The 144179-nt window shown below is 40.6% G+C and overlaps 4 protein-coding genes and 1 long non-coding RNA gene across 8 annotated transcripts in view; 3 read left to right on the forward strand and 2 right to left on the reverse strand.

The window, feature by feature from the left end:
• Positions 1-16383: 16383 nt before the first annotated feature.
• Positions 16384-30521, reverse strand: tmem229b (transmembrane protein 229B). Its single transcript, XM_032500900.1, has 4 exons — positions 30394-30521; positions 29986-30078; positions 29763-29907; positions 16384-20532 (listed from the first exon to the last, which is right to left on the reverse strand). The coding sequence occupies exon 4, from the start codon at positions 20478-20480 to the stop codon at positions 19896-19898; it is 585 nt and encodes a 194-aa protein (XP_032356791.1). The 5' UTR covers positions 20481-20532; positions 29763-29907; positions 29986-30078; positions 30394-30521; the 3' UTR covers positions 16384-19895.
• A 4239-nt stretch (positions 30522-34760) lies between these two features.
• On the reverse strand, positions 34761-80450 carry mta1 (metastasis associated 1). Of its 4 annotated transcripts, XM_032500836.1 has the most exons (20): positions 80289-80448; positions 66718-66785; positions 64307-64400; positions 53129-53255; positions 49026-49089; positions 48541-48658; positions 47037-47139; positions 46354-46453; positions 45256-45444; positions 43808-43882; positions 43304-43362; positions 42885-42973; positions 42694-42831; positions 40971-41122; positions 40099-40288; positions 39925-40014; positions 38870-39025; positions 36712-36855; positions 35420-35538; positions 34761-35389 (listed from the first exon to the last, which is right to left on the reverse strand). In XM_032500836.1, exons 1-19 carry the CDS (start codon positions 80314-80316, stop codon positions 35423-35425), a joined length of 2100 nt encoding a protein of 699 aa, XP_032356727.1. In that variant the 5' UTR covers positions 80317-80448; the 3' UTR covers positions 34761-35389; positions 35420-35422. The 4 variants fall into 4 exon arrangements, with proteins under 4 accessions (XP_032356727.1, XP_032356728.1, XP_032356726.1 ...); XM_032500837.1 differs by having other exon boundaries at positions 34761-35538; positions 42694-42813; XM_032500835.1 differs by having other exon boundaries at positions 34761-35538.
• On the forward strand, positions 71672-87680 carry LOC116670403 (uncharacterized). Its single transcript, XR_004327013.1, has 3 exons — positions 71672-71683; positions 86891-86895; positions 87542-87680. It is a non-coding gene; the product is annotated as an uncharacterized LOC116670403 (long non-coding RNA).
• An 8214-nt stretch (positions 87681-95894) lies between these two features.
• LOC116670135 (cysteine-rich protein 2) lies at positions 95895-117559 on the forward strand. The gene is made up of 4 exons (XM_032500504.1): positions 95895-96080; positions 108143-108237; positions 112683-112740; positions 116891-117559. The coding sequence occupies exons 1-4, from the start codon at positions 96038-96040 to the stop codon at positions 116956-116958; spliced, it is 264 nt and encodes an 87-aa protein (XP_032356395.1). The 5' UTR covers positions 95895-96037; the 3' UTR covers positions 116959-117559.
• Positions 117560-140795: 23236 nt separating this feature from the next.
• LOC116670136 (cysteine-rich protein 1) overlaps positions 140796-144179 on the forward strand; it is a 5632-nt gene continuing 2248 nt past the window's right edge. The window contains exon 1 of the mRNA XM_032500506.1: positions 140796-141066. Within this exon, the coding sequence (XP_032356397.1) occupies positions 141027-141066 (40 nt within the window). The 5' untranslated portion in view covers positions 140796-141026. The remainder of the gene's footprint in view (positions 141067-144179) is intronic.

Below are 144179 nucleotides of genomic sequence, written 5' to 3' on the forward strand. Positions count from 1 at the left end.
GAAGGTGGGATGTGCACACAATTTCTTTTATAATTGTAACATTATAAAGCACCACAGTGTTTCGGTGTCTGAGAAGTCTTTAAGCTCATGGATCAGTTCACCAAAATCAAGGGTCGTATTTTATCATTTCACCAATACCTGAAACATCACGTCCACACTGGTCCCCAACAACGGAGCACTCAGTCTGAAGTACAAGTGATGCCACCACAAATTCTTTACCAGATGACACACACACACACACACACACACACACACACACACACACACACACACACACACACACACACACACACACACACACACACACACACACACACACACACACACACACACACACACACACACGCACAGCCACACAACAAAACAGTGGTGACTGACAGAGTTAGAGTCTTGCAGACATAACCTCTGACTCACATCCTCACAAACTCATAAAATGTCTAGGACAGTTAGTAGTAGTTCATGTGAGTGAGATAATACACTTACTTACTGTATTGTTCTTTCTAGAACTAACGTGGTTGTGTTTGGCAGCAGCATTTGCCAATTATAGGCTCAAAGAAATAGAGAGACATGCACAGAATGTAAAGGAAGTGTATAAGAAAGTAGCTTTAAGATGCTACAAATAATTAAATAAAGAAACAATGAAAACGTGCATTCATTTTTTATATCATGGAAAAGAAATATATATAAAAAAAGAAAAACATCGCCTGGCAGTGTCAATTAAAACTGCATAGCCTATTGACACACATCAAACACTACCACTTTCAAATGAGTCACCCATATGATGGTTTGCATGATGCAACTTGTTGCTTTATTATTGCTAAACAATCATTTACTGATGCTTTGTAGATCAGTTATAAAACATTACTGATAACAACTTTGAGTTGCCAGGTTGTGAAATATCTCTCTGGCAGGACACTTTTTAGTTTTCCATTGGACCGTTCTGTGATAATGGTATTAGACTGGTGCAAGTATTTGGTCGCTACGCTGCTACAGTTCATCGTGAGGTGGACATGAATATCATGGTAAGAGTAATTTTACCTGGCAGAACAAAGTCACACAATAACACAAACACACTAACAACTCGAGGCAGCAGTAGACCAGCAACTCCCATGTTCTGAGGTAAAATTCCTGTTTTAGTTAAAGTAGTCTGGTGGCTTTGAAGAAAGCAGAGATGGACATAACGGCTTCAGTTCACCATTGGAAAGGGATAAAATATTCTAAATACAGTGTACACTCTTAAACTAATGTTTTGTTCTTAGGTGGCTAAAATATGGTTTGCTGCAGCCCCGTCCACAGCAGTACATTGCTGAAGCTTCTGTGCCTGTACTCCCGCCTGCTTCTCCAAGCTGGGGGCACACCAACCACCATTTAGTGTACTGTACACTCACTAACCCCCCTTCAGAAAATCCAAACTGTTCCTTTGATGCCAAACATTAGCTTGTTGCAGCTTCTCAATCCTGATTTGCTGCCTTTCGGACTGTTGGTTGGACAAAAGAAGCTGCTGTATTTGAAAACGTCAACTTGGGCTCTTGAAACTTGTAATGATGTTTTCCCCAGTTTTATGCTGTTAAAGATTAAAACAAATAATCGATTATGAAATTGTAAAAAATAATCAACAAATTAGTCGCGGTACTAGAACGGTTAAACCACAAATAACTAAAATAAATGTAATCAAGGTGGCCTCCCTTTATTTCATATAGTGTCTTATTGTATTAGCAAATAATGTGCTATGTGATGTAATATTGAAAACAATGAACTCTGCTAAACTGCCAGTGAGTCAGAGTCACACAAAGAGAGAGAGAGAGAGGAGAGGAGAGAGAGAGAGAGAGAGAGAGAGAGAGAGGAGAGAGAGAGAGGAGAGAGAGAGAGACAGACACACACACACACACACACACACACACACACACACACACCACCACACCCAAACAGGCAGGTTGGTTGTTTCAAACAATTCTTACCACCCTCTTCTCTGTGCCTTATCTACTCAAAGGTATTTACCTTTTATCTACATCTTTAACAGCTTTCAACATTTCACATCTGCTCCGACAAACTCCCATAAACGCTATCAAACGCTCCATATCAAAGCCAATTAGCTGCCGTTGGTCTGAATAAACAACAGCTCAAGAAGACTTTGGCCTGAATGAGTAAAAATGCCTTGGGGTTAAAGTACTCTAAATTAAGGGCCAGGAAAATCCGGGGAAAGTACCTTTAACCTGCTAAAAACTAAAATCAATCTCTATTCACTTAATCTTTGTTGTATATAAGTGAGTGCCAAATATGCAACGAGAAAAGGAAATCCTTGATCTTATTGTAGCGAACATGCATCTTGAGCTGCATTAATTCCTTGTCATACTACACAAGTGTAAATCAATCTCTGAGGAATTTATTGACCTCATACAAGTGAGATACATGTGAATTTCTTTAGATGATATTGAGACTTTGGAATTAGCTTATAGAGGCTCTCAACTGTCCCCAATGGGAGGCCACACACCAAAAATGCATACAGACTGCAATCACTGCAGGGTTTCCCAGGTTAAGAGGGGTCCAGATGGGCTGGAGGATGCTCAGATGGGCCGCATTCTTGAGAAAACTTAAACCTGGTAGGACATTTTTTCAGATATGGGTGGTCTGCCTGCACAATGTGGAACAGGCGTGGATATAGAAGAGCCACCAACTGTCGTCGGGCAGCGATGAGAAGACATCAAAGGTGTCAGGCGCGCGGTGGAAAGTGACCCGCGTTCCAGTCTGGCTCACTCGGTCACCCTCAGTACCCCCGGCCTGCTGAGATCACAGCCCCGCTGTCACAGAGCTGCCCCACATTGTCCCAGAGGACCAGCGCTTTTACACTCACATTCCCAGCATTGCGTATTCCCCAGTCAAGGCCACATTGTGGCACCTGCTGGACAAGACTGGGAGGGAGGGTAAGGGGGAGTTGGGAATGTTAGTGAACCCCTAACCCTGTGACCCCCATGGCCGATGCAGCACCAGTCTGGCCCTGTCCTGTCCCAGTAGTTACAGCCATGTCTTACCCCAAGGCCTCAAAACGTATTATTCAAAGTTAAATAATTAAAACTACTCAAAGGATAGGATCATATTTTTTGCTGTTTTGTTTCTCCTTAATATCACATTACAAATGTAAGAGATGGGAAACAAAATCTAGTCCTCAGGTTGTGTAAAAATCACTATTAAACTGAGGTTTCAGCAGACTGAGTTAGTGCTGTGTGATGCAGTGGTGGGGTAGTAACATGAAGAGGTTCTAAAATAACATAATTAACAATAATTTGTCAACTTACATTAGAGTTATGTTAGGAATGAGATCTGTCATAATTATAGTGCAAAATTGTTTGGTTTATCTTTAAAGATATATCAGCTGTAAACTTTAAAACGGTAGCGGAAGAGTCTTTTCAGCCAACTCACAGAGCTATTGTTAGCGTAATTACAGTAGCAAGCTAGGTACAGCTGCTACAGTTAGCCAGTGACTAAATCAATGGTTGCTGGAGAGAATTGAGAAGCCTGCATTCATTGACTTTCTGTTTAAAATCAAGGAGCTTTTATTTTGAAAGTACTAAGGATTAAACATTGTTAATATGTTATAATCATTATATTCGTAAACTGCATGCTAGATGTACCACCAAACTGCATATGAGTACTGACAGACTTAAAACTCCTAAAGCGCCAAGCACAAGTTAGTCACCGAAGACACAGTATGTGTTATGATGGCCTGGTTCTCGTTAATTAATTTAGGAGAAGGATCTGAAGAACTAAATATCAAAAAACTACTAAGGATAATTGTTGATGGTTATCACTGCTGTGGACTTGCTGGGAGTTTGCATTCCACTGACGCTCCACTGAACCTTTACTCATTTCTTTAAATCAAAATGAGTGGCTGTCACGACAACAGATTTCACTGGAATCAGCATTCCCACTTGGTCCTGCTGGTTTCACAGTCATTGTCTAGACCTGGTAATCGTGGCTCCATGTGAGCCTGACCAAGTTGTTTTCCAGGGAAATTAAAGAATGAGGTCAGTGATGAACTCACAGACAAAGAGACAAACCAACTTACTCATCCAACCCTCGGACAGCCATTCACACAACGCAATGCTGTTTCTGTTGAAAGCCTCAAAACCGGCAATTCCAGTTTGCACAACCTCTTTTCCACCTCTGTCACTTGTCAACGTCTATGTGTAAGTGTGTGTGTGTTATGTTTGTCTGTGTTTATGTGCCCGCCTGCTTGTGTGATTGACATGTCAGAACACCCAGAGCAAACATTAAAGGAGGCTTGAGTGCTAATGAAAGGTTGAAGGGTGTGTGTTTGTGTGTGTAGACTATATAACTCACTAAACGCAAAGCCTGCTGACTAACGGGGTCAAAAGCAGCTCAGGAGAGACAAAAGGTAGAGTTCCCACTGTTACGTCACAATGCCTGTGAACTCTGTGTACTGTCTGTCCACTGGCTCTCAGCCAATCAGGGAGCTGGATGGAGAGAAGGGCCTGCCAAGATGATAGATGAGGATTAAAGACAATTAGGAAATGGCATAGATTTAGACACACATGCTCACCTAACAGGTCAGATCATGCCTCTGCTATTTTTGTCTCCTTTGAGCTTGGAGATTTTTCGTGGCATTTTCCAGTCGTACTGCACGGCATGAGAGGACGTGACAGAATCACTAACATAGGCTTTTTAATGATTTACTGGCAGCTGCAGTAGTAAAGAGTGTCCTTGTCTTTTAGTATGTTTTATGTTTATGTTACCCTAACACTAAAAGTTGTAATTTTAAGCGTTATGTTTCCTTAGTATGCCCGAGTCTGGACCAAAAAATATATCAAACTATTTTCATATTATGTTTTTCAGCTGTTTGAGTATTAAATTTCGCGCACCTTTTGGCCTACAAGAGTACAGAGAGTTCTTACGGCATGCGTGTTTATTGAGTGAAAACTATATAAGCTATAGGCTACAAAAAGCTGTTTAAAGTAATACTACTGTTATTACTAAGTGTTAAGTCTCACTTATTGTGAGATCTGTGTTGATGCTTTGATAAACAAAAATCTATCAACCATGTGTATGCTGTATCATGACAGTAGCAGAAAAAAGAAATCCCCTGGAGACGATCAAAATATTTAAATCATTACAAAGCAATTATTAGTATTAACACGTACTAAAGGTTGTCTAACCATCACCCAAACTGCAGCAGAAAGTCTCGAACTCTTCAAGCAGCCAAGACGATTATCCACAGGCTAACAAGCGCTTGGTATACTACTATATATTTGGTTCATTGTTGCAGTTTTATTGTTCATGGGTTTTGCTTCAGTGCTGTTAGTTAAAGGGAGATTCAGACAGAATAAAAACTGCCAAGCTGAGCTGTCGTTTTGATAAGGATTTCCATAATTCCATTTCAGTGCCGTTTGTCAATGATTTGCTACTTATAGTACGCAGTACAGGCCGTGAGAGAGAAGTATACAGTATGCAATCTGTGCTTGCATTTGTATTGATTTGTAAACCCCTTTTTCAGGGTTTTTACACACACACCTGAGCTCTGACCCCGGCCTTTTGTCATAACTACACCCGACGTTGGAAACTTGGGTCTTGTCACACTCAAAATGACTCCTATCCAGCAACTTGTGCTGCAGTCACCTGCGAGCAATCACTCATCTCCCTTCTCCCGTTCCATGAAACACACACCTTGACACACACTTTCACACACACCGTACCATACTCCACGTCCACAGAGGGGCCATTCTCTCGCCAGACGCTGTCGTGCCAAAGCTGCAGCAGAGCACTGTTTTCATAATGACAAGAGAGATTTGTAGAAAGGGGAGGGCTGTTGTGGGGAGTAGACATGATGTAAAATAACTTAACTGCTGCATAAAGTGCAATAGGGGAGAAGGGAGGTTGGGGAGGAAGGGGGGTAAGAGGAAGGGGAAGCTCCCATGGGGGTAACAGTCGAGCTGAGGACCACAGTCGGACTACACAAACCACGCTGAGCTCTGCGCCAACATCAACATGACTGAACTGAGCAGATGTTGTTTCTGTTGCAGCCAAATTACACTTTTTTCGCTACTTGACCCTTTTTATGGACGGACAAACATGCATTTTTACCCTGACGTTGTCGCTATTGTTAACATTATAAATGGTTTATAACACATTCAAATGCAGTTGTAGGCAGACATAAGATCATTTAAAGACTTATTTTAAGTACGATTGTATTCATTAATAAACAACGAAGCTAGGAAGTAGTGATTAAGTAATTCACCTCCGAACAGTTAACACATGACTGTAATGAAAGTATAACATGGCTCTAATCATGTGATATATGATTGTGAACATGCGAGCAAATCATTTGCAGACATTTTACTCTCTGTAACCGTTTATAAGTCCTAGTTAAAAAACTAAAAAGCGGGACAACATAAGGTCAACTTTCTAGATTTCTTCCAAGGCTTTCAGCTGCGTTTCATGGCCTTCATCAGCAGGTGAAGTTTGCTCAGTTATCATGAGAGTGAAGAAATGCAAATTCATTTACTACTAATAAAACGTTCACTTTTGATAATTATATTTAATGTGAAGACATATTTGATATGATTACAACTCGGGCTACAAGTAAGGATTGTTTTCACAATCAACTATTCTTGATGATTCAACCTGCAGTCAAATGTTCATATTATAAGAAGCTGAACCATCTCGTACTAAGAAATACTTAGTTTTACACTGGCTTTTAATTTTTTTAAACACATTATTCTCTAGTAACCTAACTGTTGTATAGTATTATTTGTTTTGTGCACCCATTATTGTCCTTTTTCTGTTTGAATCTCCTCTTACGCTTACTGTATCTCGGTAAGCACTTCGTTTTTTGAAAAGTGCTATATCATTAAAGTAAAATCTTTCATTTTGCAATTCAAGAACAAAGTAAAACGGAGTCTCCAGTTATGATTGGTTAGTTGTTACCCTTCGTTAGATGTTCCTACAAAGATGTACATGAGGAGTGACAGCTCCTGACTGGCCTGTTGCCAGCTACAGTACAAGCTCCCTCCATCGCTGCGAGAGGGGCGATAGCCAGGCAGAGCTCACAGGTGTCTCTCTGCAGAGTTCAGAGGCTGCCCACAGCTTAAAGTTGGAAATATCAGCTGTCAGTCCACACATGAAAGTAGCCTCTCTATAAATAAACGCTGACTGTGCCCCCTCTGCTCTCCGCTTCACGCGCTTGAGAGGTTGAAGGAGGTGGAGCGGTCGGGGGGGCTAAACCACAGAACAGACCTCCGCCGGAAATCACACTGTTTTCCTTGACTCTCAAATGGGGTTTTTTCACCACACCAAATGGTTGAAAAAACAAAGGCTATGAGGGTCCAGCATATTTCATAATAAGACGTCATTTTGCAGCACACCTGCACAAACAGCAGCCGCACTGTAGCCTCCTGTACAGTGCCTCTCCATGCCATACGGCAACAAGCCCCTTGGCGGTTTACACAGCAGGCCGCACCATGTTTGGGCTAACGCACGTTTTGCATATAAAACTGAAGTTTAAACACTGAAAACTAAAAGAAGCAGTTGGCCTGGCTGTAAGCTGCGGTGCTCACCCACCGAGATAAAGGTAGGAGCTGAAATGGCTGGAGAGGTGCGGTTAAGATGTTGATGTAAAGTCGTAGAAGTGCACAGAGGTGTTAGACATATTCAGACACTTTGCTTTAGTAAAAGTACCAATACCACTCCATTTAAGTCACAATTGCAATTAAAATCTAATTCTCATGTAAACGTACAGAAGTGTTAGGCTAATAGCTATACTCTAAGTCAAAAGTCTAAGTACTACTGACTAGGGATCGTTTTTTCTTGGCTAATAGTTAATGAAAACGATAACCGATATGTAAAGGCCATATGCATTTACAGTGGAAATGAAAATCTAAGTTAAAATTAAGATTGTGGAACTTTAAAAACTCACAAATTTGTTTAAATGCTTTAAGAAATTATTTAATAAATTTGAAACTTTTCTACATAATACCCAGTGACAGACTGTCAGATAGAGTTGTGAGCGGGACATTAAGACAGACTCAGTGGTGAGTGAAACCGAAGCAGAGGGACAGACACAGAGCTATAGCCGAGCCAAAGGAGCGCACCTTTAACTTTATTGGTTATAAGGCAAATAAAACACTGATACAGATAATCTGCAAACTGCCAAAAAACAGGCCGATAATCGGCCAGGGGCGATAATCTTTGTCTCTATGCTATTGACTATGCAGAAACAGATTAATACATTATCATAAACAAATCCTATTATACAGTTTAAATATGAGACTATTAAAGGGGCTACTCAGCATGATGAATTTTGCTTTGACACTTTGAAGCGGCTATAAATCAATGTTATTTATAATAATGTTATATTAAATGACAATGTAAAAAAACAATTCCCAGATGCTTGATGAACTTAGTGTGAACTATCACCTCAGTCTGCAGCTCCCCAACGGCTTTGCAGAGCTTTGTAATGAGCTACAGCTCATTGTTTAGCTGTCCGGCTGCAACTTTACTGTTTTGGTTCACTCTCGGTCTCACTGCTATCCTACCGCCAATTTTGGCCACAGCAGGCAGCTGTTTTTAGAGAGGGTTACAGCAGACAGCCACACTAGAAACTAGCTGGTGAACACAGTGGAGCATTTAGCAGCTAAAGAGACAGATGGTTCCCTCAGGAGATGACAGAGCTTAAAGAGAGTGAAGTTTGGACTTGAATTCATCATGTGACTGAGACCTAAGTCCAAATGAATGATAATGTTGCTCTGTGTCTGCTTAGTGTTTACAGTAAATAGGGAACTGTTGCTAAAAAAGTTTGCCATGAAGATGATAATATGTCGCTGTTGTCTTTACAACTTGTTTCCTCTGCCCCCAACTAGCCAAGGAAATCAATTATTGTAGGTTTAATTACAATACTTAATTAGCCTCCACCACTGTGCCCACAACTAAAGTAATACAGCTGTGGGTCTATTTCTATATCAAAGGCCCCATCAGGAGTTCCTACACCTGGCTAAAAAAAAAGGCCATGGCTTTAGAGTGGTAGGTAAAGAGGCAACGAGCCAATAAGAGCAAACAGAGACTCACTCACACACACACACGACACACGCACACACACACACACACAACACAACACAAACACAAACACAACACACACAGCCACAGCCAGTCACTCAAACTAATGGCATCCTGGAGTTCATCAAGAGGCCTGTGTCAGACTCAGCCACCGCTGCTACTGCCAGCGGCTTGGAAGCTTCACATGGAAAACACAAACATTTCCCTCTACAGGCAAGTCATTCTCCTACTGTTGGAAAACATGATGGGCAGATGATGAACGTGGAGGCTTATGCAACAAGAAGCCCGGGAAGCAGTTTAGCAGATTCTTATCTGGGATTGTTTGAATTACAAAATATTGTTTGAGCAGACACACACGAGTGAGTGTGCACTAGCAGCTGTCATCAGTGTAAACAAACAGGCGATGTGACAGTAATATCGTTAAATACAGTTAGGCAATAACAGGGAGGTGACCGTTTGCTTGTACCTGGAGCTAATTTGTGCCCAATGCTCCTGGCATTAAAGCATACATTATTATTAGGCCTTAGTTACACACAGAGAGGCAGGAATTAGCTTCCTGCTACTATTGGTTTTGACTGGAGTTCTAATGTTAAATGTTTACTTCCTACCTCAGCCAGCACATAATCAAATGGGACTAATTGCTTTTAATTCAAACAGACATAAAGACACATCAGGAGCATGATGAGCCAGTTCCTGCAGCTTAGGTGGTCAAATGAGTGTCTAAGGTCATGTTTACTAAGGAGAAACAGCCCAAGTAAAATGTGTAGCTCAGAAGGAGCCAGTATAACAGAGCCAGCCTCGACATTTGGATCCCATCAAAACCAAACAATGATGACGTTAGAATGTGCTTAGTGCAAGGATTCCCACTTCAAAGTATGGAACGAGGATCCAGCCCCCAGTACAGTGTGGCGTCTGTTTGAAGCTTAGCGGACCATGTTAAGACACAACGCAGACTGGGGCCCTTGGGCCTGATGGACTGAGGGGAAGCTGGCATCAGCTACGTTGGACAAATACGCCACTCTGATCGGTGCCCAAAAACGTGCATCTGCAAAGGCCAAATGGAAAGGAGGCTGGCCTTGAGATTAAGCAGAGATGACAGATGTGCACACAGACACATGCACACCAAAGCCTTCTGAATAGATGTTAAGTGGGACCATAGCGCATTGAGAAACCCAGATCAAGCTCCTCCTGCAGCCATGCCCCTGGACCGCAGGAGGAGCGGCAGCACATTCATTTTAATAACTGCTCTTATTTTCTCTTCTGCCAGAAGCTATTACCATAATTCACACTCTGCCGCATACCTGGAGAGCAGAGCTGCTGTTAATTGTCCTGGACGCCTAGGGCAGAGAAACATCACAAGGGAGGGGACAGGAAGGATAACCGGCGGTGGAAAAAAGTGCTCAGATCCTTTTCTAAAGTTAAAGTACTAACATTACTTTTGCAGCTTGTTGAGGTGCTGCTAGTTTTAACTATTTTATGACGTACACAGTTTGGTAGTATAGTCCAGTGGTACCCAACTAAGGTGTTGAGCCCCTCAAAAGGGTCACAAGATAAATTTGAGGGATCCGGAAATGCTCAATGGTAAGAAAACAAAGAAAAAACAATTTCAAACAAATGTTCTTTGGGTCTCAAATAGCTATGGTGCGTAGTTTCTGTCTCCCCCATCAGGAATTCTAAGTAATGACAACAATTCTGTCGGCCCGTCCACATGACACAAGCGTTCCGTGATCGTGCACCACCCCCACGCACCCCACTACACTGCCAAAGAGGACACGCAGGATTAAAAAAACATGACAAACTCTTCAGAAGAAGTAATTATCTTTACTTGAGATTCTGCACATGAATGTCGGCGGACGACACAATCTTCTAAACCCAGCCATGCAGAGAAGTACAGAGAGTTATGTGAAGCGGAATAGTCTTCATTAGCTTTGTAGCAACTCATTTGTTGAGGGCTTGAATGTACCAGACGTTCATTAATATACAATAAGTTCCGCACTAAAGCTTTAAATGTGACCACCTGATTAGAGGGGAACTTTTTTTAGTGGAACAGCCAACAACTCACAAGCCATGTTTCAATACAAACTCAGTATCGTTTTTAACCAATTACTAGAAAATCTTCAAAAGAAAATTGAAATGAATGCACGTTTCCATCCACTTCTGTTACGTGAATATTAGGAGTTCGGTACGTGCATTGAAACAGACTGCCGGCGGCACTAATTAACACGGAATCAAAGCATCAGAAACATTTCCCTATTATCTGATATACTGTAATCCAGGATGTTATACATGTATTATTTACAGTTCAAACGAAGGGTGAATATATGGGAAACAGTGAGCACAGGAATAGGCAGGGCAGTGCAACATGTTGGTCTTGGCTGGTTCTCCTTATTGACCTCAGGCCTTGTGTGTGTGTTTGAATGCAGCATGATTATGAAAGCACTTTATTTTTTTTGGGCATTTTTAGCCTTTCTTTTTGACAGGACGGATGAAGACATGAAAGGGGAGAGCGAAGGGGAACGACATGCAGCAAAGGGCCGCAGGTCAGAGTCAAACCTGGGCCCGTGCGTTGAGGTGTAAACCTCTATATGAGGGTGCCCGCTCTAACAACTGAGCTATCTGGGCGCCCATGAAAGCACTTTTAACCAGAGCTGAAAATGATAGTTGGTAATAACATACTCTTCAGTAGTTAAACTACTTAACTGATTTATACTACATTAGAGGAAGCTGTGAAAGCTCCTCCTCTACACACTTCTATTTCGACAGCTACTGTTGAAATAAAAGACATGTAAAGCAGCGTGGGAAAGTGCTCTTCCATCTCGTTATGCAAATCCTCGCAGGAGATAAGCCGTGGCCGTTGACAAAACAGCAGGTTTTCTGGAGCACTACAGCTGGCCACATGTTCAAACTGTCAACATCAAATTGTTGTGGCTTTACCTAGGAGCCCTGCCAGATGTTATGATGTGTAATTTTACTAACTGGCAGGTTGAGAGGTATCCCAAATATCGACCGTTTCCATTCAGGATCTGTCATCTCATAGCACATCATCATTTCATTTCACATGCCTTGAGACAGCAAATGGATAGCTAAAAGTTACCTCAGGGAACCCACCTGGGCGAAAGAGGAAAAAACAACTTCTGTTCTGTATGTGTTGTCCCTGTCAAAGGAGTATCAGGTACTTGCATGTATTCCTGTACTGTCTAAGTTATGGCAAAATACAATTACTGTAGTGTGCGTCACATGAAGGACTTACCAGCATAAGTGAAGCTCATTGTGTGGCACCCTGCAGGGCAGGGGATGTTTTTCCTCATCTCTCTTTCCCCCTATGTTCTGTCATTTCTCTACTGTTGCTGTCAAAATAAAGGCATGAAATTCAATTTAAAAAATCAACATCATCATAAGGAAACTACTTTAAAAAAAAAAAGCATTATAGACCCCCTCTCCAGACATTTTGTAAGACACATGCCAGTCTACTTTGCCCGGAATAATCTCTTATGTACAATGTGATCTTTCCCCCAGGAAAAGTTCAATTACCTGGTTAGAATTTGCTTAGATTAATTTATAGCATATCTTTCTATATTTTCATTGTATATTTCAACTACTGGATACAAGATGTCTACTACTTTATTGAAGAAGATGTTTTATGTTTCCTCATAACACTTGCATAAGTTGCTTATTGGACCAGTTGGACTAGTTGTGAAGACACAAAAACATCTTGAACATACAGGTCTTAAACTTATAGTATATTGTTCTAAAGTTGCTTAGTTTGATGTGTAGGCCAGGTACACATTTTTGATGATAAAATATGTGAGCAAACTTTATTCTGGAAAATACTCTGCCAAAAGTGGGTGGGTTTGTCTTCTTTGACATCTCCGGCGCAAAGTAGAGTCACTGACCGGTTTAAAGCTTGGCGGCCATTTCAAAAGATTTCTTTGGAGGGTAAAGACATCCAGTACAGTAAGGTCAAGAGGAAGAAGAGTGTGTGAGCAACGAGCCATTCTCCCTCCGCCGCTAGTCCAACCCTGACTGCAGGAGGGCCTGACTGCCAAGCAGCCTACATGGGGGGAAAAAGTGACTAAAGAAGGCCTGAGTTTTCCAGGCTCTAAGCGAAAAAGACTCTGTCCAAATCTGTGGAGGCATGAATGTGTTTCGGCAAAGGCCTGACGCATTCACTCATTCACACGTCAAACAAGTTTCCCCTCAATGGAGGCCTCTTTCTTCGCAGGCTCTGATTCAGTGGAAATGCAAATGTTAAGGTCTTGCCCTGATTTGATGGAACTATTCATTTTGTCAGCTCGCCCTCCATCTCCAAACCTCTGCCCCCCACCCACCACACCCTCACTGACGCTCAACAAATGCACCATGACGCTGTCACACGCACCACCACTGTCCAATGCCAACCGGACATTCAACTGTCAAACAGACCTTAAAAACAGCCCATCGTGCCCTCACACCTGCAAACTCAAACTTAAATATCACAATACAAATATACTAAATTTTAGTCCGAATTTCTGATTCCGAAGACACATTACTACAACAGAATTTTGAAAAAAGTGTTTTGGTTTCTCCTCCCTATGTAGTTTCAATGACGTCAAAGCACAAACTGTTAAGGGCATTAAAAATAATCCCTGGACATTTGCAGTATTAATCTGTACTTCACATTAAGGAAACTGGAAACCTGACACTGAGAACAATGAAGTCACACAAGAAAAGCCTGGTGAAACTTAAGCTTAACACACATGACAGCATGCACACAAAGCAGGTCCTAAGATCTGCCTCAGGGGAGGACACTTGTCATCTCCACATCACAGATTACAGGTTGTGAATCTCCATATTTGGAGTGCGAGTGAGTGATTGGAGGAGGCGCGATGAAGCCACAGGTTGACAGTAGAGCCCGACCGATAAAGGATTTTTAAGGCCAATACCGATACAAATATTGGGTTATTTTAGAATCTAATACTCCGATATATCGGCCAATATATTCAAAAAAATAAATAACAAAACAGATTTACCTAACATTAGTTATTTGTAGTTATTTATGAGTTCTCCCTAAAATAATGTGATAATCGTTTCTTTTATTGTCACAACAGAACAGAGGAACATTAAAACATATTAAAGTTCTGATAAATAAAAAGTATCAAAATACAAACTTAAGATATGAAACTTAATAAATGCCTTAAAATGGAAATGCCTAATATCAGCTGATAATATCGGCCCGCAGATATATCGGTCGGGCTCTAGTTGACAGTGCTATGAGGCAGGGCCACAGCAGGTTCATGCCATTAGGGCATCCGAGTGTGTGAAGTGGACACACCCTCACACAGGTAGGTAGGCATTGCTTAAGTGGAGGGCCCCAGAGCCGCAAGGGACTCACAGCCTATTAGAGGATTTGCCAAGACACGTAAATAACCCAGATTCCCACTATCTGACACAAGGTGTGGCAGTAAGACAGGACGCAGACGTTTTTTGCTTGAGGCCTCAACTGAAAACAAAAGGAAATCTGTCATTGCAGCATTATTTAAAATAAATGAATTGATTTTTTGATTATGCTTATAAAATGCTGAACTGGCAGCCATAAATGCATGACATGTTCAAATCAAGGAGGAGTTAAATTTACATATTGACTGAAATGAGAGGGCATGTTGGTTCACATAAAACCATACAACTGTCCTGCATACCAAGTTATATTTTAAGCCATTCTTTGCCCCACTACTTATAAAGCCCAGTCAGTAAACAGCTTACTTAAACAAATCTGTAAAATGCAGACTGATGACTCAGGATCAACCTGTGTCCTTGTGCTGTATGAAAATAGCCGGTATGTCTTTTTTGGTGAAAAGGGGCCATCATGTGGCCATATTAAGTTCCTGCAGCTTTAGATATTCCTGCCTATTTGTTTCTCTGCAGGCGCTTTATTTGGTTATTTCCTGTTATTAGCCAATAGATGAACATGAGGAAGGTTTCATGCACGTATTACATATGATGTAAATACGTATTTTATTTCGTGTCTTGATATTTATAATTGACGTTAATATTGAGGTGTTAATCTTTGTATGCTAATATGCTATAAACAGAGAGAAAAGAAGCAGCTGGGAGCTCGTTTTGTATTGATGCTTTTATCTTACAAGATTTTTGAGAAAGCATGATAATACAAAAATGTTATATGACACAAACATTTTGGTTCCCAGAAACATTTTAACAGCCTGTGACAAATAAAGGGAATGCTGACAAGACATGTAGCCTAAATAATGTTTAAGATGCCAAAATTACCTGCCACCACTTTGATCCAAACGGAAATATACTAGGAAACAACTAGCTAGCTAACTAGTTGTTAGATAAATGTCATTAAGTTAAAGATTAAAGAAAAGACAATTATTTTTTTTAGCATAACGTTAAAATGCTAGATAAATCAATTTTGCTCGGAACAATTTGAATGACACACCAGCAGTATTTATTTTAAAATTATTAAAAGACAATAAAATACTCCATCTTTCAAAGTTATATGCTAACTAGCTTACTTAGCTAGCTACCAAGTTTACGAAGCTACTATGGCAACAGCTCATCCCCAACGGCAGATGTTGGCTGGATGTTAGCTAAAAAGCCTCAAAGCTAACTTTCGGTTTCTCCCTATGTGTTTCTCTAAAAGATAATATAGAAAGTGGTTAAAAACACTTACCGCTTATCTGGTGGCCTTTTTAGAATTCTTGAAGGCTTTTTGTAATCATTTGCTTGAAAAAATATTCTGTCCACGTCCAGAAGAAATGCTTAACCTGTTTCTGAAGTTGCAACTCTTTTACCTAGCCATCTACCGCCATCTTTGTTTTTAATTTTGAAACACAGGTGCAACCTGGGAAATGGATCAAAACTTTGTAGTAAAACTTTGTAGTATAAGAAACTCTGTAACTCAAATGTATGATAATACCTAATATAAAGTCTATGATAATACCTGAGAGGTGCAAACTGGAGCTTTATAATGTATTTTAAAAAGCAGATACTCTTTTGCATAACAACAATAAGGAATATGTTATGCAAACCCGTTATTATTACAAAAAATTTAGATCCCATCTTTGTATCAAATACTAAATTGTCTTAATGTTAAAGAATAAGGTCGGTGAGAATGGTAATGGAAGAAAATACCTCTATAAATACATATGGATCATGCTTCACCCAAGAAATTGGGGAAAATTGGGATAATAATAATAGTAAACACAAAAACTTGATTTACTAAAAAAAGTTAACAATTTAATTAACAACAGCCATGCTAGCAGCTCTGTGGGGCTGTCTTTAAGCTAAATGCTAACTGGGTCACAAACGTCTGTACAAACCTTCTTGACAATCTGTCCTGTGGTTTTATTAGATATGGTATATTAGATATTTCAGTCTGGACCAAAGTGGAGAAATATTTTTGTCACAAAAGTATTGCAACAACAACAATAGATCAGCTGGGTCGTTTTCTTTTACACCATCTAAGGGCTGTTGTAAATGTGTTGTCTGCACACAGAAAATAAATGTTCTCCAAAACACATAATTTATGATCAAATAAATACATTACTCATACATTAATCCCAAACATTTGATAAATCATACATGGAACATAATCAAAGTGAGTGATATTACAGTACAGTCATTTCACTAAAAACCTGCACATTAATTCAAAATAATATACAGTACATGGGGGCTAATAATCACTTGGATAAAATCTGTTTGGAGGAGAAATTGAGAACCTTTGGAAACATGCAGCCTGGTAAAAATAGCAGAGAATCAGTTCAGTTTCCATGCACATGTACATACAGAGAACATGTCTCTATAAAACACGCAATACATACCTGATACTCCCTCATTCATATATTGCAGAGAACAAATACACTTTATTTTGCATGTTCTTTGTGATTTGTCTCATTAAAGCAGTAGAACTGGATAAAGACATTAGCTGCATACCAGTTCTCATAATGTAGTTTAATAGATTTTAAAGAGAAAAAGTTAGCTGGATAATCATTGCTGGGTCAGAAGCCTCTATTGCTTTTAAGCCTGTTGATTCATGTATGAAATTGAATAACAATAATAATAATAATAAACAAACATCTTTCTGTTTTTGATCCTAATAATGATTATGGCCCTTCAAGTGTCTTATTTTTTGTCCCATGTTTAATTAAAACATTTGTTCTAGCTGCAGTTTTCAATATATCCACTGGGTGGCAGCCATTTATCTGTCCTGTGGAAGTGAACAGCATCCTCCCATCCACCCTCTGGACTCACAGGGGAGACAGTGAGGGGGGGAAACACGTCATGCCATTGCAGCTACAATGATGAAGGTCACATCTTTACATAGTCCAGTTGTGTCATGGAAACCCAGATTTGGATGGGTTCTTTTGTATGTTTTCAGTTGAAATGAAAAGCTGAATTCAACTATTCAGCACAAAATGTTGTGATTGAGTCAACAACATAAATGGTCCTCCTGAGAAATCAGCGACCATGTTTCCATTTCATGTATAATGTCAATCCCCCGGTACCGTGGAATTACTGTTAAAAGGGAAGTGTCAGCAGCACCAGATCCACTCATGCTGAAAACATTACGGTCAACTTCTGTGTGCATAAAGGTGAGTGTACAGTCCTTGATCCTAATACTCATAGAGCACAGGACGTCGCAGGATCAACATTAAGAGTGACAACACCAATGGAAATAAGCAATGTTTGCATTATGCATGTTTCACCTGATTGGAGTACAAGAGTCTGGATGCTGCAATGTATCTGACATCAGACTAGTTTGTATCATATTATGTTTAAACAGTTGTGGATTGTGTCAGATGTCAGTCAAAGTCCAGAAAAATTTCACAAAGGCCATTATTCACCAAGAAACCAAATCAATTGTGACTTACAGATCATTAATATTGGAAGAAAATGAGCAGCGAATTCTGATATTTGTAAAGTGGGGAGAAGTGTGAGGGTTTCCTTTAATTAATGAAATAACGCCACAATCTGCTACATATTTCCTCACACACATTACCTTCCTTCACACACTTTTTAAAGCTTTAATGCGTAACCTTTTGATATTAATATATGTATTACAAATCAACTCAAGTAAAGATAAATAGCTCTTCTGAAGAGTCCATCATGTTTTTCAATCCTCCCTGACCTCCTTGGCTACAAGTGACTGAGGGGTGGAGGGGTGGAGGGGTGGGGGCGCGTGCGCAATCACGTAAGGCTTGTATCATGTGGACGTGCCGACAGTTTTGTTGTCATTCTTCAGACTTCCTCATTGGGGCAACAGAAACTACACACTATAGCTTTAAACTAATGTAATGCAAATAGAGAGGGGTCATGAAAAACGGGGTTCAAATGTGAGGACCAACAACACTGAACAAACGCTCTGATGGGCACACGTTGTGAATGTGGCATTTGTTCCTAAAATGCATTTTGAAGTTAAAAAGCTCAAATATGGAAACCTGACGTGACACATGAACTACTTGTCATTCTGTTTCACTCAAAATTGACTACTGCTACTTTATTAGTGAACACTTTTTTGATCGTGTGGCTACTAGCATAAGAAAAAAACATTTTATGATTTGACTGATTGATTTCCAAGGATTGAGAATTAGAATGAGGCTTATGGGCCCCCGGCAGATCTGAGATGACAGTAAAGCACACAAAATGGACATCCAGACATTGAAGTTTTAGGAAAATGGAAAGATTATCAAGAGTTTGGTGTTTTATGCTGCTGCTCTGACTCAATCATTGCCATTAACAGAACAGCGCCCTTGCTGGTATGTCAAATGGACTGCATCTATTTAGCGCCTTTACAACATCTCACATTAGCCTTCACACACCACACACCCGCCGGCCCGTCCACACACACACACACACACACACACACACACACACCACACACACACACAACACACACACACACACACACCAACACACCACACCACACACACCACAACTGCAGAAGCTGCCATGCAATGCGTGAACCTGCTCAGTACCAGCACTCTGGGGTTTTGTCTTGCTCAAGGACACCATGCAGTCAGGAGGAGACAACCAGGAGTCGACCATGATAACTGGTCAACCACACACAAGCAGCAGACTGACCTACAGTACTGCTGAACGACCTTTGTAGAAATGTACAGTATATTATATTGGAAGACCATTATTTTCATGCATCTTTTTGCCAGACATTGTGGGTATTCACCAAAAACATTCTTCATAATGTACGCCGACACACGGAGCCTCAGGGTGGACGGTATGTTTTCAAAGAGATTTGTGTAGCTACACTACTACAGTACTTTGATTAATACTAAAGGACAATATGTACATTTTAAAAAGAATGTGTTACAGCTGTAGCTACTTTTTATGACTACTATGCAGCAAGCTTTCTGCTTTCAGATAGACTGATGTGCCCTTGAAAAACAGAAATATTTATTCTTCTAGTTCTTGAATTTGTTCCTTTGGAGGATGATAACACTAATCTTTGCAACAGTTACCCCCACCCCCTCCCGAAAGTGTAATCCTGGACATTCAAGACCTTGATCTACTCAAGGCCAACCCCACATAGAAATCAGTGGGTGTGTTATGAGATGCAGCAAACACAGCGACATGGAGTTATTGTGCCTCTGTTGACAGTAGAGAGCGCAAGTGAGTGATTTGGGCATTTAAAACCTCAGTTAGGTTTTGTTTTCTATTCTGGTACTCTGTACACCTCTGCACACCAACCCAGTGCACCTTGCTGTCCGTTTGTCCTCCCCCCAGACAGTTAATGGGAGAGGACTGCTTATTAAAAGTGGCTGAGAAGGGTAGAGGAGGTGTAGCAAGGCAATTGGGCTGGTTTCAGATTTTCCTTTCATTCATTCTCCTTTAAGGTAGCCGTTAGCATCATTTGCCATCCCTCTGCCACCCTCTCTCCTTCTCCCACCACCCACGGTTCCTCCTGCCCCGGCATCTAACTCATTGTTTGACCAACCGTCCTCGGGCCCCTTGTGGAATCGCAGCCGAAGCGTTTTCCGGATAACAAAGCGCTCCACGGTGAAGCTGGCGCAGAACCAGGGCACGGCGTACTCGGCTGTGATCAGTCCCATGAAGTTGTAGCGGAACTCGGAGTAGTCCCAGGGGCAGGCGTTGAACTGACGCAGCAGCAGCCCCGTGCCAAACTCCCACAGGTACGTCCACAAAGTGTAGATGACACAGCGCAGCAGCACGGGGCAGTGGTCGCGCAGCTTCAGGTACATCCGCTCCACGATGAGGATGCAGGTGCCGTAGATGAAGAACGCCCACACGCTGGTCACGCCGGGGAACTTCCAGTTGCAGTTCACCACAAACTCCCAGGCTGCTGTGAACATCACCTCGCAGAAGTAGCCATGGATGGCGTAGAGGTACCAGCGTGACAGCGCTGTCAGAGGTACAGGAGCCTCTGGGGTTTCCGCGGTCACCATCTTTCCTCTTGCTTTCACGCAAATTTTCTATCTGTGATAATGCGATGCAGGTCTGAGGAGAAAGTGGCGAAAGCAAGGTGTAAGACAGAGACACACAGGCAGCACGGTACAATATCATCAACTCCATCAAACTTTATTTAAAGTTCATGAAATCAAACTCCGTTTTTGATACCTGCTAGGATTGCTCGGCATTTCTTTCTGAAATAGACATTTAATGTGTTTACGTTGCAGACGACACATACGCCCATTCGACACAATCACTTACATTTACATATTCACAAAAGCAACTAAAATGAGATTTGAAAATGGTATTACTAAGCTCTTCCAGATATTTAAATTAAAAACAAACTACTCTTTCTAATAAAAATAATAAATATAAAGTGGGAATTTCAAAATAAAGGTGCACTTTAAAGATGACGCTATTAACTGAGATTTCCGCTTTGTGTCGATAATATTGGATCCTTGAGGATTAAATCAATTACAATCTAGATCGATGTATTGTTAAATCCTATTATTTTGTAGCGGAGTTCGCCTTTTCTGCATGAAAACAATGCAGCATGTAATACAGCGTTATTTTAACACATTGATGTTTGCCTAAACTAATTGGTATCCTATAAAAAACTTGACTGAGTTACTGATAAGTAAAACTGAACGTTCTACTGCTACTGTTTCACATTAAAAGCGCTCAATTGGCAAAACATGGGGTGATTTTTATTGTAAAGAAGTCAAAGGACAGGAAATGTATGTCACCTCTGTAAATGCTAACCATGGTTTTCTATATTTTTGACAGCGGCTCAGTTCTACATATTGCAGGGCACAAAAATTAAAAAACAGCCCCAGTGAGCTGTTAGATAAAGAGCTGCTAGCTGCACACCTCCAACTCCTCAGCAAGTAACCAAGTCCTTTTACTGTGTCCTCCTGTTGTGTGGAAAACTACTTATGCTGTGCGTAGCATGAAATCATCACGGTTGCTCATGACATAATGGAAAAAACGCAGATCATTGACGGATTTTTTTTTGGCTGCACTGTAACCGGATATACCAGTTGATCTTCAGTTAAAAGGTAGCTGTTTGGGTGTTTGCTGACATAGACAGTAACCACGAGTGTCCCCAAATCAACCAGGGCTGAAAAATGAAGGCTTACAACTTAAATTGCAAATGATGCCTAGCCAAAAGTTTAATTAAGGACAAGGCAATAAACACTTCAGGAAGATGAAATGAGAGACAGCAGGACTTCAGAGGACTTTAACGCTATGGCCTTCCCTCACTTGATGCTATTTACTGACTGACTGAGGGGGTCTCTTATGTAAGGTATAGCTTCATCATCTGACTGCCTACATCATGTGTTCTTTTTCTAAATCTCATAGCTTGACACACACAAGCTCTGGTATCAGGTGTCAGGAGGCCCACGCAGGGTTGGATCCTTCCTCTTCTTTCTTTATCACACCGCATGTCTAATAAAAAACACTAAAGGCATACAGCATCATACAGAGGAGTTCAAAGACCATACGATTGAGAAGGCCACTGAGCATTTATCTTCTGCTAAACAATGCCCCCAGAGGAAACTGTGTCACATCAAAAAAACATTATACAATGGATCATAACCGCTCTGCAAAATACAAGCTCAGAGAAAAGTCAGGAGTACAAAAGGGCTCTTTTTGACTTCAAAAGGCTGGCTGTGGCCCAGGGTGGGCTCGTGGGGATTAACACATTTCTCCCAAAACAAGAAACAAGGGTTTCATGTGGAGAACTGGGCCAAAGCAATGGATAACTGACCTCTGTTAACCCCTTATACCATTTTTACACTGCCTGCCTGAGAAACTCTCCCACTCCTTTCATCTATCCAAGCCCACCTGGGTCAAACCCTGTTTTGCTCAATATTTTAAGCATTATGCTTTATCCGGCGGAGAGAACTGGATGGAGTAAAATGGGTTTACTACATAAGAAACATCTACAATTAGCTGACTGTTATAGTAAAAAAAATGCTAAACAGGGATAAAATACAACAAAAGTCCGGGACTGAAACCCACGTTGCTGTGATGACATGATAAGCGTCTTAAAACCGTAATATGCCAGGGTGTCCCCACATACCCTTTCTGTGTGTATTAAGGCCTATCTATTGACTTGCTGCCTCGGCATGAAACAGCTCACACACTGGGTGCTGGGCTGTTGTTGTTGTTGTTGTTGCTGCTGCTGCTGCTACTGGAGTATATCGCCCACCAACCCACATTGGTCCTATGTATTGATCAACAAGGTTCCCGCCAGCTCTTGCTGCGCCAGCCCGCTTCGCCCTCGCACCGTATCGAACCCTGCTGCATGGACATCGCAGTGGGATGGGGTTCAGAATTGCGAATGTGACAGAGCTGCCTGCTTTGTAGACCTCCCGATCACCACGGGAGGACACAATGCAGGCAGGGTGCTGTCTGAACTGAAAGGGAGGGAAGTCTAGCCACCAGGGGTTTTGTTTGAGGACACAGAGGGAAGACACCCACTGAGTGTGTGTTTTTAAATGAAACAGAAAGATTAAGAGCGAGATAGAGAGAGAGTGAAAGGGAGTGTACGGGAACAAGCTTTAAGGGTCTGTCAGTTAGACACTCCTCCGGCTGCAGGTAAACAGACACAAGCAAAAAGAAACACACCATTATGAATACAAAAACCAAAATCAAAACAATGGAGGTGCGTTTACTGTGCCGACAGCAGGCTGACAGCTGCTGACCTCTGACTTTGTAATTAAACCAGAAGCCTAACCCCTTGCTGACCTCTCATCTTGCTATAATCCCTGTCAATGTACTGCAGCTCTCTGGCTCTGGCACAGATCCAAGGTCTATGCAGAAGGTCACTTTGGGGGGCCGCAGCGTGGCGTATAGAAAGCGGTAGTATCCAATGACCTAACCCCGGATTCATCACCGCTGATGGAGACAGCCTTGTATTTGCAGATTTAAGACTTATATTACTGTTCTTTACTTCATTGTTTTAGTCTTTTATCAAGCAAAAGTTCTAAACATAGGTCACATATTAGGATTTGGTGCTTTTCTCTGTTTTATATTTAAAATAAATTGATAAATTACTTTTAAAAATATCTACAAATGAATCGGTATTTCAAATAATAATGTATACCCATGCAAGACTACTGCCCTGCTGCACATAAGGTAAGACAGGGTTATGGCTTCCTGAGTCACCACTTATTGATCCTGAACACGTTTTCCTCTTTGTTTGTGATTGAATAATTGACGAGAAGTGTGTGTCAAGTGAGGAGGAGAAAAGAAGGGGGGGGGAGCAGGTGAACTTCCCGAGGCAGCACAAAATAAACTGATCCGATCGATTGCGAAGACAGATCAATTACCCCTGAAACAGCAAGCTGGCTCTAATCCTAAACAGCATCACGTCTCCTTCTCCATCTGGAGCAGGTCTTAGGCAAATAGAGTTGTAATCCCCTTTACCTAAATATCATTGAGAAAAATTAATTTATTCAAAGTGTTGTCCAACCACGTCTAAGGACAAAAAAACTGTTCGCAATGGTCACACTCCCAGGCAGGACGAAAAGCGTGACGTCCCAGCGAGAGTCCTGCCACACTAATCGCTTTAATATCTGCACTTTCTGACATGAATGCATAACGTTACACTTGTTTTCTACACACAGAAAGGGATGGAAAGTAGTTGTGGGGTTAATAGTTGTGGTATAGCAGGGTTTCAAACCACCACTCCTAAATCTAGATATTCCCCCAGAGACGCATATAGTATACAAGTATCACCAACAAGTACGGCTTCTGATAGAGCACGAGAGACGCCATGAGGGCTAAGACTAAAAGCCTGGATGCAGCACAGACAAAAGAGCCTCGTATAACTTTATATACACATATACACTTTCTATATCTGCAAGGTGAAAGCATGAACAAAACAAGCAGCGTGGTGGGGGAGGAGGACGCTATGTAAAAAGAGTGACAGGACAGAGCTGCACTCTGAAGGGTTTATATCCAAAAGGCTCTATTGATTCATAACTCTTTGTCCTTAACATTGTATAGAAGATGTAAACGTGTTTTATACTACCCTTGAAAAAAAGAACTGTCATGTACATGTTGGCATTGAGATGCTAACTTTGTTTCACACATCAGGTACCAGTCAGACACTGGACTCAGTCACTGTCGTTAAAAAAAAATGACAAAATGCAACAGAGCCGGGTAAAAAAAATCAAGGTACTGTAATATGAATACTATTACTGTACCTTAAAATCTCCTGGGATTTAGTTATTGTAATGTTGAAATACATGGTAAAGGTATTTAAAGGTCCCATGGCATGACCTTTTCCCTTTATGGGGCATTTTAACATTAATATGAATTCCCCCAGCCTGCCTATGGCCCCCCAGTGGCTAGAAATGGTGATAGGTGTAAACCGAGCCCTGGGTAGCCTTTGATAAAATGAAAGCTCAGATGGGCCAATCCGGAATCTTGCTCCTAATGAGGTTATAAGGGGAAAGGTTACCTCCCCTTTCTCTGCGTTGCCCGCTCAGAGAATTTGGCCCGCCCATGAGAGAGAGACATCGTGGCTTTCAAACGAGCAAAGTGGCAGCTGGTCAAGGCCTCCCCCCCAGCCTCCACCTTGCCCCTTGTGCTTATAACCATCTGGATATCTATGTGTAAATATTTTCTAAATTACATTTTCTATATGCCAAGATATGTACTGTACCTCTAATGTGACATTTAATTAAGTATACTATAATACGATATTTTAATACTGCTGTATCTAAATATCATTTCATATTGTTTCTCTCAAGACCAAGGTATAAAAAAACAATAAAAACATAATCGTAAATAAAAGGTGTATGGGTTTATTATTGGTATATGAATGAAAGATAAGGAATAACTAAGGTATACAAATAAAAAGTGGGGTTGGTTTCACATGGGAACTCAGTATCAGCCAATATCCTGACCATCTATATAAATATCCATATTTTACTGTACGAGTTTGGATGGAGAGGGAAAAAGTGTGATATGCGCAACACTAATCCTTGTAATAAGCACATGGGCCCAGAAGGAAAAGAAGAGGTTGGTATGAAGTGTTGGGGGAGGGGGTTTCCTAAACTATTCAACCATTCAACATACAGTTCTAATGAAGCGTAGTGGCAGCTTAAGGTGTCACTTTCTGCTGATGTTGGAACAAAACCTCTCGGCTGTTTGGACTTGATAGTATAGCGCAAAGACTGTTCACTCTTCCATTTGGTGCCTCGTCTTTGGGGCCGGGTGCGCACTGAGCTGCAATCAACTCTAACTTTTAATCTATTCTGGTCTTCTGTTGTACGTCTTCTTCTCTATCTCTGTCTCTGCCTGCCCGTCTGTCTGTCTCCTAATCACCCAATAAATAGCCACAAAATTACCTTTAAACAAGCTGACCTTTAAAGTTCAAACCTTCTCTAAAAGCATCTTCCCTTTCCGTCTGTCTCTGTCTTACTCCCTATATTAGTCCCCCACACACTCACTACAGCTCTTGAGCTCTTTGCAGTTTAATAAAAGAACCTAATGGTGCTGAAACACCGAGGAGATTGTCAGCCGGCGGCCCAAGTTGGGCAATCCATCGCCCTAGTTTTTGTGGTGTGTCACGTATCGTTGCTACTTGACGGCTGATAAAACATTTTGAATCCCCGTCTGAGACGTCACTGAGTGGATTCCATCTGATTGGCTTTTCATTCAATTAGTGCATGACAAGAACAACAGTACTGAGTAAACCAAGAAAATGACTGTCGGGCACACACAGAAGGCTCATTTTTCAATCTTATCTCATCTGATAAATCCAGTCCAACTGGCTAAAAATTGACATTTGAATGTTCCTCCAAAAAAAAACACTGGTTCAAACTAATAGAGTATCGTGTTTACATATTATGTATAATAAGAGGGCAAAATTACAACAAGATACATAACATCTACTGTAACTAAAATAACAATTTATTTCAACATAAACGTCTTTTAAAAATATCTACATACCAACACATTACAACTACATGGGTCACGCCCCATAGATTAAAAATCTTGGAGCAGCTACAGAGAAAGCAGGAGATTTACTGACATGCTCATCACGCTGCAGTGGAGAGTAATGCCCCTAAAGGAGGGATGCATGCGCCTGTTAATCTCTTATCAGACAAAGAAGCTTTATAATCAATCATTGACAATGCAGAATTGATGCTGGCTGCTCTGCCAAGGTTTAAGTAACAAAGATCTTTGAAAAACAAAGGAGCTTTTGAGCTAAACTGTCACCGCCTTGAACAAAATGAGATATTTAGCATGCTGTTTAGTGTTTTTATGTGTACCCAAAGTCTAAAAGGTGCAGAAATCTCTTCTAAAGCAAATTAAAGGAAAACTTTTATAACATTGCATTTTTTGAGAGGATACTGATACTGGCTTTGTGAGGCCAATACAGATATTTTAGTTTTAAAAAAACTAGTGCTGTCAGTTAACCGCGTTATCAACTGTGTTGACGCAAACCCATTTTAACGGCGACAATGTTTTTTATCGCAAGGTTAACGTTCTTTTTGGCCTAGTAAACTTTGTCGTTTTTTCACATGGTGTTGCAACAACTAGCAATGTTAGAAAAACTACAACACCACACCGGATCTAGCAAGACCAGAAACAAAACACCAGGCCCGCCGCACACACGCCGTTTGGTCTTGCGTGTCGGCCAAAGAGTAGTAACGTGACATTTTGAGTGGATGGCGAGCGTGAGACGCTGAAATGGACGCCATTAAGATTCTGAATGGAAAGTTTACTTTTTAAAAGTTGCCAAATGTTCCATTGACAAGACCAAAGTGATCTGTGTGTTTTGGCGTTGTGAACTGAGCTATCATCGCAGCACGTCCGGTCTTGAATTGACAGCTGATGCCAATTCCCCCCCCTCCCCCGTCAAAGTATTGTTTCCACCCTTTTATTGGTGGACAGTGTTACACTGGGTGAGAGATTAATTTCTCCAAGTGAGAATGTTATTGTGAAATTGAACACTACAGTAGGCTATATGCCAATGTTGTTTTCATTGACAAAAAATCATCTGCACAAAGCAAGCCGATACACTTTTCCATGTTGATAAGAGCATTAAAATGAGAAAAAATAATGGGACAAAAAGAATTAAAGGGACATTTAGAATAGATAAAAATGTGTGGTTTATTGCGAGTTAACTATGACGTCAATGTGATTAACTGCGATTAAATATTTTAATCGTTTGACAGCACTAAAAAAACTATTGATACTTTTTTTTCCATATAAACAAAAACGTTTTTTAATAAGGAACGCCTAAACTTGGTTATTAAATAATAGTGACCAATATACTGTATGTACTGTAAAAAAATATTTTTCTACTAAAAAAAACTCTCTCCAAAGTCCTCTTTGTCAAAAATATGCTTGCTTTTATTCTTTATATTATGAAGAATTTTGTACCTGTATTGGAACAGTGCAGCCGTGCAGACAAAGTAAATTCTCTCACACACCTACAGGAGAAATTTGGTTTGGGGAAGTAACCTCTTCCCCTCAACGACTATGTGTGTGTGCCTTTATTGTCTCATTGGGAAGTCCCTACTAGAGGTCGTCAGCATATGTACAAACTGAACTAATGGGAAGCTTAAACAGCGCTTTTATAGGTTAGTTTTGTACTGAACTGAACTTAACAGCTTGGACCAGAAACAGCGTGACGATATATGGTACTTGTGTGTGCACCGTGATGCGACCACTGAGCTTAGGGGGGAAAAAAGTGAACAAACTACACAGTCGGTGGCTATAAATCTTTGAACTGTACTGATTATTTGAATCAGCAAAGTGATTTGTGGTTTCCACATCTATTCTCACTCACACACCGGAACATTTTGGTTTGGAAAACTCTCCTCTGCCTCAACAGTGACCTTTTATGTGTCTTTAACCTGCTGTACAAATGGGCATTCCCAACATACCCTATATGGTCAGTTATAATAGAAAGCAGGAACTGAAATACCTGCATGGTTGCATTATGACAGGCCTATACTTAACGCTACAATAACCTAGACCGAGTGTCCACACAGCTGAGGTTGGCTGAATGTTCATTTTGTGCTTGTTATGGGGTCATTTTGAAGGCTGGTGCTCGGGTTATAAATAGGTCCACAATGTCAATACAGTCTGTGTAAAGCTAAGGGGGAATAGAGGCTACCATGGCAGCAGCAGCAGGGATTATTTCACCCCAAATGATAGTGAACTACATGCTTTATATAGAACAAATCAATGAGGACAGCCACATAGGCTATAGCACAATGTTTTTGCATCACTTAATGTGACTAGGGCTGGCCGATATGGACAAAATCAAATATCACAATATTTTTGACCAAATACCTTGATATCGATATTGCAACGATATTGTAGACTATTGCCGCTTTCACAAAATATTTACACAATGAGATTTTTGATAAATAATCATCAGTAATGTGGATATAATGACTAAGTGGGTAAAAGCAAATGAGAGAACAGTCTGGTTAGTTCAGAAAATGACAACCCTTTACTATAATTTAGCCTTTAAAACTAGAAAAAGACACCACTTATGCCATATTTGATATCCAAAATCTAAGACGATATTGTGTCTCATATCTCAATATCGACATAATACCAATATTGCCCAGCTCTCAATGTGACCATTAAATGAAATAATGATAATAATGAACAGCCTCTGTAGATAAAACTCCAAGGGTTGAAATTGCATTCGATGGCCAAAGTCATCATGTTTTGGCCCAGGGGCCAGTGCGCAGGCCCAGCTGCCGGGACTCCGCTGCAGCATCACGCCTCCTTCCCACTGAGCAGTGCGGTACGTTATCCTCTACAAATAATAATTAAAAAAAAGCCCTCTGAAATCTGACGAAGGCGACTTGGAAACACTTCTATCCCTTGCGAAAGCATCATTGAAATGTACAAGACACAACTGCACAAACAGTCATCTTTCCGAGCTTATAATGAAGAGGGATGCATCCCGTGTTTTAACCTTATGTGCAGCTTTTCATTCTGTATTGATTACAGTGCATTTAATTTGCGACACAGTAGAAAAAAAAACACACACTTGTAAAGCTGCCAACTTGCAAGCAAGCACTCATTATGGATAACCGAACGCTATTTCCAATCGAGGTTAATAAAGAAAACTAACACCTCATCATTTAAAAGCTTTAGAAACACATATGCTGGTATCATGAAAAGTCATGCTAACATGTTGGCTACATCGGCTCCGGCAGACAGACATGAATCATCCTCAGTGCAGGTTTTTATTTATTTATTTATTTATTTATTTATTTATTTACCTTCAGATTAAGCTCGGCGGTGTCTCCCTCAGCACACAGGCCGGCGGATCAAACACATCACCCGGGGATGCGGTCCAGGATGTGGCGCTGCTTGGTCTACAGCTCGTCTGTTCCCCCGGTTTCTCCTTCCTTTACGGTGTCTCTGCTGTCCAGTGGAAATTGACACATTTTACTTCACTGCAACTGCAGCAGCAGCCGCACATGCTCAGAGAGACTCACGCACTTTTTGCATCCTTGATTAACCATTTCTGTACCGCAGCTCAGCGTGCAGACATCCAGACTGGGAGCTTCTTGGCTTAAAGTCCCCTCAGTCAGTCTGTGTAGTGCCACAGGACGTTCAACGACCTTAGTTAATAAGCACAGTGGTTATCTCAAAAGTTAAACAAATTAACGTTTTAACATTAACGTTAAGCATAGTGGAGAATAAATGACTCACAGTAACACTGCTTAACTCATAATGTGGCTAACTGGCTAGCTGTGAGCAGATGTATGGACACAACAGTTTGACATTTTGAGAATAACTCTAATTAAAAACTAAAATACCTGTTCTTACCTAATGTTAGCTTACAGCCACAAGACAGTAAACATTAGCTAGTTTAGCTTAGTCCAAAAAGAGAAAAAAAACACCTACCAGCAACTTTGAAAGCTCATTAATTAACAAGTATATTTCTTCCGAAAAATATGTACAAAAGCAAAGTGTAAAAATAAGAATTTTTGCTTTTATGGGCAGTTATGTGCTGGACTGGACAGGTTGCCAGGCAAGACCAAAATCTTCTTGTTTAAGCTAGCTAGCATCTAGAAATAGCCATGGCTAGCCTTGGTCAAAGCTAGCTAAATGTACTTACTTTTTAGCGGTTTCCTGTAATTGACATATGATAATGATTGCCATTGTAGCTAGATTTCATGTTTAGTGTGGTTAAACTAGCTACCATAGACTGTTAATAATATACAGTATAGGCTAGCTACACCTAACAGTTTATGCAAACTAGTTTAACATGTTGTTTTAATGGTAGTTATTACAAAATGGTAAAGAAAAATAAGGTAAACTGATTTGATATTGATAGTTCCTACTGTTTTCGCTGTATTCCTTGGAAGTGTGTTATCAACCATTTACCAATTATTTCTGCTTATGAAAGCTAAATAGGGGGTTGGTTAAAAGAAAGTTTTACCAAATTTTTCAAAGTAAATTACTGGATTACTAACATTTATAATTTATTTATGTCATTTCCGTTGAAGAAGTAGTAAAAGCGGCTATATAAACATTGAACAACCATCCCAACAGGGGACGTTTAATTTCACCTGGTTATAAGAAATTTGCCTTTAAAGCTCAAAGCAGATAAAGTTAGGTAATTACTGCCCTCATTCACATAATTGTCTGCAGGTGTGTGGAGCTAATCAATCTTCATACTTACAGTGTGTCTCACTCTCAAGGTAGCTAATTTTGACTTGAATTTCTAGCTAAATTATATGAAATTCTCATAAAACTTACACAATCATGACACACATTTTTCATTGTTCCTGTTCCGACATTGTTTTCAAACTTTCGAAGACTTCCTGTTGTTTGACTACACTTTCAGATAGTTGTAGCAATCCTGTTTATTCTCACTGGGCTTCCATTGGGATGAATACGTCAGAAGAGTTGTGAACACATATCCATTGACATATCCATATCTTTGTTTAAGAAAGAGCCAGGAGTGGTGTTTGTTAGGTGTGTAGCAGCCTTACCCCATATATCAATACCAGTGTCATTAATGTCATCACTATGATTTACTACTTCCTTCGGGCAAGGTGAGTTATTCTGCTATAATCAGTTACAAACAAGTGCTTAACGACTTGCAATCTGTGATTACAGGAAGTCAGTGGTTGAAAACTATGTCTTCCTGTTAATTATTTGTCAGTATTGAACTGTGAGACACCTCTTTTTTTCTATTTTATATTAAACCTTTTTACTATTTGATTTTTAAAGAGGGCCAATTTGGTCCACTTCCAAAAGTTTTTAAAGGCCCAGACTACAATATATGAAGTTAATTTCCCAGACTGTAGAAACTCTACTCTGACATGTAGGATTGGTGATCTGAGCATTGATGGTTTACATTTGTATTTAAGATTTTTTTTGGGGCATTTCCACCTTGCATGAAAGGGCAGTGAAAGGGGGAAGACGTGTAGGAAACCTGCCGCAGGTCGGATTCAAACCCTGGGCCTTCTCATGGGCGCGCGCTCTACCAACTGAGCCACCCAGGCGCCTTTGATGTCCTTTTAGATGATTACTTGTAATCACCAGGTCCTTACAAGAAACCAATACTTAGGAAATATACCACAGTGTAGAAATGCTCTGTTACAAGAAAACGTCCTGCATTCAAAATTATGTAAAAGTATATATATATAATTTTTTTTTTTTTAAGTATCCATCTGCAGCTTTCCACATCAACAAGGCCCGGGACCCCTATGAACTGACTCATCAATATTTGTGCAAGTGATATTGTACACATTTCTTCTAAAGGTACCAAAAGTAAAAGTACTTATTATGCAGAATGGCCAATTCCCTAATATTGTAGGTTCTATATTATGTTATTGTATGATAATTATTGATGCATTAATGTGTTCATCACTTTAAAGTTGCAGCTGGTAAATGTGGGGCTAATTTCAATGACATAATAAACCTGATAGTTTGGGAATTTCCCTCCAGGGATCCATAAAGTTTTTTCTTAACCTATAATAATACATCATAATGTATGGTTGTTTATATTTTGTGTTACCTAAATCTGTTAAATAATAAATTGCCTGATAAATGTAGTTAAGTAAAAAGTACAATATTTACCTCTGAGAAGTAGTGGAGTACAAAGTAGGAAGAAATGGAAATGCTCAAGTACCTACTGGTGCAGGATTAGCTCATAGTCACTCCTTGGTGGATTTACCGTAACAATGGCACTACCCATTCTGATTAAATGATTAAACCTGATGATATATGATAATGTAGTACAGAATGTAGATGAAATATCGACCCTGATAATTATCCATTCCTTCTAGTTTTAAGTGGTCTTCAAAGGTCCCTCTCTAAAAGAAGTGAGTGCCTGCTCAGTGATTTGAAGAGCATTGTAATAACGTTATCTGTATGCTCTCTAACCAGATATTTCAATTGGACATTAATGGGGGATACTAAAAAATACCTTACAGAAGCCATTTTCCACAGAGTCTCGTAAAGACAGCAGGGGTGCTCAGTCAGAATCGTTACGTTAGCAATCAGCATCGACCTACAGATTAGTGGACTGAATAAGACAATAGCAGGCAAGAACATTCATCTGTGATAAGTACGAGCAGATACTATAAATATTGAGTTTCTCCAGAGCACATACAAGCTCAGACAGAGGCAAACTAAGCTCTAATTGAAGCCAAAGGCTAGACTATGAAATATCTAGAGACATGCAAAATTGCAGTTGCAGATTTGTTGCATACAATCTGACAGTTTGAAAGGATTTAATGGGAAAACTGAGACCACCCAATTACACATGTGCAGGACTGATTTGATAAATTGCTTTAGAGGATCAATATGCCCTGGCTTCCTGTCAGGGGTGTGAGATTCCTTCTTTTAATTCAAACAAACCGGAGGCGCCCGGATAGCTCAGCTGGTAGAGCAGGTGCCCATATAGAGAGGTTGGAAGTACTCAGACCTTTTACTTAAAGGACCAGTGTGTAGGATTTAATGTCAGACTGAGTGGGCTGCCAGCTGGACCAGCACCCTGAGCAGTTTGCGGGTTTGGTGCCTTGCTAAAGAGCACCTGGCAGTGCCGAAGAGGTGAAGTGGCATCTGTCCAGCTACCAATCCACACTCCATACTTTGGTCCATACACAAACTTGAACCAGCGACCCTCCAGTTCCAAACCAAACTCTCGACAGACTGCGCTACTACCACCCCCATTTAGGGCTACCTTTGACAAGAAATATTCAGAACTACTGTATGTTTTCATTAGTGTATAATCACCTTAACTCAACCACGTTTATGTTGGCCTAAAATGGGCCCTTCGTATCTACTTAGGGAGCTGGTCTTCTTCCAGGGACCCCACCATGTTGCACCATTTCTACAGTAGCCCAGAATGGACACACAAAAAACTGGCTCTATAGAGGGCCTTCCGCGTTTTTACATTACTTGAAGGTTTGGAACATTTGGAAAGGGAGGGGTGAGGGAAGGGGTATTCAGTTGGTTGCGATCTGCAACTTCACCGCTAGATAACACCTAGTCCTACACACTGCACCTTTAAGTAAAAGTAGCAACACCCTAGTGTAGAAATACTCCGATACAAATAAATGTACTTTGCTGATAACAGAGTAAAATAATTATTAGTAGTATTGGTATCAAAATATACTTAAGGTACTAGTACTCACTGTGCAGAATGGATTTTAGGACAGTGGTCTACAGTGGAGCTGGCTCATTTGGGACTGTCAGGCTCTCTGATAGGCACGCACCGTCTACAGCTCAAACGAGCACACAAGACCGTCTCAGGAAAAATGCTGTCCTCTAGATTTTCATACAAACAAATACAAATCTAGGAAAGTAAATGCATTTTGAATCACTTCCTAAAACCTGTCTTTTTAAGAAAGTTCTATCTGTTATCTATCTTATTTTATGTTTGGGTATTCTATTCTATTTCATTCATTGTGCCAAATTGTTTTATCTTGTTTCTCCACTTTGCAACTCCATTTAAAAAAAAGTGCATTATAAAAAAAATCTTATTTTGTCCGTTTCCAAAGTCAAGAATGAACGGTCAAGCTCGATATCTGGATGGATAGAGATGGATACCACAGAAATGACTGTCAGCAGATGTTTTGTATCTTTGCTTATATCGACCTATGACTGACGTTTGTATCAAGACAAGCTACTAATGAACATAAAATAAACACATTGACAAAATAACTGGACATGAAAGCAGAACACATTTTTGATTGTTTTTTTACGTTCGCTTACAAAGCATGGCTGCGTTTGTGCTTTAATCTTTTCTTTTTTTTTTTAATACTGATAATTTTTTAGGTTCAAAACATATGAAGCCATTAGGAATAAATTTTGCATATACCCTGTTTGCATACCTTTGTGAATAAGAAAACACCTTTCACCTCTGTGCACAGACACCAAAAGAAGAGGGAAAATCAATTATCTTTTTTAATTACATTATCTAAGCATAGATGCATTACTTGTGAAAAAGGTAGAAAAAACAGCAAGTCTTTCTCAATAAGTTAAACCTCTCTGGCCTGAAGAGTAGGGCCGGCTCACAAAACAGAAGATTTCCCGTAAAGCATTCAAATTCATTGAAACAAAAGACAAGGAGTTAACTCGTGTCACTGAAATAAAAGTGCGTCCCCTTGTTGAATTTAACTTGTTAAAAAACAAAACAAAACAAAAACATAGACGATGCAAGTGGCTTATGTTACAGTCCTTCGACCCTTTTTTCCACAGGGATCTGCAAGCGTTTTTCATGAAACTTCACAAGTTCCATCGTTTGATCGACAAACAATAAGCGGAGTTATAGTTGGTACAAAAAATTATAATAACAATAACAATAATTACAATGACAGTAATAACGAGAGATGTAAGTAATAAACACAGTCCTGTACAGTCAGGCTCATCTTCTGATTGGCCGCAGCCAAACTGATCAATTATGGATTGGTCTTCAGCAGCGTGACAGACCCGTACTGACTCCGGGAAGGTGGCCCAGGCTGTCGTCTCCTCCGCTGCCCTCCACTACGGTTTGTTGGAAAACGCCTTTCCGTCTCATGTCACCCTCCGCTGCGGAAAAAGACACAAAGCAAAGGGAAGTTTGAGCGGTTCTCTTGTTGTCACAGTTTAACGTTCGAGTTTCCTTGGCTGGCAATGTAATCAGTATGACCACAGTTACACTATTAAACAATAGCTTGTAATATACTGTATACAACTCATTTATCTACCATAATTCATTAAAAAAAACCACTTCACATGATGTGTGTCAAAATGTGAAATGGACTGACATAAACAATTGCAATGAAGTCTTTAAAAAAGATATTTTTGGGGCATTTAATCAATTAGATTACTCGCTACTGAAAAAAGTAACGCCGTTATTTTATAACGCCGTCATTCCCATCACTGATAATGACTAGAATCAATTATTTCCTCATGAACACACACCAGAGAGGATAGTTATACCCACAAGGAACAATAAGTAAAAAGATAAAGTCTATTATAAATAGTGCTGTCAAACTATTAAAATATTTAATCGCGATTAATTGCTTTAATATCATTGTTAACTCGCAACTAATCGCACATTTTATCTATTCTAAATGTCCCTTGATTTCTTTTTGTACCCTTATTTTTTTTCCTGTGTGCTTGGCTGTCAAGTGGTATTTCAGACTGGACGTGCTGTGATGATATCTTAGTTAACAACAACAACAACAACAACAACAACCACACACAGATCACTTTGGTCTTGTCAATGGAACATTTGGCAACTTTTAAAATGTAAACTTTCCATTCAGAATCTTATCAGCGTCCATTTTGGCGTCTCGCGCTCGCCATCCACTCAAAACATAACGTTACTACTCTTAGGCCGACACGTAAGCCCAAACGGCGTGTGTGTGGCGTGCCTGTTTTGTTTCCGGTCTGGCTAAATCTGGTGTGGTGTTGTAGTTTTTCTAAACGTGACTAGTTGTTGCAACAGCATGTGAAAAAACTACTAAGTTTGCTAGGCCAAAAAGAACCATTAACTTCCCGATAAAAAAAATTGAAATTAAAATGGGTTTGCGTTAACGCCGTTAATAACGCGTTTAACTGACAGCACTAGTTATAAAGTGAAAAACTAAAGTGTGTGTCATACCTGACAAGCAGTCTTATATGGATCTTTTAAAAAAAAAAAAAGATAGGATTAAAACTACAAAACCTTAGAGAAGCCAGAGATTTACAGAGCTAGGGGGAAAAAGAAAAACTCACGTAACTGCGGTTCGTACAGGGGTTTGTTCCCACAAGTGATCAGTCTAGCTCGTGACCTCGTCCGCAGGGAGACCGAGGGCCCGGCTTCGCCCCAGCGTTTTGGCCATGATGTCCCACTGGGGACCCAGGACTTTGGATTTAAGCCTGTAGGGGAGGAAGAAGAATTTGGGTCAGACCCCAGAGAAGAGAGAGAGAGAGAGAGAAAGAGAGAGATAGAGAAGAGAGAGAGAAGGCGAGAGAAAGAGAGAGAAGAAGACACCCCCACCAAAACACACACACACACACACACACACACACACCACACACACACCACACACACACACACACACACACCACACACACTATTCTGCCCCTGGGGGCTCCATAAGTACTAATTTCTCATGAATAGACATTTTTTTGTTTTTTTTTTGTGGTTTTCTTTTTTTAATTTTTGACCACTCTGACCAGAAAAATTTGCAGCGGATCTTTATTAGTATTAATTACCAGGTTGACAATCTGACAAAGCTATATTTCTAATAAATTTGGCATTCAGCCTGCAAAGCATGTTTAAGAACAACCACAGAAGATGAAGCAACACTATTTTACACCATGTGCTTTGCTACACCTGTGGGGTCTGGCGAATAATTAAAACAGCTCCATAACATGATGACATAGACCGAAAAACAAAGTAAGACATTAAGTTTGAAATTATTTCAAACATGACGCCTATTAGTAAACATCTGCGTTACTAGCTTCTTCTTCTTCTTCTTGGCTAGCCGTTTCCCCGTTTTCAGTCTTTATGCTAAGCTAAACACCTTCTGGTTTTAATCTCCATGCTTTAAAAACAAACTAGGTTTCTATCCTCTCTCAACAAGAAAGAGAATAACATTTTTCCAAAAAACTATTATTTAAGGTGTAATAAAGACCAATTTGAATTATATGGAAACAACAACGTCTAAAATAAAACAAGTATTGCAAAGATCCTTATAATTACCAATAAAAAAAATAAGCATAAGGTTGCTTGTGGAAACTATGCCTGTCTTCTGACAAATGACACATGTTATGAATGAGTAAGTTGATAAATTGGTGGTACAAAATGGAAAAAATGAAACCTAATCCCCAGTACTTGATCCTGGCTGCTTTCCAACCCCAATCTCCCCCTGGGGTGTTATCCCAGCCTGGGCCTGAGGTGGGCTCACAGACCAGTGGAGAAGCTCTCCCTCAGGATACACTTACCAAGCCCCCCCCCCTCCTCCTCCTCCTCCTCATTGCTGTTACCATGACAACATAGACTGTAGCCTCCGGCTAAAGCAGCAAGGCCGATTTGATCCTCTCGCAATCTCTCTCTCCCTCCGTCTTTCTCTGGCATACTCTCACTCTCTTGATCTCTCAGTCTGTCTCTTCCCCTCTCTCATTGCACAGGGGAGAGAGGAAAGTGGGACATAACCCAAAAAAATAAGAGCCCCTCACAAACTCTTAACCCTTGGGGTGTGTTGTAGCCGCTGAGCTGTGGAGCTCAGATATGCCTTTACCTTCTCCATAAAATATTATAAATAACCAATGTTTGGCAAAGGTATCCAAAGCTTTAACATGTATGTGTAATGTAATACTCTTTTAAATTGTGTTAGTACAGTTATAATAATTAGAATTAGGCTGGAATGACACAAATATGCCATGAAAAAAACATTAAGATTTGTTTCAAAGCTGATGATGACAGCATTGTTCCACTCCAATATTTTCATATATATATTATAATATATATATATAATATATATATATATATATATATATATATATTAACAGCTACCTTTAGAGTTAAATGTGCACATAAAAACACAAAAGAAACCTAAAGTTTCAAGTCATTTCCTTCATAATATCATATCTCAATAAAAATATCCCATTAACCCAACCAAATAATTAGTAATTTAGATGAGATGTGAGAATGACTACAGCAGGGATTTAGATCATATCAGATATTTTAAAGTGTGCAAATTTTCTTTAATAACTCCTTGTGGAAGCTAAAAATTGGAACATGTACCAAGGATAAGAGATATTAACAGCCAAAGAATTGCTCTATTACGGTATCGTGATGCAAAAATAATGATGAAATTGAAATACTTTGAGGCTGAGAAAACAACAAACACACATACGGTATACTGTCCTCTCTCCGCTCACTCACCATCCAGTCCGTTGTGCTGCTCATAGCTGCGCTTGCCCAGGATGGTGGGGGAGCCATTGTTGAGGATGGGAGAGGATTTTATGGGCGTCAGGCTGCCTGTAGAGATGGACGCTCCACGAGCCGGGGGGTCGGGTTTGGCTGGACGGGGATGTGCTTCTGTAGATGACAAAGGGAGAGAAGACGAAACATGAAGGGAGGTGGAGGAAAGGGTCAGTAAGTAGTTGTTTTAGATAAGAAGGGAGGACAACAAGGAGCAACGGAGGATTACAAGACTACAATGAATTATGTAACCGTAAGTGACCAAATATTTTCAAATTGCTAACTTTCTTGGTTGGTATTAATTTTGACGTACTCTCAGGGATTCAAAGTAACAAAAATGTGGTTGCACTTTCATACATATTTACAAAAACACGGTAAGGCGACCGTGGCTTTAATCCTTTGAGAAGAACAAAATGATATTCTTTTCTCTGAATCAATCTGAGTTCATTCAAGGAAGACCATGTTAACAATATCAAACCAACCAAAGTAAAACAAGACTAGGAGTCCACAGCTATGCTAGCAGCTCTGTGAGGCTGTTCCTACGCACAGTTGTGCTCTGAGCTGAAGGCTAACGTTGCTAACACGCTAAATAACAATCGTATCATGCTGATGTTTTAAGACCTGATGCCTGCGCTAGATAAAACATTAAGGGATCAGCAAAGATATTACAATTCATCCTAGGGGGGGATTAATATCTGTACCAAAGTTCAATGCAATCCATCCAGTAGTGGTTAAGATATTTCACTCAAAACCACAAATGTCGGCCTCATTAAGGCGCTAGAAGAAAAGACAGAAGATCACCAAATTCAGTAGGCCTCATCCTCTGAGGGCAGTGAATGTCTGTACCAAGGCAATCCAGCCAACCATTGAGACATTTCAGTCTGGAACAAAGTGGTGGTGACATTGAGCCCGTAAAGCCACGTGTAAAGCGTGTCTAAAAAGCAACCAACTTAAAACTGACTGAAAATAAAAACTCAAAACGTAAGAGATGCAGTGGGCGACCAGCATCTTCTTACCTAAATACCGAACCACAGACTCCAGAGGTTTACGTTCCACAGGTTTCAGTGGCGAAGGCTTTTTTGGCCCATCTGGCAACCGCAGCGCACCTGCAGAAATTCATTGTAGAAATACAGTAAATAAAAACTTAATGCAACCCAGTCCACCTGTGAGGACAAAGAAGAGGCGCTTACACTCTGCCTTGATGGCTGCTGTGTTGACAGGGAGGTAGGGGTGCCTGGCCAGATATCGTGGCCTGATGATGTCCTTGCAGATGCGACGTGCCACCTGCGTCAGAATGGTGGTCTGCAAGAAGAAAGCCTGTCGCGTCTTCACTGCGAATTTGGGGCTGCCGCTGTGTCGTGGGGGCAGGCCGTGGGGGCTCTGGAGGTACAAACAAACCATACAAACGGTTAGATACCATTTTAAGGTATTTTATTGTGTTGCCTATAGTGCTTTTACTGTGACGGGGGAAAACGGAAGTGGATAAAGAGTTGTAATGACTGGCCATTGACTGTGTTGTGGGTTAATGGAGTGAGCCGTGCAGTCGTTATTGTTCTGGCATTGGAAGCCCGCGTTTCTTTATTTTATAGTCAAACCTGAGTCTGGGCAACATAATGAACCATCTGTGGCACCGTAAATGTTCAGCAGTGTGTTTGTGCCCTTGATCTGACGAACACTGACGGACCGGGGACAGGTCATTTCATCAGCCGACTGATGGCAACGACAACCTTTGGAGTAAATCGATGGATTTAATCACGTATTGATACTAGTTGGCAAAATGGAGCTGACTGGAATGCTTCCCAAAATGCACCATCCATTTAAACACACTGGCCTAGTTAATGCAGGCTACCAAAGTCACTTCGTAGCTAATATTTTACTTGAAAATAAGCAAGCAGCCCTAAATAAAAGCTTGGTTTAACTCGCGTGAGGACAAGAAGAAGATTTTCTCTGGAAGATAAATTATTCCTTTAAGGGGAGGGTAAGGCTTTAGGCAAACAGAAAGACTGTTGTTTGGGGTTTGCAGAATAAACTAGTGAAGATGTGTGTTTGTGTTAGTTTGTACCATGCTGATGCGGTTAGGTCCAGGCCTCTCTCCATCCAGTCTTGTGGGCATCTTCAGTCCTCCGTACTTCTTCCAGTAGGTCCAGCATGAAGCGCACAGGCGACACTGCATGTTGGGAGGTCCCCACGAGTACCACTGGTAGGAGCTGCTGGCTACACACATGGGCACACACACACACACACACACACACGCAAACAAAAGAAAGGATTATATAGTAGTGCAGTGTGACAGCAACACACACCTACAGATATGGACCGTGCCCACAACAGCTCATGAGCCATACATAATCATGAACACGTGCAGGCAAGCGAATGCACAACATTTAATCACTCATCACTGAATTAACTACAACCATTTAAATAACTCAAATAATGCTCTGCTGCAGGGCACGTCATACAATTCTCTCTCTCATCTCCACTTTGTAAATCTAGTATCAAATGTGTGCCTCATACAGAGAGTGTGACGTCGATAAATCGTCGTAAATGTAAATGAATGCTTTGGTTTAAATGAATGGTCATTTCTAACGCTATTGAAAACAGTAGAAAGGAAGTAAGCTCATCCTCCATCAATCACAGACTGGTACAAGGCCCTGACTACAGTTGCTGCATACAAATAAGTATCCTTCATCCTGCTGGACAGGTTAGATTGGCACTACTCTAAACAGCAAATCATGAAGTACAGGCTCAGCCCCATCTTCCTACACAGTACAAAAGCGCTCTGTTTCACATGTGTAGCGCCGCCTCCTCCATAGGTTTTATTTTAAATTTATTTATTTTTTCTTATCTTTATTTTATCTGTATTTTTTTCATGTTGTTGTTACAGTGGTCTCGTCTGGTGTCTATGTGGGCATATATTGTGTATGCATGCACAGGGCATGAGTTGCCCTTTGATTGTCTAGTTGTGTGAGGAATATTTTCATGATCCTTAGTTGTCAGTGGTAACTTGAACTACTGTTTAAACCAATCAAAATTTCCAATCAAAAAAAAAATAGAAAACAGGAGGTTTTCATTAGGATTTACTGAAGAGTGCTTGAAATATTTTTGTTTGATGTTAAGTTATACGAAATCACAAACTCTAAAATCAAGCCTTTAACAGCACCATATCATCAAATTAAAAACGGATACTTTAAAGTACGTCCACATTAAGCCGGTTAACTTGGCCTTGCTTGCCCAGTAAAGCAGCAATTTTCTCATCAAACTGACCATGACGGTTTCCTGAGCGGATACATTTTAAAAGGCCGGCTTGGTGTTTTAGTGTATTAGAAAATTAAAGAGGACAACCTCTTGTAGCCTCTAACTTGCGCTGACATTTTAAATGTCAATAAAGCCGATTATACAGCACAAACAAAGTCATTAACCTGTATTAATGTTATGTCGGGAGCCGAGTGCATTTTAAGCACTTAGATTGCGCCTTTGAGTGAATAAGACAAAGCTTGTGAATTATAAAATGCATCTGTAAACTGATTCTCATGAAGGCTTTTTAAAACTACACAACTTTTTAGGGTTGTTTTCCACTCAAGGTATGCAACAGCCTCTCTAAATACAATTGCACCTGTGAATGCGAAATAAATTATCCTAAATTCATTATGTTCAATTTAGCAAGACTTATTAGAAGCCTTTGAAATTTGGTCAATACTTGTGCTTTTGTTTTGCTTTCAAGAAGCGAAAGAAACAGCAGCTGTTGCAGTCCAATGACAGCAGTGTGAGACATGTAAATGACTTACTGTAGCAGCTTTCACAGGCTCTACCGAGGCCGGGGGTCTGCGCTGAGCCTGGAGGGCCGGGGGCTCCTGGGACCCCTTGGACACCTGGGACCCCTTGGACACCTGGGACCCCTTGGACACCTGGGACCCCTTGGACACCTGGATCCCTTGGACACCTGGAATCCCTTGGACACCTGGAATCCCTTGGACACCTGGGACCCCCGGGACCCCTGCAACCGCCGCTCCATTCACCAGAGCTGGTTTTACATTGTTACTCAGCTGGTTGGGGTTTGGCTTGTTACTGGAGGGGGCACAGTAACAAGGAGAGGGTCAGACCAGCATAGATAATACAGGCCAAAGAGAGTAGATAACATTCATCAGACTGCTGCCAGAGACAGCAGTTCTACTGATACTGTACTAAGAGCTGTCATGAAAACAAATACAAGGGGAAGAAGGGTCCCTGCTCTGACAACAGCAGCCGATCCAGGACAGATGTAAAATACTACACGTTGCTGCAGAGGGCCAGAACAACTCTAAACGTTTCTTGATAACTCCACGTATTCAGATGAAGGAGTTGCACACATGAGCTCTGATGAATTAACCACACAGAAACTTGCACCGAGGGACTCACTAGTTGGGGATGTAGACCTGCTTCAACTTGCTTTCTGCCTCGGCTGCTTTTAACCGTTTCTGGAGAAGAGATAGAGGTCGAGGAGGAGGGAGAGAGTAGAGAAAGAATGGTGGGATAAGAGAGGTTGGCTCCAACAACACCCCATACCAAATTGAATTGATTTTAAGACAGAGTATGGATTTCTGAATGAAACTGACTTATTTATGATTATTTTTGTTATACGTTTTAATTTGGAGCCACTCTGATGCCAGAATCCAGAGGTATGCCAAAACAATAAAATCAAACTGACAAGAGGCCAAACTGAGAATAAGTGAACATAGTTAGGATCCTTTTGGGCCTGAAATAGGGCCAAAAAAAGGACAAGAAACTGTAAAAGAAATAAAGATGAACAATGTTCCTTTTTCACTTGGTATGCAAATCAGATGCAAACAAAAAAGATAAAGAATAATAAAAATACAGTTAGTTATATATTTCTTAATCCCTAAGATATAATAAATGTTTTACCTGCTGTACATATCTGTCTGTGGTCTTCCACATGTAGTAATACTCAATAATACTTGTCAGGGACTTCCAGGGCAGCTGGAGAAAAAGAGCAGGCACAGTGTAATCATTATTTCAGTGTCGTCATTAATAAAATGGGGAGAGCAGACCGACAAAGACGTGAATTATTTTCTACACACCCTTGATTGTCAAAGGACACCTTTTAGCAGTGGAGTTAGCACTCCCACACAAATATCCACATGTCTTTAGCCCACGGAATATACTCATCTGTCACAAAAACACCATTTACTATGAAGAGAATTAAAACTAAATAAATTAAAACTGGCCACAGAATCCATCTGAACCCACTGAAGTTGCACTGTATGAGAAATTGGAAAGGAAAATGAGCTGTCAAGTAGAGGGCCCATCCACAGTGATGGTGTAGCCCTGTTGTGTGAGAGAAGGCTTGGCTGGAAACCTAAGGGAGCAGCACTGGCAGCGGCCAGCCACCAGGTGGTGGAGTGATGCACACAGTGAGAGCTCGGCACAATGTGGATTAATAAAGCCCCCAAACGGCAGCCCTTCTCAAAAGATATTGCTGTGGAAAGTTTCTGTGGAGAAATGGTCATTGTGCTTAGCTTTAACGTTTTCACTCAACACTATGGGCTGGCTGCAATCTCAGCGCACAAGACTACTCTTGTGCTTGAAAGTTGTTCTGTTGAACGACGGCTAAATAACTAAATGTCCAGAAGAAGTTCAATTCTAATTCTAATGTGGTTTCTACACTCTAATCAGTACTATTGGGCATCCCCACATGCAGGCTGGTGAGCAGCACACCAAGTGCTTCCATTACACTATTTAAAAAAAGATCCTAACCACACAGAGATATGATGTATAAATACATCCATGATGACGCCGCGCCACAACTAAAAGGAGTGGTTGGACATTTTGGAAATTATGTTTGTTCATGTTCTTGCAGAGATCAATCACTCATGTCCGTTTCCATTAATACACTTCATCTGTTTCAATTGAAATGTCAAAAATAGGGATAATTTAAGGTGTAAGAAAATGCATTTTAATACTTTTCCACCCCAGATTTGCCTCAAAAACATTTAGCGTCACAATCATGTGATGTATCAGCCCCAGCTGTAGGATGTGGTTGAGGAAATACCACTACCAGCATCTCTAAAGCTCACCAATTTAAGGACCCCCTCAAAAACGAGATGTCACATCTCAAGGGATTATTCCTAAGAAAGAATTTCAATTAAGATGTTATACATTGTTTGTTTCATCCCTACAAAACCAAACTGTACAGTCGACTTATTATACAGTTTGGTTATACAGACACAGTTTGACTTCTTTTTGTCCCCTCTTAATGCTAAACTAAGCTAACATCTACTGGTCGCAGTTTCAGATTTTTTCCCCCCAAATACTACTCCATGACATTTGTTTTTTGTTGGTTTGCTACTCACAAAATCCTGTTGGATGTCGGTGAAGTCTTTGCCGTATTTCTCTAGCGCCTCCTCGAACAGGTTGGCCTCTGAGGCGCTCCACTCCTCCATTTCATCCCTGCAGAGGACGGGCCCGCCCTGAGGCACCAGCGCTGTGATGGCTCGAGTCATATCATAGCCCGTGGCATGGAGGGTGTCCATGGCGTGAAACTAAACAGGAAACAACGACGTTAGTCTCAGGACTTGTTATTGTTGTTTGAACCACTTCTGCAATGATGTTATTATTTATGTAACAAGAACCAACCGATTATGTTGGTTCTTGTTGGGAGGAATGTGACTTGTATGATTTGTTTATTCCAGGGAGTTAATATGCAGGCCCTTGTTCAAGGCACTGTGTGTGGCTAGTAGGCCTCTCATCTATGTTTTAAATATGAGGACAAGATCTAGGGCAGAGTAGACCCAAACCAGGCGTCTTGGGCCCAGTGTTCGTCAAGGCCTGTGTGTGGTTATCCTTAACAATCACTAACAGACTAGTCTCGCATTGCCTGGCTCTACCATACACACATTCCAGGATAGGAGGGGAAAAAAACACTCTGGGGTTGTTTGCATTTCTTTAAACCAATCACAATGATCCTGGGTGGCGCTTAGCTCCGAACACAGCGATGGTGGCTCTGCAAAATAGTCTCGGGAAGGAGCTTGTTTTGGTGGAACATTTGAACCCCTCAAAAGAAAACACCACATATAATATTAAATCAAGTTAACTGATCACACAATACAGTAACGTGAGCTATTTAAATGAGCTGGATACATGGTTAAAATGTAATTTGCTCTTGTCAGTGCCTCGCCTGCGTGATGTTACTTAATCCACAGCCTTTCCCACCAATCGGTTGCAAAATGCCCAGAGTTAGATAGTAAATGCCGTAAACATATTCTTTGTAAATCTTTACAATGAGTCCCTGAATTAACTTAAAAGCTCCAGACTACTAATAGACACACAATCATGCATGTACACATGCACACAACATTCATTGATCAATTCAACTGCCACACTTTCCACCCCGGGTGTGATGCTGATTTAACCCAGGGCTGTTTTCATGTGTGTATGTATGAGAATCTCACCAAGGTGATGTCTCTGGAAGCTGCAGCAGCACTCATGTGCAGGCTGGGCTGCCGGACAGAACTACTGCAGTCCAAGGCTCTGGCAAAGGTGCCTACTGACCTTAGGGACACAAAATATAAAGAACACTGTATATATAGAGAGACGAGTAATACACTTTCAGGTTTACTTTCACCATCTAGATTTGGTGGTTCATTTACAGTTCTTTTTCTAGAGCATTTATGCACAAAACAAACCCAGTGCTTCCTGATAAAATATTCAGTGTTGCAGTGTTGCAGAGCCAATGATACAACTCTAGCCAATTTGATTTGAAAAACCTAAAACTTGGGCGCCTGGGTAGCTCACTTAGTACAGAGTGTGCCCATATAGAGGCACAGTCCTTGACGCACCGGCAGTGGGTTCCATTATGACCTGCGGCCCTTTGCTGCACGTCATTCCCCTCTCTCTCCCTTTCATGTCTAAAGCTATCCTATCTAATAAAAAACATACCCCCCCCCAAAAAAAATTAAGTTTATCAAATTAATCTTAATGCAGCGACACCACTCCTATAACTTCAAAATAAAGCAAGAACCAAGAGACAGCTTAGCACAAAGACTGGAAGCAGGGAAACAGCTAGGAAGCAATATGCGTGACATTTTCTTCTTTTTCATTACTTGGATGCTTTTGCACTTCTGTGTTGACTTACCGAGCTACTACTAAGAACTGGTCAATCTGTTTCTCCGTCAGTGAGCTGTTGGGGTCCCAGATCTTCTCCTCTAGTTTCTCCAAGTCTCTGTCATCATCCTCGCCTACACAGACCCAGAAGACGCACACATACAGACACAGTTGGTCCTACGCTGTTCAAGGCCACTACGGCCTCTTATTAACCACATTTGTAAATCCCACAATCAAATCAGATTTTCTTCCTGGTTTAACCTTCATTTAAATGACTACCTCATGCAAAGTTCTAATGAAACCCACAGTTTTAAATAGGTGGGTTCTGTCAAGCAGCCAGCATGCAAGCCAACAAGCCAGCCTGCCTGAGCTTCTAACACATGTAACAGAATTTCATTAACATGGGTTCAATTAGAAAGCTTAGTGTTCCCATGATGCCTAATTGCAAACTCAGAGGTTTTCCCATCTGCTAATAATAGAAAAACACACTTTTAGGCAAAACACTGAAACCTAAATCGGGCAGAAAAATAGTCACATTTAAAAAATTAAAAAAATAAAATTGAATATCTGTACACAACAATGGCACAAAGTGTCTGGAAAATGTCTTTCAGACTTGGTTAAATTAAGGTAATAATAGATCTTTATATCAGAATCAGAATCAGCTTTATTCGCCAGGTATGAGGACACATACGAGGAATTTGTCTTTTGGATATGATAGACAACTTGCAAAGATAAACAAAAACTTGTCTGTGTAAGGTATAATGTCTAACCTGACATTAACAGAGTTTAAAACGGCCACATTGGCGTAAGTTGCTTCAAGCAGCGAGCGGTTGCTGCCACCGCCTCCGTTGTTTTCAATGGAACGGTTTGCAGCGGCTTATGAATGTGCACGATTATCTGCCGCTGCCTATAATGCAGTTTCTGATGGTTCAACTTGCTGCCTTGTGACCATGGCAACCATTGAAACTATGACGAGGGAAACGATATATGAGCTGATTTTACTGAGTCCAAGTTCCCTGAATGATGCACATCATCAGCAGAGAACGGACGGACTAATAAAGAGAAAGGGTATCAGCGTTAAAAGGCTGAGTATCCAGTCGGGGACATTAAACAACATTTATGACACTAATTAGCAAATCTTGCTATATTAATTGCATAATATTAAGCATGTCCTATATTTTAAGCCACAACCCGCTCTATTTACCTGCGGGATGAGATTACGGGTGCAGGATAGCAGCAGCATGTGGTGTACAGGCTGGTAGGATCGGAGGTAGCCAGTGGCGGCCACTTAAAGTTCATGAAATGTTCCTGACAATTGAGCAGTTACAAAAACATGAAAAGTTAAGCGGTTCATTATGGCTCAGACTGCCAAATTAATGCAGAAAAATTGCTAAAAAAAGAAAAAATGAAATCAGTATACAGGAGGGTAAAATAGACCCCTGCAGTAAAACGTTAATGTGCTACTCTGTGAATAAGCTTCTCTGGAAAACTGTCAATTCAAAAACGCCCAAGATTTAAGTTCAAGTGTGACGTACCTTCTTTCAGGAGGTCGGTGATGTCGGCCTGGTACTTGTTCCCAACGCGGATCTCTCCCTTATCAGCCAGCAGAGTCTTCTGTTGAGGGTCATACACCAGCGAGTAGAAGAAGGCATCCTGGGAAATACAGTTGGCAGGAAGGCGTGAGGATGGTATGAAAGGAACAGGAAGCGAGACGGGCAAACGAAGAGGCGCGAGAGAGGAGTGTATCTGTCAATGTGTGTGTGTGTGTGTGTGTGTGTGTGTGTGTGTGGTGTGTGTAAGTCTTCCCCTCTGCTAGTCTCTCGTCTCCTCATTACGGTATGTGAAAAGAACATTCTGGGTCAACATGATGAATAATTCATCTGGAACCAAGAATCTTTTACACACACTCTCTCTCTCTCTCTCTCTCTCTCTCTCAGATCATCCTGAAATCTAACACACCTAATCACAGTTTAAAAGACCCCGTCGTGTAATTTTAGCATAAGGAGCTGGGGCTACGTACCTCTCGGTCTATATAAGACTTCAGCGCTTCGGTCTCGTTCAGCAAAGTGACACAGCACTTCCCCCTGGAGTCCAGAAAGGGATGTAAGGAGAGGAAGAGAAGAAGGGAAAAGCAGGACAGAGAAAGACAGGAGGGAGAAGAAAGAGTGAATAGTTAACATTAGGGGTGCAGCAAAAGGTTTTTTTCCCCTCCATTGTCGATTAATCTGTTGATATTTTCTAGATTAAATCGATAGGATGTCACAAAATGGTAAAAAAAGAAAGTCGATCAGCATTTCCTAAAGCCCAAGATGACGTCCTCAAATGTATTGTCCTGTCCACAACTCAAACAATATTTAGTTTACTGTCACAGAGCAGTGACAAAAACTAGAACATATTCCCATTTAAGAAGCTGGAATTCAGATATCGTTTCTTCCTTCTTCCCCCCCCCCCCGATTAACTGATTAATTGCTTATGAAAATTGTTGGCGATTGAATTAATGGTTAATCTTTGCAGCTCTAGTTATCATGTGAAGCACATAATAACAGACAAGACTTAAAGTCCATGGGATTACACGTTGCATAACTGCTGGTCTGACCGTCGACGGGTATACTTTAATGACGTGGGATGCATCTGAGAAACTGCAACAATGATATTGATTTGGTTCCAGCTGGCACAGCCTGTTATTTTAAGTGTGTTGATGCTGGCAGCCCTCCTCTCTGTCCCTCAACTGCTGCTGTCTGAATCCAAATTATTTACCAGCTAGGCAGCCATACCTCTGTAGCCCAAAGCAAACCCCATTCAGCGGCGGGGATAACCTCGCTGCAGCAGCACACAGGTGTTAAGTATAAAAAATAAAAATTAAAAATAAAAACCTAATCAAGTTTGAATCCTCACTAAATAAAAACGGCTCAGAGTATTTTTATTTGAGCAGATGTCAGTTTGCTCTCTTCAGACATGTCAAGTAATAAGGTGTAATGGTTAGGTGGGTTTAACCAGAGCTTACCGATGAGCAAAGGCAGTTCTATACGTAGGAACAGCTTTCTGTTGACATTTAGGGCTCAACGTGCACACTGTATGTGAGTGGATTATTTATTTTACATCTGAGTTGGTTGAAGACTGAAAGCTCACACGGCTCCGCACCATCTTTCAGTGCTAACACAACCTTGTGTGTAGCAGATAATGCGAATGAAGGAAATCAATAAATAATCACAGCGCCATCATCCTCCAAGTGAGTCAGGAAACTGCAGTTTTCACAGTCACACATGCAGAATCAAAAAGAAAAAAAGAAATTTGATTTACATATTATGAAAATAGAATGGAAGGTAATAACAAAACACCCAGAGATAATGGGTTAAGTAGTCCAATGGTTTAATTAAATCTCCAAGTTCATTAAAAACCAGTGTGATCAGAGAGGAAAGAAGCATTTGCTGCCACTGAATAATTTATGCTACCTCGAATACCCATTTTCATAGACCTGCTCCGATTAGTCGACTGAAAGAATAAATTAATCAGAAACTATTTTGATAATCGATTCATTGTTTCAGCATTGTATTCAAATGTGAGTATATGCTGCTTTACAATGTAGTCAAGTGAATCATGCTGGGTTTTGGGTTGTCGGTTAGACAAAACAAGACACTTGATGTTGTCACCCGCTTGTGCTTTAAGATATCTGTGATAAATATATCTCACTTTTTTTCTGGCTTTTTTCTAGACCAAACGTTTATTTATGAAAACAATGCGTGACCGGCTGCTTTGTAAGCACCTGTATCTGGAGATACACCAGTTATTCTTGTGTTGCATTTCTGACCAAGTAGCTGCTCAAGGAGGGTTTACTGTAACAATAAACTATGCTTGCTGTTCCGTACCACAGGTGTCCAGGATGCTACAGTATGAATCCCACTCCGCCTCTGATTGACTAGCACTGGTTTCCTTCAATGACTGGGGCTGGTTAGGTTTAGGCATGAGGAGTGAGACTGGTTAGGGTAAGAATATTAGGGTAAGCCATTTAGAGAAGGGCGGGACATGCCATCCGAGGAAAAGAAATCTCAGATCCAGGACAACAGTAAAAAAGGTATTATCCATTATTTACAAGTGAAAAGACTCTCCCAATGAAGCAAGATAATTGCACAAGTTTTTGAACAAATTGTGATTTTCAGTGCTCTGATTTGATTCATTTTGACTTGTTTTTGACCAATTCCATTTCTTATTTAAATAAAAGAAAAATTATATAAAATGGGGGGGGGGGGGGGGGGGGGGGGGGGAAGAGATATACACTACCGTTCAAAAGTTTGGGGTCACCCAAACAATTTTGTGTTTTCCTGAAAAGTCCACAACTTATTCACCACACATACGTTGTGAAATGAATAGAAAATAGAGTCAAGACATTGACAAGGTTAGAAATAATGATTTGTATTTGAAATAAGATTTTTTTTACATCAAACTTTGCTTTTGTCAAAGAATCCTCCATTTGCAGCAATTCCAGCATTGCAGACCTTTGGCATTCTAGCTGTTAATTTGTTGAGGTAATCTGGAGAAATTGCACCCACGCTTCCAGAAGCAGCTCCCACAAGTTGGATTGGTTGGATGGGCACTTCTTGCGTACCATACGGTCAAGCTGCTCCCACAACAGCTCAATGGGGTTCAGATCTGGTGACTGCGCTGGCCACTCCATTACCGATAGAATACCAGCTGCCTGCTTCTGCTCTAAATAGTTCTGCACAATTTGGAGGTGTGTTTAGGGTCATTGTCCTGTTGTAGGATGAAATTGGCTCAATCAAGCGCTGTCCACTGGGTATGGCATGGCGTTGCAAAATGGAGTGATAGCCTTCCTTATTCAGAATCCCTTTTACCCTGTACAAATCTCCCACCTACCAGCACCAAAGCAACCCCAGACCATCATATTACCTCCACCATGCTTAACAGATGGCGTCAGGCATTCTTCCAGCATCTTACATTGTTCTGCGTCTCACAAACGTTCTTCTTTGTGATCCAAACACCTCAAACTTGGATTCATCCGTCCACAACACTTTTTTCCAGTCTTCCTCTGTCCAATGTCTGTGTTCTTTGTCCACCTTAATCTTTTTCTTTTATTGGCCAGTCTCAGATATGGCTTTTCTTTGCCACTCTGCCCTGAAGCCCAGAATCCCGCAGCCCCTCTTCACTGTAGATGTTGACACTGGTGTTTTGCGGGTACTATTTAATGAAGATGCCAGTTGGGGACCTGTGAGGCGTCTGTTCTCAAACTAGAGACTCTAATGTACTTATCTTCTTGCTCAGTTGTGCAACGCGGCCTCCCACTTCTTTTCTACTCTGGTTAGAGCCTGTTTGTGCTGTCCTCTGAAGGGAGTAGTACACACCGTTGTAGGAAATCTTCAATTTCTTAGCAATGTCTCGCATGGAATAGCCTTCATTTCTAAGGACAAGAATAGACTGTCGAGTTTCAGATGAAAGTTCTCTTTTTCTGGCCATTTTGAGCGTTTAATTGACCCCACAAATGTGATGCTCCAGAAACTCAATCTGCTCAAAGGAAGGTCAGTTTGTAGCTTCTGTAACAACCTAAACTGTTTTCAGATGTGTGAACATGATTGCACAAGGGTTTTCTAATCATCAATTAGCCTTCTGAGCCAATGAGCAAACACATTGTACCATTAGAACACTGGAGTGATAGTTGCTGGAAATGGGCCTCTATACACCTATGTAGATTTGCACCAAAAACCAGACATTTGCAGCTAGAATAGTCATTTACCACATTAGCAATGTATAGAGTGTATTTCTTCAAAGTTAAGACTAGTTTAAAGTTACTTCATTGAAAAGTACAGTGCTTTTCCTTCAAAAATATGGACATTTCAATGTGACCCACAACTTTTGAACGTTAGTGTATATCTATCTATCTTCCCCCCATTTATAGAATATATATTAAAATATATATATATATATATATATATATATATATTTTTTTTTTTTAATTGTAGCCCAAAGGATTTGTATAGAGGCTTTGTTCACGGCCTGGGATAGGATTTTGCCATCAAAAAATCTCTTGGGTGAAAGAGGGAACGAGAGAATAAACAGACTGAAACAGATCATTCAGAGGAGTACTAGCAGGCTGCTGTTTCAGCAGCGTACCTGATGTGTGTGGCAGGTAAAGACTCCAGTTGGCGGGACAGGAAGAGCTCTCTGTGTCTGAGCTGGTGTTTGTGTTTCTCGGGGAGGTCCGTCATCTCTGGATTCTCCATCTCCTCCTCCAGCTCCCCTGGGTGGTAAAATGAGGGGCAAAGGTCAACATACACCCATTGGACAAAATGGAACAATGACGTCCACAGGGAGAACGGGGGGGATGCAAATGTATCGGTTGCAGCCACAAAACTGTGTCAGATGCACAACAAGGGAATATAAAGCACAAGGATGCACATTTGATGAGCTGGAACAATAAAGTCCTCAGGGTGAAGGACACTTGGGTATACATACATATATTTTACATACTTCGCACTGATTATGTCTACATGAGACCTGCGATATGAATCAAAAAACATCTGGCTACGGTTTTCTCCTCCAATTCTACATTTCCACCCCATATTACAAAAGCTATGAAATGTTTTACGGCGCTCAGGATTCTCCATCACTTTAATGCCCTCCAACTGTGTTTTCATTATACTAGTATTTGGGTAATCTCTTGTATTTCAAGCATGAAAACTACTACAAGAAGCTGAATGGGATGTTAGAAAACACCAGTGTAAAGTCTATTCTTCGAGCTATCCGCTTAAACAGCAGAAAGACACAGCACCCCAAAAATTTCCCCTGGGGGGGGGAAAAAGGTTTCCAAATTTGAAAAAATAAAGCCAGTATCTTTTCCCCCTTGGAAAAACCTTTAGGGCCTTAAAATTGCAGTTAACTAAATACAGGTTTTTCCAAAGGGGGGTGGGGTGGGTTTGAAATAAATACGCACAGTTTCGCAATTTTTCGGGGTTAACTGTATCATCCCACAGCGTCAAGTATCGATCTTTTTTATATGTGTTGGGTCAGTTTGTCTGATTGACAATCCCATCCCATAAAATTGAAGTTATGTGAACAAAGAGACATGTATCTTTTCAGATTCTTTCCAGTTTCCTTTTGGGGACATCATTTAAAATTGGAAAAAATTAGAAGTTAGAAAAAAGGTTATTTAGGAAATGCAATATATCGCAGGATATTGCAATAAGTTCTTGTTATCGTATTGTGGCATAAACATTGTGATGATATCGTATCGGGAGGCGTCTGGTGATTCCCACCCATACTTTCTACTTGATGTGTGAATTATCCAGAGTAACAGGGACACTGTTTCTGGAGAAAGATGCCCATGCTAAATATCTTTGTATGTTTTGCTGCTAGTAGAAACAAAAACAAATCCATTTTCCTCCATAGGATTAGGGCAGTTGCCAAAATCCCAAACACATCTCAAAACTTGGCCGATTAAAGCAAAGAATGGGTGAGTGGGCAAGTGTGTGTGTGTCTGTGTACTTTGGGTGAACTGACCCTTACCATTAGGCTACTACTATTAGTGATACTGTTTTGCACTTCCATAAAGTATCATCCTGACCTGTCAAACATGCACGTCTTTCAAACCGCTTACAACGCAGAAATTTTCAAGGTGTTTCCTACGACTTGAAATTCCTCCAGAGCCACAGAAAACATGAACAGTTTTCACAGGCTGAGTAGCACACCGCTTGACTAGTAAAGCAGCATTTCTCTTCAGGCTTTTGCTGCTGATTGAGCTAATTTCGCTCAAGCCAGTCTCAGCATGTACGACACCATGGCTGGAAGCGCTACAACATGAATTCTCCAAGACTTTTCTTCAATTCCAGATGTAACTTTGTGTACCCTGGTAGCTTGGATTAAAAGATCTGATGGTAAAAAAAAAACAGTCCTCGGTAATCGTCCAAGAATGGATGGATGGATGGATGGACTGTTGAAGGGCTATCAGCCCATTTGAGCAGTGTATGTGTCTGAGTCATCCTATAAGAATAGATTTAGCTGCTGCTGGTAGGCAACATCTTCGATGCACATTCGCTTCCTCACATGTGGATGAGGAGAATGGAGGAAATGAAGGTGGAGAAGAGGAAAGAGAAGGTGAGATGGACGGGGAAATAGATAAACAGAGAGACAAATAGATGAGCACAGAGGAAGCAAAGTGTGACAAAAGAGATGAAGACAGAGCGAAATAAAGACAGAGAGGAAGAGGAGCAATAAGAGAAATCAGCAGGGAGAGCGGGGGAAAGAGAGGCAAAGACACAGAGAGAAAGCCAAAGAGAGGGTTAGAGAGAGTAAGTGCAACAGAGAAAGAAGAGCAGTCGGTACGTGCTCCAATTCATTCGGAGTTTCATTAGAGGAAGCGAGACAGAAAGAGGGAGACAGAGAGCAGAACAAAAGCAATCAAGGGATTTTCAGGAGAAGATGTGTGGCAATCAATAACTACTCTTCATCAGCGAGCACTATCAGTTCCCAGGCAGAACGCAAACACACAGCACACACACACAGACACACAGCACACACAACACACACATCACACAATCACACAACACCACACACACACCCACACACACACACACACACCCACACACACAACACACACACACACCACACACACACACACACACACCACACAACACCAACACACCAACACACCAACACACACCCACCACACACACCACACACACACACACACACACACACACACACACACCACACACACCACACACACACACCCGGAATAGAAAAGAAGGTGGGAAGTTGTCATAAGGTGAGCAGAACATGAATTGTGTGACTTGACTTAAACATTTAAACATGCGTTTTGTGGAGACCTAATTCTTACATTGTGTGCACGTGCTTTACATTTACATTATGAGGTCAAGTTCCATCCAGCAGCTCATAATGAGCTTGAAACTGGTAGTGCCGGTGGCGTTTCCCCTACAAGGCACTGCATTAACATGAAAATCCACAACATAGCAAATCTGAATCAAAAGGACTGTATTAATTATTAGCCCGTGCGAAGGGGAAATAGGGATGATCACGAGCCACACACAAGACACACTGCAAAATAAAACCAACATGTGTATATTTCTTTGCACTTTTTCGACAGCAGATCAGTTGGAACAATAAATGAAAGAAAATGAACTTCAAGAAAATAAGTGACAGCAACTCTTGAGTTATCCGGGAACTGTGTTTGAAGAGAATGACAGCATAATGGCACAGACAGCTTGTTTTTTTTTTTTTTTAAATAGAGCTACACTAACCAAACTGACGGACTGATGGCAACCAGGCACATTTACAATTGTAGAGCAGACAGTTGTAATTCATAGATAACCAACAGTCATGGGTTTCTGCCAGGAAATTGGTAAGCACTGCCCACCTGACTGCAACAAATTGCGATGGCTGTTTGTTTTCACTTTTCTCAACAAGTTCTTTTTATTCTGTCCAGTCCTTGTGACTTGCTGGGCTGGAGGATACAACAACAAATGGCAGACACACACTGTTCATGCGTCATGCTCGTCACCCCTGTAAATATGTGGCGTTTGCTGTGTGATGTAGCACCTTTGCTTGTTCCACCTGAAGCTTAATATGCCTAATATTAGATTTTATAAAATAGGTAACAAGGTGTACGTTTATTCAGGCAACGCAGGGTCATCTTTAAAATAACCAAAGCAAGCCCAGAAAATATGCATGAACCTCTGAACAACAAGAGGAAGCACCCTTGCATGAAATATGACAAATGCAGACATGATAGCGTTTAAGGAAATGCATTAATGGAGCAAGGACGGGGTGTACCAGATGCTTTAAGTTTTTTGTGTGTGGTGAAATTAGCTTTTAACTGCAACTGTATGCTCATATTCATAAATGTAGACGCAGTGACGCAGCGGGACATCAGCTGACTGGCCCCCTGGCTGAGCGTCCTTGAGTAGCAACTCAACTCCCCAACCTCGGTCCTTCCTCGCCTGATCCGAGCCAATCTCCTGGCAGTGCACCCGCACCATGCTCTCTACAAATTGCCTCTCCATCTCACCTGTCCCAGCCAATTATCAATTATTGATGAATGGGTCGCCTTACGGGGCTCAGAGGCGTCTGCGAGGGAAGGGTAAGAGCAGGCCCGAAGCTCCGAAGAGGAGGTGAGGAGAGCACCGCAGGCAGTTATCACCTTAACACACTGGCTGCGCCGCTATGATACACCAAGTGTTAGCGTGGTGGTGGAGACACAGACACAACACAGCTACATGCTTCTGCTCCAAAATCATCGGTCAAAAAGAAAATAACCGTTTACTCACAATTCAGCAGGGATATCCATCAATAAAAAATAAAATCAATAAAGAAGATATCATCTGGGTGGTTTGATTGCGGTAATATTGTGACAGAAGTTAGATATTGTCTTCACTTGGTCTTAAAAGCTGCAATACAGTAAAGTAATAAAAACAATTCAGACCTTACCTAACTGTCCTGTCGATTATCAACACATTTTTCCCTTCTCAATGACCAAATTAGCAACCCCTAGAAAAAATATAATTCATGAAAATTCCTATAGTCTTACCCAAAACACTATCACATAATCAATATTGATTTTGGCAATGCTGCCCTTGCCTGGCTCCGCCCTCCTACGTACTTCCGCTCAATTTTCATTTTCCTCCAGTACTCCGTCGGGGTTTGCGGTGTATTCTTGGTTTGGGGAGTGGCTGACACAGATGACGTTGAGGTTCTGCAACCGTTGGTGAGTTCTGTACTAATGGCGGCAGAGAAAGATGAGAGCAAAGTCATTCGGTCCGTTGTGGCAAAGCTGTTGAGTATCCAGTTAAAGTTAAAGTTAAAGCCCAAGCAAGAACAATCTTTTCTGAGTTCTGTTGGTGGCCATGATGTTATGGCCCTCCTCCCCACAGGGTTTGGGAAAAGTTTGATTTTCCAGCTTGCTCCGTCAGTGGTGAAGGCGTAAGCTAAGGCTAACGCTAGCGATGCTAAGCCAACATCTCGACCAAACGTTAGCGACTGGTTATGGCAGATCCAGAGTGGCTCTGGGCCGATCCAATAGTTTTAAACTTCAACAGAGTACCGGCCTTCAAGGAAGTTAACACTTGTCAATGGAAAGTGGCCAATGAAATGATGTGATTCAGAGGGTGTCTTCAGATCTGGGGGGCTATGACATGTTTGCCCAGTCAAGGACATGGCTTTCAAAAAAGTATTTCCACCTTACACAAGTGCATTGTGAACATGTATTCCTCCATTCACACCACATTCCAAACGTAAGAACAAGAACAGCATAGTCGGTAGAAAACAAAACGCTACAACAAGACAATGTAATACTGCTGATCATTTTCCGTGCCGTGCTGTATTAGATTTGCTCTGGGACATCAACTCTATGGGACATCAACTCTATGGGACATCAACTCTAGCTGACAACATTTTATCCCTAGAGTTGTAAGGAAAGGGTAAGAACAAGAGAGTCACCGTAAGTAATAGGGCTGGGCGATAGGGAGAAAATCCGATATCAAGATGTTCTCGACAAAATACCTCAACACTGTGGCGATATTCTAGGGTTGACAATTAGTGCTTTCACAAATTATCTTCACACTTAGATTTTAGATAAATAATCATCAGTAATGTGGACATAATGTCTAAGTCCAGTAGGTTCAGAAAAGTACATCACTTTACTTTAATGCAGCCTTTAAAACCAGGAAAAGACAACACTTGTGTCATTTCACGATATTACGACATCCAAAATCTAAGACGATATCTAGTCTCATATCACGATATCGATATAATGCCCAGCCCTAGTACGTAAAGTGGCTTTTATTGAGTGAACAGATCTAGAAGTGTAAAATCTTGTACAAACAGCTAAGTCAAGTGTTTCAACATTGTCACATTGTTTGGGATTGCGTCACATTCTAAAATGGGACCTTACATTAGACCCTGCCAGGGGATAAAAATACATTTGTAATGCACTTTACATTCAAGACAAACCTCAAAGTGCTACAGGTAAGATCATAAAAGCAAGATAAAAACATTAGTTTAAAATACATATGTATAATGCAACAACATTGTTGTGCAAGGTTAAAACTCATAGGTTCTGCTAAAAAGAAATGTTTTGAGTTCTTTTTTAAACTCTATGGGTGTGGGTAAACACCCGCCATGCAGGGTCTAATGAAAAAGTCTTTTAAACTCCACGTCTTACTTTGTCGCGCAGGCTTTCCAAAATTCTACATTTATGCTCGCCAATCACAAAGTCAGACATCTTTTTTGACATCACACAGGACATTTTCCCCAGACATAAAGCTCCCTCCATATTAAACGGCTGTTTTCACATGCTGAATAGTTTTTCTCCTTTATCTGATTTGGTTGTTTAAAAATCGCTAGGATTCCTCTTTAAGTAACCAGTTACATTTCTTAAATGTCATGTACACAAGAAACAAAAGTCTGTAATTGGAGTGAGGTGGTAGGTAGTGTATGTCATGAAAACATGAGTTTAACAGTAATCAGATTGTTGCAGTGCATGTTAACATGTTATCCGATTTCTTGACTGAACCTCATTTGTCCCAGTTACCCGGTTGCTGGAGTGCACTTAAAACTTTTCAAAAAGAAAAAGTTATGAAAGTTGGCAAGTCATTAAAACAAGAGCAGAAAGGTAAACACATCCCCCAAACTGTATGGTTATATCTATATCGTCAAACATTCTGTAGTGGGGCATTTTTTAGCTAAATTTCTCTCTGATGTTAACAAAAAGGTATTTTTTTGCATAATTTACTCCTTTCCTCCCTGAAAAACAGGAAAAGTAATTACATTTTTATAATATTTAAACAAAAGCACAGAATAAGCTGAAACAACAACATGAAATCTCTGCGTATACCATAAGAAGGCACAACTGTCAACATGAGGCGAGGATGTTGCCTTCACCCTGTAATCGTTACAGCTGATAAGGACACGGTTCCTAAAGCTCTGCAGCTAAATGACAAATGGTGAAAATATTCTCTTGCTGTAGGACGTAGTTCCATCATAACATATCATCATCTCATGTCAAATATAGAGTGGCTGTGAAGCTCAAGTAGAACTACTAATGGCAGGAGTATGGCCATCCTGTGAATGAATTCACTTATAAAAAAGGTAATGAAAGCCTTGCAGAAAATGGGATGGGAAATAGGTTTATGACACACTTTAGAGCCCAAGAAAAAAGAAACCATGGCAAATATACACTGCACTTATCCCACGACCAGCTTGACTTCACTGGTTGTACCTTTGAGCATCAGTTCACTGGCAACATTGTCTATCGTTTATGGGAGCTGGGAGCCACATCTCCAAAATAGAAAATAGGTTTGAGTCATGGCAAATTCAAACGTCTGAAGGGATGGGCCAGAGAGGTTAAAAAAATGTTTGCCAAGAAAGCTGACCACTCAGGAGGCTGCTTTGCTTACAGGGGAGGGGCTAGTGCCAGAGTCGGAGGCCCCATTGAGGGAGCGCTCAGAATCTCTGCAAGCAAAATGTTTGATCAATGACTCACAGCCGACACGCATAAAGACACAGTGCTCACTCACAAATGCCATTCTCCATTGATCCATAACAGGACTGAATTTAATGTACCCCTTCAGCGATTCCTGTAACAGGGCCTGTAACGCAAGACCATCTCACACACACACGCACACACGCCCCTTGCTGAACTGCAGGCCTTTATAGGAGCAGCCTATACAAACATTACTGCTACGTGTGCCAATCCCATCATTCGATGCCACCTGGGTCTCCTACCATAGAACCCACTTTCATTGATTTGGCAACGGATGGTGCTGGTTAACTTTTCTCCCGAGTCCACTTCCAGGGAGGTTTGCTTGGCTGCAGTACCATGGGCACTAAAACTACTTGATAACATTACGCATGGTGTACGCAGGAACATCAAGGTCTCTGGAGATAGACTTTTAGCTTTGAGATCATTTATGCTTGGCTACTAACTTCTGTCTGACCGCCTCCGACAAGTCTCTGCTTTTCTTTCTTTCTCCATGCAGTGACACATTAAGCGGGTTGAATGCATGATTATTATATTGTACAACCTTGGGACTCACGTGCTTGAAGTCCAATTATTTTCTCATTATTTTCTAATTTCTAAAAAGGTGACATTAATATTGTCCAGGCCATTTTCGGATTTGTGTGTGGAACAAGCTATGATTCAGTATTTTTGCAGCTTTTTTTTGTTCCACTGCAGCCAAATTAAATGAATATGTGGATACCAAAAGATGTTTAAATTCCACAATTTTCTGGACAAAATAGTGTTTAAAAAAAGAAAGAAAAAAATGCAAGGGTTGCAATATTTTAGCCAAGACTGTATAGGTTAAGCAACAATGATTACAAGTTAAATATTCATGTTTACTTAACACTCACCATGCAACAAGAAAAAACATACAACAATAGCCAAATATCGGTTTTCTTTTTATACTTGGGTTGAGAACTTAAATCTGCAGCAGAAAAACTGAAAATCCTGCACACTAAAGTAAGGTGCAGACAAAGCAGCATATGTTTAAAATGCACACAAATGCTGCAAAAAAATTTTTTTAAATCACAGACTTTCCTAAAGGGACGCACACAGACGAACTGATGCTGTGTGGTCCAACAGAACAAACAATCCCCATCCTACCACGGATACACCGCCCAGGCCTCACACACACACACACACAAACGTAAGCTCATGCAGTCTCACAAACACATAGCACTTCAAATAGCTTGCACGCACACACGCACACACACACGCACACACGCACACCAGCCACACCCAGTAAAAGTCTAAGGGTTGGCGTTGCTAGCCAAGACTACAGGATGGCAGTGTTTCTAATGTTAGTATGACACCACTGGCATGAATGGTGCAGTGATTTAAAATCAAACTGTGCTAAAACGAACCAGCTTTTTTTAAACATTATAGCCTTATCCATTTTGTTTTCTTTTAAGTCTGTGGGTATATTAAATGTAATTTTTCTTAGAGTGTTTTTTGTCCAGATAACCTGTCATCTCAGTCCAGATGTGTCACAATGGACACAGTCACTCCGCTTCACTGTGTTCCCAACTTTTCACATCTGGTCTTTTCAAAACTCGCCATGTAACGAAGCAAAATGTCATCACTTAATACAATCATAGCTTCTAGACTGCAAAAATAGCCACCCAAACAATCCTTAGTCTTGAACTAAGTCAAGGTATACTATCCCCAAGTGGTCTGAAAACATTCTATGCCAAACACATTTTTAGTCCTATATGTGCACACGGGAGATTGAAGCACCATGAAAGGCTCCAATAGGATTCAATCAAGAACTTTTTATCTTTGCTCTCCTCTTTCTTCTATTTTTGGATGACTAACTTAACAATTACAGCCAAGATCTGCCAGGATGTGGGAGGTTGGTGGCGGTATTTTCCCATTAAGATTATACTGAAGATGGAAACCATCAGTTACCCAAGAGAAGGATGCTGCCCACAGTTGGGTCTTCATTCAAATTACATTTTTGTAAGTTTTAAAAATCCAGCTCACATTTATTTCACAGTCTACATCCTGTCTTCTAAGGCAACAAGGTTGGCATGTAGAAAATCCACCTAACAAACCACCATAACATGTTACGTACTAATATCAGATAAGATTCAAGAAAATAGACCTGGTCAAAAGAGGTGGTATCAGGTCATGTAATATTATATATATTAATTATATATATATATATATATATATATATATATATATATATATATATATAAAGTTTGGGGTCACATTGAAATGTCCTTATTTTTGAAGGAAAAGCACTGTACTTTTCAATGAAGATAACTTTAAACTAGTCTTAACTTTGAAGAAATACACTCTATACATTGCTAATGTGGTAAATGACTGTTCTAGCTGCAAATGTCTGGTTTTTAGTGCAATATCTACATAGGTGTATAGAGGCCCATTTCCAGCAACTATCACTCCAGTGTTCTAATGGTACAATGTGTTTGCTCATTGGCTCAGAAGGCTAATTGATGATTAGAAAACCCTTGTGCAATCATGTTCACACATCTGAAAACAGTTTAGGTCGTTACAGAAGCTACAAAACTGACCTTCCTTTGAGCAGATTGAGTTTCTGGAGCATCACATTTGTGGGGTCAATTAAACGCTCAAAATGGCCAGAAAAAGAGAACTTTCATCTGAAACTCGACAGTCTATTCTTGTCCTTAGAAATGAAGGCTATTCCATGCGAGACATTGCAAAGAAATTGAAGATTTCCTACAACGGTGTGTACTACTCCCTTCAGAGGACAGCACAAACAGGCTCTAACCAGAGTAGAAAAAGAAGTGGGAGGCCAAAGCTAATCACTGTCACTCTCTCTAACACACAGGCAGACACAGACAGACAGACAGACACTCTCTTCAGGCCACATAGGCTACGGCGAAAGCTCTGTGCGGAGCCGCCGCACAACCATAAATCAAGGTTTTTACTGACACATGGTTACCTGCGGCCTCTTCCACATTCTCTTTAACCACTAACCATCTTAAACTGACCATCTCAGTCCTTCTGGGCTCCCATATTTCCTGTCTCCAGCATTATTTTTTTTAAATCAATCATTGTTTTAAAGTATTTTCTCTGAAAAAACATCCTAGTGCCCATAAAATTAAAAGGCGGTTGAGGTAGAGCCCCTTCCAAGTCTGCCAGCTGTAACCCTGACTGCGGTATATGCTCAGAGCTCTGGAGAACAGCACCACATTTAAGTACACGCTACAGACACCCACGCATAAGAGAAAACACACACACACACCACACACACACACCACACACAACACACACACACACACACAAAACACACACACACACACACACACACACACCACACACACACACACACACACACCACACACACACACACACACAACACACACACACACACACACACACACACACACACCACACACACACACACACACACACACACACACAACACACCACACACCCCGTTGTTATATTGATACACCCAACAGATCGAATACCATCTGCAATTAGGGCTTTCAGAGGAGGGGCTGCTGCAGTCTGGTCGTTTCTCTCAGCTCAGTAACAGTGCACAAAAACCAATTTGATTTTGTATCACCCCTGTTGTGCAAACAAGCCTTACAGTCGAGCCACATATCAGTCAGAGTAGTATTCTCCAGTTCAGGGAAATCTTGTTCACTGTGACTAACGGCACTTTAACCGAGTGAAAATAACTGAAGAGGGTTGCTCAAAAAGAACCGTTTGAATTCATCTTTAGCGTGTGTTTTTTGTTTTTGTTTTTTGAATGCCTGGCTGCTGGGTTCAGGTCGGTCACTCACTTGCATGTTTGTCTGCCAGGGCGATGAGTGTGCTGGAGATGTCCCTGCGCCGGTAAAAACACACCACTTTGGCTTCCACGTTCCCATTGGCTGTCTGCAAACCAGAGACAATCGGCGTTACCACGGCAACAAGTGCCACACAGAGCACCCACGCACGCACGCACGCACGCACACACACACACAGATGAGAAAAAACGGCTGAAAATGAGGCTAGTTCTTAACTATGGCTGAAAACACAGTGTGATACTACAGCAATTCTCCAAAATTACAATAAGTGTTGCAGTTATCAGGACAGGGTGGTGTGTTGGGGGTTGTCTGTGCAGCACTAAGCTTTGTTTCCTCAGAGTAAAACGACATTTGTATGTTGATATGACATTTGTTTTTAATGCGGGAGCATTGCCTGAAGAGAGAAAACTGGGTAAAATAACCGCAAGGATATTGATTTGTGGCTTTTTTTACACACAAATTAAATAGAATAAAATATGAGTCAAGATATTGATAAAGTGGGATTCGTTAAAGTGTTATATTTGTATTTTATTATAGGTAGAGTATATTGGATTAGGATTATTGATAGAGAGATGGACAATAAGCAAACACAGTCAACATGTATTTCTTTACATTCTGCACACACACACTTTCTACTTTTCCAATCACAGAATAATTGAAATCCAATTTCACACATCTCTGTGTTTGACAAATGGTGCAGTAACAAGTAAAACACGCTTTACTATTATTGTTTCTGATAGCAAATTAAAACCCCTTTCTCTTGAAAAGTGAAAGAATTTTGATGAAACCCAAAAGTTATTTTTGGTTTAGATGTTGCTCTTTGGTTGCATGTCACTGAGATTTCTCAAGTACAGACGCAATTAATCTGTAGATATCAAATGAAGTGATGTCTCTTTGAGCATTGAAGTTTAAAAAGTGTAAACCTTACTCACAGGGCAAGGACAGCAGAACGTAAAGGAGGAGAATAACAGGAGAACAAGCTGAGGTTAACAGGTTTACAGTCAGCACTATGACATGAGTACGGGTGTAAAGCAAACGCATCAAGGTACAATTTAAACGTGTGGCAACCAAGCGGCAAAACGGAGAACATAAAAATGTTTATATTATTAAAGCACTAGTACATAGGCGGATTTGAGTTATTGTCACATTTCTTTTAGAATCATTAAATGATTTGTCAATTGGCAGAATAATAATAATCAGAAACTATTTTGATAACCAATGAATAATTATTCTGAGCAAAATATGCCCGTTAATGCTGCTATTTACTTCCACTTTATGGACTGAAAAGAGTAAAGAAGGAAATTATCTGCTGGCTAATCGACGATAAAAGAATCGTTAGATGTAGCCCTGGATTCTTTAACTTTTAAATAAAATAATTTGTGCATATTTTCATTTTTTTCCTTCTTAAAATTTGTGGCACGAAGTAAAAAGACATTGACTTCATTCAAATTTCATTAAATGCGTCACTTTCACGTCACCTCAGAGTAGTCAAACAGTAATTAAAGACAAGAACACAGTCAGATACATACAAATAAAGTACTCCGTCAGATCAGTCACATTCTTAATTTTCTGTGTTTTTTAAAAGTTTTGAGTCTTTCCCTTAGACGGTTCTATGCTTTCTGACTGTGCCTCGCAAACCTCATGGAAGAGAAACCTGGAGATCCCTGAGGAGCAGAGACACTGACAGTGACAGACAGCAGTAAAGGGCTCACGCTGAGCTCTGCGTCAATCACATTAAACTGCCTCCACATTATCCAGCACAGGCCCGGGACAGGGGACAGACAGCAGGCACCTGCACCTAGTCCACAGAGACGGGCCTCTTTTTCTGCTTCATAGAATGAACAATGTCTGAGATGGCAGGCAGGGATGTACCAGACAGCATCCAGGGCAACATTGTCAAGTCATCAATAACGACAATCTCACAAACTGTTGGCAGTTAAATCATTTTGTTTCTTAAGTAAATAGTGATCCGGGGGACAGTGTCCACCAGAATGTAACGTTTTCATATGACAACCAATTCAACCGAGAAATCTGTAAGGCTCCTAGTAACGATTATGTTCAGTATCGATTTAATAGGCTCTGTTTAGAAACTGTCAGAAAATAATAAAAGAAATAACACGTACAATTTCATAAAGACTAACTGGAATTGTTTCTTGCCTCAGACCAAGAGTCTGAAACCTTTACTGTAATGTTCAGCAAAGACCATTTCAGAAGCTTGGACGTAGTGATTTAGTATTTTTGCTTGAAAGATTATTATAATTAGGATTAATTGATTATCAGAATTGTCACTAATTGTGATCAACAACTCGATTAATCGGAATTCTCTCTGACAAATCAGATTGAAGAGTGGGGTTTGAAATCTGATGTCCAGCTGTCGGAACTGTGCTGCACTTAAGCACACTCACCTTGTTCAACTCCTCTATCCTCCTGATCAGCAGTGGGTTACTGGACGAGTTCTCAAAATAAACATAATCTGCAGAGGAACAGCAAGGAGGAGGAAAGAGGGAGAGGGAGGGAACAGGGGAATGGAAAGAGAAAGGAAAAGAGCAAAGAAAAAGAAGAAAAAAAACATCAGTCAGCATTTTGAGGTCATCCAAAGGTTCAGGGGGATATCCAGTTTGGACCACACTATGACAGCTTAATTAGTCGACAGGAAAGTGCAACACAGACATCCACTGAATGGGTGTTTAACTCGATTGGGTGAATTTTATACACAGCAGATCCAGCTGTAGTTGGGAGGTCTGACTGAATGAGACGCTGACGCACCGACACACAACAAATCTGGCTCTCCAAAGCTTTCCATTCAGACTGCAGCCGTGTATGTCCCAGGGGTGGGAATCACCAGACGCCTCCAGATACGATATCACCACGATACGATATTATTGAGATTTTAAACATATAGCAATATTCTGTGATATATTGCAATTTTTAACCTTTTATCCAACTTCCCTAAAAGGAAACTTTGTCAACATCTATTTTATCTATTTCTCGGTTTGTTCAAATCACTTCAATTTCATTGCTGCAAAATGGGATTGTCAAGCAGACAAACTGGCCAACACATTTATAATAAGAGATCGATACTTGGTGCCTGTGTATCGATCCATTATTGACACTGAAAATATCGCGATACTATGCCGTATTTATTTCCCCCCCAACCCTAGTATGTCCTCATGCTGTCTTTGTCTTACTGATGCTCATCTCCCCCCCATGTGTGTTGTTCTTTGCATGCACAATGTGTCTGCATTCATGTGGGTGTGTATGAGAGAGTACCCAAGCTTTACCTTACCACGCATGTGTGAATTTACTATGCATCCAAGTGTGTTTGTGTGTGTGTGTGTGTGTGTGTGTCTCCTGGCACTGCTCCAGGCCCATTGGAGGCTTAGCTCTCACCAGGATGTCCCCACAGGCCCCAATCTTGGTAGGGTGCCTGGTCTTAGCCCTCCATGTGTCCTGGCTGAGTGCTGTCAGATTATACCCCACACTTGGTTGGCTGCCTGGGGCTGGAGCTATCCTCTCTTCACCCTGAACCTCACCCGCCCATTCCCCTCCCCCCTGGCCCCCATCTTTTGACCAACTAGGCCAAAGATCGCCCAAAATTCCACCAGCATAACCGTGATAATTATTCCTGCACCTTCTGTGTCCAACACTTACTGATTTAAGAATGCACTCGTCATATAAACACATGCAGGACCTGCACTGACTTCCAGATCTATCATCCATTACTATTACTGTCAGAGTTAAATGTTAAAAACCCACCCACAAACACAACACTGTTGAACCATGTGTCGGGTGCCCAGATAGCTCAATTGATAGAGCTGGCGCACACATATAGAGGTTTACTCCTCAACGCAGAGGGCCCGGGTTCGACTCCGACCTGCGGCCCTTTGCGGCATGTCATTCTCCTTCTCTCTCCACCCCCCCCCCCCTTTAAACTGTCCTGTCAATAAAGGCCTAAAAATGCACCAAAATAATAATGTTAGATAATTAAAAAATTATCTTAGAACATTTTTTGGGGGTTAATCAACCAATCATTTTGAATTTAAAGTATCAGATTTATTTTTTATTTTATTTTTTTTGTCCGCCAAACAGTCTTAACCTGTAAGTTATACATTTATGGTGACAAAAATCAAAGAAAAACAACTAATCACTCTATTGGAGAAGTTGGAAAGAGAGAAGGGTTTGCGTTGTCCTTGACAACCAACAGAAACTAAATGTATTAGTAGTACGGTCCTTCTGATTAACTGATCGACTAATTGTTACGGCTCTTGAGACGTTTTTACGTTATTACTTCACCGGTCTACTCCATTTTACAAAGTCCATTTTTTGTTTGTTTTACACCTTTTATGCACAAATGTTTGGAAAGACTTTTGGTTTAAAACTTTATGTTAAAACTATTTTTTCCTCTCAAGAGTTGTAATCACAATGTTAGCAAATAAAACATTAAAAAGGTAATTATCACTGCTATAAGTATAGTTTGCGGTTGCTTAAACATTTCAATATTTTCAAATAAAAATAATTATATATAAATATAAAGTTAACTCTTTTTTAAGCCCCTGTTTGAACTTGGTCTTCACTAAATTGCAAAATAGCTCAGACGTGTCTCAAAAATTCTTGACTACAGCTCTGGTTTTGGGGCTATTAGACAAAATAAGCAATTTGACAACATTACCTTTGGCTCTGGGAGACTGATCAACATTGTTCTTATTATTTCCTGCCAATAAATAAACTAAAAATCATTTTCATCATAAATAGTAAACATTATGTCTGCTAATCTCTGTCAAACAGTGAGAAATCTCAGAGACAGGAGGCCCATATACTAATCTCTCCACCACATGTATCTCAGTAGTATCTGTAACAGACTACAATGCAAAGCAGCCACTGATTCAAAGTAAGGGGCACACCTTTGACTGGAAAACCTTTAGCTCCACTCTTCTTATTGGTATTCCTCTCTCCACCCACACTCACCCAACTGAAAAGAACAGATTAACACCCTGTCTTTGGAAGGAATCGCAAATGTAATTTATTCTCTAATTTAAGTAGCTAAAAGCTGACAGTAGGTAGGTACATATTAAGTCAATTCAATTAAATAATCCCTAATAGTATGTTTGTATGAAGATGAAAGAGCTTTAAATCACTTTCTCTCGGGTTAACCAAAGCAGCAGCAGTTGTTCAGAGAGCATGTATATGTCTTTTCTATAACGGCTTCTTCTGGCAAGCGCATACTCACTACCCAACATTGGAGAGATCATCACATCACGCCTGTCTACTCTTCACCCTGAAACAGCTTGTTACTAGACTCCACTGCCACTGTGACATCTTCGGCCCGCTGTTGAATATCAAAGAGGCCAACTTGAAATTGAGTGGCGCCGGGACTGAAAATGAAGACGCCATATCAGGCTTGCTCGCTTTCTAACACACAGGAGCGTGAGGCAGCGGGCTTGGAGGTCAGAGGTCAGAGAAGCTGGCTTGTGATCAGCCGACTGGCTGTGAAACTGTGGACTGTCAAAGTCAGTCTCCAGCATCCCACTTAGTGAGGAGCCCCAGCCGAGGCGCCCTTGGAGCATCAAACTTGATTAGCGCTTAAAAACAATTAGTTGATTAATCGATGTCACAAGAAAATTAACTGGCTACTATTGGTAATCAACGGTTTGTTTTCAAGCAAAAAATGTCAAGCACGGGATGCTTTCAGCACATCAATTGTGAAGATATGTTGCTTTTTCTTGTGTTTCATCCAAGGACGCAGAGTATTTTTGGGTTGGCCTGTAGGACGGGCAAAAAAAAATAGCAATTTGCAGATGTCACCTTATTATTTTCATAGATTAAAGAATAAAATCAAATAGAAAAAAAATGCTTGGTAGATATAAATCAATAAGCCTGAACATAATTCCAACTGGCTACCAGTGAAAGTTAATGTAGAAAACTGCACTTTAAAATGAAACTGTCATTTCTTTTTTTAGAGGTGCCTTTTATATTCAATTCAATATTCAATTTGTTCAATAAAAAGAATGTTAGAAATGGTTTTCTGCTTAGAACAGCATTATTAAAATGAATGGCAGATTTAAAATAAATGTCATTGCCCAACATTTTCATTTGAGAATCAATGATATGCAGAATTTATTCTTTATTTCTTATTTTATTTTTTTCCTTTTAATTTATGGTCATTTGTTGCACAGTTTAATGTTGTTTTTCCTTTTATTATTATATATTCTTTTTACTATGATAATTTTATTTATTTATTTTAATGGTCATCTGCAACGTGAAAAATGACTATTTACCAAATGTAGTAGGTAAAGATCTTACCTCATATGTATTATAGCTAGGATGAAAGATATCTATGGACTGTTTTCCTTTCTGTAGACTTACCCGTGGCACCTTACTGTACCATCAAAAAGTTGTGTGACATACTGTATGACTGCACTTGAGAAAAGTATTAAAAACATTTTTTTTTAAAGTTTTCCTTTTCTTTTGAAAGCAGCAGAAACGCAGAACGAGTACACTTTTTTATCCATTTATTTATTGCAAGTAATACTGTTATCGCGATATCCCATATCATATATTCTCATATCGTGCAGCCCTATTATCAACCAATGTGCTGATTATTTTTAGATAATCGTTTAAGCGACCGTGATTGTGAGCGACGACAGCCACGCCACAGTCCTTTCAGCCTGCTGCCCTCTGGGAGGAGATCTAGAAGCCTCAGTGCCCGCTCCACCAGACAAGCAAACAGCTTTATCCACCAGGCTGTCAGGAAACTGAACTCTCCTCGCTCTACCCCCTCACTCCCCCACCCCCGCAAAAAACCTCTGGACTCTGAAGTTGCTGTTTCTTCTTCTTTTTGTACATGGCATCTTTTTGCACAAAAACCCGGGACTCTGAAGTTGCTGCTGTTGCACGTCTTAACACAAAATATAGTATTCTTTTGGTTTTGGTCTTGTAATATTGTTGCCGTTTACGGTCTTAGTGTTAAAATGTCTGTTAAGCACTTTTGTTTTTACTCTTGTGGAAGGAATGTATGTCTTATCTATTTTTTTTGTCTTCTTCACCATGGGGATGGTGAGAAAAGAACTTTTGATTCCTCTGCATGTCTAGTACATGTGAAGAAACTTACAACAAAACTAACTTGACTTAATCTGTGTGATGTCCAAAATGTTTCCTGAGTTTGAGGCCATGTCTTCAAATTTGGATAAAAAAACTGAACGATGGCTATGAAATGTTCCCAGAAAATGTAACCAGTAAGTTAAGCATTTTTGCTAGGTTATTAAATGGGTTAATTACTTCGCAAAATTCTTCATTTTCTGTCATCAACTAACTGATTTTAGTCGACTAATCAATCACCTCATCAGCACTAAAAAGAATGTAAGTACTGTAACTGTGCACACGGCTAACAGATGACTGCTACGAGGTAAATGAAACTGTCAATGTTCAAAAGTACCCTGATCAAAACAGTAGTTCCACACTCAAAAACAGGGAAAGGTCTCATTACAAACCACTGTGAGAAAATGTTAGTGTTTGTTTTTGCGGCCTTCAACGTTCCCCAGCTTCGGCAGCTAATTAATTGAGAGCCAAAATGCGCCATGACCATTTCAGACTGAAGCTGAACCTCAAACAAACGTTCAGTTTTAGTGTGGGGATAGGTGAGAAGTGCCGCCACACAGTACGTTTTGTTTTGTGACAGGAACATGTCTCCCAGGACATTGAGCGTCACTGTGAAGGTGGGATATTGCGGTCTTCCTTTTTCCTGGCTCTGTAACTGAGGTTAACCCCCCCCCCCCCGCCCCCCTTGCCGCCTCCGGCTAGAAAAAGAAACATATGAGAAGAAAAGGGTTCAGTAACAGTCAAGAGTGGGCTGATGTAGTGTTAGGAGTTTCCACCATGTGAGGAGCTGAAGCCTGGTAGAGAGCGAGCTGGAAAGGAACTCAAAATGAGAGCGAGAGAGAGAGAGAGAGAGAGAGCAAGAGAGCGAGAGAGGGCCTGTAGGCACTGAGCAGCGTCACTCAGTTTTCCCATCAGCCCTCCCGCCGCCCCAATCCGTGTACAACTCCCCCTTCCGACTCTCATCCCCCGTTCCCAGCCAATCCGAAAGCTCCGGCGCCTGTGATGTCACAGTGCAGTCGAAATTTTGTGCGAGCCAATCAAGGCATGTTACTGAGCCCCAAAAGAGAGAGTCTGCTGGGCTGATTCAAACCAGGCCAGAGAGAGACAGACAGTCAGAGAGACGCAATGATGAGAGACGAAAAACATGAGATGACGGATGGAGTCTAGGAAGAGAAAGAGATGGACAGAAAGACGTAAACAGCTTAGCTGTAATTTTAAGTGGGCGAATGAGCAATTTAGTAACACATTTAAAATAGGAGCACACATCTGAAATGAGAGGCAGTGAAAAGGGTATAATAACAGTAATTGTGGAGTAGAACTATTGGGGGAAGAAAAAAAAAAACGTACAACACATAAAAACACACACTTGGACACTACTCAAGGATTACCACCCAAGGTCTCATCTGATTTGTTAATTTTGGATAATAGTTGTAAACAGTCCATAAAATGTTGGAGAGAATTATTAATGTTATCGAGGGTGGTTTAAAAAAAATCTGACAGGCATTAGATTAGATAATACTTACATCCCACAATGGGGAAATTCACTTACAGCAGCGGTTTTCCACAATAAAAACAAACCAATCAAACAGGCAATTAAGGCATTAATCCAGTATGTATGCCACCTGTTCTTATTTGAGAAAACCAAGTACGAAACGTATGACAGAGAAGGCTGTAAAAGCATCTTTTTTATGGTTCGTCATAAAAAGAAATGAATAGAGAGTTGTCAAAAGATGAAATATAAGTTTGATGGTCTGATTGATTGTTACAAACAGACGGTTTTAATAGGTTTCTACTACACCTTTGTGCAACAGTCCGGAAGCCCTTAAGCAAACTGAGGGTTCACAAGATGATTACAATTTCTGCTACACAAAACTATGTTCATCTTTTCCTAACTTTTCTAAAATATCGGTTAGGCTTTTGAGAAACAACAGTTTAAATCTCATCAGGCCTCTAAAAAAAACTATACAATTTAAACGATTTAAGAAGGGGACACACCACTCTTAGTTTGAACAGTTTATACTGTAGACAAACGTGATCTGTGACGATGGCTTGTGAGTAGGCGTTGCTTGGCTACAAAAGGTTAGGACAAAAAGGGTGGGTACCAGTGCTTTAATGTATAAAATCTTATATATCCCCCCAAAAATTAGAGACGCAGCTCTACAGCATCAACCACACAATCTGATGGAGAATGTTCCTGCCCCAGCACTCCATTCAAGCAAGTTCCAGCAGGTACAGAAGCAAACCTGAGGCATCAGCAGTCTGACCAACTCACAAAAGTAGACCTTTTTATTTTTCCATATAATAACTTTGGGATGCCTTATTTTGGTGACACCATAACCTCAACGAGTTGGGCCAAACTTCTCAAGATGCATCACTGATTGAAGTCATTTTGATACAATAAACTGTACAGAAACTTTGCCTAAAAAAGACATTGTTTGAACTCTAACTACACGGCTCCAACGGCTGGAATCCACAGTCAGCTTCTGAACGTGACTGTCAAAATGTCTGGATAGAACTTAAAAACTGTCAGTTGTAAGTTGCAATTGAAAAAAAAAAAAGAGAAAAAGTACATCATCAAGCATCTCATGCCAACTTTATCAACTTGGGCACACAATTTATTTGGGATTCAGAAAGTATTAAGTCTACATACACCACCATAGACAATCCAGTTAGGTGTGTGTGTACCACACCACACACACACACACACACCACACAACACACACACCACAACACACACACACACACACACACACACACACACCACACACCCACACACACACACACACACACACACACACACACACACACACACACACCACACACACACAACACACACACACACACACACACACACACACACACACACACACAACACACACACACACACACACACCACACACACACACACACACACACACACACACACACACACACACGATGGAGGTTTCTAGGATGGTAATGGAAAGTAGTTTAATCTTCTCTAATACATTTTCACACTTTGATATTTAACTGGCATGATTAACCCATCAATCTAACCTAGTTCCACTTGTTATTCCTGTGTGAACAGATAATATATACATGTCATTTACTTAATGCTCTGCAACTGATCTTGGAGGTAAACCACATTGAACACCACACACAAAATATGCCTAATTTGCCAAATAAATGTCAGAGTTGATCTGTTTGGTGACGTTTTATCAGAGAGGGCAATTTTGAGCTCTCGAACAGCGGGAGCAACTTCACTCCCATCATGCATCTGTCTTGCACTTGTGCTGCAGCCACCAGTGCAGCTTGTTCTAATTTAAATGTGATTAATCAGCAAATGTGTGGACGTTTTACACAAAAACTTCTCTCTCAAACAACTATTTTTAGTGTTGCTGGCCAGATCTTGAAATCCAAATAGCTGTGGTGCTGCATGGACGCCACAAGGCATCTTGCGTGCAGCAAATCCTGTTCAATGGGACGGATGTCTGTGCAGGTTGGCCTCTAAAGAAATGTGAGGATGGGGACACTTGTCATGCATCTGTCCAAATGATCCTTCTGAATTTAGCAGGATGGCAGCGAGCGAGGCCCCTACCTTAACTCTGACAGAACACCCACTAGACCTGCGAGAGGGGGGGGAACTGCTAGCGTGGGAATCTAACATCAGCCACTCGCCAAACACAGTGTGGGCACAGTCAAAGTTTGTAAGTTAGTCAGTGTGCAGATTAGTAAATATTGCAACACCTTTGAGCAGGGTCTGAATCATAACTGGCAGCAAAGAGAAAATACTCAGCCAACAGCCAAAAGAAATGGGGGAACTGACAACAAAGTTTGTCACTTTTTAAGTTAGTAAACACTTCAACACATTTAGCACATTCTGTACAAGAGTTGTCACACTCCAACAGCCTCAGTACAAGTATTTATTTTAAGGACAGCGTCACAAAACAGTAGCCATGTGCCTATGTGAAGATTTAAACAGGTTTTTCTTGCTGTAATCATTCCTTGTGTTGTTTAATCCTTGTCCAATGTAAAACATACATGCTAAAGTTTATTTGAAGCCAATATCAGGCTTTAGCAATCTTACCCCCGTCACACGACACTGAAGCCACTATACCGGTTCTGTCTGGTCGGAGCATTTCTAAAGCGCTAAGCAGCCAAACCTTCTTTATAAAAAAAAAAAAAAAAAAAAACTTTAAAGAAAACGGTTTGTATATCACTTTTAAGAGACTTAACTCATTAAGATAAATACTACACAATACAGAAGCAACAAATTAACTGCAATAAAAAGCAAAACATGCAATCAAACTAAATCAAAGATCAAGGTCCGATTTGAAAAGAATGACTAATAATGCTAAAAAACATTAATATGTAGCAATGTAGTTAATTCGTAGTGTTTTATTGGGCATCAACCTAGCGTTTATGCACATTTTGTCTCCCCCCCCCCAAAAATAGAAGGTTACCATAAATTAAAACAGTGTAATCCAGCGAGATGCAGCTGAGACGGGAGCCAGAACGGAGCCGCCTGCATAGATTAAAATGAGAGTGAATCAGTTGCGTGAGACATGAGAGTAAAAAATGGTGTCCAACGCTCTTGCTCTATGGACTAATGGGGTAGTTATTAACAAAGTATACATCTTCTAAAGTTACAGTCTTTTTAATACAAATTCCCTCCAGTGTTCCTGTTCCTCCACTGCAGCTCAGCCCAGAGACACTGGTTTAAGGATACACGGAGGTGGGTTTGGACTAAGAAGTCTGTAACTTAGGAAGATGACCACTTAATTTAGCCAAGTAAGGCCAACATTCAGACCAACATTAGCTAGAAAAAACGCTGCACACTCATTTGAATTGGGGGCAGCCTGGCAGTTCAGCTGGGACGATGACACAGCGGGCTTTGGCAAAAAAAAAAAAAAAAAAAAACATGGTCGTCGGCAAAAAAAATAAATCTTAAACCTGGCTCAACTTTTGCCACAAAGCGACGCCGTCCAATCCATTACATGCAAGCACATGACTTATTTCTACTGTTTACCTTGCAGACAAACTTCAGCTAAACATTTTTTACACAGAACAAGCACTGGGGATTCGGTCCCCAATCACTTGTATTGGAAATGCATGAGGGAAAGGATCTTTTAATGGCCAGTGTGGACAGGTATTCAATGTTTACCCAGGCACCTTACTGTTTTAAAAACAACAGTTTTTTTTTTTTTTTCTCATTGTCTCACAAGCGAGTCATTTTTTGTGTGAACACGTTTGCAGCCAGTCTTGGTAAATGGTTAATTGTATTTATATAGCGCCCTTCTACCTTACTGGACAAAGCTTTTTACAATTTGCCTCTCATTCAACTATTGACATAGAAACATTCATTCACCAGGTGAACCCCCTTCCTGTCATGCAAGGGGTTCTGTGTACTTGGGGTTCTGTGTCTTGATCACACTTCGACATGCGGCCAGAAGGAGCTGACCTTGTGATTCAAGGATGCCCCTCTCTACCTCCTGAGCCACCGCTGCCCCAAGATGACTCTTGTTTGGAGGTTCAGACTTTTAAAACTTCTGTGGCCAGTTCACAAGAACTCTGGGCTAGCCTCTCATCCCTTCCCAACATTAAGATGATAAGACCCACGATCGAGACTATACTTAGTCACCAACACTTTCCTGTGTATGAGAGGACAGCAGTAGGAAGGCGCTCTGCTGGACACAGGAAGAGTGGCGTGTGGCCTGCAGGATAAAAACAAAGACACCAGGGCCTACGGAGCCAGCTTTTGTTCACGCTTCAATCACAGGGGAAGTCATTGCTTTTCCATGATGATCCTGCATTGTCTTACAAAGTGGCGGCCATCTTTCCAAGGGTTCTGCTTTGTTCTGATGGTGGGATGAATTTGTCTCAGGAGAAACTTCAGTCAATTATTAGGCTTATTTTTTTGGCCTGATCTGTGCTTGTTTGTTATCTAAATATTATTGAATGTGGAAAAACTAATTATTGGTATGATTGTTCAGTAGGCCTAATGTGATTTTTTTTTTTTTTACTTTGGATAATTTTGGTTTATTATACAACTGAGCCTATTTGTAATGATTTGGGACAACCAGGACAACTTGGATATAGGTTGATAGTTGTAAAAGTGTTAATGTGAATAGTTTACTTCATTTCATTTCACTTTACAGTGCAGAGAGTGCTACCGTATTAAAGCTACAGCAGACAGACAGGCAGGGAAATGGTGTAAATCACAAAGTTGTACTGTTTTGCGAGATGAGAAATACAAACTCAGCTGGTTAGCATCTCAGCATTAAGAGGCTGACAGAGTGAAGAGATGTACTAAATTCAGCATCATTTGGCTGATGAAGTGTTAACTTCCCACCCTGCTGTGGACATAATCCTGTTCTCACTCAGGTAGGCCTTGTTTCATTTGACTAAATAGGGAGGGCTATGACGTTCACTACAGGCTATTTTTAATGTGTGTACCATGCCAAGGATAGTCACAGCATTCCTGTTTCACTAGACAATTGTCAGCGATCGCATGTAAATATATCTTCTGAATGTAATCAGTCACTCTTCCCTTCCCTCCATTTCCCTTGGCTTTGACATACACGTTTGCAAAGTACTTAAAAAGAAGTACTCTATTTGACTAACTATAACAAGGAGAACATCAGACTGCAATCAAAAACATGAATGGAAATAACTGCCTGATGGAAGTACAGCAGACACGTAACTATTGGTAAGCAGGGTACGCGGTTGCTTACGGGCCCAGACCAATCAGGGGCCCGCGTGACTGGAAGATATGACAGGCGGGGCCCCCTATAGTGATTTCATTACTCGCAACAATCCCAGCAGTCCCACGTGCAGCCACTGACCAACAGGAGTGAGAATGGGTCAAATTCATTTCCTTGTTTCTGCTATGAAGACGAGACGTGTGTGACTCGAACATCTCACCAACAAAACGTACAGCGAAAGACCGTGCAAAAAATATCAGACTTTCCTGTCAACCTGTATACATTTTAACATCAATGTACGCTGCGACGATGTATACTATAAAGTCGCTGAAGCGGCTGCCCTTTCAATCCTGTCAGCTCTCTGCAGCGGGCGGGGCTGCTGCTCCGTTCCCCCCACTACTGACGCGTGCACACACACACGAACACACAAGGTGGATGCAGGACAAACGGCAGATGAGACGTACAGAATGACCTAAATTGGGGACAGCTACGCTCGTTATTGTAAGTGCAATGATAAGTTAAAGTCCAATAAAACTGTATGAATGTGTGTCCCAGCCCAGGATAGGAAATTAACAATGTAAAGATCAACAAGCTGCAGCCAGTGACAGGTTTTTTGTCTTAAATCCATCAGGCATTTTTATATTATACCAACATTTGCAGCATTATGAGCCTTTTTGGTCAGATTCCTAGGAAACCTCAGCCCAGAGTAATTAATTAATAGTAATAATTATTATTCTCCCCAAAACAAGTTTCCTTTTTTTTTTTTTTTTTTTTTAAAGAACTACACACACCAAAAAAAAAAAAAAAATCACAACTTTTTTTGCAACTTTCACTGTCTTCCGCAACTTCTTTGTATTAAACAAAGAGCAAAAGCTCCGGGCCGGAACAATCTAAAAAAAAATCCTGGTGGGACTGCCCTTGTGTGTTTTTCATGTGTTATGTTGCACATTCACCAGTGTTTTTGTTGTTGCTGTGGTGTGCATTGGCTACTTCTGATTTTTCCAGTCATCTCATCTCATATGCTGTGTCTCTATGATCTTATCCTGTCCTATTCATGGTAGCCTACTCGTGGACATTGCGCCGTCATCACGTGGTGTAGTAGGGGGGCCCGCCTTGATAATCCTGCTTAAGGGCCCAGTGTTGGCTCGTTACACCACTGAAGTACAGGCGGACCAGTTCCAAATGAGCAAGGGAACTATTCTCTGAATAGTCACACCTGCCATTCACTATAGTCATGGCACACACCTGTATATGGTTGTTCTGACAATTTTTAACAGTCTACCAGTAGTCTGATAAAATGTCATGATGAGTAAAACCTCGGCCACACTAATCTCTAAGTGTAAAGCATCCCATTATTGTCATATGCCGTCCTTTTTCTTTTGTGTGGTTCTGTCCTTTCTTTTTATCCAGTTATCCAGTCTCCCCCCAAAAACAGTCACTGCCTTATCAAAACTACGGTATGGCTGCAGTAACTTTTATGTGTCTATTTTTTACACAGTATACATACTGCATATGATTCAGAGCAACATAAGCAGAAAATGAGTGGGAGGGGAAAACAGGAATCTTAATTTAAAAAAAAAAGGTATTAACTGGAGATGCCTGTTCAAAAATAAGAAAAAAAAAACTGGTTAAAGATGTGAAAATGCATCTTTAAGCATGCAATGAGATTTTTTTTTTCAATTATATCATCTATCTTTTAACTTTTTTAATCCTAGTTCCTTTATCTGCACTCTCTATAAAAACATGTACTTGCTGCTTGACTGCCTATTTTACCGGGTTTCTGCAGGTTAGTGGATTCACGTTTAACGTTATCATTATGAAAGAGTAGCAGGGGCAATAGTTGAAAGGCACGCAAAACTTTTACAATACGTTCGCCATGCGAACGTTACCTTAAATATATAGAAACACAACGCTTGTTACTTAAGCTGTGTCCGCATATATAAAGTAGTTGTTTGGAATTATCGCAAGTTACAGCAAACACAAAAGAAACGAGGGAATCCAGCAGTAAGCGAACCACTACTCTTCATCACCATCCTCCTCTTCACCATCATCATCTGTGAAGCACAAGGCTCTTTAGCTTTAGGGAAATAAAAGAAGGGAAGGAAAGACGGACCACGCTCTGTAAATACCATAAAAGACCCGCGCCGAAGGGTGGCGTGTCCGCCACAAAAACACTACGGGAAGGTTCTAAATCTTACCTCCAACCCGGTACATGTTCGCTGCCATGACTGCCCCGGGTCCCTGGCTTCCTCTCCAGGTAGAGGGGTGGCTCTCTTCTCTCTCGCGCTGCCGGAGCTGTGTTAGCACTGCCGCCGCTGTGTGTTGGAAAATGGTGGATTGATCAATACGAAACAGACTAGCTGAGGGACCTTAAAGAGACAGTACACTATTTTTTTTTTTTCTTAACCCGAAGTTCGGCAGCAGGATTTGGGAAAAAGTAGTGTAACTAACAAATTACCTATTTAATTACTAGTTTAATGTTGTAATTGTTTTCTACTAGCATTTTCAAAGTACAACTGTTACGCCACAGTCTTTTTTGCAGCCCCTTCAAGTGACGTCACTGACTCATACAAAATCAAAGGTTATCCCATTTACTTAGCTAGTTACTTAGCTAGTTAACGTTACCCACGTACCATGTAACTTATGTAACAGAAGTATCATCAGCTTGATTAGATGGTAAACGGAGGAAAAATCTTTATTTTTGTGTGGAAATGGAAACGTTTTTAAAAAACGGAAATGTTTAAACACAGAAACTGGCGCAAAAAATGAGGAACCTGTAAAAAATGTTTAACCCCGGTTGTACACTATATATATATAATATATATATATATATATATATATATATATAATATATATATATATATATATATAAAGAATACCTGGAACTTGGTGTAGCATAAAATTAGGCACCCCTGTCCCTACCTGAAACCAAATGCTGTGATCCCAAATCCTTTAGTTCAGTGGATTCAATTGAGGTCCATGAGCCACCACATTACTATCCATAATGTAGAATAAGAATGTTTTAAAAAAATGACATTACAGATAGTATGTGATAGGCTACCTGGCCTTATAGTTTATGTAATATGTATCCCTAAGCTGTTTCATGGTATTTTTATTTTTCATAGTAATTGCTTTTAGGTTGTCTAGATAAGATTGAATGTGTGATAATTATGTCAACGTGGTACAATAACTCTGCAATTGAAATCTTCTCATGACGAGAGTCTTTAAATTTACTCAGGGATCAGATCAAATCAAATTATGTTGTTCATTTTGTGTATATTCCTGTTTAATTGTCTAAATTGTTTGCATACTGCAATGCAGGTTTATCCATTAAAACAGTTTTCTATATAGCTCATGTTCACGCATATTTTAGCTCATACTTTATACCTGTAAATCAAATAGTTACACAACATTATGTACACAGTGTGCAATGAGAGTGGCACAGCTATTGATCATATGATATTATGGGATACACAGGACTTTAGCAGCATCCCAGGTAGGTATAGGACTATCAAGCCTTCTACAACCATCTATTTATGTAGATGTAGGGACGTGCATGCATGTAGGTAAATAAAAAGTAGGCAGGATTTTTTTGTTTGGCATAATCTGCCATTGAAAAAGGGGATGTTTTGGACTGCAAACACCAGCAGTACTGTTCTCCTGGTCAACACCCACATACACAGAAATTCTTCTTGGTATATTGGAAGAAATTATAATCAAAATAAATATGTGTCTAATAAGTGAAATACGGTATGACAAGAGAGATAATCTATTGTATAGTCCTTTGCAGATAGTTGTTTGATTAGCTTGGTTTTCATTGTGGATACAAGCGTAGAGCCTCAGTGCTGGAGGAATGCTGTGGTAAAGGCTACATCTGATCTATACCATATGGAAGCCTCAATTACAGTTTCCTAACACAGGGGACTACAGTCTGCAGTCACGTGACCGCCATAAGCCAATCATGTATACTTACAGTATGCACTCCTGCTCAAGTGTGCAGTCTCAATGTTGGAACTGTGCTGCATTGGAGGGATCCTGTATTGTCTCGGGGTTTCTTTTATGAAAAGGAGCGAGAGAAAAATAAAGTGAATTTGAGAATGTTTTTTAATGCCAGTGTGCAAAGTGGGAACAAAACTAACTCTGCTGTATTAAAGACATGAGAGAGCATTATGACCCAATGGATATTTATGCATATTATATATGTATTGCCCATTTACACTATGCTGCTCATTGCTATGTGCATTTCTGCACAAAACACACATCCATTATCTGTCGGAATATTACGGCATGCTGTTTCCATTGATCCCTGTATTGCACTTTATTTTACATGCTTACCTTACTAATTGACTCATCTTTGGAGGAATAAAAATGTATTGCATTATATCCTAGCATATTCCTGCACAGTGTGTGTGTGTGTGTGTGTGTGTGTGTGTTGTGTGTGTGTGTGTGTGTGTGTGTGTGTGTGTGTGTGATATCATACAGCGACTAACACAAGTGAGCTGTCTTCTCAGCTGTAATTTTCTCATGTAAACAGATAAAACAGTGCCAATACCTAATATGGTCTTAATTAAAGGGAAATAGGTGGTCAACAATGAAGCTTTGTGTTTGGGAACTGTGACTACTTTTATTAGCAGTGTTTGTTTATTTGGCTGCTCGCTGCTGTGCAGATGTTCTTTTTGAATCCACTTGCTCCTCTGCCAGATGTTGCTGCAGTCAGGAAGACAGGCAGGCGATTGCAGGCAGAACAGTATACCGTGCAGAGCGGTGCAGGTGTTCTCCCTGATGAATCTAAGTCTGTGGAGATGGATTGGCTCGAGACACAGAGCATCTGCAGAAACTCCCCTCGGATTGGGTGCAGTCTCAGAGAATGACCTCTGATGGCCCTACCTTTTCTTTTATCTCTCGTCCTCTTTCTGTCCTCCACTCCTCCAAGTTACAGATAAATGCACAGTAGGGACAAAGACACAGAGGAAATCAATTAGGCCTGTTTCCTGGCAGAAACTATTCCATATCTTTGATTGTGGTTGGTTCTCTCATTGTGGGTGTGCTTGAATCCAGAGACACTATGGGAGGCACAGCAATAAAGGGGACTATTAGAGCACGCTCTTCTCTACACCTAATTGTGCATAGGTGTATTTCTGTATCACCAGTGGAATAACCGGATTACTTTAATCATTCTTATTGTGGAACAATACTGTTGAAGTGTTCCCAACACCCCAGAGTCATACTCGTGCTGGAGATATAATATATAATGACTGAACAAAAAAAGCATTACTCATGCTTTTAGCGACAGCATACCAACAGCAATTCAAATAGCTGCCACATTCTCAAATCTATGGACAAAACTTCTCATCTGCACCTTCAATCTGAAAAGGCATTACCACCAAATTGCGATTTAAAGAAAATTCTCATAAAAGGTAAAGTCTATCATGTCCCACATGTATCAATTTTTATTGTTTTTCCTGAAAGTGATAGTTCTCTGTTGCAGACTTCATTAGTGTCTAGCCATGTTTTTGACTGCTCTGAAAGCTTTGGCAGGACGCAGCGCCAACTCTTTTAATTAGGAATCTCTGCTGTAGGGGATCTGTCAGACAGATTTCACAGCTAAAAACCTCAGTAGCTGAATAAATACACTGCTTCACAAAGAATCTTCGAAGGACATGCAGCTTGTATTTATCAATGTCAAACTACAGGGGGAGCTATTGTCTTGCATTTGACAAAATGGACGGTTAAGACAAAGGTACAGCTTCTTTAAGGGCATGTATAGTTGGATGCACAGCTATCATAATCTTTAGTTTATTTAAAACATACAGTTAAGCTCCAAGACCAGTTAGAAACCATCAAAATGTCTTAGCACCGATGACTCACTGGGAAAACAAGATGCTCCAAGTTGCACTTATCTAATTCCACCAGCAGGGGTCATCACTCACAGCCTTTTCTATTGTCCTCAGTTGCTCCTGAACAAAGGAGTGATGTAGTGGGAGGGGGGGGGGGGGAAGGCATCCCTAACAGAAGCAATGACACTTCAGTGAATTATCATACATTCTGGAACAATCCCAGTGAGTAGCATCTGGGCTGACACAAAAGTGTTGCATGTAGGATAACATAAATCAAATCGTGTCATCATTACTGTCTCTCTGCCAGTGCTAGAAAGCTGGTTTTGCTGTGTGGGTTGCTTTAAGAGGTATGCCACTTGCAGACATGGCTTGGCTGGAAACACTCAACCATACTCTGAAAGCCTCACAAGAAACCTTTGCCCTAATCCAAAGGGATTAACCATATTGCACTTGTGTGGGTTATTGATACTGTGACCTTCACAGAAGGAAAGCTGAATAATTATCACACTGAGAGGAAAGACTATGTCAGATATGGATGCAGACAGTTGAATATGTGGCGCCCAAAAAGAGGCCCCTTCGTAGGTCCCTGGCCCAACCTTGCAAGGGAATCCCATCGCCAAGTGTCCACCCTTTCACCACAAGATAAGGTGCCAAAATGCCAGGAGCCGCCAGACGAGAGCGATACATTTTTTGTAAAACAGCTGATGAACCGCCAAATATGTCTCCATCTTCAGAGAGAGAGGAGAGGCACTGGCAGTTGGTGAGAGGACTCTGCCATGTGGGGAAAACCCACAACACTCAGACATGAAAAAGGAATCACTGGAATGGCAAATGGCATCAGAAAGTCACGTCTTGAATTTCTTTCCAGCAAGAATGTTTGTCGTTTTATTGGTCGAGACCATCTGACATGCACCAGCTGATGTCAGGACACTTAAAGATTCAGCAACTTGTGATACATATCTTTTATGTCTGACCCCCAAGAATACGCACATGCATAACATGCACATTTACATTTATACATCCAGTTAAACACAACCTAGATAACTGAATGATCAATGTTGTAGACAGAGGAGCTCCTGCTTTAACTAACTAATAATTCAAGATGCAACTATAGGTCCTACAATGTTTTATTGTTGAAAACAATTATACACAAATAATTGAATGCTTTATGGCCTTCATGTGACATACAGCTGACAGGAAAAGCCAGCTCCATATGCCGTTGAGGACAAAGACTAAAACCACTAAAAAGGGCTCCCTTGTGATGTATCACCGGGGTTTTTACATCATGAGTGAGTTTGAGTGCTGCCAACCAAACACCTAAAGCTGCTGATTTTAATCTGGTATACTTGTTAGACTCCTGGTTTGGATAGAAACCTGATCTATACTATGATGTGACCCATCTCCATGCAGTCATATCGGATTAACTGTGTACACGTTTTGTTTGAAACTCTGCTAGTTGTAATGTCAGTTTGAACAATACTGGATGGACGTGTATAGATAATTGCTTTGTAATTTGCTTGTAGGCTGAGTATGGGCTTTTGTCTTTTGAGACATTTTATTTCACAATATTAGATTATTGGAATCTAATTAGGACTAATGCTAAATTAGATTTATCGTTAGCTTACGAAGAAGTCTAAGAGCAACTCTCTAGCAGTAAGATAAGTCTTTCTTTGTCTTGCCTTTTCCTGCCATGTTGTTAAATATTAGTAATTTCTACACACATGCTTTTCTATAATGGATCCCATGATGGCACAGAGGTCATTACGGCTGATTGATGTGAAACACAGATGATGTGCTTGGTGAACCCTGATGACGCCAAGAAGGCCTATGACATACGCTATTATGCCAGGAGGGATAGAGAGGTGTTTTTAACCTTTTAATCCTGCAGAGAATAGGAGAGGTACAAATCAAGGTTTGTCTCTTAAGCCTTCTACAAGCACCTAAAACAGAACGGGATCTGGAAGAAAGTACTTTGTTTTCCATTTCAGCACCACCCAGATTCAGAGAGTCTAATTATACACCACAAGAGCTCAACTCGGAGTGAACAGCATGTTTCTTTACATCAACTGGAACAAAATGTGTAATGTACCGAATGTGACCAGTTCATATTACTGTGTAGGGCAGCTACATGTGTAATGTCCTTGCGCATGTGGGAGAAACAGACAGGCTTTGTTAATTCTGAGGTAGGCCTAAGGAAAACGTTTCCAGTGCTGAATTTTTCATTATAAAATTTGGGGAGAGAGAGAGCGAGCAAGAGAGCGAGAGAGAAAGAGAGGAAGAGAGAGAGAGAGAGAGGGAGCGGATCAGGCAAGACCTTGTCACAGTGAATAATATTGTTTGTGGACAGACATAGCAAGAGAGTGCCTGTCAGATGTGAAAAAGAAGACAGTTTCCCTTGGGGATTTCCAGCAAAATTTGAAATACTTTTGACTTCAACTGTTGTTATGACATTGAACCTTGGAAAACAACATTATCCCAATATAAAATAAAAAAAACAGTTTTGACATTATGAAAACATACGCCGATTCCCTTTCTTGCCGATAGATGAGAAGAATGATACTATTCTTGTCTAAACATGAAGCAGACAATAGTGCTAGCTAACTTAGTAGGCTAAGTTAGCATAACTGGAAGCAGCAAAACAGTTTTTTTTACCTTGGACAGAACCAAGCTAGCTGCTTTCTGTCTTTATGCTAAGCTAAGATAATTGTCTGCTAACTGTAGCTTCACATTTAGCGTGCAGACATGAGAGCGGCATCAATATTTTCATCTTACTCTCAAGAAAGCAATTAGGTGTCTAAAATGTCAAACTGTACCTGTGATGTTTGTGTCAAACTCTCCCACTTTAAATGCCTACATCTGAACTACATGATTGATACGGCCGACCAGGTGTCAGTACTGCTGATTGATGCTTGATGAGCAAAGCTCACACAGCACATTCAACACTGCTACATCTGCACAGTGAGATGGAGTCTTCCGGACGTATTGATCATTAATGAGTTTCCCTTCAACAACATGCTGGCCCACAAACAGAAACGCCTTAATTAGTCAGACTTTTGACTGACTGCCCAGGGGTCTTTAGTGTGATTACGCCACAAAGTGGAGAAATGTAGAAAAACATATGCTACATATTGGTTTAAACAGCTTAATAATACTGGTTCAGCCGCCTCCAAATTACCTCCAAGTAGGTATTTGATGTGTTAATTATCCTCCTAAAGATAATATTTTAATTAAAAACTCACGAAGACGTGCAGGTTATCTGTATTCAAAGTCTAACTCCCATGTGCTTTACGCTACTTGAGAGATTGACTCAGAAATGATAGGGAGCTCTGTGAGAGGGAGGATCACAGGACTTGTAGACAGAGACATCAAAACCCCCAAAATCTTCTGCCATCTGCCCTCTACCACACCCTCCCTCAACATGCCTCGGCACCACAGCAGAGCACATGGGCCCCCAAACCCTTGCTTCGCTTCATGTTGTAAACAAACAACAGAAAATGAAATGACAGATTTATTGAACATATACAGATTGCACAGGCTAAAAATAAGCTTTTAGATTAAACAAGGGAGCAGTGAAAAGTGAACACTGTGGATTTCCCACGGGACTTCAGCGCCAGACTAGAGCTAGCCTTCAGTAACGCTATTACTGTGCAAGCCACAGACATCATTTGGATCGTTTTCATGTAAATACATAGTCACTGATATGGTCATAACCACTACAGTGGTCAATTACCTATTTTTGAGGGAGAAATAAACTTCAAGTTTTTGTTGCAAAGGCATGACCTCTGTGATCAACTCTTCGGGGCTTTCGGTGGAGCGACCAATGGAAAAAAGGTAGGTGACAGTACAAACTTAAACGGTTTCTTCACAATATCTGAGTTGAAAACGCATCTTGTTGTCACGTAAAGTTCCTGTTCATGTTGCACAGAAATTTTCTTTTCTTTTTGTTTTTCTTCCAAGCACCATTGGTCACTTTAATTGTTCCTCCTGAAGAATGGATGTCAAGCAGACAAAATCCACAGCATTGGTTTCAGCTGTCTGAGTGAGCCAAATCAAGTGGTTATCTTACAAAGTGACAGAGTGTGAAATTCCCTCTTTGTGTTACTGCCCCTCCACCACAGCTCAGCAAGGAAACGCCTGTGTAAGCACAGTGAGGTCATTTTGTACTAATAAAGACTTTTAATACCAATTTCTTAACTTAGACCGCTGAAGCCCCATTCTAGCTTCTGGTTACACTCTAAAGTGCATGTTTTTAGAATAATTTGAATGCCTTAATATCAGTAACCTTTTTGTCAATGCATGCCCAATATGTATTGTTTTAGCAACATAATAAATTGGTAGTGTTTACCTACAGTACATGTAGTATATTGTATGTTGTCGGTGCCATTTGAATTCCTACTTGATGAAGATCCACCACAGAAACATCGTAATTAAATACGGTCAAAGTGACCACCAATGGGCAGGACTGCTGGTTTATGTTTGATTAAATATAAAAATGTGAGAGATTTACATGTTTATTTTCATAGTTGTGAGGCTTACACTGATTATACATTATATCATGTGTGTAACTTCTGTTAAGAACAGCACGTTTAACTTGTTTGTATCAAGGTTCAAAAAGAGGTCCATCACAAAAAAAGAGAGCAGATGTTGTGCTCTCTGCCTTATCCAAAAAGATAGAGTATCTGCTGTCTATCAAAACTTCACAAAATATAGCCTGTCATCTGCTGAGACTGTTTAATCTTACGCTTGTCTCCTAGCAGAGCTAAACATAGGCTACTGTTTCTAAAATAATCGCCACTCTAGAGCGTTTGCTCTGGGAACATTTCAATAATTAATTCAGGCTCTTTTTTCTCTCTCTTACTCAAAGACTCACATGCTCGCCGAGCAGATCACGTGTCGTCTACACAAACAGGGTTTTCTTACATTTTAGGAAATACCACAGCTGTCTGAGGTCTTTCAAATGATGTGCTTGTCCACTTTTAAATAGAGGCCTCAGAACCCCTCAATCTGACCAAAATCATCTGGTTGCCTCTCTCCAGCACTTGTGCCTGCTGGCTGAACGAAGCAGGCTGTTGTGGTGTTGGGCTGGGCTCATGCTGGCCGTTCTGTGGGCTCCTTCAGAGCAAACGACATGTCACGTGGCCCATGTGAATTATGCCTGCTTTTGCATCTGTGCAGCCTGAATGTGTGAGTTTGTGTGTAAGAGGAATGAACAGGAAGGAAAAAGGAAGTAACTGAAGGATTGTCGCTGTCTGGGGCTAAAGGCAGCTTTGGCACCTGTTTGGCCTTGGGGCACAGAGCTTGTATACTGAGTGTTGGCGTGAGTGGGGTTTAGGACAGGCGTGCAGCTGGAACGCATGAGCCTGGAGGGCAAAGGGTCGAGCACTAATTAGGCTAAATTCACACTTTGTGTCTGTTTTAAGGTGCCAACGTCTGTTTAACAATATAATCCCATGAAAAAAGAAAAAAAGTCGTGAGCGCTTTTTTAAACACCATTGACAATTTTTTCAGTTCTTTTCTGAAAAAAACGTTGAGCGCTTTTTTGACAGCCGACCAATGACAAGCGGAGTAGCCAGACCTGTCGTTTTCATAACAACAAGAAAAATTGGAGTCGGAGCACAGCTTTCCTATATGATATGAACGGGTGCTCCCTGTACAAGGAACTCGCTTTGTTTTATGTAATGTTATTAGCATCAGTCTCTCTCTGTTCTTTCTCTAACTCGCTCCACGCTTTCTTTTATCTGATCTTAGCACCGCTCCACATGGAGCTCTAGGATACTGTATCAGAAGCTGTTGTTATAGCAACAAAAGGCGCTCTTTGCTGCTTTTTAGAACCGGTGCCAACTTTTTTCTACTACCCTGGTCAGCTTTTGACAGGCTTGATAAGGTCATTTCTATGGTCAGTCTTAGAGGTCATGGGCATTGGCAAAACTTTCATTGGTATGATTAAAGTTTTGTATTCTAGTCCCTCAACTTAAGTCTTAACCGGACACACCTCATCCTCTTTGTTTCTAGTTTCTAGATCCTTCCACCAAGGCTGCCCCTTGAGTCCTGCATTATTTGTCATTTCTCTGGAGCCTCTGGCTCAAGCCATTCGCCAATCGCTTGTGGTGTCACCAACATACGTTTGTGGTACACCGCATCATTTCTCACTATTTGTGGATGAGGTTTTAGTTTTTTTTTTAAGAACCCATCTCAGTCTCTTCCTCACCTTTTTATCGTTATGCAAGGAGTGTGGAAGCTTATCAGGCTTTAAAATTCCTTTGCCTATTCATCCCATTCAGAAGTTATTTACTGTGCAGCCTAAAACCTGTGGTGTGGCATCTAGGCTTTATCAGTTCTTAGTGATATCTGGCCACTCTGCCCCTCCTATTGAGAGTATCTGGGTATGTGATTCCCCAGGCTTGGGTATTGATCTTGACTGGCATGATGTATGGTCTAACATTCCAGATACATTATGCAATCCAGACCATCAGCAGATTCACTACAACTTTACTCATAGGACATATCTCACCCCCCGTGAAAATGCACCACATGAAAATAATTAATAGCCCTTTATGCACTTTCTGTCCAATGAAAGCACATGGCACATATCTTCACATGTTCTGGGAGTGCTCTCCCGTTGGTCGACTCTGAAACACTATTGCATCCAAAGTTTCCGCCTTGTTTAATGTTACCGTACCTGGACTATCAATGTCTTGATTCTGAATGACCTGTCAGCCTTTCAGCTCGCCAGGACTCAGCTGTATTTGCTGGACTTACAGCTGCGAAGAAAATGATAGCAACCCGTTGGATACCACCCCGACCTGTCTATCCGCACGTGGACCCTTTCCTACTTGGATGTAGTGTATATGGACCTTTCCACGGTGCGGATTAATGGAGCGCCGGGAAAAACTCTGGACGCTTGGCGGAGCATTGCAGACTCTGTGAGGCCTCGAACTTGCACAGGTGTTTGGTCCCTTGTCTTGTGTCTGTCTATGTGTGTGTGTTTGTTTGTGTGTTTCTGTTTCTGCATGTGTTGTTTTGTCTCCTCCTTCCCGTTTTCCCTCTCTGAGAGTTTTTTTGGTCCTGGGATTCGTTCCTATGTCCCAATGTATTGTTTGTAACTGTTTCTAAATGTTTATATTTTTTTGAATCAAAAAAATAAATAAAAAATACATTTAATAACAAAAATAGCACCCTAGTCTCCTGCCCCAAATGTAGCACATTCTGGGCCAACATCATTGGCGCCTACACTAAGATGCTTCAAAGAAACATGACCCTGTATGTGCTGTTACGGCCCCTGTGTAACTCTTCTGTGCTCTCCTAATTAGGTTAATCGTGGACACCTGAGGGCCCCAGTGTGTGCTGATTATTTAAACCTGGTACTAGTGCAGTATGGGTCGGAGTCTCTTCTTCCACAACCCCGTCAGCGGAGGCGTCCCCCATCCAGGATGTGACTGCCGTCGCTTTTGAGTTTTGTGTTTTATTTCTAGTTTATGTTAATAAATTACTTTTGTTATACTGTGACATGTGGTGCGTCTCCATATTTGTCACGGTACCTATTTGGATTTACCCTTGAAAATCGCCCCCATATAGCAATCACTTCCCTGATTGCCAGACGTCTCACACTGGTTAGTAACTGTATAACACAGCAATACTATGTTTGTATACATTTGGTCCAATATGTGCTGTAGAAAATGCTACATGGTTTAATGAAAAACCAATAAAAAAATTGCTAAACAAACAAAAGCACCCTAGTCAACTTTTTCTTGTCAAAAAAGACGCTAAGTGTGAACGTAGCCTTTAAACTGCGAGGGCTCTGAGTTTGTTTCCCACTGGTATTGTGCATGCAAGAGATAAAAAAGACGTCAAGACTTATTAAAGTCACTGAAAATCAGTCAGCTACTTACTATGAGTGATAGGTTCCAGATATAATCACTTTTCTGACAATTATGAAAATGCATATTTTTTGGGTTTTCTCTTTGCCCTTCTCATCAGTTTGAAAGGGGCATGGCTCAGTGGGAAAACATGTCATGTATTTGAGTGCACCAATCAGAATTTTGATTAACATTTGAATGAAAATGTGACCATGGTATGTATTTGATTGTTAATTTCAACCTTAACTCATATTTCTTTTCTAACTGAATATTTACTGTCATAGAGATCTAATTAAGATTGGAAATCAACTTTTGCAGGGGCTTTCAACTAAACTTTTCTAATACATTAACTTTTTTTGATTGCATTTTAAAATCTGTAATTCTGCTCTCATGTGGATTTTTTGTACTGCATTCAACTGCCTCTCAAATGGCAAGATAATCATGCAATTTTAAGAAAATCTAATGGATAATCCATATGTTTTAAAAGCTTTAAACTAAGACTTTTCCCTTGTAAGGCACTATGTAAGAGATACCCCCATGACTTAGTATTCAAAAGACACGTTTTTAAAAGAAGGGTCAAAATTGATGCAGCAGAGGTTGAGATATCCTGATTTTTAGTCCCACTCCCTAGTAAAGGTCAAGCTCTTAAAGCACTAAATCCTATAAAATCCCATTATGCATCTTAAAAAGCATCGTTAGTTACACTCTCCCTGCTTTGTAAATACCCACAACCTTCAATCTGCACGCCCCCAGTTCTTAATGCAAGCTTTCTGCTAAAAATTAGAATTCTCAGGCTGGATTGAAATACCCTGATGGCATTATCAGAATTAGTTTCTCAGACTTTGTGAACTCCTCCAGAGCCATAGAAGACTTTGTACAACTGTTTTCACAGACTGAGTTGTTCTCCTTATACCGAGTAAACTGATCTTCATGTGTGAAATTGGCAGAGTGAAACACTTTTTTGATGTACTTTTTCCGCCTACAAGTCTACAACAGTAGGAACATGCTTGAAAGCCCCTAGGACCACCTCACCCGTCTCTCCACCCCCCCTTCTTTGTCTATTCCTGTCTTTCCCCAGTGGAGCTGGATGCTCGATCTGCACTGGAGAAACAGCGAGAGTCTGAACCAAGCACCAAATCAGAAACAAGTTAAAAGTAAAAACTAGTGGCCTGGATACGTCCACTTCAGTCTCGCCGGGATTACCCACTCTCCTCAGAAACATCAAATCACAAGCCTGTCAGGGGGCGTCTGTTCACTCACCTATCATTCATTTTATCCCCAACCTTGAAAATGATTGAAATTGAGTTATTTAACTTTTATTTTAAGGGAAGGTTTGCTGATACGCGTTTTCAGCCTCACATACATTTTTTTATGTTACAGATAATAATGAATAACATACAGTACCCTTCCTTTCATCTTTATCGCTTTGGTTCAGTGAGCTGAGGACTTCAGGGAACATTGTCCTCTCACTTTCACTCCACTCTCTCCAATTGTGCACCGCAGCCCACAGCTGAACTGACAACAAACCTGCAACCACAGCAAACAACTAGAGGTGAACGGTAATGAACTCATGTGCTCTATGAAACACACACCGTGAGCGGTGAGGCAGGAAGACTCTCTGCTACTCCGTACAGGAGCCTAGGTAGTAAATACTGTCAAATATCTCCTCGGGCACTGCTGCTGATCAGCATTAATCAAAGGTTTCCCAGTGTACAGTTTCACTGCCTTTAAGAGTTGAGTCTCAAGCTGACCGTTTTTTTTGTTTTGTTTTTAGCTCAGAGATAAGGAGGAACCGGTTACAGACATGCTGACGGGTGCTAATCAGCTTGGACACAGATGTGGGAAATATCAGAGTGTGTGTTCCTGGACCAGGACCTGCACTGTGTCACTATGCAGACAGACCAGACAGCACCCATGTGTGAAAGAGATGACCTCAGTCAGTCTGAAGAGGCCCAAGTGGAAAGAGGCAGACAAACTGCTGAATGACCTGATAATGTCTTTAAATTAGGGATCATAAGTAAATGCAACAACAAATTGTCATTCTGGGTTGTGAGAAATTCAGAAGCTGTCTTCTCCGCCTGTCTCCCTCAGTGGACCCAATGAATTTGTCACGAAGCCAGCAGCCTATTTAAGGGAAAGCTGATCCACCCGAGCCACGTTTCAGCGTCTTCCTAACAAATTCCTACGAGTCACTCCCTCTGAAAGAGAGCATTGTGATTCAACCAAACACTACCCCTGCCCCTCTTGTGGAAAAAAGGGCAAAATGGAAGTGGGAGTGCGTGCGTCCCCGGTGGACTGCCCCACCACTTGTTCAAAAAGCTTTCCCGCCTGGCCTGCTCTGGCCATGACAAGACCACAGGCTGGCCCATAGAGCAAAATGCTGCCTTCAAGTGCTGCTCTTAAAACTTGAAATACAGCGATGGAGATTCTAAAGGCCGGAGTAAGTGTGCTTGAAACAAGCTAGGTTGTGCGATATGTTAGGCAACTACATCTAAATGTAAAATGCTTATAGCTTCTCTAAATTACCACAATTACAGGAAAAAGACGGGATCATACGAAAAGGTACACATAGGCACACACGTTTGGACAGACTCTCCTAAATAATGTTGAGCTGACAGAAAATGTGTTGGATTAAGCCCCCAATTCGGACTTTGTGGGGAGCATGGGAGTTTCAAGCTATTCAATTAGCTACAAGCACTTAATTTGAAGCATACTGGAACCTTAAATTGTAGCTAATCTGAGCCATTTAGAAAATAGACCCTGTTTTTTTCATGGCACAAGCAAAGAGGTTAACCTCTTTGGCACAAGCCTGTAGAAAGTAGGCACTGCTGAGCACTGGGTTCGTCCCCTGGTCTGGGGAGGGCCTTTCTTCTGGAGTTTGCATGTTCTCCCCCGTGATTGTTTGGGCTTCCTCCGGGTACTCTGGTTTCCTCCCACCATAAAGACATGCATGCTGGGTAACTACTGCCATTGGCCTTAACTCTTGTGTTGTCTTCCCGTCAAAATTGAAAATCAACACTTTTATTGACGCTTTTTATCAATGGTTTTAACTTTTTCTCATGTTTTTGTCCTTTTTTTTTTTTTTTTTTTTACTTTTTTGACGTTTTCAACACTACGCAACACTAACTTTTTAACTTTAGTTTTACAGTTATTTTGGGAATTTATTGTCAATAAACCTCATTTTTAGGAAATTATGCCTAATGTTTGAGTTAGAAAAGCAGAAATTAGGAATTATTTGGACTAAAATTAAAGGAAAGTATGTTGATGGATAATCACAGACTGGAATATGTCAACTTTTACTCAATACTATTTCTAAACCATTTCATTTTTTTTCAAAAGCTATAAAATTGAATACAACACCCCAAAATTTATAAAAGTAGAGATTTGTACTTGCCAAAGAGCATTGTGTGCAATCAATCATGTTATTTTGGGTAGTAAAAAGAACATTATACCGTATATATAAAATGGATCAATTTGACTCAAGGACAATATGAGGGTTAAAGAAGGTACTGGCATATGTTTTCCATTTTTGTTTTTAAGTGTCTAATGCATTATATTGTACTAATTTTACCGTGAAGCACTTATTGATTTTTATCTGTGAAAGGTGCTATATAAATGAATCTTACTTACTTACTCACTTACTCACTTACTTACTTACATTACAACTGGAGTTGGTCCTCGAGCGCCGGAATATGGCTGCCCACTGCTCCTAAATAGTTAGGATGGGTTAAATGCAGCTACATTTCTCAAATTTACTTGGCAAATATAAAAAAAAAAGCTGTTACAAATATTCAGAAAAGATTCAGAAAATAGAAATTCATCATGTGAGTTGTAGCCTTTTTCTTTCATTTGAAAATTCTACTTAGCTAAATAGCTAGCTACTTTGCTAAAGGGCAAACGTATCTTGAATTGTTGCTAGTTGTATTTTGCTAGCAAGTTGTTAAGGAAAGCTTTACAACAAAAATGTCCTATGGAGGCAGAATAAAGAGAAAACGCCAAAAAAACAAACATGTAAGTGACAATTGTATCATTAGCTGTTAAGTTGTCAAAATTCCCACAACCGCTGAAGGAAGCATGAGGATGCGTATCGTGGCAGGGGCGGGGTTATGCAAATGAGGGAGCCGTTGACTGAATAGATGCTCCCGGCTTCTGGAAGCGGAGCAGAGACACTTGCTGTGGACAGGAGAGCCGGAGAGAGTGGACGCTCCGGACAAACAAAACAGATCACTTTCTCTCGACCCACATCATCGCAACATGTCTTCAAAGTGCCCCAAGTGCGACAAGACGGTGTATTTCGGTAAGTGTTGCCCTCTTCATGTGTTCCCACCTTTTGGAATTACTTTTTGGTCAGGATCCGGCTCATTAGATCGATATTTGTGGGACATATTTCACAGTAATTTACAAACTTAGTGAATAGCGTGCCTACTCGGATAGAAAACAGTTAATTCCCATTCATTGAAAACATATTTAGGCTACGCATCGCACAACTAGTTATTTTTCCTTTTTTTTTTTAATGGAGTTCTGAATGCAGCTATAACGTGCACTTTTGCCTATTTCTGTGTTTTTTACTATCTCAGCATACGGTGGGGTATAAAGTATTTTTATGTTTGACTGTAGCCTGGAATAGGATCCATAAAGCTTAATATTGCTTTAGGCATTTATGTTCAGTGGGAAAAATGTAAATCCTTCCTATGTCCCAAAGGGATTCAACAAAGTAAAGTTCAGTAGCATTCCTTAGATTAGGCTTTTTAGAGAAAGAGTTGGTGGCAATGTAAATTATTCACAGATACCAACCTGGGGGGGGGGGGGGGTAAACATACAAAAGCCCTGTCAGAGCAAACATTTCAGCAAAGGTATTTTTACTATAAAATATGAAATGCTTTAAACATATGTGAGAGAAGACACACAGTGTCTGCACTCAATAAAAAAAAAATTAAAAAAAATCAACAACTAGATAAATAATTTCTTATTTTGACACTTATCTGTGCCATTTTTAATTTGTTTTCTTTGGTTAACATCCAAGCTCGGCTGTTGGCTTTGGAGGCTTTCTGATGCAGCCCCTTGCCAAGAGTGCAGAAATGCCATATGCCGAGGTTGCCCACTCATGGAGAAACATGGCAACATCATGCCGCGTCGGTGAGACGTGATCATGCATGTTTCTGCTACCTTGTAAACAAAACACCCACTTAGGCAAAGCGTTACACTTCGTCACAGCGATGGCTTCTTCTATAGGCTATACTATAACAGATATTCAGTGTAAGAAATTATGCACACAGATAAGAGCAAAGCAGAGGATTAAGGAGCTAAGGCCATGAAGATAAACACAAATTCACATCCCTGCCTTTTAATCTGAAGGTTGCACATGCTATGCACCCTGTATTTTTAGGGACCATGCTTCTGTTCAACCATGAGTAATCCTGTGTAAATGTTATTCCGCTTGCAGGGAACAAAAAACTCTTTCTTCAGCGCTGATCTTTTTTGCACTTCATAGCACACATCAAAGCTGGTACGGGGGGTCAAAATCAATTATATGAGTGGATGGAAGTCCTCTTACGTAACAGGAGTGGCAGCAAACAACACAGCTGCTGCTCATCCAATGGGTCCCGAGAGGAATAAATATAAGATTTATTTTCCTCCAATACAGATTTCATGCATGTCTGAGTATTCATTTGCATCCTAGCCTTAATTCGCTGCAGTGAGTGAGTCACAGCTCCTCTGTGATGTTTATTTTATTCATTTATATCCATCCTGGTGGAGTTATTTTTACTTTGTGTCTTATTGGGCGGAGAACGCCCAGGGCCGAGTGGACTGTAAGGATGATGGAACGGCTACTAGGAAGAAGCACACGTCAAACCAGGGAGGATGTAGAGAGTGAGTGTGGGAGGTTGTTAATGACAATATTAAACTTTCGGTCCATTGCAAGGGAGGGCTGTGAAACCTATGACAAGGCATGGGAGAGGTCAGGGTGGGAGAACGGTTGTGCCTGTGCAGCTGCCTACAGCCTGAAGCATCAACATGATGTCAGTGATGGATTTCAGATACTGTAGAATGAGCTCAGCAGCTCCACCTACATACATCCTCCTCTCAGATACTTGGCTCTCCAAAGACGCCAGAAATGCTTTTTAGGTCTGCAGAACAGTTAAAGTCCCACAAATGAGGGTGTAAAATTGAGTAAAAAAAACAGCTTCTTCTGATCTACACCAGGACATGTGTTATTGATGGAGAAAATTGTCTATTTCCCGTCCTATTATATTTCCCTTTTTTTTTTTTTTTGTGGTTCGTGGTGTAGCTATATAGAGCAGTGATTGGCCCACCCTGCAGTTACCCACTGGTGTTGCCCAATATTGGATTTAGCAGGCATCCGTTTTCAACACTTGACTCTATTTTTCTTTACTACATTTTTTTCTTTCGTTCCTTACTTTGATGAACATCTGTTTGTGGTGGTGATGGTTGAGTTAAGTCGCAAGTCTTGTCTGTTTCTGCCTTTCTCTTTGCTTTTTCAGAAACCCAACTATACGGCACCAAAAAGCGTTGTAGCGCTGGCCGAATTCAAATTCCCACGTCCACACTGTGGCTTCACATCTGTTAGTTCCTGTGGTATAGAGATGCTTAGAATACACCAGGGACTATTGGATGACATGTGACAAGCCCCAGTGGAAGTACATTGTTAGCGTGTGATAGTGTCCATGCGGGACACAGCACAGCATGGCTCACTAAATCTCTCTTGGCTCCAGACCCAAATTCAGCTGAGCCATCCAGCCACAACTCTTGTGCATGACAAATTGGAGCAGTGCATCTTTGTGCAGCTAAGTGAATAAACGAAAAAACTAATGGTGCTCTGCTGTGAGTTTTTTTTTCTTCTCTCTCTTTCATTCACCAATTCCTCTCACTTTGGTCCTCTTTCAGTCACTTGCTCTCGCCTTAAGCCCTGGATTCCTCTTCCCCAACTAGAAGGACTGGGGAAATGGGGTGAGATGCAGGCTCGCCTTTTATTTAAACGGGAGACTCTCAAAGTACCTCATGCATTATAATGAGAAGCGACATCTCTGTTCACACAAAGCTCGTTCTGTCTCCGCGCACGTTTGTTGTTTCCAGCAAGGCAGAATACCTTCGTCCTCTCGGCCTGATGATACGCTTCCCACACACCTCTTTTTTTTATCCCGCTTTTACCCCAGACAGCAACACAATACCTGTTTTTTTCCTTCCCCTCTTTTCTGTCAACGCTAGAGTACCCTGTTTTCTACTTGGCTGCCCAGAGGGCTGTGTGAATGTGCCCTGCCAGTTATGTAACCTCATTTCTTGAGTCGTTGCCTCCCGCTCGCTGCCATTGCATAACCTGCCAGCTACTGTGCACCAGTCAATGACGGCCCTTTTTATCTGCCTTTTTGAGGCACAATATGATCCCTTAATGGAGATGGCAGTAAGCATGGTGTTGAAAGTCAGGATGCCCCCCCCCCGTCCCCCCTCAACACAGTTGAAACCATTCCACCTTGCAGCAGAATGACCTATTGAGAGGCGTAGAGGAGCAAACTTTAGCTTTAAGGATTATAACTTTAACTCCTTATCTTTGGAGCTACGCTTGTTTGACACTTTCAAATACATCTACTCCACTTGTACCATGTGTTCACATAGACAATGTATTACTTTATCTTTACAAGACTTAGATTTAACTTAAAGTAGTATATACCCATTCATACATTTTATGCCTCTATCATATGATGTCTACCTTGATTATCCAATTGATTATCCAATTACATAGGCTACATGTGAAGGAGCCAGGCATACAGTCCTGCTTCGTCTTTGGAAGACATGGTCCACTACTCTGTAAGCTACTCATGCAGGCTAGATGTTTTTGAAGTCCCTGTAGCCAGGACACAGTGTCCTGAGCGGTTAGAGATGAAATGCCGTGTGGGGCAAACAGGCCCAGGGGTTCAGGGAGGGACTGTGGAGAGGGTGCTTTGCCTGCAGCTCCTTTGACCAGCGCAGACAGGATGCGAGTTAACTGCAGCTCATTTAAGTCAGCCTGCAGGATTCACGAGGTCGGCCTCTTTTATTCACAGAGGGAGTAGGAGGTGGGGGGGGTGGAGAGAAAGGGAGAGGGCCTGGGGAGGAAACCTCGCCTTGGCTGAGGCGACAGACAACCTCCAGAACTGAGTTTTGCCACGGGGTTGCATCAGCCACAGGACGGAGACCGATTCCAAATTCATGTTTCCTGGCCGCTCTTTAGCATCGGTCCCCACCCTGCAGCGTCACTGTGAGCACCACAGCACCCACCCACCCTGGACAAATCCATTCTAATGTTTAACACACCAATGGTGGGGTCATCTCACTTTCAGTTCCCTCCCAATTATATTCTGTGCCATATCTTTTTCAACACCTTAAGTATAAATGGGTTATTCATCACAGTTTTATTAGTTGTCATGTGTAGTAGCGTTGAATGTTACAGTCAATTAATATACAGTACGTGCAAACATGATTAGTCAGTTAACAAAAATAATGTTTTTTTTTCAGATTTTCCAAATTGAAGATTTTCTCCTTTTCTTTGATTTTTATATCAATAAAAATACTATATGTTGGGGTTTTAGACTCTTTGTTGGAGAAAAGACATTTGAATGAGTCACCATGGGTGGAGGGAACTTGTCTGATTGTGGGTATGTTAGCCTTAGCTGCTTTTCATATATCATAAACAAACCCCGATTTGGTTTTTCTAACCTTTGCCTATAAGAAAATTAGAAGAGGACACCTTGTGCTCTGGGAACTTGCATTTAACTTTTAGGTTTTGGCATTTTATAGACTAAAAAATTAGCAAATTAAGCAAAAAAGTATTCTAGTGTTAGCCCTTTTTTAGCCTTACAATTGTGGCACGTTGGCTGTAAACATCTCATTTATTTGGCGATGCCTATTAGTCTTGAAAGTAGAATGGAAGGGCTTCCCAAATAATCGGGATTTAATGATCTCCATATAGAGCAAGAATCTTTTTTTTTTTTTTTTTTTTTTAAATGGAGCACAGATTGTCCCCATACTCAATGAAAAACACGAGAGTAGTTTGTTTACTGCACAAGCTGAAAACTCCTTCAAAGTGACTTCCCTTGGCGAGGTTGAATGCCCCTGTGTGGCCTGACTGAATGGCAATTGTCTGTAATTTCTAAAAGGTCACAAGTCCTTGAGGGTGTTTGTACTCCAGAGAACAGAATAGTGAGAGGATGCAGAAGAAGGAAACGCAGGCTGCTTGTTTTTTCTTTCTTGGGATTTCTCTTGAGATATAGATTTTTGTTGCACTAATGCCCAACCAACTTTGGTCCTGCTTGCCTCTGGCTTCAGTCAGTGTATGGTGTTCATTGACTCAGTTTCACGCTGCTGTACACAAACCAACAAGCCGAAGAACACCGCGTGACTTTTCAGCTCCACGATTGTTGTGTGTCTGACAGAGATCCATACTAGAGACTAACCATATCCTCAATCGTGTTATAGATTATTCACAATATCCATTGTTCATCATCAACTTTAACATGCCGAACGCTTTCTGTTGGCCGGAAAATTCCTAACTGTTTGGTGTTCATTTCAGCCTCATCTGTGAACAACTGAGTTAAGAATTAGTCTAATCTAAATGATATCCCACGCAACATGGTCTCTGCTTTGCTTTGGCCACTGTGTTGTTTTATTAGGACGTGCAGTTAACGCACTGCCTGGACTAAAACCCACACCGAATGAACAGCTGCCACTTGTGACTCAGCTGTCACTGATTTTGTGTGTGTGTGTTGAACAGATGGATCCATATTAGAGAGTAGAACATAGTCCAGTCAACCGTGGTTTAGAGATATTCACAATAACATTGGTTACATCATCAACATTACAACCGAAACAAGCTTCGTTTGGCGCGAAAATGTCCATACGCTTGGATGTTAATTTCAGCCTCATCTGTGACAAACTGATTAAGAATGTAGTTATAATATAAACATGTATATTTCCATATGTCATTAAGGTCTCTGATGCTTAGATTTGCCACTGTTGTTCCCTGTCAAATTATTGAGTGATTAAGACAGCACCCACATGAGATTTTAGAGCCCTATCCTCCTGTTAGACATTGCTGCCACATTGCATGCTGGGAGTTCAGCTGTATGAATGTTGTTCTGTGCAGACAGCTTGTTTATCTGTGCTTTAAGTAAGACGGACAGGCAGAATTTCCATCACATCTTATTCCAACACCAGCTCTGGTGTTAGGCTACAGCTGCCATGTCACTGTCGACAATTAAGCAACCATAATTAAGTCATTTTGGAGAAATTGGCTGTTGATGTTTCCCCACTTTGAAGACCCTTTTGTTAAGTTTCTATTGCTTAATGTTCTGTCGAGTGTGTTTTGTAGAATATTTGGCTGCTCCTCTCACAGGCTGTTTGTACACAGAGCATAATTGGTTTCACTCTTAATTTGATCTGATGTGTAAGTGGATCATGTCACAGAAATGACAAAATAAATCGAGTTATAACAAGCTTGAAGCTGTCTGATGTACCTCTGTCAGCACATCGCATACTCGTAATCACTGGAATATCACGAGTCGTTTTCAAAGAAGCTCGCCTATCTGATGTTGAATTGCTGTTTTTACCCGTTGCATCAGTTGTCTTATGACTCCAATTTCCCAGCAATAAAGTTAGACCCAATTTCTGATTTCTAATGCTTTTTTTGGCTCCTGATAATTCTTTGTCTTATTGGTTGGAATCATGGATAATGTGTCTTTTTTTAAGATGTTCAAAGTATGTCTTTGTTCGTCATTGCTAAACCCAGGGGTATAGTGTAAATATGTCTGAACTTATTAAATCTAAAAGCATGAGCTATTAACAATTTCAATACGTTTTCCATGTACATAAAAGCACCTAAATCACTTCCTTATGCCTTGAGTTTTGAATGGGACAGAGTGCCATTCTGTGTTTAGATGAGATGTTGCCCCTTCATTTTTTTGTGAAGCCGGTGGCAGCGCTAAAACACTGTCGTAATGCCGCTTTCGTTTGCACTTTAGCCCGTTTGGTAATTTCCCGGCTACAAATTGACTTAACCATGCCGAGGTGTGTGGAGTGCCACAGCTGGGGTGGCGTTTGTGAGCGTCAGGTTTTGACCCTCGTATTCCACGTCTTATCACAACCTGCAATTTTTGTGGCATACATTGACTGACGTGCACACGCAGACAACCACAGACACACACTTTCAAGCCTCCTTTGCTCTTCATTTATGTCCAGTAACATGGCTAAGGCTAAATCAGGGAGAAGAGGAGTCAGCAGCAGGCTGCTTCAGTGATTTAAGCCATATTGACAATGCAATCAGAGGAGCCGACCGCTGACTGCGAGCTTAGAAATGTTTTTTACAAATGAAGCTAAGCAGCTTTACAGTGGTGCAAGTATCGTATTGTTATGGTGATGACCTCTGACCAGCACTTAATTATTTTTTTTGGGGACAGATAAAGACATGAAAGGGGAGAGAGAGAGAAGGAGAAAGACATGCAGCAAAGGGTTTTGCCCTTTGCTCAGGGCCGGGTTCGGGGTCGAACCCAGGCCTGCTGTGTTGAGGAGTAAACCTCTATATATGGGTATGGGCGCCCACTCTACCCACTGAGCTATGTGGGTGCCCTCTGTTTTTTGTTTTTACTTCATCCTCTCACCTGTTCCTGCAGCAACATTATCTGTCAGCAACCACCACAAAATAAACCAATACAACTGTATTACGCTGTTCTACCTCTATATTAGCTTAAATATACTTAAAAAAGTCAAAATTCTATTATTCCAGTTCATAAATGTGAATATTTTCTGTTTTATTTTACTGAACATCTTTGAGTTGTGGACAAATTTGAGGATGTCATCTTGGGCTTTGGGAAACACCTTTTTATAGACCAAACAACTAATTGATTACCCGGGAAAATAAGGAATCAACAATGAAAATAATGGTTAGTTGCAGCCCTACCATTTGGTAGACTGACTGGATACTCTCGCAGTTTCACTTCCTGTCTGACTGTCTGAACGGCCCCACGGCTCGCGTCAAAATAGACCTGTCACGTATTTGAGCGAATGGCGGCGATTGCTCGCTGGGCAAGCGACACGACCAGAACGCAGCACAGATGGAACAGCACAGTTGTGCCTAGTAGAAATTTGGGGTTACATTAGGTTTCCAACAAAACCAGACTCAAATGTCAGGTGAGGTAAACTACAACTCTTCCACGGTGATTTCCCAAAGCTGTTTACATTAAATCACACTGGAATCCTTTGTTGTGTGTTTGTGACTGAGAGAGAAAAGCGATTGGCTAAAACGGATTTGGCACATCCTCATCGGTCCTGACAATGGGAATGGGAATTTCTGGAGAGACTTCCCCTGTGAACAGGAGCTTGTTTGTTTACACAAGGGGGTGCATTTACCCTCAGGTTGTTGCCATAATGAGGTAGAGTAAGATTTGGATGCATTTTGGTCACCTAATTTGGGCCCACACGTTTACTATTCTGGGAGAAGAACAACGGTCTTTAGTTCTATTGCTGCAGTCAGTTAGATTTTTCACTTTCATCTTTTCATGCATGTAAAATGTCAACCTAAATGCATATTTTCTGGCTTTATTTCAGTGGTCGAGGCTATAGGGCTGCTCGAGTTATGAAAAAAAAGGAATCACAATTAATTTGGTCAATTTTGAAATCACGATGAAGTAACATGATTATTTATTGACTTTTGGAAAAGATGTTCCAATTATTAAACTTGACTAACTGTGAAAAGGTTAAACACATCAACAGTGAAAACACCTAGAACTGTGAAATTTCCCAAAATATAACAGCTTTTCTTGATTAGTCTGTTTTTGTGCTCATTAGGAGCCAAAATTGAAATTGTGATTAGAATTTGGATTGATTGCACAGTCCTGCGAGGCTGTACAGTATGGGGGATAACAAGGACAGATCTCACATTGGAGCTGAGGGGTATAAACATCTGGGCCAGAAGCAGATCCCCCTCCCCCCACTCTATAACTCCCACAACACATAATACAGACACACAGGTTCACTCCTCTTATAATAACGACTGTCCTTTAAAACAGGGGGCTGTTAAACAGTGGACTTGTTTTACTACACACAGGCAGAGGAATGAAGATATACTTGCAAGGCTCTGACGTCCGTTTCCATTCATACCCTCATTTTTTAAATGTGTCCGGAGGTGTGTCTATGTTTTCAGTCAATGACATGAACACACACACACACACACACACCACACACACACACACACACACACACACACACACACACACACCACAACATACACACACACACACACACACACACACACACACACACGGAAAACGCAACATTGAGGACACACTGGCAGTGTTTTTAACAGGACAGAAAGTATGTGGGTATCAACCTGCTATTTTATTTATTTCTCCTCCTTAAACATCGTCTGAAGGTGTTTTAAAGGTTTGTTCGCTTAATTTAAAAGAAACTAGAAAAGGCAAAATGGTCTGAATTTAATGTTTTTGACCATATCTTGTTACTTTATGAAACTGGCAGTCCGACTTTCACGTCCACTTGATGACTTCAGGATTGGCCAGCTGTGCAGAAGTGAGAGAGGAGCCAGGGTTTGAACTTCTCTCTCTGACTTCTCTTTCCTTTTTTCCCACAACGTTTGTCACTTTTCACTTGAATGACCAAGTGCAACAAAGTTCACAAAACATGAATTGACATACTGTATATGGAGATGGATATGGACAAAAGATCATCCTGACGATAAAGTTAGGTGATGAACACGTAAAAAAAAACGTGCAACAATAGGAATGTCTTTCATGAGACACTATCTGAATATGTGCGTCGTTACCTTCATAGTTAAACAATATCAAGTTCCCCCCCCAATGACGACCAGCTTTTCACTCAGCCTTCCAAAGCCAGTGTGCTGCTAACTGAGATTTGAATCCAGATGATGAAAAAAATGAATGTGTTTTCTTTAAAAAGTGTCATATTTGTAAGTGTATGTTTAATCTGTGTGTGTAAATCTCTTAAACGGTAATGCCTAAGGGTGTGCAATGAAATAAATGTACAATTAAGTTGTATGGTATCATGTGTCCAACTACAAACTTAAACTTATGATTTCTGACGTGGTTGGACAACACACTGTACCAACTAGTTGTGTTTGAGCATAACGCCGACCCTTAATAGTTGAAGTTGAAGCACCAGTGAAAGAGTCCTCTTTTTAACTCTAGTGGGCGTGTCTGAAGGTTTTGTGGCCATCTTCTGATTTGAGTGAATTATTGATTTTAAAGAATGATTTATGGCTGGCTTTCTGCTCTGAATAACTATCTTTTAAGAGTGATTAAACATTTCCGGCAATATTTCATGTTCAAGTCAGCATTCCTCTGCTCTCAAGTGTTGATGGGAGGTCACGCACCCCAACCCCAGCTGTTCTCCGGGGCCTTGTTGTCGGCCATTTGTTTCAGTGTTTTTCTACTTGATCGGGAGAACTGATTGAAGAGTAAACAGAAACTTCTGCAGGAAGTAGTCAGATCTCCTAAAGCAATACTTTAGAAAATGAATGATCCAAGAAAGGAATTAATTTGGTCAAAGGTGAAAAGAATACATACAATACAATCCATTAAAGGAACAATACAAAAAAGCTGCTACTACTTTCTTTTAAAGTAAGGTCTCTCAAAATAAAAAGATGTGTGGAATTGAAGCTGAAAGTGTTGGACTAGTTTTAAATAGTCTGTTATATATCATACAAATAATTTCCCACTTGTTAGCATCAACATTATTTTTATAATATATATATAATGAAACATTTCATAATGCAAGAAGTTATCTTTTAAGTGGCGTCCATATTTAGTTTTTGTTATTTTTTTCTTGTTCTTTGGACAGAATTCCCTGTTTTCCCAGTTATTTGAGTTCCATGCTCTCCAGAAACTGACTCTCAAATCTCTGTCAGATTTAATTTGCTGACATGACGCTGATGCAGGAATTTGACAGCACTTCTACAGGTTATGGTACATATGGGAAAGAAGCAGAAAGTCCAGGAGGAAGTAATTGTCTGTATGTCTGCATACATGCTCTCCATTTGTGTGTTTTTGACCAAGGGTATGTAGGAAACGGACTCCAGTATCCTGCTATTTGTGCCCTGCCTTGATAAGAAAAGGTGTTTCCTCTGCTGCCTGCACAACTCCTTGGGGCCCATTGTGTGTGCGCAGCAGAGACTTATTATTGGAAAGGGTATAATTAGGGTCCCTTTGCTTGTCTGGAAGGGTGGTCGGTCTGGGAGTGAAAGGGGACGGAAACGGGATTGAAGGGCCGTCTGCAGCAGGATGGGTATACTGTAAATTGGGGGAGGGGTGTGTGCATCTTTTGCAGTGTGAACAAAGGATCTGGGTTAGATGTGGGCACCCCCTGCTGCTCCAGCTGGACTGGGACTCACGCCACTGTCTGTTTATCCCGCAACGAACGACATCATCACTGCATTCTGTAGTGCAGTGATTCCCCAACCTGGGGTTACTTCTGCTGTTGCCACGGGGTACGTGGAAAGATTGTAGAGCAGCTCAACTAATTTGAAAATAAATGAAATTTATGATTTGATTAAAAGAATATATCAGCTGTAACACCTGAACACTGCTTGTTTCAGTTATGAGTGTGTAAAAGCGAGCACATTTTAACAGGTAGCTAAAAGTAATGTAGAAATAGTTAGCTTAAAGTAATGATTAAATGGTAGAAATAACAAAGTATTGCATAAGCGGCGGAAATGGTTGGCTAAGAGGTCTGAAGTCAGTTAGCTTAAAAGACGGCTAAATGCCAAAAAACATCCAGCTTCACTCCAAATTGTAGTAGTACTGTAGTACCATTGTTGACCAAACCGACCTAAATATTCTCAGTTCAACAAGCATGAAAACTTGAACACTATCCACTTTTATATAAGGAATAGTGTTATACATTTGGAACATACTTTGGGTTTTGATGCAGAGGTACGTGAGTCAATCTGACGGGGCTGTGTGTGTCTGTGTGTGTGGGGAGGGGACAGGATGGGGACGGGACAGGATGGGACCTCGGACCAAGGTTGTGAACCACAGCTGTAGTGGAACACAGGCATTCCCAGTATCCCCCACCCCCAGTTACTCAGTTGGCACAATGACAGGATTCCCCTCAGGGGCACATCAGTCCAGAGATACAGTACAGGCTAATCGTTATTCTGGAGAGTGAAGTAATGAGGGGACGTCATCCCTCTCCGCCATGATTTCAACGCCACATTATAACATGTCGCACAAAGCCTGCCACAATCCATGGCTGTTGTCCATAGTCATGTCTATAAATGCTGCTTTATGTGAATGTTTGCACTCACCCCCCAACCCCATCTCTTTTGTCTTTCATGTGCAGCTGAAAAGGTGTCATCACTGGGGAAGGATTGGCACAAGTTGTGTCTCAAGTGTGACCGCTGCAACAAGCTCCTGAACGCTGGAGGACATGCCGAGGTCAGTGAGACACCAGCAGCACATTACTGTCCTCTTCTCTCTCTCTCTCTCTCTCTCTCTCTCTCTCTCTCCTCTCTCTCTCTCCTCTCTCTCTCTCTCTCTCTCTCTCTCTCTCTCTCTCTCTCTCTCTCTCTCTTAATTCAATTCTCTGATACTATCTAATTCCACTTTATGCCTTTATGCTTATACTCCACTACGTTTCAGAGGGAATGTTGTACTTCAGCTTTAATTTTTTTCAGATGAAGTTGTGAAATAAGATTATTATTTAACTTCAAAATACTCTATAAAATGGTCAACTTTAGCTCAATTTTTGAGTACAGTTAAATTAATTTGAGACTTAAAATGCGTCTTACACATTAGTGCATCAGTGAAAATGCTACATTGATAAATATAAGATTATGAGTGGTGTCATTCTGCATATTTAATCAGGTTAATATTTCTGTAAATAGGAACTCAAATGGGGGACTTGTTTTTATTTTGTGTATTTTACTTTTCCTTAGTTAAAATATCTCAATAGCTCTTCCATTGTTAGCAACTAAACACTTTTTATTATAAAACAATAGAATTATTTCTTCTTTCTTTTTTCATTAATTAATTAGCTGTTTAGTATACATATAAAATGGTAAAAATGCTCGTTGTTTGCCGAGGTAATGTCTACAAATGGCTCATTACGTCTTAACAGTCCAAAACCCAGAGATTCAATTTAAAATGAATTACAGCTTCTGCATCTTGCTTCAAGGCACTTCAGCAGGGGATTAAACCCAGTCCACCTATTGTCCACCACAGTGTAAATGAATGGTGACCTGTTAAGGGAAAAACAGGAAGGAGGAGATATGTGTTCTCTGTAACTGGGGCAATGCTATGGACTCTTTCTAGCCTGTATAGGAGCCCCGCTGTGTGTATGGAGCACATCACCAACATTGCCCGGGGTAGGAGTTCACTTCCGCTAAGGCCACTCATGCTAACATTACATGCACTTAGTGATGCTGTGAAGCACTGTGGCTAAAAATGTCTGTCAAATGGCTCCTCTGAATTGGCTTTATTGGCTTTTCTATTTTAGAGAGTTATGTTTGACTCAGCTAGGTCTTTCTGTATGAAATATCAGTACATTGGTGTTGGCGATCACCAAAGGCCAACTAACTCCTTGCCACTGTTTCTTTACACTTCATTGACTCTAACAAGGGGAAGGGAGTGCTGCCTGGTCATTTACTGACTTATTAACAGATTGCCTCACAGTGGATCCTCAATGAAAAATGCTAACCTTGTGTAGCTTTTGTGAAACTGTTGGCTTGTTTCATCATTAAAAACTATGAAAAATGATTTTCTGTACACAAGGACAGTATGTGAGTTTTTTCTTTTAATCTCTTGGTGATGTAGGGAGTACATACAGGGCTAGTTTGCAAACTACTGTAGCTGGCAAGTTAACCGCAGACACGCTAACATGTTGGCGTTAGTCAGTCTCGATAGCTATTCCAAGCTTCTACTGATACCACTTTCTCTGTACCGTGTTGTTTACTCCCCCATGTTTGTTCTCAGGATTGTGGATAATGTCATTTTAATAAACAGAAAGGATGGATGTATTTTATGTACAGTCGACTCCTGTCTGCAAACCATCGCTCTTCTGTGGAACGGTTTTTACTGCAACGCAGAAGGTTAAATTAAAGTAAACCGTGCCACTCAGCTAATAAGCAGCTTTGTTTCCACTGAAAATGAGCACAATTAAGATTGTTTGCTATTGGTCCACGGTAGCAATCAATTTTGCTTTGTGGAACATTTTCAGAGCTGGTGTGACCGGGTCTTTAGACTAAAAGGTGCTCTTTTCAAGTGTTCAGTGGATCGAGATACACTGAACAAAATTATAAACCTAACACTCTAATTTTTTATGAGCTGAACTCAAAGATCTAAGACCGGTCAGTATCTGGTGTTAGGGTTAGGTTCATCTGTGAAGAGAACAACTCTCCAAAGTGCCAGACACCATTTTCCCACTCAAGTTAAGGTTACGACGATGAACTGCAGTGAGGTTGAGAGAGAGAGAGACAGACAGACAGAGAGAGAGAGAGAGAGAGAGAAGAGAGGGAGAGGGATGAACCCTAACACCAGACTCTGACTGGTTTTGTTCATTTTCATACAGGAAATTGCTGACTGCATGCTTTCCTTTCCTGCCTTGATGTGTGTCTGGTTGCATCTGTCAGTATGACTCTTTCCTTGTGGGAATTTGAAGCCCCTTAGCATTAAAGGATGACTTGCCTTCTTCTTCTCTGTTGCATAATCACACTGCACTATTACCTCTCAACATACATAGAGATTTTCGTATAATGCCATTTTGCTTTTGCCTCATATGACCCATTATCTGTAAATGGGTTAGTCTCCCGCTCTTTTCTCAACCCAAAGAGGATGTGATCTCAGCGTCTTTGTACACAAAAACAATTTCCCCGCAGACCCTAAAGGATGCTGCTCTCCTGTTTAATCTCTGCATGATTACAGTAATGTAGTCACAAAATCTCTCTGAGGCCCCACGCTCTCTCTGTACACCCTCCTCCTCTCTCGCTCTCTCCCTCTCCATGGACGGCATCCAAATCCCGCTCCGGGCTGCAGCGCCGTGCCACAAGCCTGACTTTAGTAGGCAAAAACTCGATACTTGATCATCGTCATGGAAACAGAGTGAGGCTGAGAGATGTTAAATATAACAAATGGGACTGTGGTTTTGTTGGGGAGGATGTTTGATGTAATCTCAGGCCTGGTATGTAAAAGGTTACGACCCTCGGAGAAACACTGACTGCTTCTTTAAAAGGAGTAGGGGGCAGATCGGGGCCCACTGTGGCCTGTCGTCTGTGGGCCGAATGAGGGCAGCAGCTTCCTCAGGCTGGTGGCAGAGAGCCAGGCTTGAAAGGAAAAGGTGACAATGTTGACCCCAAAAGATCAGGATTGGATTAAAATGCATACCATCTTCTTAGAGTCACAACGCGCTCAGTCAAACCGGTCAAATCAGAACATAACAGACCTGACATTGTAGGAATCAGTGGAACTTAATCTCCAGTGATAAACAGCAGAACTACAGATTTCTTTCTTCCACGCACAAAACCTGGCCCCTACATTACCCATAATGCAACTCAATTTGGGTGTGCTATGCTACTAGCAGCTAATGTAGCCTCGAGCTGCTAGCCTTAAGCAGTGATAGAGCAGGCTACAGCAGTTCTGGTAAACTCATGATACAATTCAAGAAAGAAAAAAACCTCTTTGGTTGAACTGCATGGCTTAATGCCATAACCTGATAGCATCTTTTAAAAGCCTAACCTTTTCTGAAAACAGCTGCCTGCTAAGTTACGTAGTGGCTTTGCTGTAAGCCTGTAAATAAAGTAAGTAAAAAGCCGATCAAAGACAGCTAAGGGGTCAAAATTAATCCACCTCCATTCCGGGTTTTTACACAGGGACTGAAGCCCGGCAAAGTGAGTGAGTAGAGGTTGAGGCAATGGTGCATGGAGATAAAGATGGAGAAAACATTTAAATGTCAGGATGTGAACTGCTGGGAAGAGCGCGGGCTGCTGTGCAGCGATGGATAATCCATTTTTAGGGTCCCTTTGCCTCAAAGCCAGAGCCACAGTGATACTTTACAGCATCCTGTTAACAGAGCACTCAGTTCACTTGACAATGACGCCCTGTGTGTCCTGTCCTGAGAAAGTCATCAGTGCTTATTCACGGCAGCGGCGTCTAGACCTTTACGGATCTCATACGTGTCAAACAGGAAGTGGGAGAGGAGTGCATGGCTGCTTTAACAGTAGCTGATCCTGTCACGGTTAATTCATTATTAAAAAGGGGAAAGAATCCTTTTTCCTGCCACACCATCTTCTGAGAAAAAAGAAGCTCATGTGACCAAAGCAGAAGGGGTTGTGGGTAGTATGTCCCTTTTGTAACGCCAGTTTTCCCTTTGCCACCCAGGCCCTGGCGTCTTGCCCGTGGCATTCGCTCGGTTCTTCTCTTCTATGGGCATTGGGCTCTGGACCAGTGGCCACCGTTGTCCTGATCCTCTACCCGAGTTGATCACATGCTCCTGCACTGACTGCCACGTACCCAGCATGCATCAGAAACAAGCCATGTATGTCTTAGACTGACCCCTCGAGTGGCAGACCTTCATGGGGCTACAGGCACGTGGAGCTGGATTCATCAACAGAGTCCTGTTTCTTAGAAACAGCCGGCGTCATTATTATGTGTTGAGATGGAAAAAAAAGGCTCATCTCCGTTTTAGGACACGATCTCTCCATCTCCTCTCCAAAACTAAAATATATGATGTCAAAAGTGTGACAAATATGACTATTCATACATGTCATTGTTACATTTTCCCATTTGCGTCATCCATATTTTTTTTTCTTCTTTTTTCATCCTTTACATGCCTATTGAGTCAGTTTGTTTTATCTGTACGTCATGGTGTTTTTCTGTCTCTCCCACAGCACGATGGACGGCCCTACTGCCACAAACCATGCTATGCTGCCCTCTTTGGGCCAAAAGGTAAAGTACATAATGCTTTTATTCAAAATAAACTACTTCAAATTCACAATGGAACAAACTAAGTGCAGTATGTTGGTACCCGTTTATGTCTATACTCTCTTATTGCATCTTAACTGGATTTGTTTAACTCTTTTATAGTTTGTCTTTATTGTTGTACCAATTTTTTATAAGGTATCTCTTCAGACAACGTTGTAAATCTCAATAAGACTTCTACCTAGTTAAAGGAAGGAAAATGAATACATTTTTAGTACGTATGGAGGCAGCAGAATGACTGAAGTAAATACATGAAATACAGGCTGAAATAATACATAAATCTAGATCAATATTTGAATTAATACGTAGAAGGTTGAACATCAATATACACAAAAGAATCATTCAATTTCTACAAAACTACATGTACATGTCTGTATATGAATTGACTGGTTCACCTACTGATGTTAGCCAGCTATTTCAATATTTTGTGATTTATTACCAATTTCTATATATTTCTTAATTTCATTATATATTAAATATGTATTAATAATAATATTTAATGTAATTGAAATTAGACACTTATGTATTTATTGATGTATTCACTGAAGTTTAGTCTTCCAGAAGAGTCCGTATAAGGTTTTAGTGCAGATCTCATTGCCACATGTCAAATGAACATTTCCTCCTCCTTTTTAATTAAAAAAAAAAAAAAAAATTTTTTTTTTTAACCTCTACTTTTCAGGGGTGAACATCGGTGGAGCCGGCTCCTATGTGTATGACACGCCAGCCAACAACAACCCGTCTCCTACCAGTGTGGATTCGGCACCCAAAGCTGAGGAGAAGCGAGTGTTCGCCCCCAAGGCGGCATCAAAAGGTGAATGAGACGCGTGTATTCATACTGCATGTACTGTGAACGGTGGCTCCATCAGCAAGAGTTGGACGGGTTGAAAAAAGTCAATAAGATTTTGGTGTTTTAGGTCGGAAGGAAAACTGCTGCTAACTCAATGAGAGAGGAGGATTTTCTCATGTGTTAGATCGTGGTGTGGGTGTGGTGGGGTGGGTGTGGGGGGGGTGGGGTGTTCTGGGGAAATACCTGTCAGCAGGAACAAAATCATTTTATCGGTTGTTTTTCACCAATTTATCTCTGCTGTGCAGTTTTTAGCAAGTGTAGGTTTTCTGCTCACAGGGTTGTTGAAGCCAGACAACTCAGCTTTCTGGTACTAAATCCTTTCAATGTGTGGGGCTTAACATTTGGATCAGCTCAACAGATCTTTGGAATCTTTCATAGTTTTTTAAAAACTTGTGTAAAAAAACTTTATTTAACCAAAAGAGGATAGATGGGTAAATGTCTTTAGTATATAACATCTATAGTAGGCTATGATTACAACTAGTACACTGTGTAACACTGTATAATTTCAGACCTCTGTGTTTCCGAGATTTTGGGCAGGAAAGATGGAGAAATAAGTTATTTGAACCTAATTTTAGTTTAACTTCCAGTGTCATGCTTTAGTTTGATTCGTAACACGTTATTTTATATGCTGTTTATAGTTTGCTTTATTTGTTTTGAGATTGTGTGTGTTCAGGTTTTTTATGTAGGATTTAATCTGTGTGCTTTTATTTGTTGGATTTTGGAAATTATTTTGAGGGGAAAAAGTGTGAATGGGAAAGTTGTTTTATGACAGAATAAAACCAAACCAATGTCTTTGCCTTTTTGGCTCCACCTGCAGTCCCCAGAACGACACTACATGTTCACCACACATCCATCTACTCCCATGGTTGGCTGTTCAATAATCATAAAAAACAATCTATACTTTATTAATCCCGTATGGAAATTACAATATTTTCACTCTGTTGTTAGAATACACATTGCACACAGAAGATGGAGTGAATGAAGTAACTTAGCAACCAAAACATTTTTGTTTGGCAAATTTAGCCACTTTACTGAATAATTCCCTCTTGAAACATATAAAAGCTGTTTAGTACTTGGCTCAATTTTATTTTTATACCCTTACATTATTAGATCTTACACCTACGGGAAAAAAGTGTGGTTTTTGGGAACTTTCCTTCCCTTTCCTATTGTAATGTTTTGCGTGGGTGTGTGTGGTGTGTGGGGGTGTTTTTAGTGTTTTGTGTTATGTTGAGCAGTGGCGGCAACCATTTTTTCCGGGGGCCCAACCGTTCCCCGATGCAACAAGGGTTTTTGGGTGGTATTCCTCATCCAGGAAAGCGAAGGTAAAAAATTGGGGGAAAAGGGTGAACCTGCAAGGGTTTTCCTGGGTCTCCAGGTGTGTGTTGTTGTGTGTGTGTGTGTGGTTGTGTGTGTGTTGTGTGTGGTTGTGGGTGTCTCGGGTTGAGGTTCTTTGGGGGTGTGTGGTGTGTTTTTGTCTGTGTTGTTGTGGTGTCTGTGTGTGTTGGTTGTAGGAAAAGGGAAAACTGGGAAAGGACTGGCATCGCCCTGTCGCGCTGTGGAGGGTGAAGATCGGGTCCTGGCGTGAAAGGGGTGGGGAAAAAAAGTTGGGGAAAAAACAAGACAAAAGAAAAGTCTATTTAAATGTTGTTCTTACGTTGTACCTGAGGATTTTGAAATCGGTTGTGTAAACTGATCAATTAGTGCTTTAATTTATACCCCTCTTGTAGAGGGTGACCCCAAAAAAGCTGCCTCCAAAATGCCCCTTTTAACAAAAACCTTATAATTAAAAAAATAACAATGGCACTTTGAAAACAATTTTTACCCTACAAAATTTTGTTTTTGGCCAAGCATTTTTTTGGCTGCATTGGGGGCAACGGCATAAAAGCTCAAAAAAACCAAGAGAGAGCTCTTTTGGATTTACAGGGTGACTTTTTTAAAAGGGGTGTCCGGGGTGCGGGTGTGTAAACCTGTTCACAAATCTGATGTTAAAAAATTTAAAAAAAGGCAGTATAACTTTAAAAACCCTTTTAAACATGATTTTAAAAAAAGCCGACGCTATACCCCAAAAAACCGGGCTTTCCCCAGGTAAAAAAAAAACAAACAAACGACCCGGCAAATTGAATTTTCAGCCCATCCGCTCCCCCCGTTAAAACCCATAATAGCACTCAAAGAAAACGCCCCTTACTCCTGCACACGCAAAAAACCGGGGCGTTCTCTACTAGTTTTGGGGTGCACATTTCTTTTTCCCCTCCCTGCCTACTACGTCTTTAAAAAGGATTCACCCGGCCCATCTGGGCTTACAGGGAGGTGTTTTCGGTTTTGGCTTTTTGCCCGTCATTTCCTTGAAAACAAAAACTGGTCTAAAATCAATAAAAGCATTTTTTTATTTTAACAGTTGTAAAAAGCGCCAGGTCGGGCCAGGCCCACACTATGCTTTTACAAAAGCAAGGACACGCGGCGTACACCCGCAAAAAATAAAAATAAAAATTTAAAAAGTGAAATTTTATAAATAATTTTCCCACATTTCACTTTACACACAACAGACCCATTTCTTTTCCTGAAATCTTCTCTGGAGAACGTGGGGCAAAAAAGTCCTGTCTAGTGTCCTGGGATGCCCGGCAGTCTGGGAGTCCCAGGACAGGTCTGACTGTCGGGGGCAGTGTCGACTTCAGGGGCACACTACGGGACAACCCCTGCTTCTACCTTCCCGCTTTGTAATCCCCCCATTTAAAACCCTGCCCAAAGGGACAACCCAGACTTTTAAGGGAATGGGGGGGATGCCCTGGATTTCATTACACCCAAAACATAAATTTTAATTAAACGCAACCCTTTTTAAACGCGCCTGGCGCACAGACCCTTTTTTCCCCCTAAAAAAGTCCCAGTTAAGGTCAAAAAACCATTTACCACCAAACTACAAAAGTTCTTTGTAATGTCTTCCAAATTTTTTTATCTTGTTTTATTCCGCATGCGGGCCCCCCCTGCCCCAAAAACCCCCCATTGTTCTCTTTGGGGCCCCAAAGGTAAAAGCTAGGTGGGCTGTCAACCCACCATTACGACCTTTAAAAAGAATGTCAAAAGTTGACACGTGGGCCCCCTAGCACACACGCACACACACAACACCCACCAAAAACGTTACCAAAGTCTTTTTCATGCTTACTACAACCAGCAGCTTTAAAGGAATGTTTTTCACCCTCTGCTCTTGTTCTACCCCTTCTCTGGCCCTCTCTCTAACCCCCTGACACCCACTTGCTGTCCCTGTGGTTTTTCCAGGCGTGAACACTGGTGGTGTTGGCAGCTACATCTATGAGAAGGAGCCCAGTGCAGTGACCCAGCCTTGAACCTTTTGTCCCCTCAGCTTCATCCCGCTTCTCTTCACAACACTGACCATCAACCACAGTATTATTTGTAGCCGTTTTCTCTTCCTGTGCGTTCATACCTGAGACAACCAGCCTCCTGATCCTTTTCTCCTTTAATCTGACCCGCTCCCAGCTGATTTAGCCGCCACAAGGAATGATTTCAAATTACCTAGACATTTGCATTTGCTCCGGGAGAGCCAAGTCCAGCACTCCCACATGTTATTGTTATTATTACAAATAATTTCAACCATGTTTACGCATTTCTAAATGTATGTGAACACATTAAATGTCACCTCAGTAAAATACGAAGGTCTTATATTTTTATTTTGTACCCTGAAGACAGTGGGATTGAGGAGGTCTGTTTTGAGAGGATGCAGGTTTTGAAAAAAGTAAAAAAAAAGTGGTAGAGAGTGATTTTCAGGTGTGGAAAAATGCATTGTGGGTAGAGTTGTAGCGCATTGACAGCCACATGAATTTCACCTTGGAGGCCGCTGCATGCAATTGGTGCCTGGAGCACGTTGCCAATAAATCTGTATTTTACAAATGCCATATTTACATTTTTTTCTGCCTGACAGCATTCCTTATATGAGAGAAAAAAAGTCCCAACATATTGTAAAAAAAGGTGTTAAATTGGATCTCTCAGGCGACCACTGCATGACTTGCAACACATCCACGAGGCTGTATTGAGTCAACGTGAACTTATTTTACTTTTGAGTTAATAACCTGTGTCGAATTTGCTAATAACACAAATGTCTATTTTTTAAAATGAGGTGGAATGTGGGGGAAGTTTTGCAAAGGGAGGGCTGTGATTTTTCAGAAAAGAAGCGTGTATTTATTGCTTTTACTCAAGTCTTTTACATTAATTTAGCCATTGTACTACTACCCTTTATGGGAATGCTTATGGACGAGGTCAAACGAGGAATTGTAAGCTGTATAAATCTCTACGATCAAGATTTTATTAATTTCAGATAAATAACCCTGCTGTTATTTTCCAAGAGATGATGCGCTATTTGAAGTATTTTTTAGCCATTTAGCAGAAACGGTAGCTTAGCTTGTAGAAACACTGCAGACAAGTCATTCTGTAAGAATGTGCATCCTAGTATTATTATATGACTGTTACTGTGTTTGTTTTAATATCTGTTGCACATTGTAGGGCTTCATAGACACTGCAGGGCTCACTGTTTGTAGAACTGAAACGCTGCACTTCAGCCCTGCTGCATTTGTCTTTTTAATCCCCTTAAATAAATATTTCAAAAACTTGTAGTTACAATTACTGTTTCAGCGGATTCTTTTCTTTTCATGAATTGCAATAAACAAACACAACTTGTATGGTTTGTGTAATTTCCTCTCATCAGTCATTGTTTAAATTTGATGGATGGAAAGCGTCGCAAGAGAGCATTGAGGGTCGGGCATTGGTAAGAGCCTTACGGCGCTCCCTGGGATGGTTGCAGGCACGTCCAGCTAGTGAGAGGCCTCGGGGAAAGACCTACTAGTTTGTTAGTTGAAGTAGCTCCAACCGGCTGGGAACGCCTCGGGATCACCCACGAGCTGGTTAAGTGCTGCGGAAAGGGAATTTGGGGTACACTCTACATGGGTGCTGCCCCGCGACCCGACTTCTGGATATCGTGATAGAAAGAATGGTGGAGTTGGAAAGTTAAAAACTTCATAATTTAACAGAGAAAGATTATTATGTACTAGTATTGTAATTCCCAGTCTGTCTATATTATACACAGTTGTGATTGAGACAGTGAGAAACCAACTGTTCACTCCCCCATAAAAAAAAAAACCCTCCATCTAGCCTTTATCTTCAGTGATACGTCATTACAAAAAACAGAGCCTTTAGCACGCCTTCCTTGAATGAGTTGCTTGCTTCATTCATCTCAGGTCAGTCTTGACTGTCACGACTGTAATGCAGCATGTTTTATGAGGCCGAAAAGCACTGATGCACCTGCACCGCATGCGGGAAAGCTTTAAAAAGTTACATGATGTGTTTCTTAGTCTTTTAGTCAGCGTCAACTGCACGCTAGCTGGTGCTCGTCTCAGTCCCGCTGTATTTTATAGGTCCCATGATTTCTGGGTAATTTCCGCTGACATTTTATTAAACTAGGTGTTTTATGTGGTGAGACCGTACAAATACAGTTGGAACTCATTTTAAAGAAAAAACTGGAACTTATATTATATAGTTGTGTTGAGTGTGCTGTTGTTGGTAACACTTTACTTTATAAGCATTATGAATACTTAAATGCTTCAAACCACACCATGTAATTGTACATTGTATAAGTACATCCTATGAAGACATGTTTTATATTATTTCATTATTATTTCATTCACTATATTGTCCTTCATTACCTATTTATACACCAGCTTCCACTTATCGGTGCCTACAGGAGGATTTACAGTTGTTGACTTATACATCAATAAAAACTTGTTACATATGTTATAAACCATTTCTTTAACGTTATATGCTGCTTATACGTGCTTAGGGGCGCTTAAAGTGAAGTGTTTACAGAGGAATTTTCTTGAACTGCTACTTATGGATAAATGCATTTAAAACAAACACCAACAAATCAAACTACACATATCTCATACTAAAATATTGATTTATTATGGGGAAGCTGATTCTACACTATGGTTGAAATGTATGCTTGTCTATAATTTACAACTACAAAGAAAGATCTGATCTGTTGTTTACGGACAACAAATAATTCAAATTAGTCACTATTTCTTTTTTCCCTTTAGCAAATAACAGAGTCATTAGCCTACATAACATTTACAGGAACACAAACTGTGTTACTCTCTTTCAGGCTGTCAGAAAGGTGGAAATTGAACTTTGAGCGTCATTTCATTTTTTTGTATTATTTTTTATTTAGTCCACCTTTGTCCTTTAAACGCCTCATGCCCTACAGAGAGGGTAAAACTAGTAGCATGCAACACTGACAGTTTATAATGGGATTAGATGAATGGTTTGAGGTTGAAAGTGAAACTCTGACAGCTTTCAGAAACCTTGCTTAGTCAGTACACTGAGGCAACACTCACTCTTTCTCACTTCACACACACATATCCAAACATAATGACTGACAGCAGGAAGAATGGCTTCACCCTGCAGGACATTTTCATTCTTACATCACTTAAAAAAAAAAAATTAACTGTCAGACTGGAACGGTAGCTTTGCTTGTGCACACACTGGCTTTACAGATGCACACCGAGTTATAAAAATCAAAATATGAACTTCCATTTTTCCCACATTTGGTCACTTCTAATTTCACTGTGGAAACATCTTTGTACCGATTTACGCAGCGCCGCACCCAGGGAAACTGTACTGTTGCCTGGATACAAAACAGATGTCAATATATATATGGCGTCACTCAGCCGCCTACATGTGAACTCTATTGTTTTCAAATATAAGTCACACACACACACACACACACACACACACACACACACACACACACACACACACCTTGGACTGACTGGGGTCTTGTGATGAAGACTGCCAATGAAACCATCTGTTGCAGGCAAAATTAGGCACACAGGACTTACAGACAATACAGTTGTCACCACCAGGACGTGTTAGCCTCAGGAATGAAGAGTCAACAGCGTCAGTAGGTTCTACTTAGTTTTAATACTGAGTGTGGAAAGATTTTCTTTTAAATTGTATAGGTATATCTACATTGACCAACTGATGTGAGGCATCCATATTTGTTTTGTTTTCAGGCACCTTGGTAGTATCGTAATTGCGACTTGGAAGTTGACATGAGCTATTTACAAGTCAGAAACTCATAAATACAATAACTCCGATATGGCATGAACACATCAGTCCACACAAACAATTATCAATTGATCACATTTGACTGACGGTAGCTTGGCAACATGAGCAAACAACACACCAACTGTTGTCAGATTTTAAATCAAATAGTGCTGAATCCTGATTGGTGCATAGACATCCGTCACATCACCAACTTTCCGAGTGAGTCTTGCCAACTTTAAACCAGTTATAGAGATGGTTTAGAGTAATTTCACCCTAGGGTCCTTTGCACAACAAACTCGAGCCAACCCCCCCCCCCCCAAAAGCTTTTTGTCATTTGTTCGTACGATGGCCGAGTTAGCGTTAACAGCTGATTAGCTTAGTGTAGGCGCTAATGGCACCATAAATTACCCTGCTATCAATGCCCGGAATGATTCCAAACTTCTACAATAGTGCAAATTGGTTATGATCTCATAATAAGATTGGAAAGTTTGTAAGTACACCATGAGTTCATTTAAATAACACTTGCCTGATAGCTTCTGCTCTCTGCTACTACAGTAAGACGAGTGCTTAGGGACCGTCTACAAACTACAACAAAAATATGTATTCATTTAATTATAAAATAAGGTTGTGTCTTCAAACTTATCTCAATATCAATATAAAATATAAAATAAAAAATAAGTTTAGTTGTATCTCTTTTCGGTGTTGTAGTTTGTAGACGGTCCCTAAGCACTCTTCTTACTGGTAGCAGCAGAGAACATAAACTATCAGTTTATCATAAGTGTTATTTAAATAAAAATAAATTAAACTCCTAGTGTACTTACAAACTTTCCAATCCATTGTTTTATGAGTACACACCCTATTTGTACTACTGTAGAAGTTTGGTACAATTCCGGGCATTATTAGTCGGGTAATTATTAACATGATACACCCTTGGTTCCATTTGCGCCTGGGGGTGGGACCCTAGGGGGAAATTACTCCGAACCATCCCTTTAAAAAGGAAGTTCAGACTTCGATCGCAATTTGGCAGAAAATATTGCGTTCATGTAGGATCCCATCTCTCACAGTAAAATAAGTAAGATATAGTAAGATGATTGAGGAATAAAAAAGGTTTTCCTTCAACTGTGCAACCTTTGCTATAACACACACAGCACCCAGTTCTTAGAGGTCATGTGCCAGTCTGACTCTGAGGCCGTAAAGCAGCTGAACAGAGTTCTCTGTACTCTGGCTCTCACCCATGTTAGCTTAACTTCAACCCCAGTCAGGTGGGTCAGCCACTGCCAGGGAATTACTGTTTTGTTTTATTCAGTTAATCAGGCTGAATGAATTATTGAGGCGCCTCCTGCTAATTAAGTTACACATTCGGAATGCTTATTGGGACTAGCTAATCATAAGAAGTTTACAATGCAGTTATGGTTTTGATTTGTTTCCATTACCATCGCTGCAGCCAATAGTCTAATTCAGTAAAAAACATCTGATGGGAGCTGCCCACATAACATAAATCCCACATCCCGTCCCGTCCCAAGCCTGGTTTTTGCATTACGACTCAGTCTGGTTTAACAGTACTGTTACATCAGATCCTGCGTTGTCCTTCTCATCACAGAGACAATGCCATCTGTATCTACATCCTTCCACTGTCCCTGATGATTTTTTTCCCAAACCTACTGATGCTGTCACACCTAAAACAAACACACCAGCACTCCTTTTTTTATATGTGGCAGTTATCTAAATCTATAGAGTCGATGAGAAGCAGATGCGAGAGTTTAATCAGAAAACAGCCTCTCCCTGCTTCTGCCCAGAACATCCTCCCTGTAGCCTCGATGACTCGGCTTGCCTGAACACAGCCAGATGGACCTAGATGTGAGGAGGGTAATGTTGTTGAAAACCTGAACCCCAGAAACCCCTTGCTACCCCGATGGCCCAAAACTAAAAATCTAAAATTGACCCCACATAAACAATCACTCAGCAAAGGTGGGCCGCCTGCTGTTTCACATTGACAAAGGCAGCCGCAAAGGGACATGAAACCATGGCAAGCTGCCACTGTCCGGGCCTGAAGCCAAGACCTTCCCTCCCTGTTGTCTCATACGCTCTGAATCCTGTATCCCCCCCCCCCCCCTCCCACTGGTCCCTCAGGGCCTTCCCAGCCCATGATGAAGTGATTTTTAACATGCTTTTGGTAAAGCGAGCTCTTTTTTTTGCACAGATATCAGTAATTTAAAGAGAGCAGCAGCCTGTCCAGGTAATCTCACACTTAGTTATCTGTGTCTGAGCTGTGATACTACATGGCAGGGACCGGTGAGAGTAAGGATAAGCTTTGTTTTGGCTCACTCTGGTTGAAGCGGCCTAAACATATCATAGATTAGTTATCAAGGTAGACGGCCCCTTTGGATGAAAATCCAAGAGCAACAGCAGGGCTGTCTGCTGTCATTTATCTGGTCTGGTCAGGAAAAGCAGAGAAGATAGATTATAAAAACCAAGATTTAGTTAGATAGTTTTGAAGATCCTACTGAGCTTCGATTTTAGCCTAGAACATCTTTGCTTAAATTAAATCATGTTATGCAATATCCTCTTTGCTGTATCTGAGGCAAATAGAAGCACTAAAGTTAGACGCGGTGCCAAGTCTCACCTCTGAAAATGTGCTTTACTGATCAGTTACATAACGTTCAGCCACACCCTTCAGACAGGCAGGAAGCAGCTGTTAAACCGATCACATGAAACAGCGGGTTCCTCATCATCACGTCTGTCCTTTGTCTTTTGTCAACTTTTCCTGTTTTTATGCTCTTTACTGCCGTTTTCCACTGTGCATATTTACTGTAATTCAGTCTATATACCTACATGATCTACAGGAGGGTTAGTGAGTGTAAGGGTCAGAGGTGAATGATGGAAAGAATAAAATAGATTCATTTGGAAAAACGTAGCGGAAAGCTGGCAGTCCATTCATCCTTTAGTATTTTGTGTAATTATGTTAGGCCAGTCGGAAAGCTGAGCGGGTGCTTAAGCATGGGAGAGACAGCACCGAAAGTTCTGGTGGGATTCAATCCCAGGTTTGTAGGTGGGCGGGCGGCTGCACTCAGATCCAACATACTAATATGAAATGCAACTGGAGAAAATATGTCAGAGAAAAGTAAAATGTTTTTGACACTTTTGGCTCTAATCAAGTCCATTAATGTCTTACTGTAGTAGACTTCAGTATCATCCCAAACCAGATTCTTATTCATAACATACTGTTATGTCTTTATGATACACATCAAATATAATTAGGATATGTACAAATGGACAAAAGGTGATTTATAAATTATACAGTTGCTCTGCCAAAGATCTATTTCATGTTTGGCATGCTCACACTTGGCCCAGCCAAACCATGCCCAAGCACGTTTGACCCCGAAGTCCTGTTACTTTGACTAGTGTTACGCTAAAACGGCCCACTTGAAAGAGGTCGGCCAGGGCACAGTTTGGTTGGACTTGGGACGGTACACATCAATGTGATTGCTAAGAGTGCCAGTGGTCTAGTTCTTCCATTCAAGATTAAAGGGAAACGTAGTCAGCGCGTCCCACAATGTAATGACGTAAGAGTGCTCTGGCCCGGAATGATTTATTGCAGTGTGAGTACAGGGGAGTGGGGACAATCGTGCTAGGGCATGGTTCAAGGCAACTGGGCCAAGTCTACTACGCCCTTAGTCTGGGGATGGATAAAAATGAAAGCTGCATGTAGCCGACAGATAAAGAGAGGTAGCTACTGTAGCTGGTGAACATAAAGTGGACCATTAAGCAGCTAAAAGCCTTTTATTTAAGTTGATGGACACCAAAACAGAGCTAAAAGAAGAATGAATATTGGAAATGGCCAAACAAACATCACTCCAAATTAAGTTAATGTTGCTGGACGTGGAAAGTTCACCATATAACTTTGTATTGTGATTATATGTCAATGTTGTGTTTACAGCTTGCTAAGGACTAAGCAGGATTAATCAAGTAGCCAACACATGAATCTGTGCACCAATTTTAAGGTAAATATGATGTGAGGGCAATAAACAGTTTGACCCTTGATCCACAAAACACCAGTGAGTGAAAAAGTAGTGCGCCGAGTAATCCTGCAGTTTGCATGATTGGATGACTGTGAATGCAGCAGCTGTCAAGAGCAACTCCACCTAATTCTTATCTTTAATTGAGCTCAGATATAAAAACAATGACCTAATCACCAGGCCTGAAGCCACTGTGCACACATAAGCTGAACGGTTGCACAAGAAGGACAAGAAGGCAAACATAAGCTGCTGATATGTTGAATTACTGGTTCTCTTGGTAGCTTTAAAACATACTGGACATTTGGATATTTGCAGTTTATGTCTTATATAAATACAGTCTGCAGTGCATTGAAGGACACGCCCGCTGTCGTCACAGCAGCTTCACTCATTGTCGAGTATCCAGTAAATGGGCAAAGCCTCTCTGTGTAGTGTACAATGGACCCAGTGTGTGGGCTGCCAGACGGAGATGGAAAACAAGTGGGGAGGGGTGCTGAGCTAAATGTGGTGCAAGCGGTTTGTAGTCACTTGTGGAGGAGGATGAGAGATGTCAGGAATGTCAATGAGAGCAGATGATAGGTAGGGAGACAACAATAGTAGAGAGGACAAGGACCGACTCTCTTCTCTTGACACAGGATGTTCTTTAAGCTGAATTTCAATCAGCACACACTGTATATCATTGTAATTTAAACAGAGATTGACAGCGTGTCTCCTAGCAGAGCCAGCCCATAAGTGTCAGTCAAACGTTGCATCCCCAAAACAAACCGACAAAAACACGTCCATCTTAATTTTTTTTACAACTTTTAACAACAAATGCCTAAAATTCAAAACACCTCTCTGTGATAATTTTCCTCCTAAAGGGTAAGTACAATATTTTTTCATTCTTTACAGCAGGTGGGCTTTCAGATATTATAGTAATATTTTAACACTGTAATAAATAAAAACATGAATTTACGAAAACACGTATAGGAAATGTCTGATATAAAATAAAGTAAATATAAAATAATTGTTTCAGTATGAAAAAAACCCCCCACAAAAAACCCTATTTGGGAATTGCCCACCCAGAGGCTCAAAGCTTAGACACTGTTTCCACAGAATACTGCATGTCCAAAAACGGTTTTATCCGTGTTTGAAACATTGAAAATGATAAAGAATAGTTCTCAAATGTCAGTTCAGTTCCTGGTGTTTTACCTATATTTTTAGAAGTCAGCTGCTTCATGTTTGCGCTTTATGCCAGTCTGAGTGCAAATACACTGGACAGCAGATGGATTAGAAACCAGAGCAAATCTTAACAGGATCTCAATTCTGCACACTTTAGCCTGCAAAGACCCCAGCTGTTGCTCTGATATTATTTCACAGACCTCTTCAGTGGTCACAGAGCGTTCCCACATAGTGAAAGCCCACCGCAGGGACCCTCCAGAGCCTATAACTTGGGAAAACATTTTCTCTGCGTTCGCTTATATTTGCCTGGCGAGGGAATCGGGGCCTGTTTGTGTTTTGGGGGAGGCGGTTGCCACGGAGACCCGGGTTTCTCAGACGAGCAGCATTCCAAGTTATTTCAAACATCTCTTACTTTTTGTATGATATGGAGAGCCTCTTTACTAAAACCCATCTTCAAGCGGAAATTACTACATTATATTCTCAGTGGTGGAGGAAGTGTAAGACAGAAATGAATTCTACTCCAGATGCAAACATGTCTGAAGATGACTTATTATAGGTATAACATGTTATTAGTGCTTGATTACTCACTGGTCTGTGGTTGGACAGGCTTACTGGCGTTGCCAAGAAATGTGGCTAAAAAATCCCCCTGCCACAAGAAGCTTTATTTCATTTGGTCCTAGTAAAAAAAAAAAGGAAAACCACAAGTCTTTTAATGGTTCCCTAAAAAAGGAAAGAAAGTGGTTAAACTTCTCAATGTTTGGAAAACTGTTCCAAACTGAGAGGTAATGTTTCTCTAGTAATGTTAAAAGTGAAATCATACCGTAACTGTCTGAAGATATGAAATCATTTGTTAGCTAGCTGAGCAGCAAAACAGGATTATATTTGAACTTTATAGCTGATACTACGTTATTCCTTGTTATACTTTATAGATCATACTTTTATAGGTTCTCGATGTAAAAAAGGTTTGCGGGAAACAAAAGAGAAGCCTGAGAGGGCTCATGGAACTAATGGTAGCTTATTTTGCTATTTACCCAAATGACAAGCCTGTGTTTGCTACAGCTAGCCTGAAATCAAAGACCCATTGTTGCAAAAATTACTAAGAATTTCTTTTTCTTTTCTTTTTTTTAGATTATTTTTGGGGCATTTTCTGTCTTTATTTGATAGGACAGCTGGAGACATGACAGGGGAGAGAGAAGGGGGAATGGCATGCAGCAAAGGGCCGCAGTAATGAGTATTGAGTCGTAAACCTCTATAAAAGGCGCCTGCTCTACCAACTGACCTATTTAGGCGCCCCAAAAAAATTACTAAGAATTTCAAGTGGAAAATCTGCCACCATTATCATTGCAAACTGCACATGTGCCGTGCAAGAACTAGTTTTAATAAGCATTTTTATTGTGTGTTGTAACAGGGACAGAACTGGCCATTTACAAGGCTGACAATGGAAACCTTGGACACCAATTCCTCCAGTGCAGCAGCTTAAATAGAAAACAGTGGTTCAAAAAAGGTATAAAGCGCTCCCAGATGGAAATGTGTATGAATATGTCATCGATGAAAAAAAGCAAATACGCACAGTCAAACATTTCTGGACAATAAAGACCCCAAAACACCCTCCACCACAATAGATCCAATTTGCAGGTTAGGCTTTGTCAGAATCCATTAACATGTAGACCCACATCAAAACCCATCTCGGTGTCTGGTGCTCTGTTCAATGCAACATCCAAACCCCTCGCTGAGGCACAGTGCACACGGGGACCTCGCCAAGCTGCCATGAGTAGACCACATCACACATCAGCAACTCCAAAATCTACAGCACCGATTTGGAAAAAGGACTATCATCAAGATGGAGCTGAATGAAACCGAGTCAGGGAAGGGAATGGTTTTCTGGAGGTCAGCCTTACTGGCCTGCACAATGTCAGTACGCAGCTTGAGCCTTGACAACAAAGTAAACACCCACAGGGACTCGCAGACCCTAGAGTTTTTTATGCAAAACTATGATCCTTATGTGTTTGTTTCAAATTTCCCCGGGTTCAATCTCTCCTTTGATTTATGGTTTAGCCGCCATCTTTTAATGGGCTGACGAGAACAACAACAATCACAACCAGAAGACTAAAAACTGTGGCCACCCGCCATATTTCTGGAATCTGGTAGCAACAGCAAACAAAACACACAGTCAGAGTCAAGTTTCAGGTTTCCATAAATTCTTGGAAACTGTGTATTTCATTAGGATTACACTTACATAAATCGTATGGTTTATGGATTCGAAATTAGATGCCGCACATGGGAACAAAGCAGCAAATCTATATGTCTAAATAAAGTTCCCAGTTTTTTATATAATGCAACCTTTACTTTGCATTTTGGCAGTTGCACACCTCTAACTCTGGCCAGCTCTCTACAATATTATATTTCTCAGTTGTTGAACCAACTTTATGAGTTTTTAAAAAAAATACAGACAATACGCACATGCACACTTGATGATTAATGGCTCTCAGACTGCGATATGACATTCACTGGGATTCGCAGGTTCTGTCTGATCTATTTTTTCCCATTCACTCAATGCATTCTCCAGTTGCACAGAGGGCATGTGGTGGTTTTTCCAAATGCCAGCATTCAGTCATTTTAGCCTAGTAATATTCTAAAAATGGCAAGTGGGAAACTGCGAGGGAGCAGATAATAAGACTGTTGTACGAGAATGTAGATAATCTTGTAGATGTAAGCATTCCTTCAGATTTAAGTACCAGTAATGACTTTAATTATGGGTGTTACGGCACACACACAGCTGGTTCAATAAATTGTGAATACATCTGCACGGCTTTCATTTTGTTCACTAATTATCAGAATCAAGACAAAACAATTAATGACCTCATGGGTTTACCTAAATGGTTAAATGCATCCATCCTACTGACTATTTTCAAAGTCTCTGTGATATAAACTGTATTTCTGCCAAATTATGAGCTTAATAAAGCATAGCATTGTTTTTTTTTATCATCCTAGTAAACTATCTCAGTTATTGACCATGAAGTCAGCTTGAGTTACATTTACAGTCCGTCCCTGGTCACTGTTCCTGCTAAATCTCTTAACATGACTTATGAGGAGAAGGAGAGCACTAGAATGTAATTTCGTGCACTTTGTGAATCATTAAGTCTGGTGATTGATCTGGAGTGGAATTTATGTGACATTTAAAGGATGAAAATTTAACTATCCAAAGCTTTTTTGGTCAATGATTGCTCACAGTGTTCAGGATTTAGGTGCAATTTAAGCTGAGATGGACACCAACCATGAAGCTTTTAAAAGAATCAAAAGAAAACCGCTGTGTGATGAAAATTGCCTGTTAAGAGTGGATGAGGCGAGCGGCTAAGATTGGTGGGTTTCTGCAAGAGCAATGTCCAGACCTGCTAACCTTGTGAAAGTGTACGTGGCTACTTTGACTCTCATTTTTTCCACCTGCCTTTAAAGAAGACTCAACTACTTTAAAAAATAGTTTTACACTTTGTCACATATTCATTCACTTTTTTGCCGAGAGTTAGATGAGAAGATTAATACCACATGTCTTTGCATTGTATTTCTGTAACTATGGAAACTAAGCCAAGAGACATTACCTTAGCTTAGCATACAAACTAAAAGCAGTGTCTTCCAATAAAACCACTTTTTTTGTGTGTGTGTGTACGGAACACTAAAGACATACCATGTTAATTTAGGAGCTTGAGACAGAGCTAGGCTAGCTGTTTCCCTATGCCTCCTGTCTTGATGCTAAGCTAAACTCATTACCCCGTAGCTCCATTTCCATAGTTAATGCACAAACATGAGTGTGGTATCAATCTTCTAAACTGATTCTCAGCAAGAAAACAAATAATTTTCTAAAAGTGTCAAACTATAGGCCTTAAAACAAAGATATTCCACCATTTTGCAGACGACAAAGTGTTTACTTAAACTAGCAGCCACTCAAACAGAAGCTTGATGTCCCCTCACAAATAGCACTCAAAGCTTTTGGTGACCATGGCAGAAGCATGCAAAAAGTATTCTTTGCAGAGTCTGGTCCTGAACTCCAGCCTTTAAAGCCCAACTTGGCACCATTACAGATCTTAGTCATAGAAATTGTAACTAACTGTTGCACCAGACAGATTTATAAGCCATCTCAAAAGTCAAAGCCTGGTGAAGCAGTCCACCGCCATGTGTTCACCTACTGGAAACTTTAGAAAATGCTAAGAAAAAGAAAAGAAAGCTAGCTTGTAGCTGCTTAGTGGGAAATGTTTTTAGACTTTGTTATTGTTCTGACTTTGTGCCAAGTCTACAATAATATATATGAGACCCACTGAGTTATTAAAAACTCACAAACGAGTCTTGATCTAGCAACTGCAAATCCCATGTTTGCATTAATGTGTCATAATTTATGTTCCAAAAAAACATTAAACTCTCTCTGCGGCCACTTTTCTTACCTTTAAAAGGCCCGATAGTGCTGACATAAAAGAGCGCAAGTTGGAATCACAGCCAAAATAGAGCTCTAATGAGCAGAAATCTTAACACATAGAGATTTTTAGAGGTACCAGAGAGAAAGTCATGAGAGACTGTCAACAGGTGATACATTTCAGTGCAACTTGGCTTGACCTACAGTGAAGATGGAGGTTTATGGGAGAAAGTTCTGCTGGTTTCAGTGGAAGTCGCTTTCAAGAATGCAGAGGAGAGAAACGATTTATTGACTGGAGTGTCACACAGCAAAAGTTGTGGAGGCCCGGGAACAAAGAGGGGATTGTGTTTTCTGATTAGTTATTGAGGTTGGGGAGGAACCCATTCCAAGCAAAACAAAGTGTAAATATTTAACCAACAATGTTGGACATATTTCTGCTATTTTCTCATTCATTGATTCATGAAGTGTAAACCCCTAGCACCGAATTGCAGACAGAAAAGTAGTTAAAGAAAAAAGCTGCAAGGCAGGCTGTTTAAGCAACAGGCGTTCAAGCAGCGGCAATCAAAAAAAGATCATTATTTAACCGGGATGGTCATTTAAGTTGCATTAATTGGTTGGTTTTTTTTTGTCCTTCCTGCAGCGCAACAAGCTGTAAACACAGCATTGAGATATTATCACCTTGTGAAGTTGTTGGGTGATAGTGTAAGCAAACACCTGTCCATTTATACATTCAGCAGACACAGAGTAAAGGGAAATGTCGTGCTCGTCAGCTGCTAAAAACTTGCTTACTGCTTTCAGTGAGATGAAAGACACTGAAAGACTCAGTAGAATTGAGAAGAAATGCATTGCGTTATCATTTTCTGTGGGTTTCAGTGGTTTATGTCACATTACACTTAGTGATTAAATCCATTGTTAATGGGCAAATTATTGTTAAAGGGCAAATTATTATGTACAGTGACAATATATCAACAGCCAAATACTTCTTGATTGACAAAACCAGGATAAAGGAGAGAAAAGAAAGTGAAAAGAACAGAACATAAGAACACAAAGACGTGATGAGGAGCCCATTTGCTGAATTCAGCAGAAAACACTTTGAATCTGTGCTGCTAAACAAGAACACCTCTAAAAGCCATTACACATGTGGTATTGTTTCACAGTCTTACTCTCCTTAAACTGCTGTGCTTTCATTCAAAATAATATCCAACCTCCCATAGCCATTTTGTATAAAGCAAATTGTCCGATTATGGAAAATTGGAGTCATGCTCTTTGGAATAAAACACCCCTAAGTTTCATCCAGCATGCCTGGTTACCATTCAGCCAATGGGTCCCAGCAAAGGAGGGTGATATTGCAAAACTGTGGCTCTAAAACAAGCAAAGCAACAGGTTTGGAGTATGTCAAGGAGAATAAAGGCAGCTTATTACCAGACGATTTCTGTCAATTGGCAAAATATTAGACTTTGTGAGAAAGAGCTGCTGCTGCGGTCCAGAAAACAGGCTTGCATAGTTAACAGTGAAATATGATGTTTCTCTCTCAGTCAGAAAACAAATTATGTGAAGCAGGTTACATTGCAATGAGTGGGCAAGTATGTGCAACAAATCTTAAAGAACAAAATGAGGCTCAGGGGAAAACTGTGATGCTAAAAACTGCGGTGTCAAGACCAGATGTTGATGATATACTCGCACTCCGGGGTAAAATATATTATCTAAAGCATCCAAGCAGCAGGCTACTTCCACACATCCAATTTTTAATTCATGGATTTATGGTGGATAATAATTCCTAAGTGTAACTACTTTGCATATTCAATTGGATTTCCTTCAAAGTCTGGATTTGGTCTGGATTTAGTCTGGGTGTTGTGCCGATTCACTGTTTCTACGCTTGTCAGGATATCCACATTTGAACAGTAGTCTACATACAGTATGTGGTTTATATTAATAATTTATCACTTGAAATGTTTAGTCATTTTTGAAACACGCTCTCAAGCGGTAGTGGAAAAAAACATTTTTCTAGCCAGCAAACCGATGATTTTGTCTTGAACCTCGCTAATTAGGCTAATATTAGCATCCAACATGCTATCAAGCAATAACGGAAAAAAGCATGTTTCTAGCTGGCAAACCAATGATTTTGACTTGATCTCGCTAATTAGGCTAATATCATGAAACAGGTTATCAAGCAATTAGTGGAAAAAAGCATGTTTCTAGCTGGCAAACCAATGATTTTGACTTGAACCTCGCTAATTAGACTAATATTAGCATCAAACATGCTATTAAGCGACAGTGGAAAAAAGCATGTTTCTAGCCAGCAAACCCTTGAATTTGCCTTGAACCTCGCTAATGAGGCTAATATTAGCATGACTTGGTTAAAAATACTTGCTGAGTATCAAAATCACACACTTCTGTACATACACTTGCTATTTTGAGTGCATTGTGCGTTCACACAGTCGAAGTATGGCCAAATGCGGTGCAATGCGAGTACCCAGATGCTGTACTCAAAGCGTTGAGTGTCGAACGCCGGACACTACTCGCCCTTAACGGTCGTCATCTTTGCTACGGATTGAATGCTTAGAACCACCAGCATATTTTCAAATTAACAAAAATTATATTATAATCAGTATTGTCTTAAATTGCAATTTGAAAACCACATAATACACCGATAAACGGATGGAGAAATGATTGTCTAGGACAATTGTGATGTTTGTTCTTTTTGATTCTATCAATTTCTGTACATTTGACTTGAAGTGACTCAACAGGGACTTTCCCTTTATGTCTTTAAAAGGAAATGATCACACGTATCCTCAGAAACATGCAGCCTCTTCGTTTCCTGTTATTGAGGAACTCACGGTTGCCATAGCAGCGGACACAACCTCCTTGACAAATAATTACCCAGTTGCCAAGGAAATTACAGCTTACCACAGTGTTTATTTGTTTGACCTTTCTTATTCTTCTAAATAGTTGAGGTTGTGCCAGGTCTCAGCATTAAATGAGCCTTAATGACAATGCTTTACCGTAGCACTGGGGGTTTAATGGCTGTTTTGAATTTTGTACTGACTAGTTTTCATGGGATTCTTTTTCCAATCAAAAAGGTTTGCAGGAATGTCTCTTAATTGTGCCCAATTTGGGCTTTCCTCCCTTGATAGCTCCCATGAAGATCTAAACGCTTGACCTGTTCTCACCCCGACCAGCAGTGTTTGCACATGACTGAATATGTGCAAGTGTGGGTGTACATGCAAGTGTTCGTTTGGATTGAAGAGCCATAAGTGAAAGGCATCCAAGTCAAACATGTCTTGATCTCATCTGCCATCTCCGACTTCTTGCACAGAGGCTCTGAAATCTGGGGCAGGCTTTCCCCTCTCTTTAGAAAAAACTGGGTTCAAGTTTGGTACAAGTTTATTTGTATAGCGCCATTCAACAACAAGGCAATTGAAAGTGCTCTACATATGACATAAGAAGGCATTAGAATAACAATCCTAAAAGATAGTAATGAAATCTGTTTTTGACAATATTTAAGGTCTGCATGTCTTAAGCTATAGCCATGTAATGTACTGTAATTCTTTTTCTTTATACTAATTTTCAATGTTACTGGGGAATTTAAATTGCCTTCACATTCACAGGAGATCGACAGGAAATAAAGCATGAATGCAGTTGTGGAATCTAAATAACTAGATTTACTCAAGGATTGTCCTTAAGTACAATGTTAAGGTACTTTTCTGCTTTTTTTTATCTCTACTAATTTACATTTTAGAAGCAAACACTGTACTTTTTACTCCACTTTATGTTTGACTTTTGTTACTTTGCAGATTCAGATTAATATTACAAAACATAATCAACAAAAACCATGGAAGGAAATTCACAAGCACCCAGCAGTATATGAAGTAGTTACAATTAGCTCCTCCTTTACCAGCTGCAACAGTGGAGTGATGAACGCATTAACGCATCAATAATTATAATACAATAACATAAGATACATATGATTGTGAAATAGGCCATTACGCTTCATGACCACTTTTGTAATTGGTACATTAACTATATTTGGATGCTGAAACTTTACTTAGAAAGATTTTGAATGTAGGGCTTTTACTGTGGTACTGCTACATTTCCACCTTTGCATGAATGTAATCCAGCATCAATTTGGCTCCATATCATTTCATGGTATATAAACAAAGTAACCAACATTGGTATTTTAAAATCAATTCTTTAACACAGGAAGCCAATGGAAAGATGTGACTTTCTTGCAGCAGTTTTCTGAGAAGGTTCAAGACCTGCAGAGACACTATATGTAGTCCAAGTAGCACACATTTCTGCTCCAACAGAGGTGATCAGCAGGAGACTGTGGCCGCATATGGCAGCATTTCTACAGCGTCAACAGGCCGACAAGCTCACAAAATTGTTCTTGTGGTCATCATGACACCAGCATTCACTCATCGAATCCAAACAGGAGTCCAAAGGGATGTGCATGCAAGCCCTACAGCAGCAGTTAGCTGGTGAGCATGTTCAAACAAGCTAAGTATAACTCAGCAGAGGGCGAGCGACGTGAGGAAAGAGAAAGAACGCCTCCAAGATGATGTGACGCAAGACAAATGACTCCACAAACAGGTCAGTGAGTTGAGTGATGGTGATGTTCAGGGCAGTTGAGGAAAGTTTTTATGAAAGCATACAGTGCTATGGTATGGACGTTACCAATATTACACATGCAATATGTCATAGCCTCTAAAAATGGAGTCACAACACAATTTAGGGTCAAATAGGGATAGGTCGTTATCTGTATCGGAGTATTCTTTTACTCTGATTATAAAAGGCATCATTAGAGTCTTCACTGACAACAATCAAGTCTTTGACCTGTGATGGGGTAGGTTATCAATCCAGAGATGATTCATCACCCCAGATGCTCAAGCGCTTTCCAGTTTGACTTAAATCACAGGAAACAAATGTGGAGTGTGAGGTAATGAGAGCATCAGAGCCCAGCAGAGATAAGAGTGCAGACAGCGACCGTGGAAAAACCTGCAGTGTGTCAGAGAGAAATTGTGTGAGAACTTTTGGGACCCTGGTGTGAGAAGTACTTTAAAACTGTCATTAAAAAGAATCCCATTTTCATAGGTCTACTTTGACAAAGCAGAAAGAAAATATCAATACCACAGCGGGAAATCAATGATATGTAAAGTCCCTTAGCCAGATTTTTTGCAGAAAATAAAGCATGGGCAAAAAAATTCACTCAAGTGTCCAAAGTTAAACAAATAACGAAAGAGATAAGAAAATAAGGAAGAAGGGAAAAATAGAAGATGGGAAAGGCTGTAAGCATAAGCAGGAGAAGAAAACAAAGATGGAGGTAGGCCTTTTTGAAGACACAAAAACTATTGGCTAAAAGATGTCAAAATGCTCCATAGAGCTGAGAGGAACAGCACACAGGTGATAAGTTTCTATGGGTTTGTCACAACGAGCGATGCCTTTTCACATACAGGTAATCATGTGAGCCATTGTTAATATGAAACTATTGATAATAGCCGCTTTATGTGCAGCGTGAGTAAATGTACTTGGTTGTGTGTGGCCATGCTAACCTATCTGAATGTACAGCATATGTGTATGTGCAGTATACTAAAATGTGAAACTGAATGTAATGTATTTGTATATAAGAATTTCCCGTTTCTAGGTATGTGAAACTAAATCACATCCCTTTAGGACTCAGCCGCTCCAATAGCATGTGCTTCTGAACGGACCACAGGCTGTGGTGGCTTCATGTTCTTCATGCTCGCTTGTCTTGTGCTTTGCATTAACCCTGATCCATGTCTGTGTATAATTAAAGTGCTGCTTACATAAATTCAAATACAAAACCCAATACATGTTGGTACAATTAAAACAAGCAAAACATGGGGTATTTTGAGATTCATGAAGAAAGAAGAAATGTATCGGGCTAATTGTGCTGCTCTGCAAGTAATTTCCGACTTTGTTCCATTAATCTTCAAATCAAGAGTCCTCTCTAATTTTCAAAATATTCCAATTGATGCAATTTAAACGTTAAATTAAATGATGATTCCACCCAACAATGTGGCTGTAGCAGGCTATGATGTCATGCTATATAATGTATGGCTCCTAAAAGTAAAACATACCAAACATACACAGCAGCTGCTTTTACAGTCGCTCTTCTGTATTTGGTGAATTTGAGTCACTGATTAACTTTATTTGTCAGGCGTTTTTGAATCTTATGAATTCACAGGTCAAAGGTCACTGCCCTGTCTGCATGTGTTTGAATGATGTAGTGTCCATAGAGCACACAAAAGTAGTGGGACTATCCTCTTAAAGAAAAACATGACATTGTTATCAGTCCGAAAGATTAGGTGCCAGATCCAGTGTCCCGTTTTCAGTCCTAAAATATTTAAAATGAAGTGCTTTACAAGATTTCAATGTGCAGCTCTTTGGGTTGATTCGGATGGCTGTGAAGCTGAAATGCCTTGTGAAGCACTGCTAAACACAAAATATGCATACATCTTCAAGCATTTTGAGATAAACACACTTTCTTACTCAAAAACTAGCTGCTTGATCCATGGCAAGATTTTAGAAATACTTATGTAATGAGTCCAAGTTAGGTTCCTTTAGTGTGACTGTTCGATTATACTTTCTGCAAAAATCTAAACGTTGTTTCAAAGCCCACTCTTCCATGCTTGTCTGGAATAAATCCACTCACACAAAAGATGAGTTCTAGACTTAAAATGAGTCTAAAATAAATATGTGGAATCAGCCCACAAAATGAATTACTATATGTAAGATTTTAGATTCTAAGTCAATAAAACCCCCAAATTCACAGAACAAAATACATAAATAAAGACATAAGTACTGTGGACATGACCTTGGTGTTCTCACCGGTATCTGGTGCACTGGTTTGCCCATCCACCATCAGCTGTGCACTACTTTGAATCAATGCTCCTATCTGCCTGTACAGCTCAACACTGGAGTACGTGTCTGTCCTGTGGACTGTGCACACTAATGTCTCCATGTGCAAGCTGTTTGTGTGTCTCCATTGTACTTGATTAGTGAGGTAGAATCTGAAACCTCCATGTTAATCTTGTCTAATTTAAGGGAAGAGGGGCTGATCGCTGCAATATATAATTACAAGGCAGTATCTTTGATTAATCTGCCAAGGGCAGACATTCTGCCTGGCATTCCCAATTTAATGGAATCCATTCATACAGAAAATGACAAGGCGGTGCTCTTTTCCCAAGGAGCTTCTCCCCAAACAGCAAAACCTGCACTGAAATCGGTCACTGTAAACCAGATCTGAAAAAGATATGCTGTTAAATCAATATGTCAAGTCTTTATTATTTTATTGGGTCTTTGCAGTTATACCTTCATCCCACATGGTTCCAGCCCCAAACCAACTGACTGCCATTCCTACAGTCACGCTGCTAGTTACCCAAAAACAAGTCAGAGTTGTTTTCTCTGTCTTCGTTTGAACATGTTGGCCACTGCTGTTCATGATAACATTTCTTCTACCAAATAAGACACTGCAAAAAAGAAAAGCAAATCCCTCCAAGTCTCTTGTTCTGCCTGACACTAGCTGTTTAGGAAGTTTTCAGTATGAGGATATAAATGAATCTGTTTTTTTTCTGTGAATTAACCTTCTTTTAACCTCAGTCAAAGATGACTAGAAAAATGGAAAATCTTATTAGTTTAGTTCAGTCAACCTCAGAATGCCTAAAACGAGAAAAAAGGTACTACAGGCCTGTGTAAAGCACACAGTCTGACAAGACTTTGTTTGCTTCCATGGTGATTTCATTAAAGAGATCCTTAGTGGCTATGTTATCTTTTAGAAGTCACTCAACTCTGAAAACAGACAGAAACATGCTTCACTCTGCAGGTATGTCTGAATCTGCCGCAGACATTGTCACCACATTAAAGAAAACACACACACCACACACACACACCACACACACACACACACACACACACACACACATGTAAGTAACTAATAACAACTTTTCAACACTGGTGATCAGGTCAGAGGTGGCCCAGTTGTGTGTGTGATCTGCTTGTGTTGGAGTGATTATATACAGAACTCAAAGTGTGAGCTCAAAGTCAAAATACAGTCCAAGCAAGACAGACATCTGACATTATCATAATCATCATTATGTCCTCACAAGCCTTCCTTATACACTGTGTCACCAAAAAACAGCTAGCTGCTAGCTGTGTGGCTACTAATCTGTGGAAAGGGAATGTTAAATGATGATAGAGAATACAGGAAAGTAAGGCACACCAAGGGTTGCCGTGCGATGCTTATCACTGGAAGTAGACTTGAAAGTAAGAAATGCTGTCGCTCACCATTGAAAAGGAATTCTCTCTCAGGGCTCTCGGTGCCAAAACGTTGTCTGCTTAGAGAAATGCGTATGGAGCTAAAGTGTGCAAAACTTTTTTTTCCTTACTTTCACATGATACATGACACTACTGTTAAATCAGAGAACATCTTCAGAATACAAAATACAGTACATCAAATGTCAACATGTACACTAGTGGATCAACATCTGCAACATGAGCCCATAATGTCCAAACCAACAATAAATTCAATTTCCATCTGCCTAGATGGACATTTGCAGCCTGTGCATACAACTGATCATCAGTTACAAATAAACAGCCACCTTGCTCAGTGTCCCCTCACTAAGAATTAACCAAAAAGAGCATAACATTCAGACAATTTAACAGAAATGACAGATAATTCATTTAAAAAAAGAGAGCTGTGGACACCGCGGTGGGTGTTTTGAGTATTATTAGGCCACATAAATTCAATAACCTGCCACTTCGTAAAAGATTACCGGCAGAATAAAACATCACCAAGACACAGAGATGTTTAAAACATGTAAAACTCCCCAGCGGCCGCAGCCGCATACATTAAAACAACAATAGAGCTGCACAGTTTTTGACATTCTCCTCTGGAGAGGGAGTTTAAAGAGTGTGTTGTTGTCCTCACCTGTCTGTCTCAACAGCCTCCTACAAGTCTTCACCGCAAACAGCTCCTCCTTCTGCTCCAGGTTCCAATTATCTGCTTTATATTCTCAAAGCACAGTCCACTGTGTCTCTCTGTCCCAGTAGAACCAGTCGACTGTGTCTCTCTGTCCCAGTATAACCAGTCCACTCAGTCTCTCTGTCCCAGTATAACCAGTCCACTCAGTCTCTCTGTCCCAGTATAACCAGTCCACTCAGCCTCTCTGTCCCAGTATAGCCGGTCCACTGTGTCTCTCTGTCCCAGTATAACCAGTCCACTCAGTCTCTCTGTCCCAGTATAACCAGTCCACTCAGTCTCTCTGTCCCAGTATAACCAGTCCACTCAGCCTCTCTGTCCCAGTATAACCAGTCCACTGTGTCTCTCTGTCCCAGTATAGCCAGTCCACTCAGTCTCTCTGTCCCAGTATAGCCAGTCCACTGTGTCTCTCTGTCCCAGTATAGCCAGTCCACCCAGCCTCTGTGGTCACTTTAAGCAGGATGAGGCTCTACAGTCACAGCAGGGATTATTGTCACAAACAGCAGAACACACCTCACTGAAGGTAGACGTTGTTTCAGTGGACCCAGAAGTCTCTGGTGGAGGATCCACCTGTGAGTATTTTAGCAGTTAGCATGTTAGCTAGCCTACACCCAGAATGCACCTGTTGGTGACACAACTTCTGGGTGTGTTTGTTTCGGGTCACTCTGCGTGCTGCCAGGGTGGTGCTTCATTGCCCCTTTTTTTGTTCCCCCCTCCCAAATTATCAGGACTTTTTTATGTGACCTTTGTTTTTACTCTGTAATGGACTTAAAATGTTGTGAAGTACAATACTTAAAAAGTATTACTTTCAAAGTACATTGATAAAAAGTACTAACGCACAAGTAAAAATAATATATATTTTTAGAATTACTAAAAAAACTGGATCCACAAGTAAGCCTACACAATAAAAAGCTACAATAACCCCAGGTTGGGAATCACTGGTGTATCACTTGTTATGTTACAAAGTATTAATATACATATAGAGTTACAACCACATAACAACAACAACACTTGCAGAGCAAATGTGTGTGTGTTTGTCTTCAGTCACTGCCAACTCTGCTGATTCACCTTCACTAGGATTATTCATGACAAGGTCTAAACTGCCATTCAGCACTGAATAGATTGGTGGAGTCACATAAGGAGACAGAGCAGCAGGGTCACATGATAGAAACTCAGGAAGAAAACAAGGGCCACATTTACCTGGAAGGTTACCAAATTGATTTTGGCAACAGTTTACTTGTGGAATATTTATTTACAATATTTTGTTGTACATTATGGGTAGGCTAGGTTGTTCTTATTTCCTGTATGTAGCGTTGAGGGATTAGGATGGGAGTATTGCAATTTAATAAAATTCAAAGCCAAATCCCTAAAAAATGAAGGGTCTAAAATCGCCCATGCAGCCCACAAAAACATATAGAGTTTAGTTGTTGAATTATTGAATTTCAGTGTCTCAATGTTGTGTTTTCTGCACGTGCACTTACACAGACTCGACACAAGCCTCTCCCACTGTGAGAAAAAAAAAAGAGAAAAAGTTTCAGTTGAACTATTTCCCCGGCGCTATAAATACAGGAAGGAGCGCGCACATCTGCACTGTGAGCGCGAGGCGTGGTCGGTCCGGGTTAACAGTAACAGGTGGGCTAGTCGGACAGCTGCAGGACACTCCATCCAGACAGGATACCCACAGCACCGTCTCTCCTCTCCGGGAAACCCACGCACTGCTGCAACAAAATGCCAAAGTGTCCAAAGTGCCAGAAGGAAGTTTACTTCGGTAAGATTTGTCCTCTTTATTTTCATTTTCCGCCAATTCTTTTTTGTTTTTACGCGCAAAGAAAATCGTCTTTTTTTCTGCGTGAGAACATTTTCCGGTAAATGAAAAGTTAGCACCAATGAGGAAACAGGAAACTACAGTGACAACAGACTCACATGTCTGCAAGTGGGCATGTTTTTAATTTATATTTCATACGAAGAAAATATTCCTGTTTTTAAAGTCACGCGTAGATAATACTGTACTACATGTGCAGAAGTATTTTCAGCAATACACAGTTAAGGTATGAAAGTACTTGTTGTGCAGAATGGCTCCAGCCACTGTGGATCATTATTGTTATTCATGCAATAATATGTAACCTATATTTTGTGTTGCAGTTGGTTGAAGTGGAGCTATTTTTTTAACTGCTTTATGTGCGTTAGGTAGTTCATTAAAAATGCATGATATTGTACATATTTATATTTTGTATGGTAAATCATAATTTGCTAAAGTAATCAGCATCTATCACTGTGGAATAAATGTAAAGAGTACAATATTTCCCTCTGAAATTTAGTGTAGTATAAGTAGAGAGTAGCAGGAATTGGAAATATGTAAGTAAAATACCTCAAATCTGAACTTGAGTAAAGTACTTAGAGTAGATGTATGTCACTCCTTTCCACCACTTAGAATGCAGGAGCAATTCTGCACAATGAGTAGGCCTACTTGCTTTTGAAATTTTAAGTACTTTTTGCTGATAATACTTCCATTACTTTTACTAATGTAACATTTTAGTATAGAAAACTTTTAATGTAATGTTTTTGGAATGTGATACTTTTACCTAAGTAAGTGATCTGAATGCTTCTTCCACCACTGATGCATGTACATTGTAACATGTACAGTGAGATGGAGCTCATATACATTTCTTTATGTACTTTTGGGAACTAGTATAATCTATAATGTATCATATTTTAACTTTAGATTGTTAAATTTGAAGAGTAACTATAGAGTAAAAAGTAAAATATTTTACACTCAAATAAAAGTTGAAAATAGCAAAAAATGTAAGTACAGTTCTTAAATAAATGTAATTAGTTACTTCCCATTACTAGTTTTATCACGATTTTATATGCTTACTTGCTCACTCCCCTGAGCAGTCAGTCTATGCTCTTAGCTGTTTGTATTTATTTATAGGTTTACATTTTTTTTTCTGATTAATGCCCACTTTCCTCAAAATGTCACTACACTCTATAAGCATTCCCGTTATCAAGTTAGTTTAGAGCTCAAGATCTGTGCTCCCTGTAGAAACGGATTTGTCTTTCCTGATGGCTGATGATGAGCTACATGAATAATGACTCGATGCAGCGCAGGAAACAGGTTCCATCTGTCCTGAAATACGGCTCCATCCTTGTACGTCCGTCTCATGAGGATACGGTCCAAGCAGTCAGCAATTACTGCATCCGGGGAGGAAAAGGACAGCTCCATTTTATATGTGTCTTAATCCGTTTACCACATTGTCTGCAGCTCAGTAGTGCAACAGAGTAATCTTCTCCGGGTAGACGCACAGAAGGAGAGGGCCAATACACAATCCAAAGCCAAGTCTTTGGACTGTCAGTCAGATAAACTGACCGTGAGACCGGGGAGCCATGCTTCCCATTCTTCCTTTTCATGGATACATTTTCACCATCTGGCCAGAACAAGCTAACCAATTAGTTTCAGCCTGAACAAGCCGGCCAAGAAAATAAATGCTCTTTTCTAAAATATAGTTCCCTGGAACAAAGCTTATTTATGTGGAAGCACAGGCTTCATCATTATCCTGAATTGTCTGCATCAATTTCACCCCCAAACCTTTGTAAAAACTGGCTCCATGTCACACTCCTTCATCCATCACACCTCAGTGCTCCACTCCTCCATCTTCACCGCTCTCTCTCTCTCTCTCTCTCTCTCTCTCTCTCTCCGTTTCATTTGCAGCTCATCTGTCTTAATGTTTCTAAGCTCTCAAATGGAATTCAGGCTACCGCTGTTACACTGAATGATGCGGAGGGAGCTTGTTCCAGTTCCAGTTCCAGCTACACAAAGACAAAGCATTATTTGAGAAAACTGCTTTATACCCTTTACTCACTTATTAACATAATGTCTGCTGTCTGTTTTAATCCGTACAAAAAGAGCTATAACATGTCATTTACTGAGCTTTAGAGATGTTGGTTAGCATTTTTTTGTTGGCTTTGGACATAGCCAGGCTAGCTGTTTCCCCCTGTCTTTTTGCTAAGCTAAGCTAATGTCGTATAGACATGAGAATGATATTAACCTGCTCATCTTACTCTCCACAAGAAACTGAATAAGTCACTTATTTCCCAAAATGTCAAACTACTCTTTTAATTAGTGAGATTTAGAAGATGTTGGTAGCAGATTTTGTTAGCTTTGGACCGAGCCAGGCTAGCTCTTTCCCTTTGCTTAAAGCTCTCAGTAGCTTCAAGTTTGTGAAAAGTACGAAACAAAAGCCTATTTCCCCAAATGTCTTAGATATTAGAGAGGTAGCCTATCAATCTTCTAATCTAACTCTTGGCGAGAAAGAGAATTTCATTTACCTCCGTGAATGCCAAACTGTTCCTTAATACCCAGTTGATGTTCAGGCTACAAAGAGTGTTGATGCATTTAATGTCATTCACTCAACTCTGAATGCTTTGGAATGCATTCTTAGCCTCTTTTTTTAGCTAGACAAACAGTTATACAACCTCACCCTAATTTTTTTTTTCATGGGAGTGAGGCGATTAGTTGAACAGCCTCCCCCCACAGTGTGTTTTTCCATTCAGATTTGTGTGTATATTGGACTACCTCCATAATTCTCCAGACAGCGCAAGTTAATGCAGAGAGCAGATTGGATTATTCTTCATGTCAAAAATGTCCCATTTCCTTTCATATCATCGGGTAAAATAAATAGCCTGTGAACAAAAACGTATGCTTTTATCAGATCCATATACAATCAAGAGTAAAACATTACATGGGCGTCATCACAACTGATCAGAATGGACTCTGAGCTCTACCGTGAGACTCCCCTCCATTAGTCGTTGGACAGACTTGTGGACAGCCTACTAATTTGTTTATTTTTAGTTAAGTATAGTAATTATTTCAGGCCAAACAAT

This window comes from Etheostoma spectabile, chromosome 20 (genome assembly GCF_008692095.1).
Source record: "Etheostoma spectabile isolate EspeVRDwgs_2016 chromosome 20, UIUC_Espe_1.0, whole genome shotgun sequence".
NCBI lineage: Eukaryota > Metazoa > Chordata > Actinopteri > Perciformes > Percidae > Etheostoma > Etheostoma spectabile.

Bases quoted from the DNA above. Each gene is read 5' to 3' on its own strand.
- tmem229b (XM_032500900.1), bottom strand. From the start codon at position 20,480: ATGGTGACCGCGGAAACCCCAGAGGCTCCTGTACCTCTGACAGCGCTG.
- mta1 (XM_032500836.1), bottom strand. From the start codon at position 80,316: ATGGCAGCGAACATGTACCGGGTTGGAG. The intron at 47,140-48,540 runs GTACGTCACACT...GGGTCTGTGTAG, and splicing joins CACCGACCTCCTGAAAGAAG to GCGAGGATGATGACAGAGAC. The intron at 40,015-40,098 runs GTAAGCGCCTCT...GAATTTCTGCAG, and splicing joins AGCAGCCATCAAGGCAGAGT to GTGCGCTGCGGTTGCCAGAT.
- LOC116670135 (XM_032500504.1), top strand. From the start codon at position 96,038: ATGTCTTCAAAGTGCCCCAAGTGCGACAAGACGGTGTATTTCG. The intron at 108,238-112,682 runs GTCAGTGAGACA...TCTCTCCCACAG, and splicing joins ACGCTGGAGGACATGCCGAG to CACGATGGACGGCCCTACTG. The intron at 112,741-116,890 runs GTAAAGTACATA...TGGTTTTTCCAG, and splicing joins TGCCCTCTTTGGGCCAAAAG to GCGTGAACACTGGTGGTGTT.